This window comes from Carcharodon carcharias, chromosome 10 (genome assembly GCF_017639515.1).
Source record: "Carcharodon carcharias isolate sCarCar2 chromosome 10, sCarCar2.pri, whole genome shotgun sequence".
NCBI lineage: Eukaryota > Metazoa > Chordata > Chondrichthyes > Lamniformes > Lamnidae > Carcharodon > Carcharodon carcharias.
The window spans coordinates 140,151,340-140,295,518 of record NC_054476.1 but is presented as its reverse complement, the minus strand read 5'-3'; positions in this window follow the sequence as shown (position 1 = coordinate 140,295,518).

Sequence of the window (144,179 nt, the reverse complement as noted above, 5' to 3'; positions counted from 1 at the left end):
TCCCTTTCACACTCATTCTCACACTGCTCCCTCTCAGACCAACTCACACACTGCTCCCTCTCACACTCACTGTCACACTGCTCCCTCCTACACTGACACTCAAACTACTCCCACTCGCACTCATTCCCAAACTGCTCCCTCTCACACTCATTCTCACAATGCTCCTCTCACACTTATTCTCACACTGCTCCCTCTCTGGCACACACTCACACTGCTCCCTTTCACACTCACTCTCACACGGCTCCCTCACAGAATGACTCTCCCACTGCTCCCTCTCACACTCATTCTCACACTGCTCGCTCTCTGACACACTCTTACACTGCTCACTTTCAGACTGACACACACACTGCTGCCTCTCACACTCACTCTCACACTGCTCCCACTCGCACTCATTCCCACACTGCTCCCTCTCACACTCATTCTCACACATCTCCCTCTCACACTCATTCTCACACTGCTCCCGTTCACACTCACTCTCACACTGCTCCCTCTCAGACTGATTCACACACTGCTCCCTCTCGCAATCACTCTCACACTGCTCCCTCTCAAACTCACTCTCAAACAACTTCTTCTCACACTCACTCTCTCGTTGCTCCCTCTCGCAATCACTCTCACACTGATCCCTCTCACATTCACTCTCAAACTGCTCCCTCTCGCACTCACTCTCACACTGCTCCCTCTCACACTCACTCTCACAATGCTCCCTCTCACACTCACTCTCACACTGCTCCCTCTCACACTCTCTCTCACACTGCTCCCTCTCACACTCACTCTCACACTCACTCTCACACTGCTTGCTCTCACACTCACTCTCACACAGCTCCCTCTCTGACACACTATCACACTGCTCACTCTCAGACTGACTCACACACTGCTCACTCTCACACTCACTCTCACTTTCACACTGCTCCCACTCGCACTCATTCCACACTGCTCCCTCTCACACTCATTATCACACTTCTCCATCTTACACTCATTCTCACACTGCTCCCTCTCTGACACACACTCACATTGCTCCCTTTCACACTCACTCTCACACTGCTCCCTCTCAGACTGACTCACACATTGCTACCTCTCACACTCACTCTCACACTGCTCCCTCTCAGACTGACTCACACACTGCACCCTCTCACACTCATTCACACACTGCTCCCTCTCACACTCATTCTCACACTGCACCCTTTCACGCTGACTCTCACACTGCTCCCTCTCAGACTGACTCACACACTGCTCCCTCTCACACTCACTCCCACACTGCTCCCTCTCACACTCATTCTCACACTGCTCCCTCTCACACTCATTCTCACACTGCTCCCTCTCTGACACACACTCACACTGCTCCCTTTCACACTCACTCTCACACTGCTCCCTCTCTGACTGACTCACACACTGCTCCCTCTCACACTCACTCTCACTCTCACACTGGTCCCTCTCAGACTGATTCACACACTGCTCCCTCTCACACTCACTCTCACACTGCTCGCACTGGCACTCATTCCCACACTGCTCCCTCTCACACTCATTCTCACACTGCTCCCTCTCAGACCGACTCACACACTGCTCCCTCTCACACTCACTGTCACACTGCTCCCTCCTACACTGACACTCACACTGCTCCCACTCGCACTCATTCCCACACTGCTCCCTCTCACACTCATTCTCACACATCTCCCTCTCACACTCATTCTCACACTGCTCCCGTTCACACTCACTCTCACACTGCTCCCTCTCAGACTGATTCACACACTGCTCCCTCTCGCAATCACTCTCACACTGCTTCCTCTCACACTCACTCTAAAACAACTCCTTCTCACACTCACTCTCTCGTTGCTCCCTCTCGCACTCACTCTCACACTGATCCCTCACACATTCACTCTCAAACTGCTCCCTCTCGCACTCACTCTCACACTGCTCCCTCTCACACTCACTCTCACAATGCTCCCTCTCACACTCACTCTCACACTGCTCCCTCTCACACTCTCTCTCACACTGCTCCCTCTCACACTCACTCTCACTCTCCTCCCTCTCACACTCACTCTCACACTGCTCCCTCTCGCACTCACTCTCACACTGCTCCCTCTCACAATCACTCTCAAACAGCTCCCTCTCACACTCACTCTCTCGCTGCTCCCTCTCGCACTCACTATCACACTGCACCCTCACAAACACTCTCACACTGCTCCCTCTCACACTCACTCTCACACTGCTCCCACTCGCACTCATTCCCACACTGCTCCCACTCACACACATTCTCACACTGCTCCCTTTCACAGTCAGTATCACACTGCTCCCTCCAAGACTGACTCACACACTGCTCCCTCTCACACTCACTCTCACACAGCTCCCTCTCACACTCATTCTCTCGTTGCTCCCTCTCGCACTCACTCTCACACTGCTCCCTCTCGCACTTACTCTCACACTGCTCCGTCTCACACTCACTCTCACAATGCTCCCTCTCACACTCACTCTCACACTGCGCCCTCTCAGACTCACTCTCACACTGCTCGCTCTCGCATATACTATCACACTGCTCCCTCTCAGACTCACTCTCACACTGGTCCCTCTCAGACTCACACTCACACTAGTCCCTCTCAGACTCAATCTCACAATGCTCCCTATCGCACTTACTCTCACACTGGTCCCTCTCAGACTCACACTCACATTGCTCCCTCTCGCACTCACTCTCACACTGCTCCCTCTCACATTGCTCCCTCTGACAGTCACTCTCAGACTGCTCCCTCTCACACTGCTCCCTCTCGCACTTACTCTCACACTGGTCCCTCTCAGACTCACACGCACACTGCTCCCTCTCAGACTCACTCTCACACTGCTCCCTCTTGCACTTACTCTCACACTGGTCAATCTCAGACTCACACTCACACTGCTCACTCTCAGAATCACTCTCACACTGCTCTCTCTCAGACTCACTCTCACGCTGCTCCCTCTCAGGCTCACAATCACACTGCTCCCTCTGACACTCACTCTAACACGGCTCCCTCTCACACTCACTCTCACACTGCTCCCTCTCACATTGCTCCCTCTGACAGTCACTCTCAGACTGCTCCCTCTCACACTGCTCCCTCTCGCACTTACTCTCACACTGGTCCCTCTCAGACTCACATGCACACTGCTCCCTCTCAGACTCACTCTCACACTGCTCCCTCTTGCACTTACTCTCACACTGGTCAATCTCAGACTCACACTCACACTGCTCACTCTCAGAATCACTCTCACACTGCTCTCTCTCAGACTCGCTCTCACGCTGCTCCCTCTCAGGCTCACAATTACACTGCTCCCTCTGACACTCACTCTAACACTGCTCCTTCTCACACTCACACTAACAATGCTCCCTCTCACACTCACTCTCAACCTGCTCTCGCTCAGATACATTCTCACGTTGCCTCCTGTCACACTCACTCTCTCGTTGCTCCCTCTGGCACTCGCTCTCATACTGCTCCCTCTCACACTCACGCTCACACTGCTCCCTCTCGCACTCACTCTCACAATGCTCCCTCTCACACTCACTCTCACTCTGCTCCCTCTCACACTCATTCTCACACTGCTCCCTCTCTGAAACACTCACATTGCTCCCTTTCACAATCACTCTCACACTGCTCCCTCTCAGACTGACTCACACACTGCTCCCTCTCACACTCACTCTCAAACTGCTCCCTCTCGCACTCACTCTCACACTGCTCCATCTCACACTCACTCTCAAACAGCTCCCTCTCACACTCACTCTCTCGCTGCTCCCTCTCGCACTCACCATCACACTACTCCCTCTCACACTCACTCTCACACTGCTCCCACTCGCACTCATTCCCACACTGCTCCCACTCACACACATTCTCCCACAGCTCCCTTTCACACTCACTCTCACACTGCTCCGTCTCACACTCACTCTCACACTGCTCCCCCTCGCACTCATTCCCACACTGCTCCCTCTCACACTCATTCTCACACTGCTCTCTCTCTGACACACGCTCACACTGCTCCCGTTCACACTCACTCTCGCACTGCTCCCTCTCAGACTGACTCACACACTGCTCCCTCTCGTACTCACTCTCACACTGCTCCCTCTCGCAATCACTCTCACACTGCTCCCTCTCACACACTCTCAAACAGCTCCCTCTCACACTCACCTTCTCGGTGCTCCCTCTCACACTGACTCTCACACTGCTCCCTCTCGCACTCAATCTCACACTGCTCCCTCTCACAGTCACTCTCACAATGCTCCCTCTAACACTCACTCTCACACTGCTCCCTCTCGCACTTACCCTCACACTGGTCCCTCTCAGACTCACTCTCACACTGCTCAATTTCAGATTCACTCTCACACTGCTCACTCTCGCACTTACTCTCACACTGGTCCCTCTCAGACTCACACTCCCACTGCTCCCTCTCAGACTCACTCTCACACTGCTCCCTCTCGCACTCACTCTCACACTGGTCCCTCTCATACTCACTCTCACACTGCTCCCCCTCGCACTCATTCCCACACTGCTCCCTCTCACACTCATTCTCACACTGCTCCATCTCTGAGACATGCTCACTCTGCTCCCGTTCACACTCACTCTCACACTGCTCCCTCTCAGACTGACTCGCACACTGCTCCCTGTCACACTCACTCTCACACTGCTCCCTCTCGCAATCACTCTCACACTGCTCCCTCTCAGACTGACTCGCACACTGCTCCCTGTCACACTCACTCTCACACTGCTCCCTCTCGCAATCACTCTCACACTGCTCCCTCTCACACTCACTCTCAAACAGCTCCCACTCACACTCACTCTCTCGGTGCTCCCTCTCGCACTGACTCTCAGACGGCTCCCTCTCACACACACTCTCACACTGTTCCCTCTCGCACTCACTCTCACACTGCTCCCTCTCACACTCACTCTCACACTGCTCCCTCTCACATTCACTCTCACACTGCTCGCTCTCGCATATACTATCACACTGCTCCCTCTCACATTGCTCCCTCTGACAGTCACTTTCACACTGCTCCCTCTCACAGTGCTCCCTCTCGCACTTACCCTCACACTGGTCCCTCTCAGACTCACTCTCACACTGCTCCCTCTCAGACTCACTCTCACACTGCTCCCTCTCGCACTTACTCTCACACTGTTCCCTCTCAGACTCACACTCACATTGGTCCCTCTCAGACTCACTCTCACACTGCTCCCTCTCAGACTCACTCTCACACTGCCCCCTCTCCCACTCAATCTCACACTGCTCACTCTCACATTGCTCCCTCTGACAGTCACTCTCACACTGCTCCCTCTCACACTGCTCCCTCTCGCACTTACTCTCACACTGCTCCCTCTCAAACTCACTCTCACACTACTCCCTCTCGCACTTACTCTCACACTGATCCCTCTCACACTCACACCCACACTGCTCCTCTCAGACTCACTCTCACACTGGTCCCTCTCAGACTCACACTCACACTGCTCCCTCTCAGACTCACACTCACACTGCTCCCTCTCCGACTCACTCTCATGCTGCTCCCTCTCAGGCTCACTATCACACTGCTCCCTCTATCAATCACTCTCACACTGCTCCCTCTCAGACTCACTCTCACTCTGCACCCTCAGACTCACACACACACTTCTCCCTCTCAGAGTCACCCTCACACTGGTCCCTCTCAGACTCACTCTAACACTGCTCCTTCTCACACTCACTCTAACAATGCTCCCTCTCACACTCACTCTCAACCTGCTCTCGCTCAGACTCCCTCTCACACTGCTCCCTCGCAGACTCCATGTTGCACTGCTCTCTCTCAGACTCACACTTGCGCTCCTATATCTCGCACTCACACTCACGCTGCTCCTTCTCGCACTCATTCTCACGCAACTCCCTCTCAGGCTCACTCTCACATTGCTCCCTCTCACACTCACACTCACACTGCACCCACTCGCACTCATTCCCACACTGCTCCCTCTCAGACGCTGTCTCACACTGCTCCCTCTCACACTCACTCTCACACTGCTCCCTCGAAGACTCATTGTCACACTGCTCCCTCGCAGACTCACTGTCACACTGCACCCGCTCGCACTCACTCTCACAATGCTCCCTCTCAGACTCACTGTCACACATCTCCCTTTCAGACTCACTCTCCCACTGCTCCCTCTCAGACTCACTCTCACAATCCTCCCTCTCAGACTCACTCTCACACTGCTCCCTATATCACTCACTCTCACACTGCTCCCTCTCAGACTCACTCTCACACTGCTCACTCAGGCTCACTCTCATGCTGCTCCCTCTCAGACTCAGTCTCACACTGCTCCCTCTCGCAATCACTCTCACACTGCTCCCTCTCACACTCACTCTCAAACAGCTCCCACTCACACTCACTCTCTCGGTGCTCCCTCTCGCACTGACTCTCAGACGGCTCCCTCTCACACACACTCTCACACTGTTCCCTCTCGCACTCACTCTCACACTGCTCCCTCTCACACTCACTCTCACAATGCACCCTCTCACACTCACTCTCACACTGCTCCCTCTCACATTCACTCTCACACTGCTCGCTCTCGCGTATACTATCACACTGCTCCCTCTCACATTGCTCCCTTTGACAGTCACTTTCACACTGCTCCCTCTCACAGTGCTCCCTCTCGCACTTACCCTCACACTGGTCCCTCTCAGACTCACTCTCACACTGCTCCCTTTCAGACTCACTCTCACACTGCTCCCTCTCGCACTTACTCTCACACTGTTCCCTCTCAGACTCACACTCACATTGGTCCCTCTCAGACTCACTCTCACACTGCTCCCTCGCAGACTCACTCTCACACTGCCCCCTCTCCCACTCAATCTCACACTGCTCACTCTCACATTGCTCCCTCTGACAGTCACTCTCACACTGCTCCCTCTACACTGCTCCCTCTCGCACTTACTCTCACACTGATCCCTCTCACACTCACACCCAACTGCTCCTCTCAGACTCACTCTCACACTGGTCCCTCTCAGACTCACACTCACACTGCTCCCTCTCAGACTCACACTCACACTGCTCCCTCTCAGACTCACTCTCATGCTGCTCCCTCTCAGGCTCACTATCACTCTGCTCCCTCAGACTCACACTCACACTTCTCCCTCTCAGACTCACTCTCACACTGGTCCCTCTCAGACTCACTCTAACACTGCTCCTTCTCACACTCACTCTAACAATGCTCCCTCTCACACCCACTCTCAACCTGCTCTCGCTCAGATTCACTCTCACACTGCTCCCTCTCGCACTCATTATCACGCAGCTCCCTCTCAGGCTCACTCTCACATTGCTCCCTCTCCCACTCACACTCACACTGCACCCACTCGCACTCATTCCCACACTGCTCCCTCTCAGACGCTGTCTCACACTGCACCCTCTCACATTCACTCTCACACTGCTCCCTTGAAGACTCACTGTCACACTGCTCCCTCGCAGACTCACTGTCACACTGCACCCACTCGCACTCACTCTCACAATGCTCCCTCTCAGACTCACTGTCACACGTCTCCCTTTCAGACTCACTCTCCCACTGCTCCCTCTCAGACTCACTCTCACAATCCTCCCTCTCAGACTCACTCTCACACTGCTCCCTATGTCACTCACTCTCACACTGCTCCCTCTCAGACTCACTCTCACACTGCTCCCTCAGGCTCACTCTCATGCTGCTCCCTCTCAGACTCACTCTCACACTGCTCCATCTCACACTCACTCTCAAACAGCTCCCTCTCACACTCACTCTCTCGCTGCTCCCTCTCGCACTCACCATCACACTACTCCCTCTCACACTCACTCTCACACTGCTCCCACTCGCACTCATTCCCACACTGCTCCCACTCACACACATTCTCCCACTGCTCCCTTTCACACTCACTCTCTCACTGCTCCGTCTCACACTCACTCTCACACTGCTCCCCCTCGCACTCATTCCCACACTGCTCCCTCTCACACTCATTCTCACACTGCTCTCTCTCTGACACACGCTCACACTGCTCCCGTTCACACTCACTCTCACACTGCTCCCTCTCAGACTGACTCACACACTGCTCACTCTCATACTCACTCTCACACTGCTCCCTCTCAGACTGACTCACACACTGCTCCCTCTCAGACTGACTCACACACTGCTCCCTCTCATACTCACTCTCACACTGCTCCCTCTCGCAATCACTCTCACACTGCTCCCTCTCACACACTCTCAAACAGCTCCCTCTCACACTCACTCTCTCGGTGCTCCTTCTCACACTGACTCTCACACTGCTCCCTCTCGCACTCAATCTCACACTGCTCCCTCTCACAGTCACTCTCACAATGCTCCCTCTAACACTCACTCTCACACTGCTCCCTCTCACACTCACTCTCACACTGCTCGCTCTCGCATATACTATCACACTGCTCCCTCTCACATTGCTCCCTCTGACAGTCACTCTCACACTGCTCCCTCTCACACTGCTCCCTCTCGCACTTAACCTCACACTGGTCCCTCTCAGACTCACTCTCACACTGCTCTCTTTCAGACTCACTCTCACACTGCTCACTCTCGCACTTACTCTCACACTGGTCCCTCTCAGACTCACACTCACACTGCTCCATCTCAGACTCACTCTCACACTGCTCCCTCTCGCACTTACTCTCACACTGGTCCATCTCAGACTCACACTCACACTGCTCCCTCTCTGACTCACTCACACACTGCTCCCTCTCACACTCACTCTCACACTGCTTCGTCTCACACTCACTCTCACACTGCTCCCCCTCGTACTCATTCCCACACTGCTCCCTCTCACACTCATTCTCACAATGCTCCCTCTCACACTCATTCTCACAGTGCTCCCTCTCACACTCATTCTCACACTGCTCCATCTCTGACACACGCTCACACTGCTCCCGTTCACACTCACTCTCACACTGCTCCCTCTCAGACTGACTCGCACACTGCTCCCTCTCACACTCACTCTCACACTGCTCCCTCTCGCAATCACTCTCACACTGCTCCCTCTCACACTCACTCTCAAACAGCTCCCACTCACACTCACTCTCTCGGTGCTCCCTCTCGCACTGACTCTCAGACGGCTCCCTCTCACACACACTCTCACACTGTTCCCTCTCGCACTCACTCTCACACTGCTCCCTCTCACACTCACTCTCACAATGCACCCTCTCACACTCACTCTCACACTGCTCCCTCTCACATTCACTCTCACACTGCTCCCTCTCGCACTTACCCTCACACTGGTCCCTCTCAGACTCACTCTCACACTGCTCCCTTTCAGACTCACTCTCACACTGCTCCCTCTCGCACTTACTCTCACACTGTTCCCTCTCAGACACACACTCACATTGGTCCCTCTCAGACTCACTCTCACACTGCTCCCTCTCACACTCACTCTCACACTGCCCCCTCTCCCACTCAATCTCACACTGCTCACTCTCACATTGCTCCCTCTCACACTCACTCTCACACTGCTCCCTCTCACACTGCTCCCTCTCGCACTTACTCTCACACTGGTCCCTCTCAGACTCACACTCACTCTGCTCCCTCTCACACTCACTCTCACACTGCTCCCTCTCGCACTTACTCTCACACTGATCCCTCTCACACTCACACCCACACTGCTCCTCTCAGACTCACTCTCACACTGGTCCCTCTCAGACTCACACTCACACTGCTCCCTCTCAGACTCACACTCACACTGCTCCCTCTCAGACTCACTCTCATGCTGCTCCCTCTCAGGCTCACTATCACACTGCTCCCTCTATCAATCACTCTCACACTGCTCCCTCTCAGACGCACTCTCACTCTGCACCCTCAGACTCACACTCACACTTCTCCCTCTCAGAGTCACCCTCACACTGGTCCCTCTCAGACTCACTCTAACACTGCTCCTTCTCACACTCACTCTAACAATGCTCCCTCTCACACTCACTCTCAACCTGCTCTCGCTCAGATTCACTCTCACACTGCTCCCTGTCACACTCACTCCCACACTGCTCCCTCTCAGACTCCCTCTCACACTGCTCCCTCGCAGACTCCATGTTGCACTGCTCTCTCTCAGACTCACACTTGCGCTCCTATATCTCGCACTCACACTCACACTGCACCCACTCACACTCATTCCCACACTGCTCCCTCTCAGACGCTGTCTCACACTGCTCCCTCTCACACTCACTCTCACACTGCTCCCTCGAAGACTCATTGTCACACTGCTCCCTCGCAGACTCACTGTCACACTGCACCCGCTCGCACTCACTCTCACAATGCTCCCTCTCAGACTCACTGTCACACGTCTCCCTTTCAGACTCACTCTCCCACTGCTCCCTCTCAGACTCACTCTCACAATCCTCCCTCTCAGACTCACTCTCACACTGCTCCCTATATCACTCACTCTCACATTGCTCCCTCTCAGACTCACTCTCACACTGCTCCCTCAGGCTCACTCTCATGCTGCTCACTCTCAGACTCACTCTCACACTGCTCCCTCTCACACTCACTCTCACACTGCTCCCTCTCGCACTCACTCTCACACTGCTCCATCTCACACTCACTCTCAAACAGCTCCCTCTCACACTCACTCTCTCGCTGCTCCCTCTCGCACTCACCATCACACTACTCCCTCTCACACTCACTCTCACACTGCTCCCACTCGCACTCATTCCCACACTGCTCCCACTCACACACATTCTTCCACTGCTCCCTTTCACACTCACTCTCACACTGCTCCGTCTCACACTCACTCTCACACTGCTCCCCCTCGCACTCATTCCCACACTGCTCCCTCTCACACTCATTCTCACACTGCTCTCTCTCTGACACACGCTCACACTGCTCCCGTTCACACTCACTCTCACACTGCTCCCTCTCAGACTGACTCACACACTGCTCACTCTCATACTCACTCTCACACTGCTCCCTCTCGCAATCACTCTCACACTGCTCCCTCTCACACACTCTCAAACAGCTCCCTCTCACACTCACTCTCTCGCTGCTCCCTCTCACACTGATTCTCACACTGCTCCCTCTCGCACTCAATCTCACACTGCTCCCTCTCACAGTCACTCTCACAATGCTCCCTCTAACACTCACTCTCACACTGCTCCCTCTCACATTCACTCTCACACTGCTCGCTCTCGCATATACTATCACACTGCTCCCTCTCACATTGCTCCCTCTGACAGTCACTCTCACACTGCTCCCTCTCACACTGCTCCCTCTCGCACTTACCCTCACACTGGACCCTCTCAGACTCACTCTCACACTGCTCACTCTCGCACTTACTCTCACACTGGTCCCTCTCAGACTCACACTCACACTGCTCCCTCTCAGAATCACTCTCACACTGCTCCATCTCAGACTCACTCTCACACTGCTCCCTCTCACATTGCTCCCTCTGACAGTCACTCGCACACTGCTCCCTCTCGCACTGCTCCCTCTCGCACTTACTCTCACACTGGTCCCTCTCAGACTCACACTCACACTGCTCCCTCTCAGACTCACTCTCACACTGCTCCCTCTCGCACTTACTCTCACACTGGTCCATCTCAGACTCACACTCACACAGCTCCCTCTCAGACTCATTCTCACACTGGTCCCTCTCAGAATCACACTCACACTGCTCCCTCTCTGACTCACTCACACACTGCTCCCTCTCACACTCACTCTCACACTTCTCCGTCTCACACTCACTCTCACACTGCTCCCCCTCGCACTCATTCCCACACTGCTCCCTCTCACACTCATTCTCACAATGCTCCGTCTCACACTCATTCTCACACTGCTCCATCTCTGACACACGCTCACCCTGCTCCCGTTCACACTCACTCTCACACTGCTCCCTCTCAGACTGACTCGCACACTGCTCCCTCTCACACTCACTCTCACACTGCTCCCTCTCGTAATCACTCTCACACTGCTCCCTCTCACACTCACTCTCAAACAGCTCCCACTCACACTCACTCTCTCGGTGCTCCCTCTCACACTGACTCTCAGACGGCTCCCTCTCACACACACTCTCACACTGTTCCCTCTCGCACTCACTCTCACACTGCTCCCTCTCACACTCACTCTCACAATGCACCCTCTCACACTCACTCTCACACTGCTCCCTCTCACATTCACTCTCACACTGCTCCCTGTCACACTCACTCTCACAATGCACCCTCTCACACTCACTCTCACACTGCACCCTCTCACACTCACTCTCACACTGCTCCCTCTCACATTCACTCTCACACTGCTCGCTCTCGCATATACTATCACACTGCTCCCTCTCACATTGCTCCCTCTGACAGTCACTTTCATACTGCTCCCTCTCACAGTGCTCCCTCTCGCACTTACCCTCACACTGGTCCCTCTCACACTCACTCTCAACCTGCTCTCGCTCAGATTCACTCTCACACTGCTCCCTGTCACACTCACTCTCACACTGCTCCCTCTCAGACTCACTCTCACACTGCTCCCTCGCAGACTCCATGTTGCACTGCTCTCTCTCAGACTCACACTTGCGCTCCTATATCTCGCACTCACTCTCATGCTGCTCCCTCTCGCACTCATTCTCACGCAGCTCCCTCTCAGGCTCACTCTCACATTGCTCCCTCTCACACTCACACTCACACTGCACCCACTCGCACTCATTCCCACACTGCTCCCTCTCAGACGCTGTCTCACACTGCTCCCTCTCACACTCACTCTCACACTGCTCCCTCGAAGACTCACTGTCACACTGCTCCCTCGCAGACTCACTGTCACACTGCACCCGCTCGCACTCACTCTCACAATGCTCCCTCTCAGACTCACTGTCACACGTCTCCCTTTCAGACTCACTCTCCCACTGCTCCCTCTCAGACTCGCTCTGGCACTACACCCTCAGAGACTCACTCTCACACTGCTCCTTCGATGACTCACTGTCACACTGCTCCCTCGCAGACTCACTGTCACACTGCACCCGCTCGCACTCACTCTCACACTGCTCCCTCTCACTCACTGTCACACGTCTCCCTTTCAGACTCACTGTCACACTGCTCAATCTCAGACTCACTCTCACACTGCTCCCTCGCAGACTCCATGTCGCACTGCTCCCTCACATACTCACGCTCGCGCTGCTACATCTCGCACTCACTCTCACGCTGCTCCCTCTCGCACTCATTCTCACGCTGTGCCCTCTAAGACTCAAGCTCACACTGCTCACTCTCAGACTCACTCTCACACTGCTCCCTCTCATACTCACTCTCACACTGCGCCCACTCGCACTCAATCCCACACTGCTCCCACTCACACACATTCTCACACTGCTCCCTTTCACACTCACTCTCACAATGCTCCCTCTCAGACTGACTCACACACTGCTCCCTCTCACACTCACTCTCACACTACTCCGTCTCACACTCACTCTCAAACTGCTCCCCCTCGCAATCATTCCCACACTGCTTCCTCTCACACTCATTCCCACAATGCTCCCTCTCACACTCATTCTCACACTGCTCCCTCTCTGACACAAGCTCACAGTGCTTCCGTTCACACTCACTCTCACACTGCTCCCTCTCAGACTGACTCACACACTGCTCCTTCTCACACTCACGCTCACACAGCACCCTCTCGCAATCACTCTCACACTGCTCCCTCTCACACTCACTCTCAAACAGCTCCCTCTCACACTCACTCTCACAATGCTCCCTCTCGCACTGACTCTCACACTGCTCCCTCTCACACTCACTCTCACAATGCTCCCTCTCACACTCACTCTCACACTGCTCACTCTCACATTCACTCTCAAACTGCTCGCTCTCGCATATACTATCACACTGCTCCCTCTCACATTGCTCCCTCTGACAGTCACTCTCACAATGCTCCCTCTCACACTGCTCCCTCTCGCACTTACTCTCACACTGGTCCCTCTCAGACTCACACTCACACTGCTCCCTCTCAGACTCACTCTCACACTGCTCCCTCTCGCACTCACTCTCACACTGCTCCCTCTCACACTCACTCTCACACTGCTCCCTCTCGCACTTACTCTCACACTGGTACCTCTCAGACTCACACTCACACTGCTCCCTCTCAGACTCACTCTCACACTGGTCCCTCTCAGACTCACAATCACACTGCTCCCTCTCAGACTCACACTCACACTGCTCCCTCTCAGACTCACTCTCACGCTGCTCCCTCTCAGGCTCACTATCGCACTGCTCCCTCTATCAATCACTCTCACACTGCTCCCTCTCAGACTCACTCTCACTCTGCTCCCTCAGACTCACACTCACACTGCTCCCTCTCAGACTCACTCTCACACTGGTCCCTCTCAGACTCACTCTAACACTGCTTCTTCTCACACTCACTCTAATAATGCTCCCTCTCACACTCACTCTCAACCTGCTCTCGCTCAGATTCACTCTCACACTCCTCCCTGTCACACTCACTCTCACACTGCTCCCTCTCAGACTCACTCTCACACTGCTCCCTCGCAGACTCCATGTTGCACGGCTCTCTCTCAGACTCACAATCGGGCTCCTACATCTCTCACTCACTCTCACGCTGCTCCCTCTCGCACTCATTCTCACGCTGCTCCCTCCCAGGCTCACTCTCACACTGCTCCCTCTCACACTCACCCTAACACTGCTCCCACTCGCACTCACTCCCACACTGCTCCCTATCAGACGCAGTCTAACACTCCTCCCTCTCAGACTCACTCTCACACTCCTCCCTCTCAGACTCACTCTCACACTCCTCCCTCTCAGACTCACTCTCACAATGCTCCCTCTATCACTCACTCTCACACTGCTCCCTCCCAGATTCACGCTCACTCTGCTCCCTCAGGCTCACTCTCATGCTGCTCCCTCTCAGACTCACTCTCACACTCCTCCCTCGCAGGCTCACTCTCACAATGCTCCCTCTCGCACTTAGTCTCACACTGGTCCCTCTCAGACTCACTCCCACACTACTCCCTCTCAGACTCACACTCACACTGCTCCCTGTCAGACAGACTCTCACACTGCTCCATCTCAAACTCTCTCTCACACTGCTCCTTCTCGCACTTAATCACACTGGTCCCTCTCAGACTCACTCTCAAACTACTCCCTCTCAGACTCACACTCACACTGCTCCCTCTCAGACAGACTCTCACACTGCTCCCTGTCATGCTCACTTTCACACTGCTCCCTCTCCGACTCACACACACTGCTCGCTCTCGCATTTACTCTCACACTGCTCCCTCTCAGACTCACAGTCACACTGCTCCCTCTCAGGCTCACTCTCACACTGCTCCCTCTCAGGCTCACTCTCACACTGCTCCCTCTCAGACTCACTCTCAAACTACTCCCTCTCAGACTCACACTCACACTGCTCCCTCTCAGACAGACTCTCACACTGCTCCCTGTCATGCTCACTTTCACACTGCTCCCTCTCCGACTCACACACACTGCTCGCTCTCGCATTTACTCTCACACTGCTCCCTCTCAGACTCACAGTCACACTGCTCCCTCTCAGGCTCACTCTCACACTGCTCCCTCTCAGACTCACTCTCACACTGCTCCCTCTCATGCTCACTCTCACACTGCTCCCTCTCACACTGCTCCCCCTCAGACTCACTCTCACACTGCTCCCTCTCACGCTCACTCTCATGTTGCCCCCTCTCAGACTCATACTTACTCTGCTCCCTCTGAGCCTTATTCACACACTGCTCCCTCGCAGGTTCACTCTCACACTGCACCCTCTCGCACTTAGTCTCACACTGGTCCCTCTCAGACTCACTCCCACACCATTCCCTCTCAGACTCACACTCACACTGCTCCCTGTCAGACAGGCTCTCACACTGCTCCATCTCACACTCACTCTCACACTGCTCCTTCTCGCACTTAATCACACTGGTCCCTCTCAGACTCACTCTCACACTACTCCCTCTCAGACAACCTCTCACACTGCTCCCTCTCAGACAGACTCTCACACTGCTCCCTCTCGCACTCACTCTCACACTGCTCCGTCTCAGACAGACCCTCACACTGCTCCCTCTCGCACTCATTCTCACACTGCTCCGTGTCATGCTCACTCTCACACTGCTCCCTCTCAGACTCACTCTCACACTGCTCCCTCTTGCACTTACACTCACACTGGTCCCTCTCAGACTCACTCTCAAACTACTCCCTCTCAGACTCACACTCACACTGCTCCCTCTCAGACAGACTCTCACACTGCTCCCTGTCATGCTCACTTTCACACTGCTCCCTCTCCGACTCACACACACTGCTCGCTCTCGCATTTACTCTCACACTGCTCCCTCTCAGACTCACAGTCACACTGCTCCCTCTCAGGCTCACTCTCACACTGCTCCCTCTCAGACTCACTCTCACACTGCTCCCTCTCGGACTCACTCTCACACTGCTCCCTCTCATGCTCACTCTCACACTGCTCCCTCTCACACTGCTCCCCCTCAGACTCACTCTCACACTGCTCCCTCTCACGCTCACTCTCATGTTGCCCCCTCTCAGACTCATACTTACTCTGCTCCCTCTGAGCCTTATTCACACACTAATCCCTCGCAGGTTCACTCTCACACTGCACCCTCTCGCACTTAGTCTCACACTGGTCCCTCTCAGACTCACTCCCACACCATTCCCTCTCAGACTCACACTCACACTGCTCCCTGTCAGACAGGCTCTCACACTGCTCCATATCACACTCACTCTCACACTGCTCCGTATCATGCTCACTCTCACACTGCTCCCTCTCAGACTCACTCTCACACTGCTCCCTCTTGCACTTACTCTCACACTGGTCCCTCTCAGACTCACACTCACACTACTCCCTCTCAGACTCAATCTCACACTGCTCCATCTCGCACTTACTCTCACACTGCTCCCTCTCAGACTCACACGCACACTGCTCCCCCTCGCACTCACTCTCACACTGCTCCCTCCCGAACTCACTCTCACACTCACTCTCACACTGCTCCCTCTCACATTGCTCCCTCTCACATTCACTCTCACACTGCTCTCACTCACACTCTGTCTCACATTGCTCCCTCTCACACTGCTCCCACTTGCACTTACTCTCACACTGGTCCCTCTCAGACTCACACTCACACTGCTCCCTCTCAGAATCACTCTTAAACTGCTCCCTCTTGCACTTACTCTCACACTGGTCCTTCTCAGACTCACACTCACACTGCTCACTCTCACACTCACTCTCACACTGCTCCCTCTGACACTCGCTCTCACACTGCTCCTTCTCACACTCACTCTAACAATGCTCCCTCTCACACTCACTCTCACACTGCTCCCACTCGCACTCACTCCCACACTGCTCCCTGTCACACTCACTCTCACGCTGCTCCCTCTCAGACTCACTCTCACACTGCTCCCTCTCAGACTCACTATCACACTCCTCCGTCTCAGACTCACTCTCACACTGCTCCCTCTACCACTTACTCTCACACTGCTCCCTCTCAGACTCACTCTCACTCTGCTCCCTCAGGTTCACTCTCATGCTGCTCCCTCTCAGACTCGCACTCGCACTGCTCCCTCCCCCTATCACTCTTACAGTGCTCCCTCTCGCACTCACACTCACAATGCTCCCTCCCGCACTCACTATCAAACTGCTCCCTCTCACACTCACTATCACACTGCACCCTCTCACACTCACTCTCACACGGCTCCCTCTCGCACTCACTATCACACTGCTCCCTCTCGCACTCGATCTCACACTGTACACTCTCACACTCACTCCCACACTGCTCCCTCTCACACTCACTCTCACACTGCTCCCTCTCACACTCACTCTCACACTGCTCCCTCTCACACTCACTCTCACACTGCGCCCTGTCACACTCTCACACTTCTCCCTCTCACACTCACTCTCACACTACTCCCCCTCTGACACACTTTCACACTGCTCCCTCTCAGACGCACTTTCACACTGCTCCCTCGCTGACGCACATTTACACTGCTCCCTCTCAGAAAGAGTGTCAGACTGCTCCCTCTCTGACTCACTCTCACACTGCGCCCTCTCAGATTCACTCTCACACTGGTGACTCTCTCAATCATTGTCGCACTGCTCCCTCTCGCACTCACTCTCAAACTGCTCCCTGTCACACTCACACTCACACTGCTCCATCTCGCACCGACAATTACACTGCTGCCTCTCGCACTCAATCTCACACTGGTCCCTCTCGCACTCAATCTCACACTGCACCCTCTCACAATCACACTGCTCCCTGTCACACTCACTCTCACACTGCTCCCTCTCACACTCACTCTCACACTGCTCCCTCTCGCACTCAATCTCACACTGCTCCCTCTCACACTCAATCTCACACTGCTCCCTCTCGCTCTCAATCTCACACTGCACCCTCTCACAGTCACACTGCTCCCTGTCACACTCACTCTCACACTGCTCCCACTCACACTCACTCTCGCTCTGCGCCCTCTTACGCTCACTCTCACATTGCTCCCTCTCAAGCTCATGCTCACGCAGGTCCCTCTCAGACTGACTCTCACACTGCGCCCTCTCAGACTGACTCTCACACTGCTCCCTCTCACACTGCTCCTTCTCGGTCTCACTCTCAAACTGGTCCCTCTCAGACTCACACTCACTCTGCTCCCTCTCAGACTCACACGCACACTGATCCCTCGCAGGCTCACTCTCACACTGCTCCCTCTGGCACTCACTCTCACACTGCTCCCTCACAGACTCACTCTCACACTGCTCGCTCTCAGACTCACACTCACTCTGCTGCCTCTCAGATTCACTCTCACACTGCTCCATCTCAGACTCAGTATCACACTGCTCCCTCTCGCCCTCACTCTCACACTGCTCCATCTTGCTCTCACTCTCACACTGCTCCCTCGCAGGCTCACTCTCATACTGCTCCCTCTCACTCCCACACTCACACTGCTCCCTCTCACACTCATTCTCACACTGCTCCCTCGCGCACTTAATCTCACACTGGTCCCTCTCAGATTCACTGTCACACTACTCCCTCTCAGACTCACACTCACACTGCTCCCTCTCAGACAGACACTCACACTGTTCCCTCTCACACTCACTCTCACACTGGTCCCTCTCAGACTCACACTCACACAACAACCTCTCAGACTCACTCTCACACTTCTCCATCGTGCACTTACTCTCACACTCGTCCCTCTCAGACTCACACTCACACTGCTCCCTCTCGCACTTATTCTCACACTAGTCACTCTCAGACTGACACTCACACTGCTCCCTCTCAGACTCACTCACACACTGCTCCCTCTCGCACTTACTCTCACACTGCACCCCTCACACTCACACTCACACTGCTCCCTCTCGCACTTACACTCACACTGGTCCCTCTCAGACTCTCACTCACACTGCTCCCTCTCGCACTCACTCTCACACTGGTCCCTATCAGACTCACACTCACACTGCTCACTGTCAGACAGACTTTCACACTGCTCCCTCTCGCACTCACTCTCACACTGCTCCCTGTCATGCTCACTCTCACACTGCCATCTCTAAGACTCACTCTCAGAAGGCTCGCTCTCGCATTTACTCTCACACTGCTCCCTCTCAGACTCACTCTCACACTGCTCCCTCTCAGACTCACACTCACACTGCTCCCTCTCAGACTCACTCTCACACTGCTCCCTCCCGAAATCACTCTCACACTCACTTTCACACTGTTCCCTCTCACATTGCTCCCTCTCATATTCACTCTCACACTGCTCCCTCTCACACTCAGTCTCACACTGCTCCCTATCACACTGCTCCCACTTGCACTTACTCTCACAGTGCTCCCTCTCAGACTCACACTCACACTGCTCCCTCTCAGACTCACTCTCACACTGCTCCCTCTCGCACTTACTCTCACACTGCACCCCTCACACTCACACTCACACTGCTCCCTCTCAGACTCACTCACACACTGCTCCCTCTCGCACTTACACTCACACTGGTCCCTCTCAGACTCACACTCACACTGCTCCCTCTCGCGCACAATCTCACACTGCTCCCTATCAGACTCACACTCACACTGCTCCCTCTCAGACAGACTTTCACACTGCTCCCTCTCGCACTCACTCTCACACTGCTCCCTGTCATGCTCACTCTCACACTGCCATCTCTAAGACTCACTCTCAGAAGGCTAGCTCTCGCATTTACTCTCACTCTGCTCCCTCTCAGACTCACTCTCACACTGCTCCCTCTTGCACTTACTCTCACACTGCTCCCTCTCAGACTCACACTCACACTACCTCTCAGACTCAATCTCACACTGCTCCATCTCGCACTTACTCTCACACTGCTCCCTCTCAGACTCACACTCACACTGCTCCCTCTCAGACTCACTCTCACACTGCTCCCTCCCGAACTCACTCTCACAATCACTCTCACACTGCTCCCTCTCACATTGCTCCCTATCACATTCACTCTCACACTGCTCCCTCTCACACTCAGTCTCACACTGCTCCCTATCACACTGCTCCCACTTGCACTTACTCTCACACTGGTCCCTCTCAGACTCACACTCACACTGCTCCCTCTCATACTCACTCTTACACTGCTCCCTCTTGCACTTACTCTCACAATCACTCTCACACTGCTCCCTCTCACATTGCTCCCTATCACATTCACTCTCACACTGCTCCCTCTCACACTCAGTCTCACACTGCTCCCTATCACACTGCTCCCACTTGCACTTACTCTCACACTGGTCCCTCTCAGACTCACACTCACACTGCTCCCTCTCATACTCACTCTTACACTGCTCCCTCTTGCACTTACTCTCACACTGGTCCCTCTCAGACTCACACTCACACTGCTCCCTCTCAGACTCACTCTTACACTGCTCCCTCTCGCACTTACTCTCACACTGGTCCCTCTCAGACTCACACTCACACTGCTCACTCTCACACACTCTCACACTGCTCCCTCTGACACTCGCTCTCACACTGCTCCTTATCACACTCACTCTAATAATGCTCCCTCTCACACTCACTCTCAACCTGCTCCCGCTCAGATTCACTCTCACACTGCTCCCTGTCACACTCACTCTCACACTGCTCCTTCTCAGACTCACTCTCACAATGCTCCCTCGCAAACTCCATGTCGCACTGCTCTCTCTCAGACTCACACTCGCGCTCCTACATCTCGCACTCACTCTCACGCTGCTCCCTCTCAGGCTCACTCTCACACTGCTCCCTCTCACACCTACACTCACACTGCTCCCACTCACACTCACTCCCACACTGCTCCCTCTCACACTCACTCTCACGCTGCTCCCTCTCAGACTCACTCTCACACTGCTCCCTCTCAGACTCACTCTCACACTCCTCCGTCTCAGAATAACTCTCACACTGCTCCCTCTACCACTCACTCTCACACTGCTCCCTCAGGCTCAGTCTCATGCTGCTCCCTCTCAGACTCGCACTCGCACTGCTCCCTCTCCCTATCACTCTTACAGTGCTCCCTCTCGCACTCACACTCACAATGCTCCCTCTCACACTCACTATCACACTGCTCCCTCTCGCAATCAATCTCACACTGCACAATCTCACACTCACTCCCACACTGCTCCCTCTCACACTCACTCTCACACTGCTCCCTCACACACTCACTCTCACACTGCTACATGTCACACTCATTCTCACACTGCTCCCTGTCACACTCACTATCACACTGCTCCCTCTCACAGTCTGTCTCACACTGCTCCCTCTCACACTCACTCTCACACTGCTCCCTCTCAGACTCACTCTCACACTGGTCCCTCTCAGACGCACTCTAACACTGCTCCTTCTCACACTCACTCTAATAATGCTCCCTCTCACACTCACTCTCAACCTGCTCTCGATCAGATTCACTCTCACACTGCTCCCTGTCACACTCACTCTCACACTGCTCCCTCTCAGACTCACTCTCACACTGCTCCCTCGCAGACTCCATGTTGCACTGCTCTCTCTCAGACTCACACTCGCGCTCCTACAACTCGCACTCATTCTCACGCTGCTCCCTCTCGCACTCATTCTCACGCTGCTCCCTCCCAGGCTCACTCTCACACTGCTCCCTCTCACACTCACCCTAACACTGCTCCCACTCGCACTCACTCCCACACTGCTCCCTATCAGACGCAGTCTAACACTCCTCCCTCTCAGACTCACTCTCACACTACTCCCTCTCAGACTCACTCTCACACTCCTCCCTCTCAGACTCACTCTCACACTGCTCCCTCTATCATTCACTCTCACACTGCTCTCTCCCAGATTCACACTCACTCTGCTCCCTCAGGCTCACTCTCATGCTGCTCCCTCTCAGACTCACTCTCACACTCCTCCCTCGCAGGCTCACTCTCTCACTGCTCCCTCTCGCACTTAGTCTCACACTGGTCCCTCTCAGACTCACTCCCACACTACTCCCGCTCAGACTCACAATCATACTGCTCCCTGTCAGACAGACTCTCACACTGCTCCATCTCACACTCACTCTCACACTGCTCCTTCTCGCACTTAATCACACTGGTCCCTCTCAGACTCACTCTCAAACTACTCCCTCTCAGACTCACACTCACACTGCTCCCTCTCAGACAGACTCTCACACTGCTCCCTCTCACACTCACCCTAACACTGCTCCCACTCGCACTCACTCCCACACTGCTGCCTATCAGACGCAGTCTAACACTCCTCCCTCTCAGACTCACTCTCACACTACTCCCTCTCAGACTCACTCTCACACTCCTCCCTCTCAGACTCACTCTCACACTGCTCCCTCTATCATTCACTCTCACACTGCTCCCTCCCAGATTCACACTCACTCTGCTCCCTCAGACTCACTCTCATGCTGCTCCCTCTCAGACTCACTCTCACACTCCTCCCTCGCAGGCTCACTCTCTCACTGCTCCCTCTCGCACTTAGTCTCACACTGGTCCCTCTCAGACTCACTCCCACACTAATCCCGCTCAGACTCGCAATCACACTGCTCCCTGTCAGACAGACTCTCACACTGCTCCATCTCACACTCACTCTCACACTGCCCCTTCTCGCACTTAATCACACTGGTCCCTCTCAGACTCACTCTCAAACTACTCCCTCTCAGACTCACACTCACACTGCTCCCTCTCCGAATCACACACACTGCTCGCTCTCGCATTTACTCTCACACTGCTCCCTCTCAGACTCACAGTCACACTGCTCCCTCTCAGGCTCACTCTCACACTGCTCCCTCTCATGCTCACTCTCACACTGCTCCCTCTCACACTGCTCCCCCTCAGACTCACTCTCACACTGCTCCCTCTCACGCTCACTCTCATGCTGCTCCCTCTCAGACTCACACTCACACTGCTCCCTCTCAGACAGAATCTCACACTGCTCCCTCTCGCACTCACTCTCACACTGCTACGTCTCAGACAGACTCTCACACTGCTCCCTCTCGCAATCACTCTCACACTGCTCCGTGTCATGCTCACTCTCACACTGCTCCCTCTCAGAGTCACTCTCACACTGCTCCCTCTTGCACTTACTCTCACACTGGTCCCTCTCAGACGCACACTCACACTACTCCCTCTCAGACTCAATCTCACACTGCTCCATCTCGCACTTACTCTCACACTGCTCCCTCTGAGACTCACACGCACACTGCTCCCTCTCGCACTCACTCTCACACTGCTCCCTCCCGAACTCAATCTCACACTCACTCTCACACTGATCTCATTCACACTCAGTCTCACACTGCTCCCTCTCACATTGCTCCCTCTCACATTGCTCCCTCTCACATTCACCCTCACACTGATCTCATTCACACTCAGTCTCACACTGCTCCCTCTCACACTGCTCCCACTTGCACTTACTCTCACATTGGTCCCTCTCAGACACACACTCACACTGCTCCCTCGCAGACTCACTCTTACACTGCTCCCTCTTGCACTTACTCTCACACTGGTCCCTCTCAGACTCACACTCACACTGCTCCCTCTCACACTCACTCTTACACTGCTCCCTCTCGCACTTACTCTCACACTGGTCCCTCTCAGACTCACACTCACACTGCTCACTCTCACACTCACTCTCACACTGCTCCCTCTGACACGCTCTCACACTGCTCCTTCTCACACTCACTCTAACAATGCTCCCTCTCACACTCACTCTCACACTGCTCCCACTCGCACTCACTCCCACACTGCTCCCTGTCACAATCACTCTCACGCTGCACCCTCTCAGACTCACACTCACACTGCTCCTTGTCATGCACACTTTCACACTGCTCCCTCTCCGAATCACACACACTGCTCGCTCTCGCATTTACTCTCACACTGCTCCCTCTCAGACTCACAGTCACACTGCTCCCTCTCAGGCTCACTCTCACACTGCTACCTCTCAGACTCACTCTCACAATGCTCCCTCTCATGCTCACTCTCACACTGCTCCCTCTCACACTGCTCCCCCTCAGACTCACTCTCACACTGCTCCCTCTCACGCTCACTCTCATGCTGCTCCCTCTCAGACTCATACTCACTCTGCTCCCTCTGAGCCTTATTCGCACACTGCTGCCTCGCAGGTTCACTCTCACACTGCACCCTCTCGCACTTAGTCTCACACTGGTCCCTCTCAGACTCACTCCCACACCATTCCCTCTCAGACTCACACTCACACTGCTCCCTGTCAGACAGACTCTCACACTGCTCCATCTCACACTCACTCTCACACTGCTCCTTCTCGAACTTACTCACACTGGTCCCTCTCAGACTCACTCTCACACTACTCCCTCTCAGACTCACACTCACACTGCTCCCTCTCAGACAGACTCTCACACTGCTCCCTCTCGCACTCACTCTCACACTGCTCCGTCTCAGACAGACTCTCACACTGCTCCCTCTCGCACTCACTCTCACACTGCTCCGTGTCATGCTCACTCTCACACTGCTCCCTCTCAGACTCACTCTCACACTGCTCCCTCTTGCACTTACTCTCACACTGGTCCCTCTCAGACGCGCACTCACACTACTCCCTCTCAGACTCAATCTCACACTGCTCCATCTCGCACTTACTCTCACACTGCTCCCTCTCAGACTCACACTCACACTGCTCCCTCTCGCACTCACTCTCACACTGCTCCCTCTTGCACTTACTCTCACACTGGTCCCTCTCAGACGCACACTCACACTACTCCCTCTCAGACTCAATCTCACACTGCTCCCTCTCGCACTCACTCTCACACTGCTCCCTCTCACATTGCTCCCTCTCACATTCACTCTCACAATGCTCCCTCTCACCCTCAGTCTCAAACTGCTCCCTCTCACACTGCTCCCTGTCACACTCACTCTCACACTGCTCCCTCTCACAATCACTCTCACACTGCTCCCTCACGCACTCAATCTCACACAGCACCCTCTCGCACACAATCTCACACTGCACCCTCTCACAATCACACTGCTCCCTGTCACGCTCACTCTCACACTGCTCCCTCTCACACTCACTCTCACACTGCTCCCTGTTACACTCACTCTCACACTGGTCCCTCTCAAACTGCTCCCTCTCAGACTCACTCTCACACTCCTCCCTCTCAGACTCACTCTCACACTGCTCCCTCTATTACTCACTCTCACACTGCTCCCTCCCAGATTCACGCTCACTCTGCTCCCTCAGGCTCACTCTCATGCTGCTCCCTCTCAGACTCACTCTCACACTGGTCCCTCTCAGACTCACTCCCACACTACTCCCTCTCAGACTCACAATCATACTGCTCCCTGTCAGACAGACTCTCACACTGCTCCATCTCACACTCACTCTCACAATGCTCCTTCTCGCACTTAATCACACTGGTCCCTCTCAGACTCACTCTCAAACTACTCCCTCTCAGACTCACACTCACACTGCTCCCTCTCAGACAGACTCTCACACTGCTCCCTGTCATGCTCACTTTCACACTGCTCCCTCTCCGACTCACACACACTGCTCGCTCTCGCATTTACTCTCACACTGCTCCCTCTCAGACTCACAGTCACACTGCTCCCTCTCAGGCTCACTCTCACACTGCTCCCTCTCAGACTCACTCTCACACTGCTCCCTCTCATGCTCACTCTCACACTGCTCCCTCTCACACTGCTCCCCCTCAGACTCACTCTCACACTGCTCCCTCTCACGCTCACTCTCATGCTGCTCCCTCTCAGACTCATACTTACTCTGCTCCCTCTGAGCCTTATTCGCACACTGCTCCCTCGCAGGTTCACTCTCACACTGCACCCTCTCGCACTTAGTCTCACACTGGTCCCTCTCAGACTCACTCCCACACCATTCCCTCTCAGACTCACACTCACACTGCTCCCTGTCAGACAGACTCTCACACTGCTCCATCTCACACTCACTCTCACACTGCTCCTTCTCGCACTTACTCACACTGGTCCCTCTCAGACTCACTCTCACACTACTCCATCTCAGACTCACACTCACACAGCTCCCTCTCAGACTCACTCTCACACTGCTCCCTCTATCACTCACTCTCACACTGCTCCCTCCCAGATTCACGCTCACTCTGCTCCCTCAGGCTCACTCTCACACTGCTCCCTCTCGCACTTAGTCTCACACTGGTCCCTCTCAGACTCACTCCCACACTACTCCCTCTCAGACTCAAAATCACACGGCTCCCTGTCAGACAGACTCTCACACTGCTCCATCTCAAACTCTCTCTCACACTGCTCCTTCTCGCACTTAATCATACTGGTCCCTCTCAGACTCACTCTCAAACTACTCCCTCTCAGACTCACACTCACACTGCTCCCTCTCAGACAGACTCTCACACTGCTCCCTGTCATGCTCACTTTCACACTGCTCCCTCTCCGACTCACACACACTGCTCGCTCTCGCATTTACTCTCACACTGCTCCCTCTCAGACTCACAGTCACACTGCTCCCTCTCAGTCTCACTCTCACACTGCTCCCTCTCAGACTCACTCTCACACTGCTCCCTCTCATGCTCACTCTCACACTGCTCCCTCTCACACTGCTCCCCCTCAGACTCACTCTCACACTGCTCCCTCTCACGCTCACTCTCATGCTGCTCCCTCTCAGACTCATACTCACTCTGCTCCCTCTGAGCCTTATTCGCACACTGCTCCTCGCAGGTTCAATCTCACACTGCACCCTCTCGCACTTAGTCTCACACTGGTCCCTCTCAGACTCACTCCCACACCATTCCCTCTCAGACTCACACTCACACTGCTCCCTGTCAGACAGACTCTCACACTGCTCCATATCACACACACTCTCACACTGCTCCTTCTCGAACTTACTCACACTGGTCCCTCTCAGACTCACTCTCACACTACTCCCTCTCAGACTCACACTCACACTGCTCCCTCTCAGACAGAATCTCACACTGCTCCCTCTCGCACTCACTCTCACACTGCTCCGTCTCAGACAGACTCTCACACTGCTCCCTCTCGCACTCACTCTCACACTGCTCCGTATCATGCTCACTCTCACACTGCTCCCTCTCAGACTCACTCTCACAGTGCTCCCTCTTGCACTTACTCTCACACTGGTCCCTCTCAGACGCACACTCACACTACTCCCTCTCAGACTCAATCTCACACTGCTCCATCTCGCACTTACTCTCACACTGCTCCCTCTCAGACTCACACGCACACTGCTCCCTCTCGCACTCAATCTCACACTGCTCGCAACCGAACTCACTCTCACACTCACTCTCACACTGCTCCCTCTCACATTGCTCCCTCTCACATTCACTCTCACACTGCTCTCATTCACACTCAGTCTCACACTGCTCCCTCTCACACTGCTCCCACTTGCACTTACTCTCACACTGGTCCCTCTCAGACTCACACTCACACTGCTCCCTCTCAGACTCACTCTTACACTGCTCCCTCTTGCACTTACTCTCACACTGGTCCCTCTCAGACTCACACTCACACTGCTCCCTCTCAGACTCACTCTTACACTGCTCCCTCTCGCACTTACTCTCACACTGGTCCCTCTCAGACTCACACTCACACTGCTCACTCTCACACTCACTCTCACACTGCTCTCTCTGACACTCGCTCTCACACTGCTCCTTCTCACACTCACTCTAACAAGGCTCCCTCTCACACTCACTCTCACACTGCTCCTTCTCGCACTTACTCACACTGGTCCCTCTCAGACTCACTCTCACACTACTCCCTCTCAGACTCACACTCACACTGCTCCCTCTCAGACTCACTCTCACACTGCTCCCTCTATCACTCACTTCACACTGCTCCCTCCCAGATTCACGCTCACTCTGCTCCCTCAGGCTCACTCTCACACTGCTCCCTCTCGCACTTAGTCTCACACTGGTCCCTCTCAGACTCACTCCCACACTACTCCCTCTCAGACTCAAAATCACACTGCTCCCTGTCAGACAGACTCTCACACTGCTCCATCTCAAACTCTCTCTCACACTGCTCCTTCTCGCTCTTAATCATACTGGTCCCTCTCAGACTCACTCTCAAACTACTCCCTCTCAGACTCACACTCACACTGCTCCCTCTCAGACAGACTCTCACACTGCTCCCTGTCATGCTCACTTTCACACTGCTCCCTCTCCGACTCACACACACTGCTCGCTCTCGCATTTACTCTCACACTGCTCCCTCTCAGACTCACAGTCACACTGCTCCCTCTCAGGCTCACTCTCACACTGCTCCCTCTCAGACTCACTCTCACACTGCTCCCTCTCATGCTCACTCTCACACTGCTCCCTCTCACACTGCTCCCCCTCAGACTCACTCTCACACTGCTCCCTCTCACGCTCACTCTCATGCTGCTCCCTCTCAGACTCATACTCACTCTGCTCCCTCTGAGCCTTATTCGCACACTGCTCCTCGCAGGTTCAATCTCACACTGCACCCTCTCGCACTTAGTCTCACACTGGTCCCTCTCAGACTCACTCCCACACCATTCCCTCTCAGGCTCACACTCACACTGCTCCCTGTCAGACAGACTCTCACACTGCTCCATATCACACTCACTCTCACACTGCTCCTTCTCGAACTTACTCACACTGGTCCCTCTCAGACTCACTCTCACACTACTCCCTCTCAGACTCACACTCACACTGCTCCCTCTCAGACAGAATCTCACACTGCTCCCTCTCGCACTCACTCTCACACTGCTCCGTCTCAGACAGACTCTCACACTGCTCCCTCTCGCACTCACTCTCACACTGCTCCGTATCATGCTCACTCTCACACTGCTCCCTCTCAGACTCACTCTCACAGTGCTCCCTCTTGCACTTACTCTCACACTGGTCCCTCTCAGACGCACACTCACACTACTCCCTCTCAGACTCAATCTCACACTGCTCCATCTCGCACTTACTCTCACACTGCTCCCTCTCAGACTCACACGCACACTGCTCCCTCTCGCACTCAATCTCACACTGCTCGCAACCGAACTCACTCTCACACTCACTCTCACACTGCTCCCTCTCACATTGCTCCCTCTCACATTCACTCTCACACTGCTCTCATTCACACTCAGTCTCACACTGCTCCCTCTCACACTGCTCCCACTTGCACTTACTCTCATACTGGTCCCTCTCAGACTCACACTCACACTGCTCCCTCTCAGACTCACTCTTACACTGCTCCCTCTTGCACTTACTCTCACACTGGTCCCTCTCAGACTCACACTCACACTGCTCCCTCTCAGACTCACTCTTACACTGCTCCCTCTCGCACTTACTCTCACACTGGTCCCTCTCAGACTCACACTCACACTGCTCACTCTCACACTCACTCTCACACTGCTCTCTCTGACACTCGCTCTCACACTGCTCCTTCTCACACTCACTCTAACAAGGCTCCCTCTCACACTCACTCTCACACTGCTCCCACTCGCACTCACTCCCACACTGCTCCCTGTCACACTCACTCTCACGCTGCACCCTCTCAGATTCACTCTCACACAGCTCCCTCTCAGACTCACTATCACACTCCTCCGTCTCAGACTCACTCTCACACTGCTCCCTCTACCACTCACTCTCACACTGCTCCCTCTCAGACTCACTCTCACTCTGCTCCCTCAGGCTCACTCTCATGCTGCTCCCTCTCAGACTCGCACTCGCACTGCTCCCTCCCCCTATCACTCTTACAGTGCTCCCTCTCGCACTCACACTCATAATGCTCCCTCCCGCACTCACTATCAAACTGCTCCCTCTCACACTCACTATCACACTGCAACCTCTCACACTCACTCTCACACGGCTCCCTCTCGCACTCACTATCACACTGCTCCCTCTCGCACTCGATCTCACACTGCACACTCTCACACTCACTCCCACACTGCTGCCCCTTACATTCACTCTCACACTGCTCCCTCTCACACTCACTCTCACACTGCTCCCTCTCACACTCACTCTCACACTGCTCCCTCTCAGAATCACTCTCACACTGCACCCTGTCACACTCTCACACTGCTCCCTCTCACACTCACTCTCACACTACTCCCTCTCTGACGCACTTTCACACTGCTCCCTCTCTGACAAACTTTCACACTGCTCCCTCGCTGACGCACATTTACACTGCTCCCTCTCTGAAAGAGTGTCAGACTGCTCCCTCTCTGACTCACTCTCACACTGCGCCCTCTCAGATTCACTCTCACACTGGTCACTCTCGCAATCATTGTCGCACTGCTCCCTCTCGCACTCACTCTCAAATTGCTCCCTGTCACACTCACACTCACACTGCTCCATCTCGCACCGACAATTACACTGCCGCCTCTCGCACTCAATCTCAGACTGGTCCCTCTCGCACTCAATCTCACACTGCACCCTCTCACCTTCACACTGCTCCCTGTCACACTCACTATCACACTGCTCCCTCTCACAATCACTCTCACACTGCTCCCTCATGCACTCAAACTCACACAGCACCCTCTCACACTCAATCTCACACTGCACCCTCTCACAATCACACTGCTCCCTGTCACACTCACTCTCACACTGCTCCCTCTCACACTCACTCTCACACTGCTCCCTCTCACACTCAATCTCACACTGCTCCCTCTCGCTCTCAATCTGACACTGCACCCTCTCACACTCACTCTCACACTGCTCCCTCTCTGACACACTTTCACACTGCTCCCTCTCTGACAAACTTTCAGACTGCTCCCTCGCTGACTCACATTTACACTGCTCCCTCTCTGAAAGAGTCTCAGACTGCTCCATCTCTGACTCACTCTCACACTGGTCACTCTAGCAATCATTGTCGCACTGCTCCCTCTCGCACTCAATCTCACACTGCACCCTGTCACACTCACACTGCTCCCTGTCACACTCACTCTCAAACTGCTCCCTCTTACAATCACTCTCACACTGCTCCCTCATGCACTCAAACTCACACAGTACCCTCTCGCTCTCAATCTCACACTGCACCCTCTCACACTCACACAGCCCCCTGTCACACTCACTCTCACACTGCTCCCTCTCACACTCACTCTCACACTGCTCCCTTTCACGCTCACGCTCATGCTGGTCCCTCTCAGACTGACTCCCACACTGCGCCCTATCAGAGTGACGCTCACACTGCTCCCTCTCACACTGCTCCTTCTCAGTCTCACTCTCAAAATGGTCCCTCTCAGACTCACACTCACTCTGCTCCCTCTCAGACTCACTCGCACAATGATCCCTCGCAGGCTCACTCTCACACTGCTCCCTCTGGCACTCACTCTCACACTGCTCCCTCACAGACTCACTCTCACACTGCTCGCTCTCAGACACACAGTCACTCTGCTGCCTCTCAGATTTACTCTCACACTGCTCCCTCTCAGACTCTCTCTCACACTGCACCCTCTTGCACTTACTCTCACAATGGTCCCTCTCAGACTCACACTCACACTACGCCCTCTCAGACTCAATCTCACACTGCTCCATCTCACACTTACTCTCACACTGCTCCCTCTCAGACTCACATTCACACTGCTCCCTCTCGCACTCACTCTCACACTGCTCCAAACGAACTCACTCTCACACTCACTCTCACACTGCTCCCTCTCACATTGCTCCCTCTCACATTCACTCTCACACTGCTCCCTCTCACCCTCAGTCTCAAACTGCTACCTCTCACACTGCTCCCTGTCACACTCACTCTCACACGGCTCCCTCTCACAATCACTCTCACACTGCTCCCTCACGCACTCAATCTCACACAGCACCCTCTCGCACTCAATCTCACACTGCAGCCTCTCACAATCACACTGCTCCCTGTCAGACTCACTCTCACACTGCTCCCTCTCACACTCACTCTCTCACTGCTCCCTGTCTCACTCAATCTCACACTGCTCCCTCTCACACTCACTCTCACACTGGTCCCTCTCACACTGCTCCCTCTCAGACTCACTCTCGCTCTGCGCCCTCTTACGCTCACTCTCACACTGCTCCCTCTCACGCTCATGCTCACGCTGGGCCCTCTCAGACTGACTCTCAGACTGCTCCCTCTCACACTGCTCCTTCTCAGTCTCACTCTCAAACTGGTCCCTCTCAGACTCACACTCACCCTCTCAGACTCATTCGCACACTGATCCCTCGCAGGCTCAATCTCACACTGCTCCCTCTGGCACTCACTCTCACACTGCCCCCTCCCGAACTCACTCTCACACTCACTCTCACACTGCTCCCTCTTGCACTTACTCTCACACTGGTCCCTCTCAGACTCACTCTCACACTGCTCCCTCCCGAACTCACTCTCACACTCACTCTCACACTGCTCCCTCTCACATTGCTCCCTCTCACATTCACTCTCACACTGCTCCCACTCTCACTCAGTCTCACTCTGCTCCCTCTCACACTGCTCCCACTTGCACTTACTCTCACACTGGTCCCTCTCAGACTCACACTCACACTGCTCCCTCTCAGACTCACTCTTACACTGCTCCCTCTTGCACTTACTCTCACACTGGTCCCTGTCACACTCACTCTCACACTGGTCCCTCTCAGACTCACACTCACACTGCTCCCTGTCACACTCACTCTTAAACTGCTCCCTCTCGCACTTACTCTCACACTGGTCCCTCTCAGACTCACACTCATACTGCTCACTCTCACACTCACTCTCACACTGCTCCCTCTGACACTCGCTCTCACACTGCTCCTTCTCACACTCACTCTAAAAATGCTTCCTCTCACACTCACTCTCACACTGCTCCCACTCGCTCTCACTCCCACACTGCTCCCTGTCACACTCACTCTCACGCTGCTCCCTCTCAGACTCACTATCACACTGCTCCCTCTCAGACTCACTCTCACACTCCTCCGTCTCAGACTCACTCTCACACTGCTCCCTCTCACACTCACTCTCACACAGCTCCCTGTCACACTCACTCTCACACTGCTCCCTCTCAGACTCACTCTCTCTCTGCGCCCTCTTACGCTCACACTCACACTGCTCCCTTTCAGACTCACTCTCACACTGCGCCCTGTCACACTTTCACACTGCTCCCTCTCTGACAAACTTTCACACTGCTCCCTCGCTGACGCACATTTACACTGCTCCCTCTCTGAAAGATCCTCAGACTCTTCCCTCTCAGACTCACTCTCACACTGGTCACTCTCGCAATCATTGTCGCACTGCTCCCTCTCGCACTCACTCTCAAACTGCTCCCTGTCACACTAACACTCACACTGCTCCATCTCGCACCGACAATTACACTGCCGCCTCTCGCATTCAATCTCACACAGGTCCCTCTCGCACTCAATCTCACACTGCACCCTGTCACACTCACTCTCACACTGCTCCCTCACACAATCACTCTCACACTGTTCCCTCACGCACTCAAACTCACACAGCACCCTCTCGCACTCAATCTCACACTGCACCCTCTCACAATCACACTGCTCCCTGTCACACTCACTCTCACACTGCTCACTCTCACACTCACTCTCACACTGCTCCCTCTCGCACTCAATCTCACACTGCTCCCTCTCACACTCAATCTCACACTGCTCCCTCTCGCTCTCAATCTCACACTGCACCCTCTCACACTCACTCTGCTCCCTGTCAAACTCACTCTCACACTGCTCCCTCTCACACTCACTCTCACACTGCTCCCTCTCACACTCACTCTCACACTGCTCCCTCTCACACTCACACTTGCTCTGCGCCCTCTTACGCTCACTCTCACACTGCTCCCTCTCACGCTCACGCTCATGCTGGTCCCTCTCAGACTGACTCTCACACTGCGCCCTCTCAGACTGACTCTCACACTGCTCCCTCTCACACTGCTCCTTCTCAGTCTCACTCTCAATCTGGTCCCTCTCAGACTCACAAACACTCTGCTCCCTCTGAGACTCACTCGTACACTGATCGCTCGCAGGGTCACTCTCACACTGCTCCCTCTCGCACTCACTCTCACACTGCGCCCTCCCGAACTCACTCTCACCCTCAGTCTCACACTGCTCCCTCTCACATTGCTCCCTCTCACATTCACTCTCACACTGCTCCCACTCACCCTCAGTCTCACACTGCTCCCTCTCACACTGCTCCCTTTCACACTCACTCTCACACTGCTCCCTCTCACAATCACTCTCACACTGCTCCCTCACGCACTCAAACTCACACAGCACACTCTCGCACTCAATCTCACACTGCACTTTCTCACACTCACACTGCTCCCTGTCACTCTCACTCTCACACTGCTGCCTCTCACAATCACTCTCACACTGCTCCCTCACGCACTCAAACTCACACAGCATCCTCTCGCACTCAATCTCACACTGCACCCTCTCACAATCACACTGCTCCCTGTCACACTCACAATCACACTGCTCCCTGTCACACTCACTCTCACACTGCTCCCTCTCACACTCACTCTCACACTGCTCCCTCTCACACTCAATCTCACACTGCTCCCTCTCGCTCTCAATCTCACACTGCACCCTCTCACACTCACACTGCTCCCTGTCACACTCACTCTCACACTGCTCCCTCTCACACTCACTCTCACACTGCTCCCTGTCACACTCACTCTCACACTGCTCCCTCTCACACTCACTCTCGCTCTGTGCCCTCTTACGCTCACTCTCACACTGCTCCCTCTCACGCTCACGCTCACGCTGGTCCCTCTCAGACTGACTCTCACACTGCTCACTCTCACACTGCTCCCTCTCACACTCACTCTCGCTCTGCGCCCTCTTACGCTCACTCTCACACTGCTCCCTCTCACGCTCACGCTCATGCTGGTCCCTCTCAGACTGACTCTCACACTGCGCCCTCTCAGACTGACACTCACACAACTCCCTCTCACACTGCTCCTTCTCAGTCTCACTCTCAAACTGGTCCCTCTCAGACTCACTACACTCTGCTCCCTCTCAGACTCACTCGCACACTGATCCCTCGCAGGGTCACTCTCACACTGCTCCCTGTCACACTCACTCTCACACTGCTGCCTCTCACAATCACTATCACACTGCTCCCTCATGCACTCAAACTCACACAGCACACTCTCGCACTCAATCTCACACTGCACCCTCTCACAATCACACTGCTCCCTGTCACACTCACTCTCACACTGCTCCCTCTCACACTCACTCTCACACTGCTCCCTCTCGCACTCAATCTCACACTGCTCCCTCTAACACTCAATCTCACACTGCTCCCTCTCGCTCTCAATCTCACACTGCACCCTCTGACACTCACACTGCTCCGTGTCACACTCACTCTCACACTGCTCCCTCTCACACTCACTCTCACACTGCTCCCTGTCACACTCACTCTCAGACTGCTCCCTCTCACACTCACTCTCGCTCTGCACCCTCTTACGCTCACTCTCACACTGCTCCCTCTCACGCTCACGCTCACGCTGGGCCCTCTCAGACTGACTCTCACACTGCTCCCTCTCACACTGCTCCTTCTCAGTCTCACTCTCAAACTGGTCCCTCTCAGACTCACACTCACTCTGCTCCCTCTCAGACTCATTCGCACACTGATCCCTCGCAGGCTCACTCTTACACTGCTCCCTCTGGCACTCACTCTCACACTGCTCCCTCCCGAACTCACTCTCACACTCACTCTCACACTGCTCCCTCTCAAATTGCTCCCTCTCACATTCACTCTCAGACTGCTCCCTCTCACACTGCTCCTTCTCAGTCTCACTCTCAAACTGGTCCCTCTCTCACTCACACTCACTCTGCTCCCTCTCAGACTCATTCGCACATTGATCCCTCGCAGGCACACTCTCATACTGCTCCCTCTCACATTCACTCTCACACTGCTCCCACTCACACTCAGTCTCACATTGATCCCTCTCACACTGCTCCCACTTGCACTTACTCTCACACTGGTCCCTCTCAGACTCACACTCACACTGCTCCCTCTCAGACTCACTCTTACACTGCTCCCACTCGCACTCACTCCCACACTGCTCCCTGTCACACTCACTCTCACGCTGCTCCCTCTCAGACTCACTCTCACTCTGCTCCCTCTCAGACTCACTCTTACACTGCTCCCTCTTGCACTTACTCTCACACTGCTCCCTCTCAGACTCACTCTTTTACTGCTCCCTCTTGCACTTACTCTCACACTGGTCCCTCTCAGTCTCACACTCACACTGCTCCCTCTCAGACTCACTCTTACATAGCTCCCACTCACACTTACTCTCACACTGGTCCCTCTCAGACTCACACTCACACTGCTCCCTCCTAGACTCACTCTTACACTGCTCCCTCTTGCACTTACTCTCACACTGGTCCCACTCAGACTCACACTCACACTGCTCACTCTCACATTCACTCTCACACTGCTCCCTCTGAACTCGCTCTCACACTGCTCCTTCTCACACTCACTCTAACAATGGTCCCTCTCACACTCACTCTCACACTGCTCCCACTCGCACTCACTCCCACACTGCTCCCTGTCAAACTCACTCTCACGCTACTCCCTCTCAGACTCACTCTCACACTGCTCCCTCTCAGACTCACTCTCACACTCCTCCGTCTCAGACTCACTCTCACACTGCTCCCTCTCACACTCACTCTCACACTGCACCCTGTCACACACACTCTCACACTGCTCCCTCTCAGACTCTATCACAACTGCTCCATCTCACACTTACTCTCAAACTGCTCCCTCTCAGGCTCACATTCACACTACTCCCTCTCGCACTCACTCTGACACTGCTCCCTCCTGAACTCACTCTCACACTCACTCTCATTGCTCCCTTTCACATTCACTCTCACACTGCTCCCTCTCACCCTCAGTCTCACACTGCTCCCTCTCACACTTATCCCTATCACACTCACTCTCACACTCCTCCCTCTCACAATCACTCTCACACTGCTCCCTCACGCACTCAAACTCACACAGCATCCTCTTGCACTCAATCTCACACTGCACCCTCTCACAATCACACTGCTCACTGTCACACTCACTCTCACACTGCTCCCTCTCACACTCACTCTCACACTGCTCCCTCTCACACTCAATCTCACACTGCTCCCTCTCATACTCAATCTCACACTGCTCCCTCTCGCTCTCAATCTCACACTGCACCCTGTCACACTCACACTGCTCCCTGTCACACTCACACTGCTCCATCTCGCACCGACAATTACACTGCCGCCTCTCGCACTCAATCTCACACTGGACCCTCTCGCACTCAATCTCACACTGCACCCTTTCACACTCACACTGCTCCCTGTCACAATCACTCTCACACTGCTCCCTCATGCACTCAAACTCACACAGTACCCTCTCGCACTCAATCTCACACTGCACCCTCTCACAATCACACTGCTCCCTGTCACACTCACTCTCACACTGCTCCCTGTCGCACTCAATCTCACACTGCTCCCTCTCACACTCAATCTCACACTGCTCCCTCTCGCTCTCAATCTCACACTGCACCCTCTCACACTCACACTGCTCCCTGTCACACTCACTCTCACACTGCTCCCTCTCACAATCACTCTCGCTCTGCACCCTCTTACGCTCACTCTCACACTGCTCCCTCTCAGGCTCATGCTGGTCCCTCTCAGACTGACTCTCTCACTGCGCCCTCTCAGACTGACACTCACACTACTCCCTCTCACACTACTCCTTCTCAGTCTCACTCTCAAACTGGTCCCTCTCAGAATCACTACTCTGCTCCCTCTCAGACTCACTCGCACACTGATCCCTCGCAGGGTCACTCTCACACTGCTCCCTCTCGCACTCACTCTCACACTGCTCCCTCCCCAACTCACTCTCACCCTCAGTCTCACACTGCTCCCTCTCACACTGCTCCCTGTCACACTCACTCTCACACTGCTCCCTCTCACAATCACTCTCACACTGCTCCCTCACGCACTCAAACTCACACAGCACACTCTCGCACTCAATCTCACACTGCACCCTCTCACAATCACACTGCTCCCTGTCACACTCACTCTCACACTGCTCCCTCTCGCACTCAATCTCACACTGCTCCCTCTCACACTCAATCTCACACTGCTCCCTCTCGCTCTCAATCTCACACTGCACCCTCTCACACTCACACTGCTCCCTGTCACACTCACTCTCACACTGCTCCCTCTCACACTCACTCTCACACTGCTCCCTCTCACACTCACTCTCACAATGCTCCCTCTCACACTCACTCTCGCTCTGCGCCCTCTTACGCTCACTCTCACACTGCTCCCTCTCACGCTCACGCTCACGCTGGGCCCTCTCAGACTGACTCTCACACTTCTCCCTCTCACACTGCTCCTTCTCAGTCTCACTCTCAAACTGGTCCCTCTCAGACTCAGACTCACTCTGCTCCCTCTCAGACACATTCGCACACTGATCCCTCGCAGGCTCAATCTCACACTGATCCCTCTGGCACTCACACTCACACTGCTCCCTCTCAGTCTCCCTCTTACACTGCTCCCTCTTGCACTTACTCTCACACTAGTCCCTCTCAGACTCACAGTCACAATGCTCCCTCTCAGACACACTCTTACACTGATCCCTCTCCCACTTACTCTCACACTGGTCTCTCTCAGACTCACACTCACACTGCTCACTCTCACACTCACTCTCACACTGCTCCCTAAGACACTCGCTCTCACACTGCTCCCACTCGCACTCACTCCCACACTGCTCCCTCTCACACTCAATCTCACGCTGCTCCCTCTCAGACTCACTCTAACACTGCTCCCTCTCAGACTCACTCTCACACTCCTCCGTCTCAGACTCACTCTCACACTGCTCCCTCTCACACTCACTCTCACACTGCTCCCTGTCACACTCACACTCACACTGCTCCCTCTCAGACTCACTCTCTCTCTGCGCCCTATTACGCTCACTCTCACACTGCTCACTCTCACACTCACTCTCACACTGCTCCCTAAGACACTCGATCTCACACTGCTCCTTCTCACACTCACTCTAACAATGCTCCCTCTCACACTCACTCTCACACTGCTCCCACTCGCACTCACTCCCAAACTGCACCCTGGCAAACTCACTCTCACGCTGCTCCCTCTCAGACTCACTCTAACACTGCACCCTCTTAGACTCACTCTCACACTCCTCCGTCTCAGACTCACTCTCACACTGCTCCCTCTCAGACTCACTCTCTCTCTGCGCCCTCTTACGCTCACTCTCACACTGCTCCCTCTCAGACTCACTCTCACACTGCACCCTGTCACACTCTCACACTGCTCCCTCTCACACTCACTCTCACACTACTCCCTCTCTGACGCACTTTTACACTGCTCCCTCTCTGACAAACTTTCACACTGCTCCCTCGCTGAAGCACATTTACACTGCTCCCTCTCTGAAAGAGTCTCAGACTGCTCCCTCTCTGACTCAATCTCACACTGGTCACTCTCGCAATCATTGTCGCACTGCTCCCTCTCGCAATCACTCTCAAACTGCTCCCTGTCACACTCACACTCACACTGCTCCATCTCGCACCGACAATTACACTGCCGCCTCTCGCACTCAATCTCACATTGGTCCCTCTCGCACTCAATTTCACACTGCACCCTTTCACACTCACACTGCTCCCTGTCACACACACTCTCACACTGCTCCCTCTCACAATCACTCTCACACTGCTCCCGCACGCACTCAAACTCACACAGCACCCTCTCGCACTCAATCTCACACTGCACCCTCTCACAATCACACTGCTCCCTCTCGCACTCAATCTCACACTGCTCACTCTCACACTCAATCTCACACTGCTCACTCTCGCTCTCAATCTCACACTGCACCCGCTCACACTCACACTGCTCCCTGTCACACTCACTCTCACACTGCTCCCTCTCACACTCACTCTCACACTGCTTCCTTTCACACTCACTCTCACACTGCTCCCTCTCACACTCACTCTCGCTCTGCACCCTCTTACGCTCATTCTCACACTGCTCCCTCTCACGCTCACGCTCACGCTGGTCCCTCTCAGACTGACTATCACACTGCTCCATCTCACACTGCTCCCTCTCACACTCACTCTCACACTGCTCCCTCTGACACTCGCTCTCACACTGCTCCTTCTCACACTCACTCTAACAATGCTCCCTCTCACACTCACTCTCATACTGCTCCCACTCGCACTCACTCCCACACTGCTCCCTGTCACACTCACTCTCACGCTGCTCCCTCTCAGACTCACTCTAACACTGCTCCCTCTCAGACTCACTCTCACACTCCTCCATCTCAGACTCACTCTCACACTGCTCCCTCTCACACTCACTCTCACACTGCTCCCTCTCACACTCACTCTCACACTGCTCCCTCTCAGACTCACTCTCTCTCTGCGCCCTCTTACGCTCACTCTCACACTGCTCACTCTCACACTCACTCTCACACTGCTCCCACTCACACTCAGTCTCACACTGATCCCTCTCACACTGCTCCCACTTGCACTTACTCTCACACTGGTCCCTCTCAGACTCACACTCACACTGCTCCCTCTCAGACTCACTCTTTTACTGCTCCCTCTTGCACTTACTCTCACACTGGTCCCTCTCAGTCTCACACTCACACTGCTCCCTCTCAGACTCACTCTTACACTGCTCCCACTCACACTTACTCTCACACTGGTCCCTCTCAGACTCACACTCACACTGCTCCCTCCTAGACTCACTCTTACACTGCTCCCTCTTGCACTTACTCTCACACTGGTCCCTCTCAGACTCACACTCACACTGCTCACTCTCACATTCACTCTCACACTGCTCCCTCTGAACTCGCTCTCACAATGCTCCTTCTCACACTCACTCTAACAATGCTCCCTCTCACACTCACTCTCACACTGCTCCCACTCGCACTCACTCCCACACTGCTCCCTGTCAAACTCACTCTCACACTACTCCCTCTCAGACTCACTCTCACACTGCTCCCTCTCAGACTCACTCTCACACTCCTCCGTCTCAGACTCACTCTCACACTGCTCCCTCTCACACTCACTCTCACACTGCACCCTGTCACACTCACTCTCACACTGCTCCCTCTCAGACTCTATCACAACTGCTCCATCTCACACTTACTCTCAAACTGCTCCCTCTCAGGCTCACATTCACACTACTCCCTCTCGCACTCACTCTGACACAGCTCCCTCCTGAAATCACTCTCAGACTCACTCTCACACTGCTCCCTCTCACATTGCTCCCTCTCACATTCACTCTCACACTGCTCCCTCTCACCCTCAGTCTCACACTGCTCCCTCTCACACTTATCCCTATCACACTCACTCTCACACTGCTCCCTCTCACAATCACTCTCACACTGCTCCCTCACGCACTCAAGCTCACACAGCACCCTCTCGCACTCAATCTCACACTGCACCCTCTCACAATCACACTGCTCACTGTCACACTCACTCTCACACTGCTCCCTCTCACACTCACTCTCACACTGCTCCCTCTCACACTCAATCTCACACTGCTCCCTCTCGCTCTCAATCTCACACTGCACCCTGTCACACTCACACTGCTCCCTCTCACACTCACACTCACACTGCTCCATCTCGCACCGACAATTACACTGCCGCCTCTCGCACTCAATCTCACACTGGACCCTCTCGCACTCAATCTCACACTGCACCCTTTCACACTCACACTGCTCCCTGTCACAATCACTCTCACACTGCTCCCTCATGCACTCAAACTCACACAGCACCCTCTCGCACTCAATTTCACACTGCACCCTCTCACAATCACACTGCTCCCTGTCACACTCACTCTCACACTGCTCCCTGTCGCACTCAATCTCACACTGCTCCCTCTCACACTCAATCTCACACTGCTCCCTCTCGCTCTCAATCTCACACTGCACCCTCTCACACTCACACTGCTCCCTGTCACACTCACTCTCACACTGCTCCCTCTCACACTCACTCTCGCTCTGCACCATCTTACGCTCACTCTCACACTGCTCCCTCTCACGCTCACGCTCATGCTGGTCCCTCACAGACTGACTCTCACACTGCGCCCTCTCAGACTGACACTCACACTACTCCCTCTCACACTGCTCCTTCTCAGTCTCACTCTCAAACTGGTCCCTCTCAGACTCACTACACTCTGCTCCCTCTCAGACTCACTCGCACACTGATCCCTCGCAGGGTCACTCTCACACTGCTCCCTCTCGCACTCACTCTCACACTGCTCCCCCCCAACTCACTCTCACCCTCAGTCTCACACTGCTCCCTCTCACACTGCTCCCTGTCACACTCACTCTCACACTGCTCCCTCTCACAATCACTCTCACACTGCTCCCTCTCGCACTCAATCTCACTTTGCACCCTCTCACAATCACACTGCTCCCTGTCACACTCACTCTCACACTGCTCCCTCTCACACTCACTCTCACACTGCTCCCTCTCGCACTCAATCTCACACTGCTCCCTCTCACACTCAATCTCACACTGCTCCCTCTCGCTCTCAATCTCACACTGCACCCTCTCACACTCACTCTCACACTGCTCTCTCTCACACTCACTCTCACACTGCTCCCTGTCACACTCACTCTCACAATGCTCCCTCTCACACTCACTCTCGCTCTGCGCCCTCTTACGCTCACTCTCACACTGCTCCCTCTCACGCTCACGCTCACGCTGGGCCCTCTCAGACTGACTCTCACACTTCTCCCTCTCACACTGCTCCTTCTCAGTCTCACTCTCAAACTGGTCCCTCTCAGACTCAGACTCACTCTGCTCCCTCTCAGACACATTCGCACACTGATCCCTCGCAGGCTCAATCTCACACTGATCCCTCTGGCACTCACTCTCACACTGCTCCCTCCCGAACTCACTCTCACACTCACTCTCACACTGCTCCCTCTCACATTGCTCCCTCTCACATTCACTCTCACACTGCTCCCACTCACACTCAGTCTCACACTGCTCCCTCTCACACTGCTCCCACTTGCACTTACTCTCACACTGGTCCCTCTCAGACTCACACTCACACTGCTCCCTCTCAGTCTCACTCTTACACTGCTCCCTCTTGCACTTACTCTCACACTAGTCCCTCTCAGACTCACAGTCACAATGCTCACTCTCAGACACACTTTTACACTGCTCCCTCTCCCACTTACTCTCACACTGGTCTCTCTCAGACTCACACTCACACTGCTCACTCTCACACTCACTCTCTCACTGCTCCCTAAGACACTCGCTCTCACACTGCTCCTTCTCACACTCACTCTAACAATGCTCCCTCTCACACTCACTCTCATACTGCTCCCACTCGCATTCACTCCCACACTGCTCCCTGTCATACTCACTCTCACGCTGCTCCAACTCAGACTCACTCTCACACTGCTCCCTCTCACACTCACTCTCACACTGCTCCCTCTCAGACTCACTCTCTCTCTGCGCCTTCTTACGCTCACTCTCACACTGCTCACTCTCACACTCAATCTCACACTGCTCCCTAAGACACTCGATCTCACACTGCTCCTTCTCACACTCACTCTAACAATGCTCCCTCTCACACTCCCTCTCACACTGCTCCCACTCGCACTCACTCCCAAACTGCTCCCTGGCAAACTCACTCTCACGCTGCTCCCTCTCAGAATCACTCTAACACTGCACCCTCTTAGACTCACTCTCAAACTCCTCCGTCTCAGACTCACTCTCACACTGCTCCCTCTCACACTCACTCTCACACTGCTCCCTCTCAGACTCACTCTCACACTGCACCCTGTCACACTCTCACACTGCTCCCTCTCACACTCACTCTCACACTACTCCCTCTCTGACACACTTTCACACTGTTCCCTCTCTGACAAACTTTCACACTGCTCCCTCGCTGAAGCACATTTACACTGCTCCCTCTCTGAAAGAGTCTCAGACTGCTCCCTCTCTGACTCAATCTCACACTGGTCACTCTCGCAATCATTGTCGCACTGCTCCCTTTCGCACTCACTCTCAAACTGCTCCCTGTCACACTCACTCTCACACTGCTCCCACTCACAATCACTCTCACACTGCTCCCGCATGCACTCAAACTCACACAGCACCCTCTCGCACTCAATCTCACACTGCACCCTCTCACAATCAAACTGCTCCCTATCGCACTCAATCTCACACTGCTGACTCTCACACTCAATCTCACACTGCTCACTCTCGCTCTCAATCTCACACTGCACCCGCTCTCACTCACACTGCTCCCTGTCACACTCACTCTCACACTGCTCCCTCTCACACTCACTCTCGCTCTGCGCCCTCTTACGCTCACTCTCACACTGCTCCCTCTCACGCTCACGCTCATGCTGGTCCCTCTCAGACTGACTCTCACACTGCGCCCTCTCAGACTGACACTCACACTACTCCCTCTCACACTGCTCCTTCTCAGTCTCACTCTCAAACTGGTCCCTCTCAGACTCACTACACTCTGCTCCTTCTCAGACTCACTCGCACACTGATCCCTCGCAGGGTCACTCTCACACTGCTCCCTCTCGCACTCACTCTCACACTGCTCCCTCCCCAACTCACTCTCACCCTCAGTCTCACACTGCTCCCTCTCACACTGCTCTCTGTCACACTCACTCTCACACTGCTTCCTCTCACAATCACTCTCACACTGCTCCCTCACGCACTCAAACTCACACAGCACACTCTCGCACTCAATCTCACACTGCACCCTCTCACAAACACACTGCTCCCTGTCACACTCACTCTCACACTGCTCACTCTCACACTCACTATCACACTGCTCACTCTCGCACTCAATCTCACACTGCTCCCTCTCACACTCAATCTCACACTGCTCCCTCTCGCTCTCAATCTCACACTGCACCCTCTCACACTCACACTGCTCCCTGTCACACTCACTCTCACACTGCTCCCTCTCACACTCACTCTCACACTGCTCCCTGTCACACTCACTCTCACAATGCTCCCTCTCACACTCACTCTCGCTCTGCGCCCTCTTACGCTCACTCTAACACTGCTCCCTCTCACGCTCACGCTCACGCTGGGCCCTCTCAGACTGACTCTCACACTTCTCCCTCTCACACTGCTCCTTCTCAGTCTCACTCTCAAACTGGTCCCTCTCAGACACAGACTCACTCTGCTCCCTCTCAGATACATTCGCACACTGATCCCTCGCAGGCTCAATCACACACTGATCCCTCTGGCACTCACTCTCACACTGCTCCCTCCCGAACTCACTCTCACACTCACTCTCACACTGCTCCCTCTCACATTGCTCCCTCTCACATTCACTTTCAAACTGCTCCCACTCACACTCAGTCTCACACTGCTCCCTCTCACACTGCTCCCACTTGCACTTACTCTCACACTGGTCCCTCTCAGACTCACACTCACACTGCTCCCTCTCAGTCTCCCTCTTACACTGCTCCCTCTTGCACTTACTCTCACACTAGTCCCTCTCAGACTCACAGTCACAATGCTCCCTCTCAGACACACTCTTACACTGATCCCTCTCCCACTTACTCTCACACTGGTCTCTCTCAGACTCACACTCACACTGCTCACTCTCACACTCACTCTCACACTGCTCCCTAAGACACTCGCTCTCACACTGCTCCCACTCGCACTCACTCCCACACTGCTCCCTCTCACACTCAATCTCACGCTGCTCCCTCTCAGACTCACTCTAACACTGCTCCCTCTCAGACTCACTCTCACACTCCTCCGTCTCAGACTCACTCTCACACTGCTCCCTCTCACACTCACTCTCACACTGCTCCCTGTCACACTCACACTCACACTGCTCCCTCTCAGACTCACTCTCTCTCTGCGCCCTATTACGCTCACTCTCACACTGCTCACTCTCACACTCACTCTCACACTGCTCCCTAAGACACTCGATCTCACACTGCTCCTTCTCACACTCACTCTAACAATGCTCCCTCTCACACTCACTCTCACACTGCTCCCACTCGCACTCACTCCCAAACTGCACCCTGGCAAACTCACTCTCACGCTGCTCCCTCTCAGACTCACTCTAACACTGCACCCTCTTAGACTCACTCTCACACTCCTCCGTCTCAGACTCACTCTCACACTGCTCCCTCTCAGACTCACTCTCTCTCTGCGCCCTCTTACGCTCACTCTCACACTGCTCCCTCTCAGACTCACTCTCACACTGCACCCTGTCACACTCTCACACTGCTCCCTCTCACACTCACTCTCACACTACTCCCTCTCTGACGCACTTTTACACTGCTCCCTCTCTGACAAACTTTCACACTGCTCCCTCGCTGAAGCACATTTACACTGCTCCCTCTCTGAAAGAGTCTCAGACTGCTCCCTCTCTGACTCAATCTCACACTGGTCACTCTCGCAATCATTGTCGCACTGCTCCCTCTCGCAATCACTCTCAAACTGCTCCCTGTCACACTCACACTCACACTGCTCCATCTCGCACCGACAATTACACTGCCGCCTCTCGCACTCAATCTCACATTGGTCCCTCTCGCACTCAATTTCACACTGCACCCTTTCACACTCACACTGCTCCCTGTCACACACACTCTCACACTGCTCCCTCTCACAATCACTCTCACACTGCTCCCGCACGCACTCAAACTCACACAGCACCCTCTCGCACTCAATCTCACACTGCACCCTCTCACAATCACACTGCTCCCTCTCGCACTCAATCTCACACTGCTCACTCTCACACTCAATCTCACACTGCTCACTCTCGCTCTCAATCTCACACTGCACCCGCTCACACTCACACTGCTCCCTGTCACACTCACTCTCACACTGCTCCCTCTCACACTCACTCTCACACTGCTTCCTTTCACACTCACTCTCACACTGCTCCCTCTCACACTCACTCTCGCTCTGCACCCTCTTACGCTCATTCTCACACTGCTCCCTCTCACGCTCACGCTCACGCTGGTCCCTCTCAGACTGACTATCACACTGCTCCATCTCACACTGCTCCCTCTCACACTCACTCTCACACTGCTCCCTCTGACACTCGCTCTCACACTGCTCCTTCTCACACTCACTCTAACAATGCTCCCTCTCACACTCACTCTCATACTGCTCCCACTCGCACTCACTCCCACACTGCTCCCTGTCACACTCACTCTCACGCTGCTCCCTCTCAGACTCACTCTAACACTGCTCCCTCTCAGACTCACTCTCACACTCCTCCATCTCAGACTCACTCTCACACTGCTCCCTCTCACACTCACTCTCACACTGCTCCCTCTCACACTCACTCTCACACTGCTCCCTCTCAGACTCACTCTCTCTCTGCGCCCTCTTACGCTCACTCTCACACTGCTCACTCTCACACTCACTCTCACACTGCTCCCACTCACACTTAGTCTCACACTGATCCCTCTCACACTGCTCCCACTTGCACTTACTCTCACACTGGTCCCTCTCAGACTCACACTCACACTGCTCCCTCTCAGACTCACTCTTTTACTGCTCCCTCTTGCACTTACTCTCACACTGGTCCCTCTCAGTCTCACACTCACACTGCTCCCTCTCAGACTCACTCTTACACTGCTCCCACTCACACTTACTCTCACACTGGTCCCTCTCAGACTCACACTCACACTGCTCCCTCCTAGACTCACTCTTAAACTGCTCCCTCTTGCACTTACTCTCACACTGGTCCCTCTCAGACTCACACTCACACTGCTCACTCTCACATTCACTCTCACACTGCTCCCTCTGAACTCGCTCTCACAATGCTCCTTCTCACACTCACTCTAACAATGCTCCCTCTCACACTCACTCTCACACTGCTCCCACTCGCACTCACTCCCACACTGCTCCCTGTCAAACTCACTCTCACACTACTCCCTCTCAGACTCACTCTCACACTGCTCCCTCTGAGACTCACTCTCACACTCCTCCGTCTCAGACTCACTCTCACACTGCTCCCTCTCACACTCACTCTCACACTGCACCCTGTCACACTCACTCTCACACTGCTCCCTCTCAGACTCTATCACAACTGCTCCATCTCACACTTACTCTCAAACTGCTCCCTCTCAGGCTCACATTCACACTACTCCCTCTCGCACTCACTCTGACACAGCTCCCTCCTGAAATCACTCTCAGACTCACTCTCACACTGCTCCCTCTCACATTGCTCCCTCTCACATTCACTCTCACACTGCTCCCTCTCACCCTCAGTCTCACACTGCTCCCTCTCACACTTATCCCTATCACACTCACTCTCACACTGCTCCCTCTCACAATCACTCTCACACTGCTCCCTCACGCACTCAAGCTCACACAGCACCCTCTCGCACTCAATCTCACACTGCACCCTCTCACAATCACACTGCTCACTGTCACACTCACTCTCACACTGCTCCCTCTCACACTCACTCTCACACTGCTCCCTCTCACACTCAATCTCACACTGCTCCCTCTCGCTCTCAATCTCACACTGCACCCTGTCACACTCACACTGCTCCCTCTCACACTCACACTCACACTGCTCCATCTCGCACCGACAATTACACTGCCGCCTCTCGCACTCAATCTCACACTGGACCCTCTCGCACTCAATCTCACACTGCACCCTTTCACACTCACACTGCTCCCTGTCACAATCACTCTCACACTGCTCCCTCATGCACTCAAACTCACACAGCACCCTCTCGCACTCAGTTTCACACTGCACCCTCTCACAATCACACTGCTCCCTGTCACACTCACTCTCACACTGCTCCCTGTCGCACTCAATCTCACACTGCTCCCTCTCACACTCAATCTCACACTGCTCCCTCTCGCTCTCAATCTCACACTGCACCCTCTCACACTCACACTGCTCCCTGTCACACTCACTCTCACACTGCTCCCTCTCACACTCACTCTCGCTCTGCACCATCTTACGCTCACTCTCACACTGCTCCCTCTCACGCTCACGCTCATGCTGGTCCCTCACAGACTGACTCTCACACTGCGCCCTCTCAGACTGACACTCACACTACTCCCTCTCACACTGCTCCTTCTCAGTCTCACTCTCAAACTGGTCCCTCTCAGACTCACTACACTCTGCTCCCTCTCAGACTCACTCGCACACTGATCCCTCGCAGGGTCACTCTCACACTGCTCCCTCTCGCACTCACTCTCACACTGCTCCCCCCCAACTCACTCTCACCCTCAGTCTCACACTGCTCCCTCTCACACTGCTCCCTGTCACACTCACTCTCACACTGCTCCCTCTCACAATCACTCTCACACTGCTCCCTCTCGCACTCAATCTCACTTTGCACCCTCTCACAATCACACTGCTCCCTGTCACACTCACTCTCACACTGCTCCCTCTCACACTCACTCTCACACTGCTCCCTCTCGCACTCAATCTCACACTGCTCCCTCTCACACTCAATCTCACACTGCTCCCTCTCGCTCTCAATCTCACACTGCACCCTCTCACACTCACTCTCACACTGCTCTCTCTCACACTCACTCTCACACTGCTCCCTGTCACACTCACTCTCACAATGCTCCCTCTCACACTCACTCTCGCTCTGCGCCCTCTTACGCTCACTCTCACACTGCTCCCTCTCACGCTCACGCTCACGCTGGGCCCTCTCAGACTGACTCTCACACTTCTCCCTCTCACACTGCTCCTTCTCAGTCTCACTCTCAAACTGGTCCCTCTCAGACTCAGACTCACTCTGCTCCCTCTCAGACACAATCGCACACTGATCCCTCGCAGGCTCAATCTCACACTGATCCCTCTGGCACTCACTCTCACACTGCTCCCTCCCGAACTCACTCTCACACTCACTCTCACACTGCTCCCTCTCACATTGCTCCCTCTCACATTCACTCTCACACTGCTCCCACTCACACTCAGTCTCACACTGCTCCCTCTCACACTGCTCCCACTTGCACTTACTCTCACACTGGTCCCTCTCAGACTCACACTCACACTGCTCCCTCTCAGTCTCACTCTTACACTGCTCCCTCTTGCACTTACTCTCACACTAGTCCCTCTCAGACTCACAGTCACAATGCTCACTCTCAGACACACTTTTACACTGCTCCCTCTCCCACTTACTCTCACACTGGTCTCTCTCAGACTCACACTCACACTGCTCACTCTTACACTCACTCTCTCACTGCTCCCTAAGACACTCGCTCTCACACTGCTCCTTCTCACACTCACTCTAACAATGCTCCCTCTCACACTCACTCTCATACTGCTCCCACTCGCATTCACTCCCACACTGCTCCCTGTCACACTCACTCTCACGCTGCTCCAACTCAGACTCACTCTCACACTGCTCCCTCTCACACTCACTCTCACACTGCTCCCTCTCAGACTCACTCTCTCTCTGCGCCTTCTTACGCTCACTCTCACACTGCTCACTCTCACACTCAATCTCACACTGCTCCCTAAGACACTCGATCTCACACTGCTCCTTCTCACACTCACTCTAACAATGCTCCCTCTCACACTCCCTCTCACACTGCTCCCACTCGCACTCACTCCCAAACTGCTCCCTGGCAAACTCACTCTCACGCTGCTCCCTCTCAGAATCACTCTAACACTGCACCCTCTTAGACTCACTCTCAAACTCCTCCGTCTCAGACTCACTCTCACACTGCTCCCTCTCACACTCACTCTCACACTGCTCCCTCTCAGACTCACTCTCACACTGCACCCTGTCACACTCTCACACTGCTCCCTCTCACACTCACTCTCACACTACTCCCTCTCTGACACACTTTCACACTGTTCCCTCTCTGACAAACTTTCACACTGCTCCCTCGCTGAAGCACATTTACACTGCTCCCTCTCTGAAAGAGTCTCAGACTGCTCCCTCTCTGACTCAATCTCACACTGGTCACTCTCGCAATCATTGTCGCACTGCTCCCTTTCGCACTCACTCTCAAACTGCTCCCTGTCACACTCACTCTCACACTGCTCCCACTCACAATCACTCTCACACTGCTCCCGCATGCACTCAAACTCACACAGCACCCTCTCGCACTCAATCTCACACTGCACCCTCTCACAATCAAACTGCTCCCTATCGCACTCAATCTCACACTGCTGACTCTCACACTCAATCTCACACTGCTCACTCTCGCTCTCAATCTCACACTGCACCCGCTCTCACTCACACTGCTCCCTGTCACACTCACTCTCACACTGCTCCCTCTCACACTCACTCTCACACTGCTCCCTGTCATACTCACTCTCACACTGCTCCCTCTCACACTCACTCTCGCTCTGCGCCCTCTTACGCTCACTCTCACACTGCTCCCTCTCACGCTCACGCTCATGCTGGTCCCTCTCAGACTGACTCTCACACTGCGCCCTCTCAGACTGACACTCACACTACTCCCTCTCACACTGCTCCTTCTCAGTCTCACTCTCAAACTGGTCCCTCTCAGACTCACTACACTCTGCTCCTTCTCAGACTCACTCGCACACTGATCCCTCGCAGGGTCACTCTCACACTGCTCCCTCTCGCACTCACTCTCACACTGCTCCCTCCCCAACTCACTCTCACCCTCAGTCTCACACTGCTCCCTCTCACACTGCTCCCTGTCACACTCACTCTCACACTGCTTCCTCTCACAATCACTCTCACACTGCTCCCTCACGCACTCAAACTCACACAGCACCGTCTCGCACTCAATCTCACACTGCACCCTCTCACAATCACACTGCTCCCTGTCACACTCACTCTCACACTGCTCACTCTCACACTCACTATCACACTGCTCACTCTCGCACTCAATCTCACACTGCTCCCTCTCACACTCAATCTCACACTGCTCCCTCTCGCTCTCAATCTCACACTGCACCCTCTCACACTCACACTGCTCCCTGTCACACTCACTCTCACACTGCTCCCACTTGCACTTACTCTCACACTGGTCCCTCTCAGACTCACACTCACACTGCTCCCTCTCAGTCTCACTCTTACACTGCTCCCTCTTGCACTTACTCTCACACTAGTCCCTCTCAGACTCACAGTCACAATGCTCCCTCTCAGACACACTCTTACACTGATCCCTCTCCCACTTACTCTCACACTGGTCTCTCTCAGACTCACACTCACACTGCTCACTCTCACACTCACTCTCACACTGCTCCCTAAGACACTCGCTCTCACACTGCTCCCACTCGCACTCACTCCCACACTGCTCCCTCTCACACTCAATCTCACGCTGCTCCCTCTCAGACTCACTCTAACACTGCTCCCTCTCAGACTCACTCTCACACTCCTCCGTCTCAGACTCACTCTCACACTGCTCCCTCTCACACTCACTCTCACACTGCTCCCTGTCACACTCACACTCACACTGCTCCCTCTCAGACTCACTCTCTCTCTGCGCCCTATTACTCTCACTCTCACACTGCTCACTCTCACACTCACTCTCACACTGCTCCCTAAGACACTCGATCTCACACTGCTCCTTCTCACACTCACTCTAACAATGCTCCCTCTCACACTCACTCTCACACTGCTCCCACTCGCACTCACTCCCAAACTGCACCCTGGCAAACTCACTCTCACGCTGCTCCCTCTCAGACTCACTCTAACACTGCACCCTCTTAGACTCACTCTCACACTCCTCCGTCTCAGACTCACTCTCACACTGCTCCCTCTCAGACTCACTCTCTCTCTGCGCCCTCTTACGCTCACTCTCACACTGCTCCCTCTCAGACTCACTCTCACACTGCACCCTGTCACACTCTCACACTGCTCCCTCTCACACTCACTCTCACACTACTCCCTCTCTGACGCACTTTTACACTGCTCCCTCTCTGACAAACTTTCACACTGCTCCCTCGCTGAAGCACATTTACACTGCTCCCTCTCTGAAAGAGTCTCAGACTGCTCCCTCTCTGACTCACTCTCACACTGGTCACTCTCGCAATCATTGTCGCACTGCTCCCTCTCGCAATCACTCTCAAACTGCTCCCTGTCACACTCACACTCACACTGCTCCATCTCGCACCGACAATTACACTGCCGCCTCTCGCACTCAATCTCACATTGGTCCCTCTCGCACTCAATTTCACACTGCACCCTTTCACACTCACACTGCTCCCTGTCACACACACTCTCACACTGCTCCCTCTCACAATCACTCTCACACTGCTCCCGCACGCACTCAAACTCACACAGCACCCTCTCGCACTCAATCTCACACTGCACCCTCTCACAATCACACTGCTCCCTCTCGCACTCAATCTCACACTGCTCACTCTCACACTCAATCTCACACTGCTCACTCTCGCTCTCAATCTCACACTGCACCCGCTCACACTCACACTGCTCCCTGTCACACTCACTCTCACACTGCTCCCTCTCACACTCACTCTCACACTGCTGCCTTTCACACTCACTCTCACACTGCTCCCTCTCACACTCACTCTCGCTCTGCACCCTCTTACGCTCATTCTCACACTGCTCCCTCTCACGCTCACGCTCACGCTGGTCCCTCTCAGACTGACTATCACACTGCTCCATCTCACACTGCTCCCTCTCACACTCACTCTCACACTGCTCCCTCTGACACTCGCTCTCACACTGCTCCTTCTCACACTCACTCTAACAATGCTCCCTCTCACACTCACTCTCACACTGCTCCCACTCGCAATCTCTCCCACACTGCTCCCTGTCACACTCGCTCTCACGCTGCTCCCTCTCAGACTCACTCTCACAGTGCACCCTCTCAGACTCACTCTCATACTCCTCCGTCTCAGACTCACTCTCACACTGCTCCCTCTCACACTCACTCTCACACTGCTCCCTGTCACACTCACTCTCACACTGCTCCCTCTCAGACTCACTCTCGCTCTGCGCCCTCTTACGCTCACTCTCAATCTGCTCCCTCTCAGACTCACTCTCACACTGCACCCTGTCACACTCTCACACTGCTCCCTCTCACACTCACTCTCACACTACTCCCTCTCTGACACACTTTCACACTGTTCCCTCTCTGACAAACTTTCACACTGCTCCCTCGCTGACGCACATTTACACTGCTCCCTCTCTGAAAGAGTCTCAGACTGCTCCCTCTCTGACTCACTCTCACACTGGTCACTCTCGCAATCATTGTCGCACTGATCCCTCTCGCACTCACTCTCAAACTGCTCCCTGTCACACTCACACTCACACTGCTCCATCTCGCACCGACAATTACACTGACGCCTCTCGCACTCAATCTCACATTGGTCCCTCTCGCACTCAATCTCACACTGCACCCTCTCACATTCACACTGCTCCTTGTCACACTCACTCTCACACAGCTCCCTCTCACAATTACTCTCACACTGCTCCCTCATGCACTCAAACTCACACAGCACCCTCTCGCACTCAATCTCACACTGCTGCCTCTCGCTCTTAATCTCACACTGCACTCTCTCACACACACACTGCTCCCTTCGCACTCACTCTCACACTGCTCCCTCTCACACTAACTTTCACACTGCTCCCTGTCACACTCACTCTCACACTGCTCCCTCTCACACTCACTCTCGCTCTGCGCCCTCTTACGCTCACTCTCACACTGCTCCCTCTCACATTGCTCCCTCTCACATTCACTCTCACACTGCTCCCACTCACACTCAGTCTCACACTGCTCCCTCTCACACTGCTCCCACTTGCACTTACTCTCACCACTGGTCCCTCTCAGACTCACACTCACACTGCTCCCTCTCAGTCTCACTCTTACACTGCTCTCTCTTGCACTTACTCTCACACTAGTCCCTCTCAGACTCACAGTCACAATGCTCACTCTCAGACACACTCTTACACTGCTCCCTCTCCCACTTACTCTCACACTGGTCTCTCTCAGACTCACACTCACACTGCTCACTCTCACACTCACTCTCTCACTGCTCCCTAAGACACTCGCTCTCACACTGCTCCTTCTCACACTCACTCTAACAATGCTCCCTCTCACACTCACTCTCATACTGCTCCCACTCGCATTCACTCCCACACTGCTCCCTGTCACACTCACTCTCACGCTGCTCCCTCTCAGACTCACTCTAACACTGCTCCCTCTCAGACTCACTCTCACACTCCTCCGTCTCAGACTCACTCTCACACTGCTCCCTCTCACACTCACTCTCACACTGCTCCCTCTCACACTCACTCTCACACTGCTCCCTCTCAGACTCACTCTCTCTCTGCGCCATCTTACGCTCACTCTCACACTGCTCACTCTCACACTCAATCTCACACTGCTCCCTAAGACACTCGATCTCACACTGCTCCTTCTCACACTCACTCTAACAATGCTCCCTCTCACACTCCCTCTCACACTGCTCCCACTCGCACTCACTCCCACACTGCTCCCTGGCAAACTCACTCTCACGCTGCTCCCTCTCAGAATCACTCTAACACTGCACCCTCTTAGACTCACTCTCACACTCCTCCGTCTCAGACTCACTCTCACACTGCTCCCTCTCAGACTCACTCTCTCTCTGCGCCCTCTTACGCTCACTCTCACACTGCTCCCTCTCAGACTCACTCTCACACTGCACCCTGTCACACTCTCACACTGCTCCCTCTCACACTCACTCTCACACTACTCCCTCTCTGACACACTTTCACACTGTTCCCTCTCTGACAAACTTTCACACTGCTCCCTCGCTGAAGCACATTTACACTGCTCCCTCTCTGAAAGAGTCTCAGACTGCTCCCTCTCTGACTCAATCTCACACTGGTCACTCTCGCAATCATTGTCGCACTGCTCCCTCTCGCACTCACTCTCAAACTGCTCCCTGTCACACTCACTCTCACACTGCTCCCACTCACAATCACTCTCACACTGCTCCCGCATGCACTCAAACTCACACAGCACCCTCTCGCACTCAATCTCACACTGCACCCTCTCACAATCAAACTGCTCCCTATCGCACTCAATCTCACACTGCTGACTCTCACACTCAATCTCACACTGCTCACTCTCGCTCTCAATCTCACACTGCACCCGCTCACACTCACACTGCTCCCTGTCACACTCACTCTCACACTGCTCCCTCTCACACTCACTCTCACACTGCTCCCTGTCATACTCACTCTCACACTGCTCCCTCTCACACTCACTCTCGCTCTGCGCCCTCTTACGCTCACTCTCACACTGCTCCCTCTCACGCTCACGCTCATGCTGGTCCCTCTCAGACTGACTCTCACACTGCGCCCTCTCAGACTGACACTCACACTACTCCCTCTCACACTGCTCCTTCTCAGTCTCACTCTCAAACTGGTCCCTCTCAGACTCACTACACTCTGCTCCTTCACAGACTCACTCGCACACTGATCCCTCGCAGGGTCACTCTCACACTGCTCCCACACGCACTCACTCTCACACTGCTCCCTCCCCAACTCACTCTCACCCTCAGTCTCACACTGCTCCCTCTCACACTGCTCCCTGTCACACTCACTCTCACACTGCTTCCTCTCACAATCACTCTCACACTGCTCCCTCACGCACTCAAACTCACACAGCACCGTCTCGCACTCAATCTCACACTGCACCCTCTCACAATCACACTGCTCCCTGTCACACTCACTCTCACACTGCTCACTCTCACACTCACTATCACACTGCTCACTCTCGCACTCAATCTCACACTGCTCCCTCTCACACTCAATCTCACACTGCTCCCTCTCGCTCTCAATCTCACACTGCACCCTCTCACACTCACACTGCTCCCTGTCACACTCACTCTCACACTGCTCCCTCTCACACTCACTCTCACACTGCTCCCTCTCACACTCACTCTCGCTCTGCGCCCTCTTACGCTCACTCTAACACTGCTCCCTCTCACGCTCACGCTCACGCTGGGCCCTCTCAGACTGACTCTCACACTTCTCCCTCTCACACTGCTCCTTCTCAGTCTCACTCTCAAACTGGTCCCTCTCAGACTCAGACTCACTCTGCTCCCTCTCAGATACATTCGCACACTGATCCCTCGCAGGCTCAATCACACACTGATCCCTCTGGCACTCACTCTCACGCTGCTCCCTCCCGAACTCACTCTCACACTCACTCTCACACTGCTCCCTCTCACATTGCTCCCTCTCACATTCACTCTCAAACTGCTCCCACTCACACTCAGTCTCACACTGCTCCCTCTCACACTGCTCCCACTTGCACTTACTCTCACACTGGTCCCTCTCAGACTCACACTCACACTGCTCCCTCTCAGTCTCACTCTTACACTGCTCCCTCTTGCACTTACTCTCACACTAGTCCCTCTCAGACTCACAGTCACAATGCTCCCTCTCAGACACACTCTTACACTGATCCCTCTCCCACTTACTCTCACACTGGTCTCTCTCAGACTCACACTCACACTGCTCACTCTCACACTCACTCTCACACTGCTCCCTAAGACACTCGCTCTCACACTGCTCCCACTCGCGCTCACTCCCACACTGCTCCCTCTCACACTCAATCTCACGCTGCTCCCTCTCAGACTCACTCTAACACTGCTCCCTCTCAGACTCACTCTCACACTCCTCCGTCTCAGACTCACTCTCACACTGCTCCCTCTCACACTCACTCTCACACTGCTCCCTGTCACACTCACACTCACACTGCTCCCTCTCAGACTCACTCTCTCTCTGCGCCCTATTACGCTCACTCTCACACTCTCACACTGCTCACTCTCACACTCACTCTCACACTGCTCCCTAAGACACTCGATCTCACACTGCTCCTTCTCACACTCACTCTAACAATGCTCCCTCTCACACTCACTCTCACACTGCTCCCACTCGCACTCACTCCCAAACTGCACCCTGGCAAACTCACTCTCACGCTGCTCCCTCTCAGACTCACTCTAACACTGCACCCTCTTAGACTCACTCTCACACTGCTCCCTCTCAGACTCACTCTCTCTCTGCGCCCTCTTACGCTCACTCTCACACTGCTCCCTCTCAGACTCACTCTCACACTGCACCCTGTCACACTCTCACACTGCTCCCTCTCACACTCACTCTCACACTACTCCCTCTCTGACGCACTTTTACACTGCTCCCTCTCTGACAAACTTTCACACTGCTCCCTCGCTGAAGCACATTTACACTGCTCCCTCTCTGAAAGAGTCTCAGACTGCTCCCTCTCTGACTCAATCTCACACTGGTCACTCTCGCAATCATTGTCGCACTGCACCCTCTCGCAATCACTCTCAAACTGCTCCCTGTCACACTCACACTCACACTGCTCCATCTCGCACCGACAATTACACTGCCGCCTCTCGCACTCAATCTCACATTGGTCCCTCTCGCACTCAATTTCACACTGCACCCTTTCACACTCACACTGCTCCCTGTCACACACACTCTCACACTACTCCCTCTCACAATCACTCTCACACTGCTCCCGCACGCACTCAAACTCACACAGCACTCTCTCGCACTCAATCTCACACTGCACCCTCTCACAATCACACTGCTCCCTCTCGCACTCAATCTCACACTGCTCACTCTCACACTCAATCTCACACTGCTCACTCTCGCTCTCAATCTCACACTGCACCCGATCACACTCACACTGCTCCCTGTCACACTCACTCTCACACTGCTCCCTCTCACACTCACTCTCACACTGCTTCCTTTCACACTCACTCTCACACTGCTCCCTCTCACACTCACTCTCGCTCTGCACCCTCTTACGCTCATTCTCACACTGCTCCCTCTCACGCTCACGCTCACGCTGGTCCCTCTCAGACTGACTATCACACTGCTCCATCTCACACTGCTCCCTCTCACACTCACTCTCACACTGCTCCCTCTGACACTCGCTCTCACACTGCTCCTTCTCACACTCACTCTAACAATGCTCCCTCTCACACTCACTCTCACACTGCTCCCACTCGCAATCTCTCCCACACTGCTCCCTGTCACACTCGCTCTCACGCTGCTCCCTCTCAGACTCACTCTCACAGTGCACCCTCTCAGACTCACTCTCATACTCCTCCGTCTCAGACTCACTCTCACACTGCTCCCTCTCACACTCACTCTCACACTGCTCCCTGTCACACTCACTCTCACACTGCTCCCTCTCAGACTCACTCTCGCTCTGCGCCCTCTTACGATCACTCTCAATCTGCTCCCTCTCAGACTCACTCTCACACTGCGCCCTGTCACACTCTCACACTGCTCCCTCTCACACTCACTCTCACACTACTTCCTCTCTGACAAACTTTCACACTGCTCCCTCGCTGACGCACATTTACACTGCTCCCTCTCTGAAAGAGTCTCAGACTGCTCCCTCTCTGACTCACTCTCACACTGGTCACTCTCGCAATCATTGTCGCACTGCTCCCTCTCGCACTCACTCTCAAACTGCTCCCTGTCACACTCACACTCACACTGCTCCATCTCGCACCGACAATTACACTGACGCCTCTCGCACTCAATCTCACACTGGTCCCTCTCGCACTCAATCTCACACTGCACCCTCTCACATTCACACTGCTCCTTGTCACACTCACTCTCACACAGCTCCCTCTCACAATTACTCTCACACTGCTCCCTCATTCACTGAAACTCACACAGCACCCTCTCGCACTCAATCTCACACTGCTGCCTCTCGCTCTTAATCTCACACTGCACTCTCTCACACACACACTGCTCCCTTCGCACTCACTCTCACACTGCTCCCTCTCACACTAACCTTCACACTGCTCCCTGTCACACTCACTCTCACACTGCTCCCTCTCACACTCACTCTCGCTCTGCGCCCTCTTACGCTCACTCTCACACTGCTCCCTCTCACACTCACGCTCATGCTGACTCTCAGTCCCTCTCAGACTGATTCTCATACTGCGCCCTCTCAGACTGACTCTCACACTGCTCCCTCTCACACTGCTCCTTCTCAGTCTCACTCTCAAACTGGTCCCTCTCAGACTCAATCACACACTGCTCAATCTCACACTTACTCTCACACTGCTCGCTCTCAGACTCACACCCACACTGCTCCCTCTCGCACTCACTCTCACACTGCTCCCTCCCGAACTCACTCTCACACTCACTCTCACACTGCTCCCTCTCACATTCACTCTCACACTGCTCGCTCTCAGACTCACACCCACACTGCTCCCTCTCGCACTCACTCTCACACTGCTCCCTCCCGAACTCACTCGCACACTCACTCTCACACTGCTCCCTCTCACATTCACTCTCACACTGCTCGCTCTCAACCTCAGTCTCACACTGCTCCTTCTCACACTGCTCCCTGTCACACTCACTCTCATACTGCTCCCTCTCACAATCACTCTCACACTGCTCCCTCACGCACTCACTCTCACACTGCTCCCTCCCGAATTCACTCTCACACTCACTCTCACACTGCTCCCTCTCACACTGCTCCCTGTCACACTCACTCTCACACTGCTCCCTCTCACAATCACTCTCACACTGCTCCCTCACGCACTCAAACTCACACAGCACCCTCTCGCACTCAAACTCACACTGCACCCTCTCACAATCACACTGCTCCCTGTCACACTCACTCCCACACTGCTCCCTCTCACACTCACTCTCACACTGCTCCCTCTCGCACTCAATCTCACACTGCTCCCTCTCACACTCAATCTCACACTGCTCCCTCTCGCTCTCAATCTTACACTGCACCCTCTCACACTCACACTGCTCCCTCTCACACTCACTCTCACACTGCTCCCTGTCACACTCACTCTCACACTGCTCCCTCTCACACTCACTCTCACACTGCTCTTTGTCACACTCACTCTCACACTGCTCCCTCTCAGTCTCATTCTCGCTCTGCGCCCTCTTACGCTCACTCTCAATCTGCTCCCTCTCAGACTCACTCTCACACTGCGCCCTGTCACACTCTCACACTGCTCCCTCTCACACTCACTCTCACACTACTCCCTCTCTGACAGACTTTCACACTGCTCCCTCGCTGACGCACATTTACACTGCTCCCTCTCTGAAAGAGTCTCAGACTGCTCCCTCTCTGACTCACTCTCACACTGGTCACTCTCGCAATCATTGTCGCACTGCTCCCTCTCGCACTCACTCTCAAACTGCTCCCTGTCACACTCACACTCACACTGCTCCATCTCGCACCGACAATTACACTGACGCCTCTCGCACTCAATCTCACACTGGTCCCTCTCGCACTCAATCTCACACTGCACCCTCTCACATTCACACTGCTCCTTGTCACACTCACTCTCACACAGCTCCCTCTCACAATTACTCTCACACTGCTTCCTCATGCACTCAAACTCACACAGCACCCTCTCGCACTCAATCTCACACTGCTGCCTCTCGCTCTTAATCTCACACTGCACTCTCTCACACACACACTGCTCCCTTCGCACTCACTCTCACACTGCTCCCTCTCACACTAACCTTCACACTGCTCCCTGTCACACTCACTCTCACACTGCTCCCTCTCACACTCACTCTCGCTCTGCGCCCTCTTACGCTCACTCTCACACTGCTCCCTCTCACACTCACGCTCATGCTGACTCTCAGTCCCTCTCAGACTGATTCTCATACTGCGCCCTCTCAGACTGACTCTCACACTGCTCCCTCTCACACTGCTCCTTCTCAGTCTCACTCTCAAACTGGTCCCTCTCAGACTCAATCACACACTGCTCAATCTCACACTTACTCTCACACTGCTCGCTCTCAGACTCACACCCACACTGCTCCCTCTCGCACTCACTCTCACACTGCTCCCTCCCGAACTCACTCTCACACTCACTCTCACACTGCTCCCTCTCACATTCACTCTCACACTGCTCGCTCTCAGACTCACACCCACACTGCTCCCTCTCGCACTCACTCTCACACTGCTCCCTCCCGAACTCACTCTCACACTCACTCTCACACTGCTCCCTCTCACATTCACTCTCACACTGCTCGCTCTCAACCTCAGTCTCACACTGCTCCTTCTCACACTGCTCCCTGTCACACTCACTCTCATACTGCTCCCTCTCACAATCACTCTCACACTGCTCCCTCACGCACTCACTCTCACACTGCTCCCTCCCGAATTCACTCTCACACTCACTCTCACACTGCTCCCTCTCACACTGCTCCCTGTCACACTCACTCTCACACTGCTCCCTCTCACAATCACTCTCACACTGCTCCCTCACGCACTCACTCTCACACTGCTCCCTCCCGAATTCACTCTCACACTCACTCTCACACTGCTCCCTCTCACACTGCTCCCAGTCACACTCACTCTCACACTGCTCCCTCTCACAATCACTCTCACACTGCTCCCTCTCGCACTCAAACTCACACTGCACCCTCTCACAATCACACTGCTCCCTGTCACACTCACTCCCACACTGCTCCCTCTCACACTCACTCTCACACTGCTCCCTCTCGCACTCAATCTCACACTGCTCCCTCTCACACTCAATCTCACACTGCTCCCTCTCGCTCTCAATCTTACACTGCACCCTCTCACACTCACACTGCTCCCTCTCACACTCACTCTCACACTGCTCCCTGTCACACTCACTCTCACACTGCTCCCTCTCACACTCACTCTCGCTCTGCGCCCTCTTACGCTCACTCTCACACTGCTCCCTCTCACACTCACGCTCATGCTGACTCTCAGTCCCTCTCAGACTGATTCTCATACTGCGCCCTCTCAGACTGACTCTCACACTGCTCCCTCTCACACTGCTCCTTCTCAGTCTCACTCTCAAACTGGTCCCTCTCAGACTCAATCACACACTGCTCAATCTCACACTTACTCTCACACTGCTCGCTCTCAGACTCACACCCACACTGCTCCCTCTCGCACTCACTCTCACACTGCTCCCTCCCGAACTCACTCTCACACTCACTCTCACACTGCTCCCTCTCACATTCACTCTCACACTGCTCGCTCTCAGACTCACACCCACACTGCTCCCTCTCGCACTCACTCTCACACTGCTCCCTCCCGAACTCACTCTCACACTCACTCTCACACTGCTCCCTCTCACATTCACTCTCACACTGCTCGCTCTCAACCTCAGTCTCACACTGCTCCTTCTCACACTGCTCCCTGTCACACTCACTCTCATACTGCTCCCTCTCACAATCACTCTCACACTGCTCCCTCACGCACTCACTCTCACACTGCTCCCTCCCGAATTCACTCTCACACTCACTCTCACACTGCTCCCTCTCACACTGCTCCCTGTCACACTCACTCTCACACTGCTCCCTCTCACAATCACTCTCACACTGCTCCCTCACGCACTCACTCTCACACTGCTCCCTCCCGAATTCACTCTCACACTCACTCTCACACTGCTCCCTCTCACACTGCTCCCTGTCACACTCACTCTCACACTGCTCCCTCTCACAATCACTCTCACACTGCTCCCTCTCGCACTCAAACTCACACTGCACCCTCTCACAATCACACTGCTCCCTGTCACACTCACTCCCACACTGCTCCCTCTCACACTCACTCTCACACTGCTCCCTCTCGCACTCAATCTCACACTGCTCCCTCTCACACTCAATCTCACACTGCTCCCTCTCGCTCTCAATCTTACACTGCACCCTCTCACACTCACACTGCTCCCTCTCACACTCACTCTCACACTGCTCCCTGTCACACTCACTCTCACACTGCTCCCTCTCACACTCACTCTCGCTCTGCGCCCTCTTACGCTCACTCACACACTGATCCCTCTCACGCTCACGCTCACGCTGGGCCCTCTCAGACTGACTCTCACACTGCTCCCTCTCACACTGCTCCTTCTCAGTCTCACTCTCAAACTGGTCCCTCTCAGACTCACACTCACTCTGCTCCCTCTCAGACTCATTCGCACACTGATCCCTCGCAGGCTCACTCTCACACTGCTCCCTCTGGCACTCACTCTCACACTGCTCCCTCTCACACTGCTCCCGTCACACTCACTCTCACACTGCTCCCTCTCACAATCACTCTCACACTGCTCCCTCACGCTCTCAAACTCACACAGCACCCTCTCGCACTCAATCTCACACTGCACCCTCTCACAATCACACTGCTCCCTGTCACACTCACTCTCACACTGCTCCCTCTCACACTCACTCTCACACTGCTACCTCTCGCACTCAATCTCACACTGCTCCCTCTCACACTCACTCTCGCTCTGCGCCCTCTTACGCTCACTCTCACACTGCTCCCTCTCACGCTCAAGCTCACGCTGGGCCCTCTCAGACTGACTCTCACACTGCTCCCTCTCACACTGCTCCTTCTCAGTCTCACTCTCAAACTGGTCCCTCTCAGACTCACACTCACCCTCTCAGACTCATTCGCACACTGATCCCTCGCAGGCTCAATCTCACACTGCTCCCTCTGGCACTCACTCTCACACTGCTTCCTCCCGAACTCACTCTCACACTCACTCTCACACTGCTCCCTCTCACATTGCTCCCTCTCACATTCACTCTCACACTGCTCCCAATCACACTCAGTCTCACACTGCTCCCTCTCACAATGCTCCCACTTGCACTTACTCTCACACTGGTCCCTCTCAGACTCACACTCACACTGCTCACTCTCACTTTCACTCTCACACTGCTCCCTCTGACACTCGCTCTCACACTGATCCTTCTCACACTCACTCTTACAATGCTCCCTCTCACACTCACTCTCACACTGCTTCCACTCGCACTCACTCCCACACTGCTCCCTGTCACACTCACTCTCACACTGCTCCCTCTCAGACTCACTCTCACACTGCTCCCTCTCAGACTCACTCTCACACTCCTCCGTCTCAGACTTACTCTCACACTGCTCCCTCTCACACTCACTCTCACACTGCTCCCTCTGACACTCGCTCTCACACTGCTCCTTCTCACACTCACTCTAACAATGCTCCCTCTCACACTCACTCTCACACTGCTCCCACTCGCAATCTCTCCCACACTGCTCCCTGTCACACTCGCTCTCACGCTGCTCCCTCTCAGACTCACTCTCACAGTGCACCCTCTCAGACTCACTCTCATACTCCTCCGTCTCAGACTCACTCTCACACTGCTCCCTCTCACACTCACTCTCACACTGCTCCCTGTCACACTCACTCTCACACTGCTCCCTCTCAGAATCACTCTCGCTCTGCGCCCTCTTACGCTCACTCTCAATCTGCTCCCTCTCAGACTCACTCTCACACTGCACCCTGTCACACTCTCACACTGCTCCCTCTCACACTCACTCTCACACTACTCCCTCTCTGACACACTTTCACACTGTTCCCTCTCTGACAAACTTTCACACTGCTCCCTCGCTGACGCACATTTACACTGCTCCCTCTCTGAAAGAGTCTCAGACTGCTCCCTCTCTGACTCACTCTCACACTGGTCACTCTCGCAATCATTGTCGCACTGCTCCCTCTCGCACTCACTCTCAAACTGCTCCCTGTCACACTCACACTCACACTGCTCCATCTCGCACCGACAATTACACTGACGCCTCTCGCACTCAATCTCACATTGGTCCCTCTCGCACTCAATCTCACACTGCACCCTCTCACATTCACACTGCTCCTTGTCACACTCACTCTCACACAGCTCCCTCTCACAATTACTCTCACACTGCTCCCTCATGCACTCAAACTCACACAGCACCCTCTCGCACTCAATCTCACACTGCTGCCTCTCGCTCTTAATCTCACACTGCACTCTCTCACACACACACTGCTCCCTTCGCACTCACTCTCACACTGCTCCCTCTCACACTAACTTTCACACTGCTCCCTGTCACACTCACTCTCACACTGCTCCCTCTCACACTCACCCTCGCTCTGCGCCCTCTTACGCTCACTCTCACACTGCTCCCTCTCACATTGCTCCCTCTCACATTCACTCTCACACTGCTCCCACTCACACTCAGTCTCACACTGCTCCCTCTCACACTGCTCCCACTTGCACTTACTCTCACCACTGGTCCCTCTCAGACTCACACTCACACTGCTCCCTCTCAGTCTCACTCTTACACTGCTCCCTCTTGCACTTACTCTCACACTAGTCCCTCTCAGACTCACAGTCACAATGCTCACTCTCAGACACACTCTTACACTGCTCCCTCTCCCACTTACTCTCACACTGGTCTCTCTCAGACTCACACTCACACTGCTCACTCTCACACTCACTCTCTCACTGCTCCCTAAGACACTCGCTCTCACACTGCTCCTTCTCACACTCACTCTAACAATGCTCCCTCTCACACTCACTCTCATACTGCTCCCACTCGCATTCACTCCCACACTGCTCCCTGTCACACTCACTCTCACGCTGCTCCCTCTCAGACTCACTCTAACACTGCTCCCTCTCAGACTCACTCTCACACTCCTCCGTCTCAGACTCACTCTCACACTGCTCCCTCTCACACTCACTCTCACACTGCTCCCTCTCACACTCACTCTCACACTGCTCCCTCTCAGACTCACTCTCTCTCTGCGCCTTCTTACGCTCACTCTCACACTGCTCACTCTCACACTCAATCTCACACTGCTCCCTAAGACACTCGATCTCACACTGCTCCTTCTCACACTCACTCTAACAATGCTCCCTCTCACACTCCCTCTCACACTGCTCCCACTCGCACTCACTCCCACACTGCTCCCTGGCAAACTCACTCTCACGCTGCTCCCTCTCAGAATCACTCTAACACTGCACCCTCTTAGACTCACTCTCACACTCCTCCGTCTCAGCCTCACTCTCACACTGCTCCCTCTCAGACTCACTCTCTCTCTGCGCCCTCTTACGCTCACTCTCACACTGCTCCCTCTCAGACTCACTCTCACACTGCACCCTGTCACACTCTCACACTGCTCCCTCTCACACTCACTCTCACACTACTCCCTCTCTGACACACTTTCACAATGTTCCCTCTCTGACAAACTTTCACACTGCTCCCTCGCTGAAGCACATTTACACTGCTCCCTCTCTGAAAGAGTCTCAGACTGCTCCCTCTCTGACTCAATCTCACACTGGTCACTCTCGCAATCATTGTCGCACTGCTCCCTCTCGCACTCACTCTCAAACTGCTCCCTGTCACACTCACTCTCACACTGCTCCCACTCACAATCACTCTCACACTGCTCCCGCATGCACTCAAACTCACACAGCACCCTCTCGCACTCAATCTCACACTGCACCCTCTCACAATCAAACTGCTCCCTATCGCACTCAATCTCACACTGCTGACTCTCACACTCAATCTCACACTGCTCACTCTCGCTCTCAATCTCACACTGCACCCGCTCACACTCACACTGCTCCCTGTCACACTCACTCTCACACTGCTCCCTCTCACACTCACTCTCACACTGCTCCCTGTCATACTCACTCTCACACTGCTCCCTCTCACACTCACTCTCGCTCTGCGCCCTCTTACGCTCACTCTCACACTGCTCCCTCTCACGCTCACGCTCATGCTGGTCCCTCTCAGACTGACTCTCACACTGCGCCCTCTCAGACTGACACTCACACTACTCCCTCTCACACTGCTCCTTCTCAGTCTCACTCTCAAACTGGTCCCTCTCAGACTCACTACACTCTGCTCCTTCTCAGACTCACTCGCACACTGATCCCTCGCAGGGTCACTCTCACACTGCTCCCTCTCGCACTCACTCTCACACTGCTCCCTCCCCAACTCACTCTCACCCTCAGTCTCACACTGCTCCCTCTCACACTGCTCCCTGTCACACTCACTCTCACACTGCTTCCTCTCACAATCACTCTCACACTGCTCCCTCACGCACTCAAACTCACACAGCACCGTCTCGCACTCAATCTCACACTGCACCCTCTCACAATCACACTGCTCCCTGTCACACTCACTCTCACACTGCTCACTCTCACACTCACTATCACACTGCTCACTCTCGCACTCAATCTCACACTGCTCCCTCTCACACTCAATCTCACACTGCTCCCTCTCGCTCTCAATCTCACACTGCACCCTCTCACACTCACACTGCTCCCTGTCACACTCACTCTCACACTGCTCCCTCTCACACTCACTCTCACACTGCTCCCTGTCACACTCACTCTCACAATGCTCCCTCTCACACTCACTCTCGCTCTGCGCCCTCTTACGCTCACTCTAACACTGCTCCCTCTCACGCTCACGCTCACGCTGGGCCCTCTCAGACTGACTCTCACACTTCTCCCTCTCACACTGCTCCTTCTCAGTCTCACTCTCAAACTGGTCCCTCTCAGACTCAGACTCACTCTGCTCCCTCTCAGATACATTCGCACACTGATCCCTCGCAGGCTCAATCACACACTGATCCCTCTGGCACTCACTCTCACACTGCTCCCTCCCGAACTCACTCTCACACTCACTCTCACACTGCTCCCTCTCACATTGCTCCCTCTCACATTCACTCTCAAACTGCTCCCACTCACACTCAGTCTCACACTGCTCCCTCTCACACTGCTCCCACTTGCACTTACTCTCACACTGGTCCCTCTCAGACTCACACTCACACTGCTCCCTCTCAGTCTCACTCTTACACTGCTCCCTCTTGCACTTACTCTCACACTAGTCCCTCTCAGACTCACAGTCACAATGCTCCCTCTCAGACACACTCTTACACTGATCCCTCTCCCACTTACTCTCACACTGGTCTCTCTCAGACTCACACTCACACTGCTCACTCTCACACTCACTCTCACACTGCTCCCTAAGACACTCGCTCTCACACTGCTCCCACTCGCACTCACTCCCACACTGCTCCCTCTCACACTCAATCTCACGCTGCTCCCTCTCAGACTCACTCTAACACTGCTCCCTCTCAGACTCACTCTCACACTCCTCCGTCTCAGACTCACTCTCACACTGCTCCCTCTCACACTCACTCTCACACTGCTCCCTGTCACACTCACACTCACACTGCTCCCTCTCAGACTCACTCTCTCTCTGCGCCCTATTACGCTCACTCTCACACTGCTCACTCTCACACTCACTCTCACACTGCTCCCTAAGACACTCGATCTCACACTGCTCCTTCTCACACTCACTCTAACAATGCTCCCTCTCACACTCACTCTCACACTGCTCCCACTCGCACTCACTCCCAAACTGCACCCTGGCAAACTCACTCTCACGCTGCTCCCTCTCAGACTCACTCTAACACTGCACCCTCTTAGACTCACTCTCACACTCCTCCGTCTCAGACTCACTCTCACACTGCTCCCTCTCACACTCACTCTCTCTCTGCGCCCTCTTACGCTCACTCTCACACTGCTCCCTCTCAGACTCACTCTCACACTGCACCCTGTCACACTCTCACACTGCTCCCTCTCACACTCACTCTCACACTACTCCCTCTCTGACGCACTTTTACACTGCTCCCTCTCTGACAAACTTTCACACTGCTCCCTCGCTGAAGCACATTTACACTGCTCCCTCTCTGAAAGAGTCTCAGACTGCTCCCTCTCTGACTCAATCTCACACTGGTCACTCTCGCAATCATTGTCGCACTGCACCCTCTCGCAATCACTCTCAAACTGCTCCCTGTCACACTCACACTCACACTGCTCCATCTCGCACCGACAATTACACTGCCGCCTCTCGCACTCAATCTCACATTGGTCCCTCTCGCACTCAATTTCACACTGCACCCTTTCACACTCACACTGCTCCCTGTCACACACACTCTCACACTACTCCCTCTCACAATCACTCTCACACTGCTCCCGCACGCACTCAAACTCACACAGCACTCTCTCGCACTCAATCTCACACTGCACCCTCTCACAATCACACTGCTCCCTCTCGCACTCAATCTCACACTGCTCACTCTCACACTCAATCTCACACTGCTCACTCTCGCTCTCAATCTCACACTGCACCCGATCACACTCACACTGCTCCCTGTCACACTCACTCTCACACTGCTCCCTCTCACACTCACTCTCACACTGCTTCCTTTCACACTCACTCTCACACTGCTCCCTCTCACACTCACTCTCGCTCTGCACCCTCTTACGCTCATTCTCACACTGCTCCCTCTCACGCTCACGCTCACGCTGGTCCCTCTCAGACTGACTATCACACTGCTCCATCTCACACTGCTCCCTCTCACACTCACTCTCACACTGCTCCCTCTGACACTCGCTCTCACACTGCTCCTTCTCACACTCACTCTAACAATGCTCCCTCTCACACTCACTCTCACACTGCTCCCACTCGCAATCTCTCCCACACTGCTCCCTGTCACACTCGCTCTCACGCTGCTCCCTCTCAGACTCACTCTCACAGTGCACCCTCTCAGACTCACTCTCATACTCCTCCGTCTCAGACTCACTCTCACACTGCTCCCTCACGCACTCAAACTCACACAGCACCCTCTCGCACTCAAACTCACACTGCACCCTCTCACAATCACACTGCTCCCTGTCACACTCACTCCCACACTGCTCCCTCTCACACTCACTCTCACACTGCTCCCTCTCGCACTCAATCTCACACTGCTCCCTCTCACACTCAATCTCACACTGCTCCCTCTCGCTCTCAATCTTACACTGCACCCTCTCACACTCACACTGCTCCCTCTCACACTCACTCTCACACTGCTCCCTGTCACACTCACTCTCACACTGCTCCCTCTCACACTCACTCTCACACTGCTCTTTGTCACACTCACTCTCACACTGCTCCCTCTCAGTCTCATTCTCGCTCTGCGCCCTCTTACGCTCACTCTCAATCTGCTCCCTCTCAGACTCACTCTCACACTGCGCCCTGTCACACTCTCACACTGCTCCCTCTCACACTCACTCTCACACTACTCCCTCTCTGACAGACTTTCACACTGCTCCCTCGCTGAAGCACATTTACACTGCTCCCTCTCTGAAAGAGTCTCAGACTGCTCCCTCTCTGACTCACTCTCACACTGGTCACTCTCGCAATCATTGTCGCACTGCTCCCTCTCGCACTCACTCTCAAACTGCTCCCTGTCACACTCACACTCACACTGCTCCATCTCGCACCGACAATTACACTGACGCCTCTCGCACTCAATCTCACACTGGTCCCTCTCGCACTCAATCTCACACTGCACCCTCTCACATTCACACTGCTCCTTGTCACACTCACTCTCACACAGCTCCCTCTCACAATTACTCTCACACTGCTCCCTCATGCACTCAAACTCACACAGCACCCTCTCGCACTCAATCTCACACTGCTGCCTCTCGCTCTTAATCTCACACTGCACTCTCTCACACACACACTGCTCCCTTCGCACTCACTCTCACACTGCTCCCTCTCACACTAACCTTCACACTGCTCCCTGTCACACTCACTCTCACACTGCTCCCTCTCACACTCACTCTCGCTCTGCGCCCTCTTACGCTCACTCTCACACTGCTCCCTCTCACACTCACGCTCATGCTGACTCTCAGTCCCTCTCAGACTGATTCTCATACTGCGCCCTCTCAGACTGACTCTCACACTGGTCCCTCTCACACTGCTCCTTCTCAGTCTCACTCTCAAACTGGTCCCTCTCAGACTCAATCACACACTGCTCAATCTCACACTTACTCTCACACTGCTCGCTCTCAGACTCACACCCACACTGCTCCCTCTCGCACTCACTCTCACACTGCTCCCTCCCGAACTCACTCTCACACTCACTCTCACACTGCTCCCTCTCACATTCACTCTCACACTGCTCGCTCTCAGACTCACACCCACACTGCTCCCTCTCGCACTCACTCTCACACTGCTCCCTCCCGAACTCACTCTCACACTCACTCTCACACTGCTCCCTCTCACATTCACTCTCACACTGCTCGCTCTCAACCTCACTCTCACACTGCTCCTTCTCACACTGCTCCCTGTCACACTCACTCTCATACTGCTCCCTCTCACAATCACTCTCACACTGCTCCCTCACGCACTCACTCTCACACTGCTCCCTCCCGAATTCACTCTCACACTCACTCTCACACTGCTCCCTCTCACACTGCTCCCTGTCACACTCACTCTCACACTGCTCCCTCTCACAATCACTCTCACACTGCTCCCTCACGCACTCACTCTCACACTGCTCCCTCCCGAATTCACTCTCACACTCACTCTCACACTGCTCCCTCTCACACTGCTCCCTGTCACACTCACTCTCACACTGCTCCCTCTCACAATCACTCTCACACTGCTCCCTCTCGCACTCAAACTCACACTGCACCCTCTCACAATCACACTGCTCCCTGTCACACTCACTCACACACTGCTCCCTCTCACACTCACTCTCACACTGCTCCCTCTCGCACTCAATCTCACACTGCTCCCTCTCACACTCAATCTCACACTGCTCCCTCTCGCTCTCAATCTTACACTGCACCCTCTCACACTCACACTGCTCCCTCTCACACTCACTCTCACACTGCTCCCTGTCACACTCACTCTCACACTGCTCCCTCTCACACTCACTCTCGCTCTGCGCCCTCTTACGCTCACTCACACACTGATCCCTCTCACGCTCACACTCACGCTGGGCCCTCTCAGACTGACTCTCACACTGCTCCCTCTCACACTGCTCCTTCTCAGTCTCACTCTCAAACTGGTCCCTCTCAGACTCACACTCACTCTGCTCCCTCTCAGACTCATTCGCACACTGATCCCTCGCAGGCTCACTCTCACACTGCTCCCTCTGGCACTCACTCTCACACTGCTCCCTCTCACACTGCTCCCGTCACACTCACTCTCACACTGCTCCCTCTCACAATCACTCTCACACTGCTCCCTCACGCTCTCAAACTCACACAGCACCCTCTCGCACTCAATCTCACACTGCACCCTCTCACAATCACACTGCTCCCTGTCACACTCACTCTCACACTGCTCCCTCTCACACTCACTCTCACACTGCTACCTCTCGCACTCAATCTCACACTGCTCCCTCTCACACTCACTCTCGCTCTGCGCCCTCTTACGCTCACTCTCACACTGCTCCCTCTCACGCTCAAGCTCACGCTGGGCCCTCTCAGACTGACTCTCACACTGCTCCCTCTCACACTGCTCCTTCTCAGTCTCACTCTCAAACTGGTCCCTCTCAGACTCACACTCACCCTCTCAGACTCATTCGCACACTGATCCCTCGCAGGCTCAATCTCACACTGCTCCCTCTGGCACTCACTCTCACACTGCTTCCTCCCGAACTCACTCTCACACTCACTCTCACACTGCTCCCTCTCACATTGCTCCCTCTCACATTCACTCTCACACTGCTCCCAATCACACTCAGTCTCACACTGCTCCCTCTCACAATGCTCCCACTTGCACTTACTCTCACACTGGTCCCTCTCAGACTCACACTCACACTGCTCACTCTCACTTTCACTCTCACACTGCTCCCTGTCACACTCACTCTCACACTGCTCCCTCTCACAATCACTCTCACACTGCTCCCTCACGCACTCACTCTCACACTGCTCCCTCCCGAATTCACTCTCACACTCACTCTCACACTGCTCCCTCTCACACTGCTCCCTCTCACACTCACTCTCACACTGCTCCCTCTCACAATCACTCTCACACTGCTCCCTCTCGCACTCAAACTCACACTGCACCCTCTCACAATCACACTGCTCCCTGTCACACTCACTCCCACACTGCTCCCTCTCACACTCACTCTCACACTGCTCCCTCTCGCACTCAATCTCACACTGCTCCCTCTCACACTCAATCTCACACTGCTCCCTCTCGCTCTCAATCTTACACTGCACCCTCTCACACTCACACTGCTCCCTCTCACACTCACTCTCACACTGCTCCCTGTCACACTCACTCTCACACTGCTCCCTCTCACACTCACTCTCGCTCTGCGCCCTCTTACGCTCACTCACACACTGATCCCTCTCACGCTCACGCTCACGCTGGGCCCTCTCAGACTGACTCTCACACTGCTCCCTCTCACACTGCTCCTTCTCAGTCTCACTCTCAAACTGGTCCCTCTCAGACTCACACTCACTCTGCTCCCTCTCAGACTCATTCGCACACTGATCCCTCGCAGGCTCACTCTCACACTGCTCCCTCTGGCACTCACTCTCACACTGCTCCCTCTCACACTGCTCCCGTCACACTCACTCTCACACTGCTCCCTCTCACAATCACTCTCACACTGCTCCCTCACGCTCTCAAACTCACACAGCACCCTCTCGCACTCAATCTCACACTGCACCCTCTCACAATCACACTGCTCCCTGTCACACTCACTCTCACACTGCTCCCTCTCACACTCACTCTCACACTGCTACCTCTCGCACTCAATCTCACACTGCTCCCTCTCACACTCACTCTCGCTCTGCGCCCTCTTACGCTCACTCTCACACTGCTCCCTCTCACGCTCAAGCTCACGCTGGGCCCTCTCAGACTGACTCTCACACTGCTCCCTCTCACACTGCTCCTTCTCAGTCTCACTCTCAAACTGGTCCCTCTCAGACTCACACTCACCCTCTCAGACTCATTCGCACACTGATCCCTCGCAGGCTCAATCTCACACTGCTCCCTCTGGCACTCACTCTCACACTGCTTCCTCCCGAACTCACTCTCACACTCACTCTCACACTGCTCCCTCTCACATTGCTCCCTCTCACATTCACTCTCACACTGCTCCCAATCACACTCAGTCTCACACTGCTCCCTCTCACAATGCTCCCACTTGCACTTACTCTCACACTGGTCCCTCTCAGACTCACACTCACACTGCTCACTCTCACTTTCACTCTCACACTGCTCCCTCTGACACTCGCTCTCACACTGATCCTTCTCACACTCACTCTTACAATGCTCCCTCTCACACTCACTCTCACACTGCTTCCACTCGCACTCACTCCCACACTGCTCCCTGTCACACTCACTCTCACACTGCTCCCTCTCAGACTCACTCTCACACTGCTCCCTCTCAGACTCACTCTCACACTCCTCCGTCTCAGACTTACTCTCACACTGCTCCCTCTCACACTCACTCTCACACTGCTCCCTGTCAAACTCACTCTCACACTGCTCCCTCTCAGACTCAATCACACACTGCTCAATCTCACACTTACTCTCACACTGCTCCTTCTCAGACTCACACCCACACTGCTCCCTCTCGCACTCACTCTCACACTGCTCCCTGTCAAACTCACTCTCACACTGCTCCCTCTCAGACTCAATCACACACTGCTCCATCTCACATTCACTCTCACACTGCTCCCTCTCACATTGCTCACTCTCACATTCACTCTCACACTGCTCCCTCTGACACTCACTCTCACACTGCTCCTTCTCACACTCACTCTAACAATGCTCCCTCTCACACTCACTCTCACACTGCTCCCACTCGCAGACACTCCCACACTGCTCCCTGTCACACTCACTCTCACACTGCTCCCTCTCAGACTCACTCTCACACTGCTCCCTCTCAGACTCACTCTCACACTCCTCCGTCTCAGACTCACTCTCACACTGCTCCCTCTCACACTCACTCTTACACTGCTCCCTGTCACACTCTCACTCATACTGCTCCCTCTCAGTCTCAATCACACACTGCTCCATCTCACACTTACTCTCACACTGCTCCATCTCACAATCACACCCACACTGCTCCCTCTCGCACTCACTCTCACACTGCTCCCTCCCGAACTCACTCTCACACTCACTCTAACACTGCTCCCTCTCACATTGCTCCCTCTCACACTCACTCTCACACTGCTCCTTCTCACACAGCACCCTCTCGCACTCAATCTCACACTGCACCCTCTCACAATCACACTGCTCCCTGTCACACTCACTCTCACACTGCTCCCTCTCACTCTCACTCTGCTCCCTCTCACACTCACTCTCAAACTGCTACCTCTCGCACTCAATCTCACACTGCTCCCTCTCACACTCACTCTCACACTGCTCCCTCTCGCACCAATCTCACACTGCTCCCTCTCGCTCTCAATCTCACACTGCACCCTCTCACACTCACACTGCTCCCTGTCACACTCACTCTCACACTGCTCCCTCTCAGACTCACTCTCACACTGCGCCCTGTCACACTCTCACACTGCTCCCTCTCACACTCACTCTCACACTACTCCCTCTCTGACAAACTTTCACACTGCTCCCTCTCTGACAAACTTTCACACTGCTCCCTCGCTGACGCACATTTACACTGCTCCCTCTCTGAAAGATTCTCAGACTGCTCCCTCTCAGACTCAGTCTCACACTGCTCCCTCTCAGACTCACTCTCACACTCCTCAGTCTCAGACTCACGCTCACACTGCTCCCTCTCACACTCACTCTTACACTACTCCCTGTCACACTCACTCTCATACTGCTCCCTCTCAGACTCATTCACACACTGCTCCATCTCACACTTACTCTCACACTGCTCCTTCTCACAATCACACCCACACTGCTCCCTCTCGCACTCACTCTCACACTGCTCCCTCCCGAACTCACTCTCACACTCACTCTAACACTGCTCCCTCTCACATTGCTCCCTCTCACACTCACTCTCACACTGCTCCTTCTCACACAGCACCCTCTCGCACTCAATCTCACACTGCACCCTCTCACAATCACACTGCTCCCTGTCACACTCACTCTCACACTGCTCCCTCTCACACTCACTCTCACACTGCTCCCTCTCGCACTCAATCTCACACTGCTCCCTCTCACACTCAATCTCACACTGCTCCCTCTCGCTCTCAATCTTACACTGCACCCTCTCACACTCACACTGCTCCCTCTCACACTCACTCTCACACTGCTCCCTGTCACACTCACTCTCACACTGCTCCCTCTCACACTCACTCTCGCTCTGCGCCCTCTTACGCTCACTCACACACTGATCCCTCTCACGCTCACGCTCACGCTGGGCCCTCTCAGACTGACTCTCACACTGCTCCCTCTCACACTGCTCCTTCTCAGTCTCACTCTCAAACTGGTCCCTCTCAGACTCACACTCACTCTGCTCCCTCTCAGACTCATTCGCACACTGATCCCTCGCAGGCTCACTCTCACACTGCTCCCTCTGGCACTCACTCTCACACTGCTCCCTCTCACACTGCTCCCGTCACACTCACTCTCACACTGCTCCCTCTCACAATCACTCTCACACTGCTCCCTCACGCTCTCAAACTCACACAGCACCCTCTCGCACTCAATCTCACACTGCACCCTCTCACAATCACACTGCTCCCTGTCACACTCACTCTCACACTGCTCCCTCTCACACTCACTCTCACACTGCTACCTCTCGCACTCAATCTCACACTGCTCCCTCTCACACTCACTCTCGCTCTGCGCCCTCTTACGCTCACTCTCACACTGCTCCCTCTCACGCTCAAGCTCACGCTGGGCCCTCTCAGACTGACTCTCACACTGCTCCCTCTCACACTGCTCCTTCTCAGTCTCACTCTCAAACTGGTCCCTCTCAGACTCACACTCACCCTCTCAGACTCATTCGCACACTGATCCCTCGCAGGCTCAATCTCACACTGCTCCCACTGGCACTCACTCTCACACTGCTTCCTCCCGAACTCACTCTCACACTCACTCTCACACTGCTCCCTCTCACATTGCTCCCTCTCATATTCACTCTCACACTGCTCCCAATCACACTCAGTCTCACACTGCTCCCTCTCACAATGCTCCCACTTGCACTTACTCTCACACTGGTCCCTCTCAGACTCACACTCACACTGCTCACTCTCACTTTCACTCTCACACTGCTCCCTCTGACACTCGCTCTCACACTGATCCTTCTCACACTCACTCTTACAATGCTCCCTCTCACACTCACTCTCACACTGCTTCCACTCGCACTCACTCCCACACTGCTCCCTGTCACACTCACTCTCACACTGCTCCCTCTCAGACTCACTCTCACACTGCTCCCTCTCAGACTCACTCTCACACTCCTCCGTCTCAGACTTACTCTCACACTGCTCCCTCTCACACTCACTCTCACACTGCTCCCTGTCAAACTCACTCTCACACTGCTCCCTCTCAGACTCAATCACACACTGCTCAATCTCACACTTACTCTCACACTGCTCCTTCTCAGACTCACACCCACACTGCTCCCTCTCGCACTCACTCTCACACTGCTCCCTGTCACACTCACTCTCACACTGCTCCCTCTCAGACTCAATCACACACTGCTCCATCTCACATTCACTCTCACACTGCTCCCTCTCACATTGCTCACTCTCACATTCACTCTCACACTGCTCCCTCTGACACTCACTCTCACACTGCTCCTTCTCACACTCACTCTAACAATGCTCCCTCTCACACTCACTCTCACACTGCTCCCACTCGCAGACACTCCCACACTGCTCCCTGTCACACTCACTCTCACACTGCTCCCTCTCAGACTCACTCTCACACTGCTCCCTCTCAGACTCACTCTCACACTCCTCCGTCTCAGACTCACTCTCACACTGCTCCCTCTCACACTCACTCTTACACTGCTCCCTGTCACACTCTCTCTCATACTGCTCCCTCTCAGTCTCAATCACACACTGCTCCATCTCACACTTACTCTCACACTGCTCCTTCTCACAATCACACCCACACTGCTCCCTCTCGCACTCACTCTCACACTGCTCCCTCCCGAACTCACTCTCACACTCACTCTAACACTGCTCCCTCTCACATTGCTCCCTCTCACACTCACTCTCACACTGCTCCTTCTCACACAGCACCCTCTCGCACTCAATCTCACACTGCACCCTCTCACAATCACACTGCTCCCTGTCACACTCACTCTCACACTGCTCCCTCTCACTCTCACTCTGCTCCCTCTCACACTCACTCTCAAACTGCTACCTCTCGCACTCAATCTCACACTGCTCCCTCTCACACTCACTCTCACACTGCTCCCTCTCGCACTCAATCTCACACTGCTCCCTCTCGCTCTCAATCTCACACTGCACCCTCTCACACTCACACTGCTCCCTGTCACACTCACTCTCACACTGCTCCCTCTCAGACTCACTCTCACACTGCGCCCTGTCACACTCTCACACTGCTCCCTCTCACACTCACTCTCACACTACTCCCTCTCTGACAAACTTTCACACTGCTCCCTCTCTGACAAACTTTCACACTGCTCCCTCGCTGACGCACATTTACACTGCTCCCTCTCTGAAAGATTCTCAGACTGCTCCCTCTCAGACTCACTCTCACACTGCTCCCTCTCAGACTCACTCTCACACTCCTCAGTCTCAGACTCACGCTCACACTGCTCCCTCTCACACTCACTCTTACACTACTCCCTGTCACACTCACTCTCATACTGCTCCCTCTCAGACTCATTCACACACTGCTCCATCTCACACTTACTCTCACACTGCTCCTTCTCACAATCACACCCACACTGCTCCCTCTCGCACTCACTCTCACACTGCTCCCTCCCGAACTCACTCTCACACTCACTCTAACACTGCTCCCTCTCACATTGCTCCCTCTCACACTCACTCTCACACTGCTCCTTCTCACACAGCACCCTCTCGCACTCAATCTCACACTGCACCCTCTCACAATCACACTGCTCCCTGTCACACTCACTCTCACACTGCTCCCTCTCACTCTCACTCTGCTCCCTCTCACACTCACTCTCAAACTGCTACCTCTCGCACTCAATCTCACACTGCTCCCTCTCACACTCACTCTCACACTGCTCCCTCTCGCACCAATCTCACACTGCTCCCTCTCGCTCTCAATCTCACACTGCACCCTCTCACACTCACACTGCTCCCTGTCACACTCACTCTCACACTGCTCCCTCTCAGACTCACTCTCACACTGCGCCCTGTCACACTCTCACACTGCTCCCTCTCACACTCACTCTCACACTACTCCCTCTCTGACAAACTTTCACACTGCTCCCTCTCTGACAAACTTTCACACTGCTCCCTCGCTGACGCACATTTACACTGCTCCCTCTCTGAAAGATTCTCAGACTGCTCCCTCTCAGACTCACTCTCACACTGCTCCCTCTCAGACTCACTCTCACACTCCTCAGTCTCAGACTCACGCTCACACTGCTCCCTCTCACACTCACTCTTACACTACTCCCTGTCACACTCACTCTCATACTGCTCCCTCTCAGACTCATTCACACACTGCTCCATCTCACACTTACTCTCACACTGCTCCTTCTCACAATCACACCCACACTGCTCCCTCTCGCACTCACTCTCACACTGCTCCCTCCCGAACTCACTCTCACACTCACTCAAACACTGCTCCCTCTCACACAGCACCCTCTCGCACTCAATCTCACACTGCACCCTCTCACATTCACACTGCTCCCTGTCACACTCACTCTCACACTGCTCCCTCTCACACTCACTCTCACTCTGCTCCCTCTCACACTCACTCTCACACTGCTACCTCTCGCACTCAATCTCACACTGCTCCCTCTCACACTCACTCTCACACTGCTCCCTCTCGCACTCAATCTCACATTGCTCCCTCTCGCTCTCAATCTCACACTGCACCCTCTCACACTCACACTGCTCACTGTCACACTCACTCTCACACTGCTCCCTCTCAGACTCACTCTCACACTGCGCCCTGTCACACTCTCACACTGCTCCCTCTCACACTCACTCTCACACTGCTCCTCTCACATTGCTCCCTCTACATTCACTCTCACTCTGCTCCCACTTGCACTTACTCTCACACTGGTCCCTCTCAGACTCACACTCACAATGCTCCCTCTCAGACTCACTCTTACAGTGCTCCCTCTTGCACTTACTCTCACACTGGTCCCTCTCAGACCCACTCTTACACTGCTCCCTCTCGCAGTAACTCTCACACTGGTCCCTCTCAGACTCACACTCACATTGCTCACTCTCACTGCTCCCTCTCACACTGCTCCCTCTGAACTCGCTCTCACACTGCTCCTTCTCACACTCACTCTAACAATGCTCCCTCTCACACTCACTCTCACACTGCTTCCACACGCACTCACTCCCACACTGCTCCCTGTCAAACTAGCTCTCACGCTGCTCCCTCTCAGACTCACTCTCACACTGCTCCCTCTAAGACTCGCTCTCACACTGCTCCGTCTCAGACTCACTCTCACACTGCTCCCTCTCACACTCACTCTCCCACTGCTCCCTGTCACACTCACTCTCACACTGCTCCCTCTCAGACTCTATCACACACTGCTCCATCTCACACCTACTCTCACACTGCTCCCTCTCAGACTCACACTCACACTGCTCCCTCTCGCACTCACTCTGACACTGCTCCCTCCCGAACTCACTCTCACACTCACTCTCACACTGCTCCCTCTCACATTGCTCCCTCTCACTTTAACTCTCACACTGCTCCCTCTCACCCTCAGTCTCACACTGCTCCCTCTCACAATCACTCTCACACTGCTCCCTCACGCACTCAAACTCACACAGCACCCTCTCGCACTCAATCTCACACTGCACCCTCTCACAATCACACTGCTCCCTGTCACACTCACTCTCACACTGCTCCCTCTCACACTCACTCTCACACTGCTCCCTCTCGCACTCAATCTCACACTGCTCCCTCTCACACTCAATCTCACACTGCTCCCTCTCGCTCTCAATCTCACACTGCACCCTCTCACACTCACACTGCTCCCTGTCACACTCACTCTCACACTGCTCCCTCTCACACTCACTCTCACACTGCTGCCTCTCACACAGCACCCTCTCGCACTCAATCTCACACTGCACCCTCTCACAATCACACTGCTCCCTGTCACACTCACTCTCACACTGCTCCCTCTCACACTCACTCTCACTCTGCTCCCTCTCACACTCACTGTCACACTGCTACCTCTCGCACTCAATCTCACACTGCTCCCTCTCACACTCACTCTCACACTGCTCCCTCTCGCACTCAATCTCACACTGCTCCCTCTCGCTCTCAATCTCACACTGCACCCTCTCACACTCACACTGCTCCCTGTCACACCCACTCTCACACTGCTCCCTCTCAGACTCACTCTCACACTGCGCCCTGTCACACTCTCACACTGCTCCCTCTCACACTCACTCTCACACTGCTCCCTCTCACATTGCTCCCTCTACATTCACTCTCACTCTGCTCCCACTTGCACTTACTCTCACACTGGTCCCTCTCAGACTCACACTCACAATGCTCCCTCTCAGACTCACTCTTACACTGCTCCCTCTTGCACTTACACTCACACTGGTCCCTCTCAGACTCACTCTTACACTGCTCCCTCTCGCACTTACTCTCACACTGGTCCCTCACAGACTCACACTCACACTGCTCACTCTCACACTGCTCCCTCTCACACTGCTCCCTCTGAACTCACTCTCACACTGCTCCTTCTCACACTCACTCTAACAATGCTCCCTCTCACACTCACTCTCACACTGCTTCCACTCGCACTCACTCCCACACTGCTCCCTGTCAAACTCACTCTCACGCTGCTCCCTCTCGGACTCACTCTCACACTGCTCCCTCTCACACTCACTCTCCCACTGCTCCCTGTCACACTCACTCTCACACTGCACCCTCTCAGACTCTATCACACACTGCTCCATCTCACACTTAATCTCACACTGCTCCCTCTCAGACTCACACTCACACTGCTCCCTCTCGCACTCACTCTGACACTGCTCCCTCCCGAACTCACTCTCACACTCACTCTCACACTGCTCCCTCTCACATTGCTCCCTCTCACTTTAACTCACACACTGCTCCCCCTCACCCTCAGTCTCACACTGCTCCCTCTCACAATCACTCTCACACTGCTCCCTCACGCACTCAAACTCACACAGCACCCTCTCGCACTCAATCTCACACTGCACCCTCTCACAATCACACTGCTCCCTGTCACACACACTCTCACACTGCTCCCTCTCACACTCACTCTCACACTGCTCCCTCTCGCACTCAATCTCACACTGCTCCCTCTCACACTCAATCTCACACTGCACCCTCTCACACTCACACTGCCCCCTGTCACACTCACTCTCACACTGCTCCCTCTCACACTCACTCTCACACTGCTCCCTGTCACACTCACTCTCACACTGCTCCCTCTCAGACTCACTCTCGCTCTGCGCCCTCTTACGCTCACTCACACACTGATACCTCTCACGCTCACACTCACGCTGGGCCCTCTCAGACTGACTCTCACACTGCTCCCTCTCACACTGCTCCTTCTCAGTCTCACTCTCAAACTGTTCAATCTCAGACTCACACTCACTCTGCTCCCTCTCAGACTCATTCGCACACTGATCCCTTGCAGGCTCAATCTCAACCTGCTCCCTCTGGCACTCACTCTCACACTGCTCCCTCCCGAACTCACTCTCACACTCACTCTCACACTGATCCCTCTCACATTGCTCCCTCTCACATTCACTCTCACACTGCTCCCCCTCACACTCAGTCTCACACTTCTCCCTCTCACACTGCTCCCACTTGCACTTACTCTCACACTGGTCCCTCTCAGACTCACACTCACACTGCTCCCTCTCAGACTCACTCTTACACTGCTCCCTCTTGCACTTACTCTCACACTGGTCCCTCTCAGACTCACACTCACACTGCTCCCTCTCAGACTCACACTTACACAGCTCTCTCTCGCACATACTCTCACACTGGTCCCTCTCAGAATCACACTCACGCTGCTCACTCTCACAATCACTCTCACACTGCTCCCTCTGACACTCAATCTCACACTGCTCCTTCTCACACTCACTCTAACAATGCTCCCTCTCACACTGACTCACACACTGCTCCCACTGGCTTTCACTCCCACACTGCTCCCTGTCACACTCACTCTCACGCTGCTCCCTCTCAGACTCACTCTCACACTGCACCCTTTCAGACTCACTCTCACACTCCTCCGTCTCAGACTCACTCTCACACTGCTCCCTCTCACACTCACTCTCACACTGCTCCCTGTCACAGTCACTCTCACACTGCTCCCTCTCACGCTCACTATCGCTCTGCACCCTCTTTCGATCACTCTCACACTGCTCCCTCTCACTTTGCTCCCTCTCACATTCACTCTCACACTGCTCCCTCTCACCCTCAGTCTCAAACTTTCCCTCTCACACTGCTCCCTGTCACACTCACTCTCACACGGCTCCCTCTCACAATCACTCTCACACTGCTCCCTCACGCACTCAAACTCACACAGCACCCTCTCACAATCACACTGCCACCTGTCACACTCACTCTCACACTGCTCCCTCTCAGACTCACTCTCACACTGCTCCCTGTCACACTCACTCTCACACTGCTCCCTGTCACACTCACTCTCACACTGCTCCCTCTCAGACTTACTCTCGCTCTGCGCCCTCTTACGCTCACTCACACACAGCTCCCTCTCACACTCACTCTCACACTGCTCCCTCACGCACTCAAACTCACACAGCACCCTCTCGCACTCAATCTCACACTGCACCCTCTCACAATAACACTGCTCCCTGTCACACGCACTCTCACACTGCTCCCTGTCACACTCACTCTCACATTGCTCCCTCTCACACTCACTCTCGCTCTGCGCACTCTTACGCTCACTCTCACACTGCTCCCTCTCACGCTCACTCTCACGCTGGTCCCTCTCAGACTGACTCTCACACTGCGCCCTCTCAGACTGACTCTCACACTGCTCCCTCTCACACTGCTCCTTCTCAGTCTCACTCTCAAACTGGTCCCTCTCAGACTCAATCACACACAGCTCCATCTCACACTTACTCTCACACTGCTCCCTCTCAGACTCACACCCACACTGCTCCCTCTCGCACTCACTCTCACACTGCTCCCTCCCGAACTCACTCTCACACTCAGTCTCACACTGCTCCCTCTCACATTGCTCCCTCTCACATTCACTCTCACACTGCTCCCTCTCACCCTCAGTCTCACACTGCTCCCTCTCACACTGCTCCCTGTCACACTCACTCTCACACTGCTCCCTCTCACAATCACTCTCACACTGCTCCCTTACGCACTCAAACTCACACAGCACCCTCTCGCACTCAAACTCACACTGCACCCTCTCACAATCACACTGCTCCCTGTCACACTCACTCCCACACTGCTCCCTCTCACACTCACGCTCACACTGCTCCCTCTCGCACTCAATCTCACACTGCTCCCTCTCACACTCAATCTCACACTGCTCCCTCTCGCTCTCAATCTCACACTGCACCCTCTCACACTCACACTGCTCCCTGTCACACTCACTCTCTCACTGCTCCCTCTCACACTCACTCTCACCCTGCTCCCTGTCACACTCACTCTCACACTGCTCCCTCTCAGACTCACTCTCGCTCTGTGCCCTCTTACGCTCACTCTCACACTGATCCCTCTCATGCTCACGCTCACGCTCACGCTGGGCCCTCTCAGACTGACACCCACACTGCTCCCTGTCACACTCACTCTCACATTGCTCCCTCTCAGACTCACTCGCACACTCCTCCGTCCAGACTCACTCTCACACTGCTCCCTCTCACACTCACTCTCACACTGCTCCCTGTCACACTCACGCTCACACTGCTCCCTCTCAGAAACACTCTCTCTCTGCGCCCTCTTACGCTCACTCTCAAACTGCTCCCTCTCAGACTCACTCTCACACTGCACCCTGTCACACTCTCACACTGCTCCCTCTCACACTCACTGTCACACTACTCCCTCTCTGACACACTTTCACACTGCTCCCTCTCTGACAAACTTTCACACTGCTCCCTCGCTGAAGCACATTTACACTGCTACCTCTCTGAAAGAGTCTCAGACTGCTCACTCTCTGACTCACTCTCACACTGGTCACTCTCGCAATCATTGTCACACTGCTCCCTCTCGCACTCACTCTCAAACAGCTCCCTGTCACACTCACACTCACACTGCTCCATCTCGCACCGACAATTACACTGCCGCCTCTCGCACTCAATCTCACACTGGTCCCTCTCGCACTCAATCACACACTGCAACCTGTCACACTCACACTGCTCACTGTCACACTCACTCTCACACTGCTCCCTCTCACAATCACTCTCACACTGCTCCCTCATGCACTCAAACTCACACAGCACCCTCTCGCACTCAATCTCAAACTGCTCCCTCTCGCTCTCAATCTCACACTGCACCCTCTCACACTCACACTGCTCCCTCTCACACTCACTCTCACACTGCTCCCTCTCACACTCACTCTCAAACTGCTCCCTGTCACACTCACTCTCACACCGCTCCCTCTCACACTCACTCTAGATCTGCGCACTCTTAAGCTCACTCTCACACTGCTCCCTCTCACGCTCACGCTCATGCTGGTCCCTCTCAGACTGACTCACACACTGCGCCCTCTCAGAATGACTCTCACACTGCTCCCTCTCACACTGCTCCTTCTCAGTCTCACTCTCAAACTGGTCCCTCTCAGACTCACACCCACACTGCTCCCTCTCGCAATCACTCTCACACTGCTCCCTCCCGAACTCACTCTCACACTCACTCTCACACTGCTCCCTCTCACATTGCTCCCTCTCACATTCACTCTCACACTGCTCCCTCTCACCCTCAGTCTCACACTGCACCCTCTCACACTGCTCCCTGTCACACTCACTCTCAAACTGCTCCCTCTCACAATCACTCTCACACTGCTCCATCACGCACTCAAACTCACACAGCACCCTCTCGCACTCTAACTCACACTGCACCCTCTCACAATCACACTGCTCCCTGTCACACTCACTCCCACACTGCTCCCTCTCACACTCATTCTCACACTGCTCCCTCTCGCACTCAATCTCACACTGCTCCCTCTCACACTCAATCTCACACTGCTCCCTCTCGCTCTCAATCTCACACTGCTCCCTCTCGCTCTCAATCTCAATCTGCACCCTCTCACACTCACACTGCTCCCTGTCACACTCACTCTCACACTGCTCCCTCTCACACTCACTCTCACACTGCTCCCTGTCACACTCACTCTCAAACTGCTCCCTCTCACACTCACTCTCGCTCTGCGCCCTCTTACGCTCACTCTCACACTGCTCCCTCCCACGCTCACGCTCACGCTGGGCCCTCTCAGACTGACTCTCACACTGCTCCCTCTCACACTGCTCCTTCTCAGTCTCACTCTCAAACTGGTCCCTCTCAGACTCACACTCACTCTGCTCCCTCTCAGACTCATTCGCACACTGATCCCTCGCAGGCTCACTCTCACACTGATCCCTCTGGCACTCACTCTCACACTGCTCCCTCCCGAACTCACTCTCACACTCACTCTCACACTGCTCCCTCTCACATTGCTCCCTCTCACATTCACTCTCACACTGCTCCCTCTCACCCTCAGTCTCACACTGCACCCTCTCACACTGCTCCCTGTCACACTCACTCTCAAACTGCTCCCTCTCACAATCACTCTCACACTGCTCCATCACGCACTCAAACTCACACAGCACCCTCTCGCACTCTAACTCACACTGCACCCTCTCACAATCACACTGCTCCCTGTCACACTCACTCCCACACTGCTCCCTCTCACACTCATTCTCACACTGCTCCCTCTCGCACTCAATCTCACACTGCTCCCTCTCACACTCAATCTCACACTGCTCCCTCTCGCTCTCAATCTCACACTGCTCCCTCTCGCTCTCAATCTCACTCTGCACCCTCTCACACTCACACTGCTCCCTGTCACACTCACTCTCACACTGCTCCCTCTCACACTCACTCTCACACTGCTCCCTGTCACACTCACTCTCAAACTGCTCCCTCTCACACTCACTCTCGCTCTGCGCCCTCTTACGCTCACTCTCACACTGCTCCCTCCCACGCTCACGCTCACGCTGGGCCCTCTCAGACTGACTCTCACACTGATCCCTCTCACACTGCTCCTTCTCAGTCTCACTCTCAAACTGGTCCCTCTCAGACTCACACTCACTCTGCTCCCTCTCAGACTCATGCGCACACTGATCCCTCGCAGGCTCACTCTCACACTGATCCCTCTGGCACTCACTCTCACACTGCTCCCTCCTGAACTCACTCTCACACTCACTCTCACACTGCTCCCTCTCACATTGCTCCCTCTCACATTCACTCTCACACTGCTCCTTCTCAAACTCAGTCTCACACTGCTCCGTCTCACACGGCTCCCACTTGCACTTACTCTCACACTGGTCCCTCTCAGACTCACACTCACACTGCTCCCTCTCAGACTCACTCTTACACTGAACCCTCTTGCACTTACTCCCACACTGGTCCCTCTCAGACTCACACTCACACTGCTCACTCTCACATTCACTCTCACACTGCTCCCTCTGACACTCGCTCTCACACTGCTCCTTCTCACACTCACTCTAACAATGCTCCCTCTCACACTCACTCTCACACTGCTCCCACTCGCACTCAATCCCATACTGCTCCCTGTCACACTCACTCTCACACTGTTCCCTCTCACACTCACTCCCACACTGCTCCCTGTCACAATCACTCTCACACTGCTCCCTCTCAGACTCACTCTCACACTGCTCCATCTCACACTTACTCTCACACTGCTCCTTCTCAGACTCACACCCGCACTGCTCCCTCTCGCACTCACTCTCACACTGCCCCCCCCGAACTCACTCTCACACTCACTCTCACACTGCTCCCTCTCACATTGCTCCCTCTCACATTCACTCTCACACTGCTCCCACTCACACTCAGTCTCACACTGCTCCCTCTCACACTGCTCCCACTTGCACTTACTCTCACACTGGTCCCTCTCAGACTCACACTCACACTGCTCCCTCTCAGACTCACTCTTACACTGCTCCCTCTTGCACTTACTCTCACTCTAGTCCCTCTCAGACTCACACTCACACTGCTCCCTCTCAGACTCACACTTACACTGCTCCCTCTCGCACTTACTCTCACACTGGTCCCTCTCAGACTCACACTCAACTGCTCACTCTCATACTCACTCTCAAACTGCTCCCTCTGACACTCGCTCTCACACTGCTCCTTCTCACACTCACTCTAACAATGCTCCCTCTCACACTCACTCTCACACTGCTCCCACTCGCACTCACTCCCACACTGCTCCCTGTCACACTCACTCTCACGCTGCTCCCTCTCAGACTCACTCTCACACTGCTCCCTCTCAGACTCACTCTCACACTGCACCCTGTCACACTCTCACACTGCTCCCTCTCACACTCACTCTCACACTACTCCCTCTCTGACACACTTTCACACTGCTCCCTCTCTGACAAACTTTCACACTGCTCCCTCGCTGAAACACATTTACACTGCTCCCTCTCTGAAAGAGTCTCAGACTGCTCCCTCTCTGACTCACTCTCACACTGGTCACTCTCGCAATCATTGTCGCACTGCTCCCTCTCGCACTCACTCTCAAACTGCTCCCTGTCACACTCACACTCACACTGCTCCATCTCGCACCGACAATTACACTGCCGCCTCTCGCACTCAATCTCACACTGGTCCCTCTCGCACTCAATCTCACACTGGTCCCTCTCGCACTCACTCTCACACTGCTCCCTCTCACATTGCTCCCTCTCACATTCACTCTCACACTGCTCCCTCTCACCCTCAGCCTCACACTGCTCCCTCTAACACCTCTCCCTGTCACACTCACTCTCACACTGCTCCCTCTCACAATCACTCTCACACTGCTCCCTCACGCACTCAAACTCACACTGCACCCTCTCACACTCACACTGCTCCTTGTCACACTCACTCTCACACTGCTCCCTCTCACACTCACTATCACACTGCTCCCTCTCGCACTCAATCTCACACTGCTCCCTCTCACACTCAATCTCACACTGCTCCCACTCGGTCACAATCTCCTACTGCACCCTCTCACAATCACACTGCTCCTTGTCACACTCACTCTCACACTGCTCCCTCTCACACTCACTCTCACATTGTTCCCTGTCACACTCATTCTCACACTGCTCCCTCTCACACTCACTCTCGCTCTGCGCCCTCTTACGCTCACTCTCACACTGCTCCCTCCCACGCTCACGCTCACGCTGGGCCCTCTCAGACTGACTCTCACACTGCTCCCTCTCACACTGCTCCTTCTCAGTCTCACTCTCAAACTGGTCCCTCTCAGACTCACACTCACTCTTCTCCCTCTCAGACTCATTCGCACACTGATCCCTCGCAGGCTCACTCTCACACTGATCCCTCTGGCACTCACTCTCACACTGCTCCCTCCCGAACTCACTCTCACACTCACTCTCACACTGCTCCCTCTCACATTGCTCCCTCTCACATTCACTCTCACACTGCTCCCTCTCACCCTCAGTCTCACACTGCACCCTCTCACACTGCTCCCTGTCACACTCACTCTCAATCTGCTCCCTCTCACAATCACTCTCACACTGCTCCATCACGCACTCAAACTCACACAGCACCCTCTCGCACTCTAACTCACACTGCACCCTCTCACAATCACACTGCTCCCTGTCACACTCACTCCCACACTGCTCCCTCTCACACTCATTCTCACACTGCTCCCTCTCGCACTCAATCTCACACTGCTCCCTCTCACACTCAATCTCACACTGCTCCCTCTCGCTCTCAATCTCACACTGCTCCCTCTCGCTCTCAATCTCACTCTGCACCCTCTCACACTCACACTGCTCCCTGTCACACTCACTCTCACACTGCTCCCTCTCACACTCACTCTCACACTGCTCCCTGTCACACTCACTCTCAAACTGCTCCCTCTCACACTCACTCTCGCTCTGCGCCCTCTTACGCTCACTCTCACACTGCTCCCTCCCACGCTCACGCTCACGCTGGGCCCTCTCAGACTGACTCTCACACTGATCCCTCTCACACTGCTCCTTCTCAGTCTCACTCTCAAACTGGTCCCTCTCAGACTCACACTCACTCTGCTCCCTCTCAGACTCATGCGCACACTGATCCCTCGCAGGCTCACTCTCACACTGATCCCTCTGGCACTCACTCTCACACTGCTCCCTCCTGAACTCACTCTCACACTCACTCTCACACTGCTCCCTCTCACATTGCTCCCTCTCACATTCACTCTCACACTGCTCCTTCTCAAACTCAGTCTCACACTGCTCCGTCTCACACGGCTCCCACTTGCACTTACTCTCACACTGGTCCCTCTCAGACTCACACTCACACTGCTCCCTCTCAGACTCACTCTTACACTGAACCCTCTTGCACTTACTCCCACACTGGTCCCTCTCAGACTCACACTCACACTGCTCACTCTCACATTCACTCTCACACTGCTCCCTCTGACACTCGCTCTCACACTGCTCCTTCTCACACTCACTCTAACAATGCTCCCTCTCACACTCACTCTCACACTGCTCCCACTCGCACTCAATCCCATACTGCTCCCTGTCACACTCACTCTCACACTGCTCCCTCTCAGACTCACTCTCACACTGCTCCCTCTCAGACTCGCTCTCACACTCCTCCGTCTCAGACTCACTCTCACACTGTTCCCTCTCACACTCACTCCCACACTGCTCCCTGTCACAATCACTCTCACACTGCTCCCTCTCAGACTCACTCTCACACTGCTCCATCTCACACTTACTCTCACACTGCTCCTTCTCAGACTCACACCCGCACTGCTCCCTCTCGCACTCACTCTCACACTGCCCCCCCCGAACTCACTCTCACACTCACTCTCACACTGCTCCCTCTCACATTGCTCCCTCTCACATTCACTCTCACACTGCTCCCACTCACACTCAGTCTCACACTGCTCCCTCTCACACTGCTCCCACTTGCACTTACTCTCACACTGGTCCCTCTCAGACTCACACTCACACTGCTCCCTCTCAGACTCACTCTTACACTGCTCCCTCTTGCACTTACTCTCACTCTAGTCCCTCTCAGACTCACACTCACACTGCTCCCTCTCAGACTCACACTTACACTGCTCCCTCTCGCACTTACTCTCACACTGGTCCCTCTCAGACTCACACTCAACTGCTCACTCTCATACTCACTCTCAAACTGCTCCCTCTGACACTCGCTCTCACACTGCTCCTTCTCACACTCACTCTAACAATGCTCCCTCTCACACTCACTCTCACACTGCTCCCACTCGCACTCACTCCCACACTGCTCCCTGTCACACTCACTCTCACGCTGCTCCCTCTCAGACTCACTCTCACACTGCTCCCTCTCAGACTCACTCTCACACTGCACCCTGTCACACTCTCACACTGCTCCCTCTCACACTCACTCTCACACTACTCCCTCTCTGACACACTTTCACACTGCTCCCTCTCTGACAAACTTTCACACTGCTCCCTCGCTGAAACACATTTACACTGCTCCCTCTCTGAAAGAGTCTCAGACTGCTCCCTCTCTGACTCACTCTCACACTGGTCACTCTCGCAATCATTGTCGCACTGCTCCCTCTCGCACTCACTCTCAAACTGCTCCCTGTCACACTCACACTCACACTGCTCCATCTCGCACCGACAATTACACTGCCGCCTCTCGCACTCAATCTCACACTGGTCCCTCTCGCACTCAATCTCACACTGGTCCCTCTCGCACTCACTCTCACACTGCTCCCTCTCACATTGCTCCCTCTCACATTCACTCTCACACTGCTCCCTCTCACCCGCAGCCTCACACTGCTCCCTCTAACACCTCTCCCTGTCACACTCACTCTCACACTGCTCCCTCTCACAATCACTCTCACACTGCTCCCTCACGCACTCAAACTCACACTGCACCCTCTCACACTCACACTGCTCCTTGTCACACTCACTCTCACACTGCTCCCTCTCACACTCACTATCACACTGCTCCCTCTCGCACTCAATCTCACACTGCTCCCTCTCACACTCAATCTCACACTGCTCCCACTCGGTCACAATCTCCTACTGCACCCTCTCACAATCACACTGCTCCTTGTCACACTCACTCTCACACTGCTCCCTCTCACACTCACTCTCACATTGTTCCCTGTCACACTCATTCTCACACTGCTCCCTCTCAGACTCACTCTCACTCTGCGCCCTCTTACGCTCACTCTCACACTGCTCCCTCTCACACTCACGCTCACGCTGGTCCCTCTCAGACTGACTCTCACACTGCTCCCTCTCACACTGTTCCTTCTCAGTCTCACTCTCAAACTGGTCCCTCTCAGACTCACACTCACTCTTCTCCCTCTCAGACACATTCGCACACTGATCCCTCGCAGGCTCAATCTCACACTGTTCCCTCTGGCACTCACTCTCACACTGCTCCCTCCAGAAATCACTCTCACACTCACTCTCACACTGCTCGCTCTCACATTGCTCCCTCTCACATTCACTCTCACACTGCTCCCACTCACACTCAGTCTCACACTGCTCCCTCTCACACTGCTCCCACTTGCACTTACTCTCACACTGGTCCCTCTCAGACTCACACTCACACTGCTCCCTCTCAGACTCACTCTTACAATGCTCCCTCTCGCACTTACTCTCACACTGGTCCCTCTCGCACTCAATCTCACATTGGTCCCTCTCGCACTCACTCTCACACTGCTCCCTCTCACATTGCTCCCACTCACATTCACTCTCACACTGCTCCCTCTCACCCTCAGCCTCACACTGCTCCCTCTAACACTGCTCCCTGTCACACTCACTCTCACACTGCTCCCTCTCACAATCACTCTCACACTGCTCCCTCACGCACTCAAACTCACACAGCACCCTCTCGCACTCAATCTCACACTGCACCCTCTCACAGTCACACTGCTCCCTGTCACACTCACTCTCACACTGCTCCCTATCAAACTCACTCTCACACTGCTCCCTCTCGAACTCAATCTCACACTGCTCCCTCTCACACTCAATCTCACACTGCTCCCTCTCGCACTCAATCTCACACTGCACCCTCTCACACTCACACTGCTCCCTGTCACACTCACTCTCACACTGCTCCCTCTCACACTCACTATCACACTGCTCCCTCTCGCACTCAATCTCACACTGCTCCCTCTCACACTCAATCTCACACTGCTCCCACTCGGTCACAATCTCATACTGCACCCTCTCACAATCACACTGCTCCTTGTCACACTCACTCTCACACTGCTCCCTCTCACACTCACTCTCACATTGTTCCCTGTCACACTCATTCTCACACTGCTCCCTCTCAGACTCACTCTCACTCTGCGCCCTCTTACGCTCACTCTCACACTGCTCCCTCTCACACTCACGCTCACGCTGGTCCCTCTCAGACTGACTCTCACACTGCTCCCTCTCACACTGTTCCTTCTCAGTCTCACTCTCAAACTGGTCCCTCTCAGACTCACACTCACTCTTCTCCCTCTCAGACTCATTCGCACACTGATCCCTCGCAGGCTCACTCTCACACTGATCCCTCTGGCACTCACTCTCACACTGCTCCCTCCTGAACTCACTCTCACACTCACTCTCACACTGCTCCCTCTCACATTGCTCCCTCTCACATTCACTCTCACACTGCTCCTTCTCAAACTCAGTCTCACACTGCTCCGTCTCACACGGCTCCCACTTGCACTTACTCTCACACTGGTCCCTCTCAGACTCACACTCACACTGCTCCCTCTCAGACTCACTCTTACACTGAACCCTCTTGCACTTACTCCCACACTGGTCCCTCTCAGACTCACACTCACACTGCTCACTCTCACATTCACTCTCACACTGCTCCCTCTGACACTCGCTCTCACACTGCTCCTTCTCACACTCACTCTAACAATGCTCCCTCTCACACTCACTCTCACACTGCTCCCACTCGCACTCAATCCCATACTGCTCCCTGTCACACTCACTCTCACACTGCTCCCTCTCAGACTCACTCTCACACTGCTCCCTCTCAGACTCGCTCTCACACTCCTCCGTCTCAGACTCACTCTCACACTGTTCCCTCTCACACTCACTCCCACACTGCTCCCTGTCACAATCACTCTCACACTGCTCCCTCTCAGACTCACTCTCACACTGCTCCATCTCACACTTACTCTCACACTGCTCCTTCTCAGACTCACACCCGCACTGCTCCCTCTCGCACTCACTCTCACACTGCCCCCCCCGAACTCACTCTCACACTCACTCTCACACTGCTCCCTCTCACATTGCTCCCTCTCACATTCACTCTCACACTGCTCCCACTCACACTCAGTCTCACACTGCTCCCTCTCACACTGCTCCCACTTGCACTTACTCTCACACTGGTCCCTCTCAGACTCACACTCACACTGCTCCCTCTCAGACTCACTCTTACACTGCTCCCTCTTGCACTTACTCTCACTCTAGTCCCTCTCAGACTCACACTCACACTGCTCCCTCTCAGACTCACACTTACACTGCTCCCTCTCGCACTTACTCTCACACTGGTCCCTCTCAGACTCACACTCAACTGCTCACTCTCATACTCACTCTCAAACTGCTCCCTCTGACACTCGCTCTCACACTGCTCCTTCTCACACTCACTCTAACAATGCTCCCTCTCACACTCACTCTCACACTGCTCCCACTCGCACTCACTCCCACACTGCTCCCTGTCACACTCACTCTCACGCTGCTCCCTCTCAGACTCACTCTCACACTGCTCCCTCTCAGACTCACTCTCACACTGCACCCTGTCACACTCTCACACTGCTCCCTCTCACACTCACTCTCACACTACTCCCTCTCTGACACACTTTCACACTGCTCCCTCTCTGACAAACTTTCACACTGCTCCCTCGCTGAAACACATTTACACTGCTCCCTCTCTGAAAGAGTCTCAGACTGCTCCCTCTCTGACTCACTCTCACACTGGTCACTCTCGCAATCATTGTCGCACTGCTCCCTCTCGCACTCACTCTCAAACTGCTCCCTGTCACACTCACACTCACACTGCTCCATCTCGCACCGACAATTACACTGCCGCCTCTCGCACTCAATCTCACACTGGTCCCTCTCGCACTCAATCTCACACTGGTCCCTCTCGCACTCACTCTCACACTGCTCCCTCTCACATTGCTCCCTCTCACATTCACTCTCACACTGCTCCCTCTCACCCGCAGCCTCACACTGCTCCCTCTAACACCTCTCCCTGTCACACTCACTCTCACACTGCTCCCTCTCACAATCACTCTCACACTGCTCCCTCACGCACTCAAACTCACACTGCACCCTCTCACACTCACACTGCTCCTTGTCACACTCACTCTCACACTGCTCCCTCTCACACTCACTATCACACTGCTCCCTCTCGCACTCAATCTCACACTGCTCCCTCTCACACTCAATCTCACACTGCTCCCACTCGGTCACAATCTCCTACTGCACCCTCTCACAATCACACTGCTCCTTGTCACACTCACTCTCACACTGCTCCCTCTCACACTCACTCTCACATTGTTCCCTGTCACACTCATTCTCACACTGCTCCCTCTCAGACTCACTCTCACTCTGCGCCCTCTTACGCTCACTCTCACACTGCTCCCTCTCACACTCACGCTCACGCTGGTCCCTCTCAGACTGACTCTCACACTGCTCCCTCTCACACTGTTCCTTCTCAGTCTCACTCTCAAACTGGTCCCTCTCAGACTCACACTCACTCTTCTCCCTCTCAGACACATTCGCACACTGATCCCTCGCAGGCTCAATCTCACACTGTTCCCTCTGGCACTCACTCTCACACTGCTCCCTCCAGAAATCACTCTCACACTCACTCTCACACTGCTCGCTCTCACATTGCTCCCTCTCACATTCACTCTCACACTGCTCCCACTCACACTCAGTCTCACACTGCTCCCTCTCACACTGCTCCCACTTGCACTTACTCTCACACTGGTCCCTCTCAGACTCACACTCACACTGCTCCCTCTCAGACTCACTCTTACAATGCTCCCTCTCGCACTTACTCTCACACTGGTCCCTCTCGCACTCAATCTCACATTGGTCCCTCTCGCACTCACTCTCACACTGCTCCCTCTCACATTGCTCCCACTCACATTCACTCTCACACTGCTCCCTCTCACCCTCAGCCTCACACTGCTCCCTCTAACACTGCTCCCTGTCACACTCACTCTCACACTGCTCCCTCTCACAATCACTCTCACACTGCTCCCTCACGCACTCAAACTCACACAGCACCCTCTCGCACTCAATCTCACACTGCACCCTCTCACAGTCACACTGCTCCCTGTCACACTCACTCTCACACTGCTCCCTATCAAACTCACTCTCACACTGCTCCCTCTCGAACTCAATCTCACACTGCTCCCTCTCACACTCAATCTCACACTGCTCCCTCTCGCACTCAATCTCACACTGCACCCTCTCACACTCACACTGCTCCCTGTCACACTCACTCTCACACTGCTCCCTCTCACACTCACTATCACACTGCTCCCTCTCGCACTCAATCTCACACTGCTCCCTCTCACACTCAATCTCACACTGCTCCCACTCGGTCACAATCTCATACTGCACCCTCTCACAATCACACTGCTCCTTGTCACACTCACTCTCACACTGCTCCCTCTCACACTCACTCTCACATTGTTCCCTGTCACACTCATTCTCACACTGCTCCCTCTCAGACTCACTCTCACTCTGCGCCCTCTTACGCTCACTCTCACACTGCTCCCTCTCACACTCACGCTCACGCTGGTCCCTCTCAGACTGACTCTCACACTGCTCCCTCTCACACTGTTCCTTCTCAGTCTCACTCTCAAACTGGTCCCTCTCAGACTCACACTCACTCTTCTCCCTCTCAGACTCATTCGCACACTGATCCCTCGCAGGCTCACTCTCACACTGATCCCTCTGGCACTCACTCTCACACTGCTCCCTCCTGAACTCACTCTCACACTGCTCCCTCTCACATTGCTCCCTCTCACATTCACTCTCACACTGCTCCCTCTCACCCTCAGTCTCACACTGCACCCTCTCACACTGCTCCCTGTCACACTCACTCTCAAACTGCTCCCTCTCACAATCACTCTCACACTGCTCCCTCTCACACTGCTCCTTCTCAGTCTCACTCTCAAACTGGTCCCTCTCAGACTCACAATCACTCTTCTCCCTCTCAGACACATTCGCACACTGATCCCTCGCAGGCTCAATCTCACACTGTTCCCTCTGGCACTCACTCTCACACTGCTCCCTCCCGAAATCACTCTCACACTCAATCTCACACTGCTCGCTCTCACATTGCTCCCTCTCACATTCACTCTCACACTGCTCCCACTAACAATCAGTCTCACACTGCTCCCTCTCACACTGCTCCCAATTGCACTTACTCTCACACTGGTCCCTCTCAGACTCACACTCACGCTGCTCATTCTCACAATCACTCTCACAATGCTCCCTCTGACACTGGCTCTCACACTGATCCTTCTCACACTCACTCTAACAATGCTCCCTCTCACACTCACTCACACATTGCTCCCACTCACACTCACTCCCACACTGCTCCCTGTCACACTCACTCTCACGCTGCTCCCTGTCACACTCACTCTCACACTGCTCCCTCTCAGACTCACTCTCACACTGCTCCCTCTTGCACTTACTCTCACACTGGTCCCTCTCAGACTCACACTCACACTACTCTCTCTCAGACTCAGTCTCACACTGCTCCATCTCACAGTTACTCTCACACTGCTCCCCTTCAGACTCACACTCACACTGCTCCATCTCGCTTTCACTCTCACACTGCCCCAACCGAACTCACTCTCACAATCACTCTCACACTGCTCCCTCTCACATTGCTCCCTCTCACATTCACTGTCACACTGCTCCCTCTCACCCTCAGTCTCACACTGCTCCCTCTCACACTGCTCCCTGTCACACTCACTCTCACACTGCTCCCTCTCACAATCACTCTCACACTGCTCCCTCATGCACTCAAACTTACACAGCACCCTCTCGCACTCAATCTCACACTGCACCCTCTCACAATCTCACTGCTCCCTGTCACACTCACTCTCACACTGCTCCCTCTCACACTCACTCTCACACTGCTCCCTGTCACACTCACTCTCACACTGCTCCCACTCGCACTCACTCTCACACTGCTCCCTGTCACACTCACTCTCACACTGCTCCCTCTCACACTCACTCTCGCTCTGCGCCCTCTTACGCTCACTCTCACACTGCTCCCTCTCACACTCACGCTGGGCCCTCTCAGACTGACTCTCACACTGCTCCCTCTCACACTGCTCCTTCTCAGTCTCACTCTCAAACTGGCCCCTCTCAGGCTCAAACTCACTTTGCTCTCACTCTCACTCTCACTCTCACTCTCAGACTCATTCGCACACTTTTCCCTCGCAGGCTCACTCTCACACTGCTCCCTCTGGCACTCACTCTCACACTTCTCCCTCCCGAACTCACTCTCACACTCACTCTCACACTGCTCCCTCTCACATTGCTCCCTCTCACATTCACTCTCACACAGCTCCCACTCACACTCAGTCTCACACTGCTCCCTCTCACACTGCTCCCACTTGCACTTACACTCACACTGGTCCCTCTCAGACTCAAACTCACACTGCTCCCTCTCAGACTCACTCTTACACTGCACCCTCTTGCACTTACTCTCACCCTGGTCCCTCTCGACTCACACTCACACTGCTCCCTCTCAGACTCACACTCACACTGCTCCCTCTCACACTCACTCTCACACTGCTCCCTCTCACACTCACTCTCACACTGCTCCCACTCGCACTCACTCCCACACTGCTCCCTGTCACACACACTCTCACGCTGCGCCCTCTCGCACTCACTCTCACACTGCTCCCTCTCAGACTCACTCTCACACTCCTCCGTCTCAGACACAATCTCACACTGCTCCCTCTCACACTCACTATCACACTGCTCTTTGTCACACTCACTCTCACACTGCTCCCTCTCAGTCTCACTCTCGCTCTGCGCCCTCTTACGCTCACTCTCAATCTGCTCCCTCTCAGACTCACTGTCACACTGCGCCCTGTCACAATCTCACACTGCTCCCTCTCACACTCACTCTCACACTACTCCCTCTCTGACAGACTTTCACACTGCTCCCTCGCTGACGCACATTTACACTGCACCCTCTCTGAAAGAGTCTCAGACTGCTCCCTCTCTGACTCACTCTCACACTGGTCACTCTCGCAATCATTGTCACACTGCTCCCTCTCGCACTCACTCTCAAACTGCTCCCTGTCACAATCACACTCACACTGCTCCATCTCGCACCGACAATTACACTGCCGCCTCTCGCATTCAATCTCACACTGGTCCCTCTCGCACTCAATCTCACACTGCACCCTGTCACACTCACACTGCTCCCTGTCACACTCACTCTCACACTGCTCCCTATCACAATCATTCTCACACTGCCCCCTCATGCACTCAAACTCACACAGCACCCTCTCGCACTCAATCTCACACTGTACCCACTCACAAACACACTGCTCCCTGTCACACTCACTCTCACACTGCTCCCTCTCACACTCACTCTCACACTGCCCCTTCTCGCACTCAATCTCACACTGCTCCCTCTCACACTCAATCTCACACTGCTCCCTATCGCTCTCAATCTCACACTGCACCCTCTCACACTCACACAGCTCCCTGTCACACTCACTCTCACACTGCTCCCTCTCACACTCACTCTCGCTCTGCGCCCTCTTACGCTCACTCTCACACTGCTCCCTCTCACGCTCACGCTCATGCTGGTCCCTCTCAGACTGACTCTCACACTGCGCCCTCTCAGTCTGACTCTCACACTGCTCCCTCTCACACTGCTCCTTCTCAGTCTCACTCTCAAACTGGTCCCTCTCAGGCTCACACTCACTCTGCTCCCTCTCAGGCTCACTCGAACACTGATCCCTCGCAGGCTCAGTCTCACACTGCTCCCTCTGGCACTCACTCTCACACTGCTCCCTCACTGACTCACTGTCACACTGCTCGCTCTCAGACACACACTCACTCTGCTGCCTCTCAGATTTACTCTCACACTGCTCCCTCTCAGACTCACTCTCACACTGCTCCCTCTTGCACTTACTCTCACACTGCTCCCTCTCAGACTCACACTCACACTGCTCCCACTCGCACTCACTCCCACACTGCTCCCTGTCACACACACTCTCACGCTGCGCCCTCTCGCACTCACTCTCACACTGCTCCCTCTCAGACTCACTCTCACACTCCTCCGTCTCAGACTCAATCTCACACTGCTCCCTCTCACACTCACTATCACACTGCTCTTTGTCACACTCACTCGCACACTGCTCCCTCTCAGTCTCACTCTCGCTCTGCGCCCTCTTACGCTCACTCTCAATCTGCTCCCTCTCAGACTCACTGTCACACTGCGCCCTGTCACAATCTCACACTGCTCCCTCTCACACTCACTCTCACACTACTCCCTCTCTGACAGACTTTCACACTGCTCCCTCGCTGACGCACATTTACACTGCTCCCTCTCTGAAAGAGTCTCAGACTGCTCCCTCTCTGACTCACTCTCACACTGGTCACTCTCGCAATCATTGTCACACTGCTCCCTCTCGCACTCACTCTCAAACTGCTCCCTGTCACAATCACACTCACACTGCTCCATCTCGAACCGACAATTACACTGCCGCCTCTCGCATTCAATCTCACACTGGTCCCTCTCGCACTCAATCTCACACTGCACCCTGTCACACTCACACTGCTCCCTGTCACACTCACTCTCACACTGCTCCCTATCACAATCATTCTCACACTGCCCCCTCATGTACTCAAACTCACACAGCACCCTCTCGCACTCAATCTCACACTGTACCCACTCACAAACACACTGCTCCCTGTCACACTCACTCTCACACTGCTCCCTCTCACACTCACTCTCACACTGCCCCTTCTCGCACTCAATCTCACACTGCTCCCTCTCACACTCAATCTCAAACTGCTCCCTATCGCTCTCAATCTCACACTGCACCCTCTCACACTCACACTGCTCCCTGTCACACTCACTCTCACACTGCTCCCTCTCACACTCACTCTCGCTCTGCGCCCTCTTACGCTCACTCTCACACTGCTCCCTCTCACGCTCACGCTCATGCTGGTCCCTCTCAGACTGACTCTCACACTGCGCCCTCTCAGTCTGACTCTCACACTGCTCCCTCTCACACTGCTCCTTCTCAGTCTCACTCTCAAACTGGTCCCTCTCAGGCTCACACTCACTCTGCTCCCTCTCAGGCTCACTCGAACACTGATCCCTCGCAGGCTCAGTCTCACACTGCTCCCTCTGGCACTCACTCTCACACTGCTCCCTCACTGACTCACTGTCACACTGCTCGCTCTCAGACACACACTCACTCTGCTGCCTCTCAGATTTACTCTCACACTGCTCCCTCTCAGACTCACTCTCACACTGCTCCCTCTTGCACTTACTCTCACACTGGTCCCTTTCAGACTCACACTCACACTACTCCCTCTCAGACTCATTCTCACACTGCTCCATCTCACAATTACTCTCACACTGATCCCTCTCAGACTCACACTCACACTGCTCCCTCTTGCACTCACTTTCACACTCACTCTCACACTGCTCGCTCTCACATTGCTCCCTCTCACAATCACTCTCACACTGCTCCCTCACGCACTCAAGCTCACACAGCACCCTCTCGCGCTCAATGTCACACTGCACCCTCTCACAATGACTCTGCTCCCTGTCACACTCACTCTCACACTGGTCCCTCTCACACTCACTCTCACACTGCTCCCTGTCACACTCACTCTCACACTGCTCCCTCTCACACTCACTCTCGCTCTGCGCCCTCTTACGTTCACTCTCACACTGCTCCCTCTCACGCTCAGGCTCATGCTCGTACCTCTCAGACAGACTCTCACACTGCGCCCTCTCAGACTGAATCTCACACTGCTCCCTCTCACACTGCTCCTTCTCAGTCTCACTCTCAAACTGGTCCCTCTCAGACTCACACTCACTCTGCTCCCTCTCAGACTCACTCGCACACTGATCCCTCGCTGGCTCACTCTCACACTGCTCCCTCTGGCACTCAATCTCACACTGCTCCCTCACAGACTCACCCTCCCACTGCTCGCTCTCAGACACACAATCACTCTGCTGCCTCTCAGATTTACTCTTACACTGCTCCCTCTCAGACTCACTCTCGCACTGCTCCCTCTTGCACTTACTCTCACACTGCTCCCTCTCAGACTCACACTCACACTGCTCCCTCTCGCACTCACTCTCACACTGCTCCCTCCCGAATTCACTCTCACACTCACTCTCACACTGCTCGCTCTCACATTGCTCCCTCTCACATTCACTCTCACACTGCTCCCTCTCACAATCACTCTCACACTGCTCCCTCACGCACTCAAACTCACACAACACCCTCTCGCACTCAATCTCACACTGCACCCTCTCACAATCACTCTGCTCCCTGTCACACTCACTCTCACACTGCTCCCTCTCAGACTCACTCTCACTCTGCTCCCTCAGGCTCACTCTCATGCTGCTCCCTCTCAGACTCGCACTCGCACTGCTCCCTGGCACACTCACTCTCACACTGCTCCCTCTCAGACTCACTCTCAGACTCCTCTGTCTCAGAATCACTCTCACACTGCTCCCTCTCACACTCACTCTCACACTGCTCCCTCTCGCACTCAATCTCACACTGCTCCCTGTCACACTCAATCTCACACTGCTCCCTCTCGCTCTCAATCTCACACTGCACCCTCTCACACTCACACTGCTCCCTGTCAAACTCACTCTCACACTGCCTCCTCTCACACTCACTCTTACACTGCTCCCTGTCACACTCACTCTCGCTCTGTGCCCTCTTACGCTCACTCTCACACTGATCCCTCTCACACTGCTCCTTCTCAGTCTCACTCTCAAACTGGTCCCTCTCAGACTCACACTCACGCTGCTCCCTCTCAGACTCACTCGCACACTGATCCCTCGCAGGCTCACTCTCACACTGCTCCCTCTGGCACTCACTCTCACACTGCTCCCTCACAGACTCACTGTCACACTGCTCGCTCTCAGACACACTCTCACTCTGCTGCCTCTCAGATTGACTCTCACACTGCTCCCTCTCAGACTCACTCTCACACTGCTCCCTCTTGCACTTACTCTCACACTGATCCCTCTCAGACTCACACTCACACTACTCTCTCTCAGACTCAATCTCACGCTGCTCCATCTCACAGTTACTCTCACACTGCTCCCCTTCAGACTCACACTCACACTGCTCCCTCTCGCTTTCACTCTCACACTGCCCCAACCGAACTCACTCTCACAATCACTCTCACACTGCTCCCTCTCACATTGCTCCCTCTCACATTCACTCTCACACTGCTCCCTCTCACCCTCAGTCTCACACTGCTCCCTCTCACACTGCTCCCTGTCACACTCACTCTCACACTGCTCCCTCTCACAATCACTCTCACACTGCTCCCTCATGCACTCAAACTCACACAGCACCCTCTCGCACTCAATCTCACACTGCACCCTCTCACAATCTCAATGCTCCCTGTCACACTCACTCTCACACTGCTCCCTCTCACACTCACTCTCACACTGCTCCCTGTCACACTCACACTCACACTGCTCCCACTCACACTCACTCTCACACTGCTCCCTGTCACACTCACTCACACTGCTCCCTCTGGCACTCACTCTCACACTGCCCCCTCCCGAACTCACTCTCACACTCACTCTCACACTGCTCCCTCTCACATTGCTCCCTCTCACATTCACTCTCACACTGCTCCCACTCACACTCAGTCTCACACTGCTGCCTCTCAGACTGCTCCCACTTGCACTTACTCTCACACTGGTCCCTCTCAGACTCACAGTCACACTGCTCCCTCTCAGACTCACTCTTACACTGCTCCCTCTTGCACTTACTCTCACACTGGTCCCTCTCAGACTCACACTCACACTGCTCCCTCTCAGACTCACTCTTACAATGCTCCCACTCGCACTTACTCTCACACTGGTCCCTCTCAGACTCACAATCACACTGCTCCCGCTCGCACTCACTCTCACACTGCTCCCTCCCGAATTCACTCTCACACTCACTCTCACACTGCTCGCTCTCACATTGCTCCCTCTCACATTCACTCTCACACTGCTCCCTCTCACAATCACTCTCACACTGCTCCCTCACGCACTCAAACTCACACAGCACCCTCTCGCACTCAATCTCACACTGCACCCTCTCACAATCACACTGCTCCCTCTCGCTCTCAATCTCACACTGCACCCTCTCACACTCACACTGCTCTATGTCACACTCACTCTCACACTGCCTCCTCTCACACTCACTCTCACACTGCTCCCTCTCACACTCACTCTCACTCTGTGCCCTCTTACGCTCACTCTCACACTGATCCCTCTCACGGTCACGCTCCCGCTGGGCCCTCTCAGACTGACTCTCACACTGCTCCCTCTCGCACTGCTCCTTCTCAGTCTCACTCTCAAACTGGTCCCTCTCAGACTCACACTCACTCTGCTCCCTCTCAGTTTCATTCGCACACTGATCCCTCACATGCTCACTCTCACACTGCTCCCTCTGGCACTCACTCTCACACTGCCCCCTCCCGAACTCACTCTCACACTCACTCTCACACTGCTCCCTCTCACATTGCTCCCTCTCACATTCACTCTCACGCTGCTCCCATTCACACTAAGTCTCACACTGCTCCCTCTCACACTGCTCCCACTTGCACTTACACTCACACTGGTCCCTCTCAGACTCACACTCACACTGCTCCCTCTCAGACTCACTCTTACACTGCTCCCACTCGCACTCACTCCCACACTGCTCCCTGTCACACTCACTCTCACGCTGCTCCCTCTCAGACTCACTCTCACTCTGCTCCCTCTCAGACTCACTCTCAGACTCCTCTGTCTCAGAATCACTCTCACACTGCTCCCTCTCACACTCACTCTCACACTGCTCCCTGTCACACTCACTCTCACACTGCTCCCTCTCACACTCACTCTCGCTCTGCGACCTCTTACGCTCACTCTCACACTGCTCCCTCTCACGCTCACGATCACGCTGGGCCCTCTCAGACTGACTCTCACACTGCTCCCTCTCACACTGCTCCTTCTCAGTCTCACTCTCAAACTGGTCCCTCTCAGACTCACACTCACTCTGCTCCCTCTCAGACTCACTCTCACACTGCTCCCTCACAGACTCACTCTCACACTGCTCGCTCTCAGACACACAATCACTCTGCTGCCTCTCAGATTTACTCTTACACTGCTCCCTCTCAGACTCACTCTCACACTGCTCCCTTTTGCACTTACTCTCACACTGGTCCCTCTCAGACTCACACTCACACTACTCCCTCTCAGACTCATTCTCACACTGCTCCATCTCACAATTACTCTCACACTGCTCCCTCTCAGACTCACACTCACACTGCTCCCTCTCGCACTCACTCTCACACTGCTCCCTCCCGAATTCACTCTCACACTCACTCTCACACTGCTCCCTCTCACATTGCTCCCTCTCACATTCACTCTCACACTGCTCCCTCTCACAATCACTCTCACACTGCTCCCTCACGCACTCAAACTCACACAGCACCCTCTGACACTCAATCTCACACTGCACCCTCTCACAATCTCAATGCTCCCTGTCACACTCACTCTCACACTGCTCCCTCTCACACTCACTCTCACACTGCTCCCTGTCACACTCACACTCACACTGCTCCCACTCACACTCACTCTCACACTGCTCCCTGTCACACTCACTCTCACACTGCTCCCTCTGGCACTCACTCTCACACTGCCCCCTCCCGAACTCACTCTCACACTCACTCTCACACTGCCCCCTCTCACATTGCTCCCTCTCACATTCACTCTCACACTGCTCCCACTCACACTCAGTCTCACACTGCTCCCTCTCACACTGCTCCCACTTGCAATTACTCTCACACTGCTCCCTCTCAGACTCACTCTTACACTGCTCCCTCTTGCACTTACTCTCACACTGGTCCCTCTCAGAATCACACTCACACTGCTCCCTCTCGCACTCACTCTCACACTGCTCCCTCCCGAATTCACTCTCACACTCACTCTCACACTGCTCGCTCTCACATTGCTACCTCTCACATTCACTCTCACACTGCTCCCTCTCACAATCACTCTCACACTGCTCCCTCTCGCACTCAATCTCACACTGCACCCTCTCACAATCACACTGCTCCCTCTCGCTCTCAATCTCACACTGCACCCTCTCACACTCACACTGCTCTCTGTCACATTCACTCTCACACTGCCTCCTCTCACACTCACTCTCACACTGCTCCCTCTCACACTCACTCTCGCTCTGTGCCCTCTTACGCTCACTCTCACACTGATCCCTCTCACGGTCACGCTCCCGCTGGGCCCTCTCAGACTGACTCTCACACTGCTCCCTCTCGCACTGCTCCTTCTCAGTCTCACTCTCAAACTGGTCCCTCTCAGACTCACACTCACTCTGCTCCCTCTCAGATTCATTCGCACACTGATCCCTCACATGCACACTCTCACACTGCTCCCTCTGGCACTCACTCTCACACTGCACCCTCCCGAACTCACTCTCACACTCACTCTCACACTGCTCCCTCTCACATTGCTCCCTCTCACATTCACTCTCACGCTGCTCCCATTCACACTCAGTCTCACACTGCTCTCTCTCACACTGCTCCCACTTGCACTTACTCTCACACTGGTCCCTCTCAGACTCACACTCACACTGCTCCCTCTCAGACTCACTCTTACACTGCTCCCTCTTGCACTTACTCTCACACTGGTCCCTCTCAGACTCACAATCACACTGCTCCCTCTCGCACTCACTCTCAAACTGCTCCCTCCCGAATTCACTCTCACACTCACTCTCACACTGCTCGCTCTCACATTGCTCCCTCTCACATTCACTCTCACACTGCTCCCTCTCACAATCACTCTCACACTGCTCCCTCACGCACTCAAACTCACACAGCACCCTCTCGCACTCAATCTCACACTGCACCCTCTCACAATCACACTGCTCCCTCTCGCTCTCAATCTCACACTGCACCCTCTCACACTCACACTGCTCTATGTCACACTCACTCTCACACTGCCTCCTCTCACACTCACTCTCACACTGCTCCCTGTCACACTCACTCTCGCTCTGTGCCCTCTTACGCTCACTCTCACACTGATCCCTCTCACGGTCACGCTCCCGCTGGGCCCTCTCAGACTGACTCTCACACTGCTCCCTCTCGCACTGCTCCTTCTCAGTCTCACTCTCAAACTGGTCCCTCTCAGACTCACACTCACTCTGCTCCCTCTCAGATTCATTCGCACACTGATCCCTCACATGCTCACTCTCACACTGCTCCCTCTGGCACTCACTCTCACACTGCTCCCTCCTGAACTCACTCTCACACTCACTCTCACACTGCTCCCTCTCACATTGCTCCCTCTCACATTCACTCTCACGCTGCTCCCATTCACACTAAGTCTCACACTGCTCCCTCTCACACTGCTCCCACTTGCACTTACACTCACACTGGTCCCTCTCAGACTCACACTCACACTGCTCCCTCTCAGACTCACTCTTACACTGCTCCCACTCGCACTCACACCCACACTGCTCCCTGTCACACTCACTCTCACGCTGCTCCCTCACAGACTCACTCTCACTCTGCTCCCTCTCAGACTCACTCTCAGACTGCTCTGTCTCAGAATCACTCTCACACTGCTCCCTCTCACACTCACTCTCACACTGCTCCCTGTCACACTCACTCTCACACTGCTCCCTCTCACAATCACTCTCGCTCTGCGCCCTCTTACGCTCACTCTCACACTGCTCCCTCTCACGCTCACGATCACGCTGGGCCCTCTCAGACTGACTCTCACACTGCTCCCTCTCACACTGCTCCTTCTCAGTCTCACTCTCAAACTGGTCCCTCTCAGACTCACACTCACGCTGCTCCCTCTCAGACTCACTCTCACTCTGCTCCCTCTCAGACTCACTCTCAGACTCCTCTGTCTCAGAATCACTCTCACACTGCTCCCTCTCACACTCACTCTCACACTGCTCCCTGTCACACTCACTCTCACACTGCTCCCTCTCACACTCACTCTCGCTCTGCGCCCTCTTACGCTCACTCTCACACTGCTCCCTCTCACGCTCACGATCACGCTGGGCCCTCTCAGACTGACTCTCACACTGCTCCCTTTAACACTGCTCCTTCTCAGTCTCACTCTCAAACTGGTCCCTCTCAGACTCACACTCACTCTGCTCCCTCTCAGACTCACTCTCACACTGCTCCCTCTCAGACTCACTCTCACACTGCTCCCTTTTGCACTTACTCTCACACTGGTCCCTCTCAGACTCACACTCACACTACTCCCTCTCAGACTCATTCTCACACTGCTCCATCTCACAATTACTCTCACACTGCTCCCTCTCAGACTCACACTCACACTGCTCCCTCTCGCACTCACTCTCACACTGCTCCCTCCCGAATTCACTCTCACACTCACTCTCACACTGCTCCCTCTCACATTGCTCCCTCTCACATTCACTCTCACACTGCTCCCTCTCACAATCACTCTCACACTGCTCCCTCACGCACTCAAACTCACACAGCACCCTCTCGCACTCAATCTCACACTGCACCCTCTCACAATCTCAATGCTCCCTGTCACACTCACTCTCACACTGCTCCCTCTCACACTCACTCTCACACTGCTCCCTGTCACACTCACACTCACACTGCTCCCACTCACACTCACTCTCACACTGCTCCCTGTCACACTCACTCTCACACTGCTCCCTCTGGCACTCACTCTCACACTGCTCCCTGTCACACTCACTCACACTGCTCCCTCTGGCACTCACTCTCACACTGCCCCCTCCCGAACTCACTCTCACACTCACTCTCACACTGCTCCCTCTCACATTGCTCCCTCTCACATTCACTCTCACACTGCTCCCACTCACACTCAGTCTCACACTGCTGCCTCTCACACTGCTCCCACTTGCACTTACTCTCACACTGGTCCCTCTCAGACTCACAGTCACACTGCTCCCTCTCAGACTCACTCTTAAACTGCTCCCTCTTGCACTTACTCTCACACTGGTCCCTCTCAGACTCACACTCACACTGCTCCCTCTCAGACTCACTCTTACAATGCTCCCACTCGCACTTACTCTCACACTGGTCCCTCTCAGACTCACAATCACACTGCTCCCGCTCGCACTCACTCTCACACTGCTCCCTCCCGAATTCACTCTCACACTCACTCTCACACTGCTCGCTCTCACATTGCTCCCTCTCACATTCACTCTCTCACTGCTCCCTCTCACAATCACTCTCACACTGCTCCCTCACGCACTCAAACTCACACAGCACCCTCTCGCACTCAATCTCACACTGCACCCTCTCACAATCACACTGCTCCCTCTCGCTCTCAATCTCACACTGCACCCTCTCACACTCACACTGCTCTATGTCACACTCACTCTCACACTGCCTCCTCTCACACTCACTCTCACACTGCTCCCTGTCACACTCACTCTCGCTCTGTGCCCTCTTACGCTCACTCTCACACTGATCCCTCTCACGGTCACGCTCCCGCTGGGCCCTCTCAGACTGACTCTCACACTGCTCCCTCTCGCACTGCTCCTTCTCAGTCTCACTCTCAAACTGGTCCCTCTCAGACTCACACTCACTCTGCTCCCTCTCAGATTCATTCGCACACTGATCCCTCACATGCTCACTCTCACACTGCTCCCTCTGGCACTCACTCTCACACTGCCCCCTCCCGAACTCACTCTCACACTCACTCTCACACTGCTCCCTCTCACATTGCTCCCTCTCACATTCACTCTCACGCTGCTCCCATTCACACTAAGTCTCACACTGCTCCCTCTCACACTGCTCCCACTTGCACTTACACTCACACTGGTCCCTCTCAGACTCACACTCACACTGCTCCCTCTCAGACTCACTCTTACACTGCTCCCACTCGCACTCACTCCCACACTGCTCCCTGTCACACTCACTCTCACGCTGCTCCCTCTCAGACTCACTCTCACTCTGCTCCCTCTCAGACTCACTCTCAGACTCCTCTGTCTCAGAATCACTCTCACACTGCTCCCTCTCACACTCACTCTCACACTGCTCCCTGTCACACTCACTCTCACACTGCTCCCTCTCACACTCACTCTCGCTCTGCGCCCTCTTACGCTCACTCTCACACTGCTCCCTCTCACGCTCACGATCACGCTGGGCCCTCTCAGACTGACTCTCACACTGCTCCCTCTCACACTGCTCCTTCTCAGTCTCACTCTCAAACTGGTCCCTCTCAGACTCACACTCACTCTGCTCCCTCTCAGACTCACTCTCACACTGCTCCCTCTCAGACTCACTCTCACACTGCTCCCTTTTGCACTTACTCTCACACTGGTCCCTCTCAGACTCACACTCACACTACTCCCTCTCAGACTCATTCTCACACTGCTCCATCTCACAATTACTCTCACACTGCTCCCTCTCAGACTCACACTCACACTGCTCCCTCTCGCACTCACTCTCACACTGCTCCCTCCCGAATTCACTCTCACACTCACTCTCACACTGCTCCCTCTCACATTGCTCCCTCTCACATTCACTCTCACACTGCTCCCTCTCACAATCACTCTCACACTGCTCCCTCACGCACTCAAACTCACACAGCACCCTCTCGCACTCAATCTCACACTGCACCCTCTCACAATCTCAATGCTCCCTGTCACACTCACTCTCACACTGCTCCCTCTCACACTCACTCTCACACTGCTCCCTGTCACACTCACACTCACACTGCTCCCACTCACACTCACTCTCACACTGCTCCCTGTCACACTCACTCTCACACTGCTCCCTCTGGCACTCACTCTCACACTGCTCCCTGTCACACTCACTCACACTGCTCCCTCTGGCACTCACTCTCACACTGCCCCCTCCCGAACTCACTCTCACACTCACTCTCACACTGCTCCCTCTCACATTGCTCCCTCTCACATTCACTCTCACACTGCTCCCTCTCACAATCACTCTCACACTGCTCCCTCACGCACTCAAACTCACACAGCACCCTCTCGCACTCAATCTCACACTGCACCCTCTCACAATCACACTGCTCCCTCTCGCTCTCAATCTCACACTGCACCCTCTCACACTCACACTGCTCTATGTCACACTCACTCTCACACTGCCTCCTCTCACACTCACTCTCACACTGCTCCCTGTCACACTCACTCTCGCTCTGTGCCCTCTTACGCTCACTCTCACACTGATCCCTCTCACGGTCACGCTCCCGCTGGGCCCTCTCAGACTGACTCTCACACTGCTCCCTCTCGCACTGCTCCTTCTCAGTCTCACTCTCAAACTGGTCCCTCTCAGACTCACACTCACTCTGCTCCCTCTCAGATTCATTCGCACACTGATCCCTCACATGCTCACTCTCACACTGCTCCCTCTGGCACTCACTCTCACACTGCCCCCTCCCGAACTCACTCTCACACTCACTCTCACACTGCTCCCTCTCACATTGCTCCCTCTCACATTCACTCTCACGCTGCTCCCATTCACACTAAGTCTCACACTGCTCCCTCTCACACTGCTCCCACTTGCACTTACACTCACACTGGTCCCTCTCAGACTCACACTCACACTGCTCCCTCTCAGACTCACTCCCACACTGCTCCCTGTCACACTCACTCTCACGCTGCTCCCTCTCAGACTCACTCTCACTCTGCTCCCTCTCAGACTCACTCTCAGACTCCTCTGTCTCAGAATCACTCTCACACTGCTCCCTCTCACACTCACTCTCACACTGCTCCCTGTCACACTCACTCTCACACTGCTCCCTCTCACACTCACTCTCGCTCTGCGACCTCTTACGCTCACTCTCACACTGCTCCCTCTCACGCTCACGATCACGCTGGGCCCTCTCAGACTGACTCTCACACTGATCCCTCTCACACTGCTCCTTCTCAGTCTCACTCTCAAACTGGTCCCTCTCAGACTCACACTCACTCTGCTCCCTCTCAGACTCACTCTCACACTGCTCCCTCACAGACTCACTCTCACACTGCTCGCTCTCAGACACACAATCACTCTGCTGCCTCTCAGATTTACTCTTACACTGCTCCCTCTCAGACTCACTCTCACACTGCTCCCTTTTGCACTTACTCTCACACTGGTCCCTCTCAGACTCACACTCACACTACTCCCTCTCAGACTCATTCTCACACTGCTCCATCTCACAATTACTCTCACACTGCTCCCTCTCAGACTCACACTCACACTGCTCCCTCTCGCACTCACTCTCACACTGCTCCCTCCCGAATTCACTCTCACACTCACTCTCACACTGCTCCCTCTCACATTGCTCCCTCTCACATTCACTCTCACACTGCTCCCTCTCACAATCACTCTCACACTGCTCCCTCACGCACTCAAACTCACACAGCACCCTCTGACACTCAATCTCACACTGCACCCTCTCACAATCTCAATGCTCCCTGTCACACTCACTCTCACACTGCTCCCTCTCACACTCACTCTCACACTGCTCCCTGTCACACTCACACTCACACTGCTCCCACTCACACTCACTCTCACACTGCTCCCTGTCACACTCACTCTCACACTGCTCCCTCTGGCACTCACTCTCACACTGCCCCCTCCCGAACTCACTCTCACACTCACTCTCACACTGCCCCCTCTCACATTGCTCCCTCTCACATTCACTCTCACACTGCTCCCACTCACACTCAGTCTCACACTGCTCCCTCTCACACTGCTCCCACTTGCAATTACTCTCACACTGCTCCCTCTCAGACTCACTCTTACACTGCTCCCTCTTGCACTTACTCTCACACTGGTCCCTCTCAGAATCACACTCACACTGCTCCCTCTCGCACTCACTCTCACACTGCTCCCTCCCGAATTCACTCTCACACTCACTCTCACACTGCTCGCTCTCACATTGCTACCTCTCACATTCACTCTCACACTGCTCCCTCTCACAATCACTCTCACACTGCTCCCTCTCGCACTCAATCTCAAATTTCCCCCCTTCACAATCACACTGCTCCCTCTCGCTCTCAATCTCACACTGCACCCTCTCACACTCACACTGCTCTCTGTCACATTCACTCTCACACTGCCTCCTCTCACACTCACTCTCACACTGCTCCCTCTCACACTCACTCTCGCTCTGTGCCCTCTTACGCTCACTCTCACACTGGTCCCTCTCAGAATCACACTCACACTGCTCCCTCTCGCACTCACTCTCACACTGCTCCCTCCCGAATTCACTCTCACACTCACTCTCACACTGCTCGCTCTCACATTGCTCCCTCTCACATTCACTCTCACACTGCTCCCTCTCACAATCACTCTCACACTGCTCCCTCTCGCACTCAATCTCACACTGCACCCTCTCACAATCACACTGCTCCCTCTCGCTCTCAATCTCACACTGCACCCTCTCACACTCACACTGCTCTCTGTCACATTCACTCTCACACTGCCTCCTCTCACACTCACTCTCACACTGCTCCCTCTCACACTCACTCTCGCTCTGTGCCCTCTTACGCTCACTCTCACACTGATCCCTCTCACGGTCACGCTCCCGCTGGGCCCTCTCAGACTGACTCTCACACTGCTCCCTCTCGCACTGCTCCTTCTCAGCCTCACTCTCAAACTGGTCCCTCTCAGACTCACACTCACTCTGCTCCCTCTCAGATTCATTCGCACACTGATCCCTCACATGCTCACTCTCACACTGCTCCCTCTGGCACTCACTCTCACACTGCCCCCTCCCGAACTCACTCTCACACTCACTCTCACACTGCTCCCTCTCACATTGCTCCCTCTCACATTCACTCTCACGCTGCTCCCATTCACACTCAGTCTCACACTGCTCTCTCTCACACTGCTCCCCCTTGCACTTACTCTCACACTGGTCCCTCTCAGACTCACACTCACACTGCTCCCTCTCAGACTCACTCTTACACTGCTCCCTCTTGCACTTACTCTCACACTGGTCCCTCTCAGACTCACAATCACACTGCTCCCTCTCGCACTCACTCTCACACTGCTCCCTCCCGAATTCACTCTCACACTCACTCTCACACTGCTCGCTCTCACATTGCTCCCTCTCACATTCACTCTCACACTGCTCCCTCTCACAATCACTCTCACACTGCTCCCTCACGCACTCAAACTCACACAGCACCCTCTCGCACTCAATCTCACACTGCACCCTCTCACAATCACACTGCTCCCTCTCGCTCTCAATCTCACACTGCACCCTCTCACACTCACACTGCTCTATGTCACACTCACTCTCACACTGCCTCCTCTCACACTCACTCTCACACTGCTCCCTGTCACACTCACTCTCGCTCTGTGCCCTCTTACGCTCACTCTCACACTGATCCCTCTCACGGTCACGCTCCCGCTGGGCCCTCTCAGACTGACTCTCACACTGCTCCCTCTCGCACTGCTCCTTCTCAGTCTCACTCTCAAACTGGTCCCTCTCAGTCTCACACTCACTCTGCTCCCTCTCAGATTCATTCGCACACTGATCCCTCACATGCTCACTCTCACACTGCTCCCTCTGGCACTCACTCTCACACTGCTCCCTCCTGAACTCACTCTCACACTCACTCTCACACTGCTCCCTCTCACATTGCTCCCTCTCACATTCACTCTCACGCTGCTCCCATTCACACTAAGTCTCACACTGCTCCCTCTCACACTGCTCCCACTTGCACTTACACTCACACTGGTCCCTCTCAGACTCACACTCACACTGCTCCCTCTCAGACTCACTCTTACACTGCTCCCACTCGCACTCACTCCCACACTGCTCCCTGTCACACTCACTCTCACGCTGCTCCCTCACAGACTCACTCTCACTCTGCTCCCTCTCAGACTCACTCTCAGACTGCTCTGTCTCAGAATCACTCTCACACTGCTCCCTCTCACACTCACTCTCACACTGCTCCCTGTCACACTCACTCTCACACTGCTCCCTCTCACAATCACTCTAGCTCTGCGCCCTCTTACGCTCACTCTCACACTGCTCCCTCTCACGCTCACGATCACGCTGGGCCCTCTCAGACTGACTCTCACACTGCTCCCTCTCACACTGCTCCTTCTCAGTCTCACTCTCAAACTGGTCCCTCTCAGACTCACACTCACGCTGCTCCCTCTCAGACTCACTCTCACTCTGCTCCCTCTCAGACTCACTCTCAGACTCCTCTGTCTCAGAATCACTCTCACACTGCTCCCTCTCACACTCACTCTCACACTGCTCCCTGTCACACTCACTCTCACACTGCCCCCTCCCGAATTCACTCTCACACTCACTCTCACACTGCTCCCTCTCACATTGCTCCCTCTCACATTGACTCTCACACTGCTCCCTCTCACAATCACTCTCACACTGCTCCCTCACGCACTCAAACTCACACAGCACCCTCTCGCACTCAATCTCACACTGCACCCTCTCACAATCTCAATGCTCCCTGTCACACTCACTCTCACACTGCTCCCTCTCACACTCACTCTCACACTGCTCCCTGTCACACTCACACTCACACTGCTCCCACTCACACTCACTCTCACACTGCTCCCTGTCACACTCACTCTCACACTGCTCCCTCTGGCACTCACTCTCACACTGCCCCCTCCCGAACTCACTCTCACACTCACTCTCACACTGCTCCCTCTCACATTGCTCCCTCTCACATTCACTCTCACACTGCTCCCACTCACACTCAGTCTCACACTGCTCCCTCTCACACTGCTCCTTCTCAGTCTCACTCTCAAACTGGTCCCTCTCAGACTCACACTCACTCTGCTCCCTCTCAGACTCATTCGCACACTGATCCCTTGCAGGCTCACTCTCACACTGCTCCCTCTGGCACTCACTCTCACACTGCTCCCTCCCGAACTCACTCTCACACTCACTCTCACACTGCTCCCACTTGCAATTACTCTCACACTGGTCCCTCTCAGACTCACACTCACACTGCTCCCTCTCAGACTCACTCTTACACTGCTCCCTCTTGCACTTACTCTCACACTGGTCCCTCTCAGACTCACACTCACACTGCTCGCTCTCAGACTCACACTCACACTGCTCCCTCTCAGACTTTCTCTTACACTGCTCCCTCCCGCACTCACTCACACACTGCTCCCACTTGCACTCACTCCCACACTGCTCCCTGTCACACTCACTCTCACGCTGCTCCCTCTCGCACTCACTCTCACACTGCTCCCTCTCAGACTCACTCTCACACTCCTCCGTCTCAGACACACTCTCGCACTGCTCCCTGTCACACTCACTCTCACACTGCTCCCTCTCAGACACACTCTCACTCTGCTCCCTCAGGCTCACTCTCATGCTGCTCCCTCTCAGACTCGCACTCGCACTGCTCCCTCCCCCATCACTCTTACAATGCTCCCTCTCGCACTAACACTCACAATGCTCCCTCTCGCACTCACTATCAAACTGATCCCTCTCACAATCACTATCACACTGCACCCTCTCACACTCACTCTCACACTGCTCCCTCTCACATTCACTCTCACACTGCTCCCTGTCACAATCACTATCACACTGCTCCCTCTCACACTCACTCTCACACTGCTCCCTCTCATACTGACTCTCACACTGCTCCCTCACAGAGTCACTCTCACACTGCACCCTGTCACACTCTCACACTGCTCCTTCTCACAGTCACTGTCACACTGCTCCCTCTCACATTGCTCCCTCTCACATTCACTCTCACACGGCTCCCACTTGCACTTACTCTCACACTGGTCCCTCTCAGACTCACACTCACACTGCTCCCTCTCAGACTCACTCTTCCACTGCTCCCTCTTGCACTTACTCTCACACTGGTCCCTCTCAGACTCACACTCACACTGCTCCCTCTCAGACTCACTCTTACACTGCTCCCTCTTGCACTTACTCTCACACTGGTCCCTCTCAGACTCACACTCACACTGCTCGCTCTCAGACTCGCACTCACACTGCTCCCTCTCAGACTCACTCTTACACTGCTCCCTCTCGCACTTACTCTCACACTGGTCCCTCTCAGAATCACACTCACTCTCACACTGCTCCCTCTGACACTCACTCTCACACTGCTCCTTTTCATACTCACTCTAATAATGCTCCCTCTCACACTCACTCACACACTGCTCCCACTTGCACTCACTCCCACACTGCTCCCTGTCACACTCACTCTCACGCTGCTCCCTCTCGCACACACTCTCACACTGCTCCCTCTCAGACTCACTCTCACACTCCTCCGTCTCAGACACACTCTCGCACTGCTCCCTGTCACACTCACTCTCACACTGGTCCCTCTCAGACTCACACTCACACTGCTCCCTCTCAGACTCACTCTTACACTGCTCCCTCTTGCACTTACTCTCACACTGGTCCCTCTCAGAATCACACTCACACTGCTCCCTCTCGCACTCACTCTCACACTGCTCCCTCCCGAATTCACTCTCACACTCACTCTCACACTGCTCGCTCTCACATTGCTCCCTCTCACATTCACTCTCACACTGCTCCCTCTCACAATCACTCTCACACTGCTCCCTCTCGCACTCAATCTCACACTGCACCCTCTCACAATCACACTGCTCCCTCTCGCTCTCAATCTCACACTGCACCCTCTCACACTCACACTGCTCTCTGTCACATTCACTCTCACACTGCTCCCTGTCACACTCACTCTCACACTGCTCCCTCTCACACTCACTCTCGCTCTGCGCCCTCTTACGCTCACTCTCACACTGCTCCCTCTCACGCTCACGCTCACGCTGGGCCCTCTCAGACTGACTATCACACTGCTCCCTCTCGCACTGCTCCTTCTCAGTCTCACTCTCACACTGCCCCCTCACAGACTCACTCTCACACTGCTCGCTCTCAGACACACAATCACTCTGCTGCCTCTCAGATTTACTCTTACACTGCTCCCTCTCAGACTCACTCTCACACTGCTCCCTTTTGCAGTTACTCTCACACTGGTCCCTCTCAGACTCACACTCACACTACTCCCTCTCAGACTCATTCTCACACTGCTCCATCTCACAATTACTCTCACACTGCTCCCTCTCAGACTCACACTCACACTGCTCCCTCTCGCACTCACTCTCACACTGCTCCCTCCCGAATTCACTCTCACACTCACTCTCACACTGCTCCCTCTCACATTGCTCCCTCTCACATTCACTCTCACACTGCTCCCTCTCACAATCACTCTCACACTGCTCCCTCACGCACTCAAACTCACACAGCACCCTCTCGCACTCAATCTCACACTGCACCCTCTCACAATCTCAATGCTCCCTGTCACACTCACTCTCACACTGCTCCCTCTCACACTCACTCTCACACTGCTCCCTGTCACACTCACACTCACACTGCTCCCACTCACACTCACTCTCACACTGCTCCCTGTCACACTCACTCTCACACTGCTCCCTCTGGCACTCACTCTCACACTGCCCCCTCCCGAACTCACTCTCACACTCACTCTCACACTGCTCCCTCTCACATTGCTCCCTCTCACATTCACTCTCACACTGCTCCCACTCACACTCAGTCTCACACTGCTCCCTCTCACACTGCTCCCACTTGCAATTACTCTCACACTGCTCCCTCTCAGACTCACTCTTACACTGCTCCCTCTTGCACTTACCCTCACACTGGTCCCTCTCAGAATCACACTCACACTGCTCCCTCTCGCACTCACTCTCACACTGCTCCCTCCCGAATTCACTCTCACACTCACTCTCACACTGCTCGCTCTCACATTGCTCCCTCTCACATTCACTCTCACACTGCTCCCTCTCACAATCACTCTCACACTGCTCCCTCTCGCACTCAATCTCACACTGCACCCTCTCACAATCACACTGCTCCCTCTCGCTCTCAATCTCACACTGCACCCTCTCACACTCACACTGCTCTCTGTCACATTCACTCTCACACTGCCTCCTCTCACACTCACTCTCACACTGCTCCCTCTCACACTCACTCTCGCTCTGTGCCCTCTTACGCTCACTCTCACACTGATCCCTCTCACGGTCACGCTCCCGCTGGGCCCTCTCAGACTGACTCTCACACTGCTCCCTCTCGCACTGCTCCTTCTCAGTCTCACTCTCAAACTGGTCCCTCTCAGACTCACACTCACTCTGCTCCCTCTCAGATTCATTCGCACACTGATCCCTCACATGCTCACTCTCACACTGCTCCCTCTGGCACTCACTCTCACACTGCCCCCTCCCGAACTCACTCTCACACTCACTCTCACACTGCTCCCTCTCACATTGCTCCCTCTCACATTCACTCTCACGCTGCTCCCATTCACACTCAGTCTCACACTGCTCTCTCTCACACTGCTCCCACTTGCACTTACTCTCACACTGGTCCCTCTCAGACTCACACTCACACTGCTCCCTCTCAGACTCACTCTTACAATGCTCCCACTCGCACTCACTCCCACACTGCTCCCTGTCACACTCACTCTCACGCTGCTCCCTCTCAGACTCACTCTCACTCTGCTCCCTCTCAGACTCACTCTCAGACTCCTCTGTCTCAGAATCACTCTCACACTGCTCCCTCTCACACTCACTTTCACACTGCTCCCTGTCACACTCACTCTCACACTGCTCCCTCTCACACTCACTCTCGCTCTGCGCCCTCTTACGCTCACTCTCACACTGCTCCCTCTCACGCTCACGATCACGCTGGGCCCTCTCAGACTGACTCTCACACTGCTCCCTCTCACACTGCTCCTTCTCAGTCTCACTCTCAAACTGGTCCCTCTCAGACTCACACTCACTCTGCACCCTCTCAGACTCATTCGCACACTGATCCCTCGCAGGCTCACTCTCACACTGCTCCCTCTGGCACTCACTCTCACACTGCTCCGTCACAGACTCACTCTCACACTGCTCGCTCTCAGACACACAATCACTCTGTTGCCTCTCAGATTTACTCTTACACTGCTCCCTCTCAGACTCACTCTCACACTGCTCCCTCTTGCACTTACTCTCACACTGGTCCCTCTCAGACTCACACTCACACTACTCCCTCTCAGACTCATTCTCACACTGCTCCATCTCACAATTACTCTCACACTGCTCCCTCTCAGACTCACACTCACACTGCTCCCTCTCGCACTCACTCTCACACTGCTCCCTCCCGAATTCATTCTCACACTCACTCTCACACTGCTCCCTCTCACATTGCTCCCTCTCACATTCACTCTCACACTGCTCCCTCTCACAATCACTCTCACACTGCTCCCTCACGCACTCAAACTCACACAGCACCCTCTCGCACTCAATCTCACACTGCAAACTCTCACAATCACTCTGCTCCCTGTCACACTCACTCTCACACTGCTCCCTTTCACACTCACTCTCACACTGCTCCCTCTCGCACTCAATCTCACACTGCACCCTCTCACAATCTCAATGCTCCCTGTCACACTCACTCTCACACTGCTCCCTCTCACACTCACTCTCACAGTGCGCCCTGTCACACTCACACTCACACTGCTCCCACTCACACTCACTCTCACACTGCTCCCTGTCACTCTCACTCTCACACTGCTCCCTCTGGCACTCACTCTCACACTGCCCCCTCCCGAACTCACTCTCACACTCACTCTCACACTGCTCCCTCTCACATTGCTCCCTCTCACATTCACTCTCACACTGCTCCCACTCACACTCAGTCTCACACTGCTCCCTCTCACACTGCTCCCACTTGCAATTACTCTCACACTGGTCCCTCTCAGACTCACAGTCACACTGCTCCCTCTCAGACTCACTCTTACACTGCTCCCTCTTGCACTTACTCTCACACTGGTCCCTCTCAGAATCACACTCACACTGCCCCCTTCGCACTCACTCTCACGCTGCTCCCTCCCGAATTCACTCTCACACTCACTCTCACACTGCTCGCTCTCACATTGCTCCCTCTCACATTCACTCTCACACTGCTCCCTCTCACAATCACTCTCACACTGCTCCCTCACGCACTCAAACTCACACAGCACCCTCTCGCACTCAATCTCACACTGCACCCTCTCACAATCACACTGCTCCCTGTCACACTCACTCTCACACTGCTCACTCTCACACTCACTCTCACACTGCTCCCTGTCACACTCACTCTCACACTGCTCCCTCTCACAATCACTCTCACACTGCTCCCTCACGCACTCAAACTCACACAGCACCCTCTCGCTCTCAATCTCACACTGCACCCTCTCACACTCACACTGCTCTCTGTCACACTCACTCTCACACTGCCTCCTCTCACACTCACTCTCACACTGCTCCCTCTCACACTTACTCTCGCTCTGTGCCCTCTTACGCTCACTCTAACACTGCTCCCTCTCACGGTCACGCTCCCGCTGGGCCCTCTCAGACTGACTCTCACACTGCTCCCTCTCGCACTGCTCCTTCTCAGTCTCACTCTCAAACTGGTCCCTCTCAGACTCACACTCACTCTGCTCCCTCTCAGATTCATTCGCACACTGATCCCTCACATGCTCACTCTCACACTGCTCCCTCTGGCACTCACTCTCACACTGCCCCCTCCCGAACTCACTCTCACACTCACTCTCACACTGCTCCCTCTCACATTGCTCCCTCTCACATTCACTCTCACGCTGCTCCCATTCACACTCAGTCTCACACTGCTCCCTCTCACACTGCTCCCACTTGCACTTACTCTCACACTGGTCCCTCTCAGACTCACACTCACAATGCTCCCTCTCAGACTCACTCTTACACTGCTCCCACTCGCACTCACTCCCACACTGCTCCCTGTCACACTCACTCTCACGCTGCTCCCTCTCAGACTCACTCTCACTCTGCTCCCTCTCAGACTCACTCTCAGACTCCTCTGTCTCAGAATCACTCTCACACTACTCCCTCTCACATTCACTCTCACACTGCTCCCTGTCACACTCACTCTCACACTGCTCCCTCTCACACTCACTCTCGCTCTGTGCCCTCTTACGCTCACTCTCACACTGCTCCCTCTCACGCTCACGATCACGCTGGGCCCTCTCAGACTGACTCTCACACTGCTCCCTCTCACACTGCTCCTTCTCAGTCTCACTCTCAAACTGGTCCCTCTCAGACTCACACTCACTCTGCACCCTCTCAGACTCATTCGCACACTGATCCCTCGCAGGCTCACTCTCACAATGCTCCCTCTGGCACTCACTCTCACACTGCTCCGTCACAGACTCACTCTCACACTGCTCGCTCTCAGACACACAATCACTCTGCTGCCTCTCAGATTTACTCTCACACTGCTCCCTCTTGCACTTACTCTCACACTGGTCCCTCTCAGACTCACACTCACACTACTCCCTCTCAGACTCATTCTCACACTGCTCCATCTCACAATTACTCTCACACTGCTCCCTCTCAGACTCACACTCACACTGCTCCCTCTCGCACTCACTCTCACACTGCTCCCTCCCGAATTCACTCTCACACTCACTCTCACACTGCTCGCTCTCACATTGCTCCCTCTCACATTCACTCTCACACTGCTCCCTCTCACAATCACTCTCACACTGCTCCCTCTCGCACTCAATCTCACACTGCACCCTCTCACAATCACACTGCTCCCTCTCGCTCTCAATCTCACACTGCACCCTCTCACACTCACACTGCTCTCTGTCACATTCACTCTCACACTGCCTCCTCTCACACTCACTCTCACACTGCTCCCTCTCACACTCACTCTCGCTCTGTGCCCTCTTACGCTCACTCTCACACTGATCCCTCTCACGGTCACGCTCCCGCTGGGCCCTCTCAGACTGACTCTCACACTGCTCCCTCTCGCACTGCTCCTTCTCAGTCTCACTCTCAAACTGGTCCCTCTCAGACTCACACTCACTCTGCTCCCTCTCAGATTCATTCGCACACTGATCCCTCACATGCTCACTCTCACACTGCTCCCTCTGGCACTCACTCTCACACTGCCCCCTCCCGAACTCACTCTCACACTCACTCTCACACTGCTCCCTCTCACATTGCTCCCTCTCACATTCACTCTCACGCTGCTCCCATTCACACTCAGTCTCACACTGCTCTCTCTCACACTGCTCCCACTTGCACTTACTCTCACACTGGTCCCTCTCAGACTCACACTCACACTGCTCCCTCTCAGACTCACTCTTACAATGCTCCCACTCGCACTCACTCCCACACTGCTCCCTGTCACACTCACTCTCACGCTGCTCCCTCTCAGACTCACTCTCACTCTGCTCCCTCTCAGACTCACTCTCAGACTCCTCTGTCTCAGAATCACTCTCACACTGCTCCCTCTCACACTCACTTTCACACTGCTCCCTGTCACACTCACTCTCACACTGCTCCCTCTCACACTCACTCTCGCTCTGCGCCCTCTTACGCTCACTCTCACACTGCTCCCTCTCACGCTCACGATCACGCTGGGCCCTCTCAGACTGACTCTCACACTGCTCCCTCTCACACTGCTCCTTCTCAGTCTCACTCTCAAACTGGTCCCTCTCAGACTCACACTCACTCTGCACCCTCTCAGACTCATTCGCACACTGATCCCTCGCAGGCTCACTCTCACACTGCTCCCTCTGGCACTCACTCTCACACTGCTCCGTCACAGACTCACTCTCACACTGCTCGCTCTCAGACACACAATCACTCTGTTGCCTCTCAGATTTACTCTTACACTGCTCCCTCTCAGACTCACTCTCACACTGCTCCCTCTTGCACTTACTCTCACACTGGTCCCTCTCAGACTCACACTCACACTACTCCCTCTCAGACTCATTCTCACACTGCTCCATCTCACAATTACTCTCACACTGCTCCCTCTCAGACTCACACTCACACTGCTCCCTCTCGCACTCACTCTCACACTGCTCCCTCCCGAATTCATTCTCACACTCACTCTCACACTGCTCCCTCTCACATTGCTCCCTCTCACATTCACTCTCACACTGCTCCCTCTCACAATCACTCTCACACTGCTCCCTCACGCACTCAAACTCACACAGCACCCTCTCGCACTCAATCTCACACTGCAAACTCTCACAATCACTCTGCTCCCTGTCACACTCACTCTCACACTGCTCCCTTTCACACTCACTCTCACACTGCTCCCTCTCGCACTCAATCTCACACTGCACCCTCTCACAATCTCAATGCTCCCTGTCACACTCACTCTCACACTGCTCCCTCTCACACTCACTCTCACAGTGCGCCCTGTCACACTCACACTCACACTGCTCCCACTCACACTCACTCTCACACTGCTCCCTGTCACTCTCACTCTCACACTGCTCCCTCTGGCACTCACTCTCACACTGCCCCCTCCCGAACTCACTCTCACACTCACTCTCACACTGCTCCCTCTCACATTGCTCCCTCTCACATTCACTCTCACACTGCTCCCACTCACACTCAGTCTCACACTGCTCCCTCTCACACTGCTCCCACTTGCAATTACTCTCACACTGGTCCCTCTCAGACTCACAGTCACACTGCTCCCTCTCAGACTCACTCTTACACTGCTCCCTCTTGCACTTACTCTCACACTGGTCCCTCTCAGAATCACACTCACACTGCCCCCTTCGCACTCACTCTCACGCTGCTCCCTCCCGAATTCACTCTCACACTCACTCTCACACTGCTCGCTCTCACATTGCTCCCTCTCACATTCACTCTCACACTGCTCCCTCTCACAATCACTCTCACACTGCTCCCTCACGCACTCAAACTCACACAGCACCCTCTCGCACTCAATCTCACACTGCACCCTCTCACAATCACACTGCTCCCTGTCACACTCACTCTCACACTGCTCACTCTCACACTCACTCTCACACTGCTCCCTGTCACACTCACTCTCACACTGCTCCCTCTCACAATCACTCTCACACTGCTCCCTCACGCACTCAAACTCACACAGCACCCTCTCGCTCTCAATCTCACACTGCACCCTCTCACACTCACACTGCTCTCTGTCACACTCACTCTCACACTGCCTCCTCTCACACTCACTCTCACACTGCTCCCTCTCACACTTACTCTCGCTCTGTGCCCTCTTACGCTCACTCTAACACTGCTCCCTCTCACGGTCACGCTCCCGCTGGGCCCTCTCAGACTGACTCTCACACTGCTCCCTCTCGCACTGCTCCTTCTCAGTCTCACTCTCAAACTGGTCCCTCTCAGACTCACACTCACTCTGCTCCCTCTCAGATTCATTCGCACACTGATCCCTCACATGCTCACTCTCACACTGCTCCCTCTGGCACTCACTCTCACACTGCCCCCTCCCGAACTCACTCTCACACTCACTCTCACACTGCTCCCTCTCACATTGCTCCCTCTCACATTCACTCTCACGCTGCTCCCATTCACACTCAGTCTCACACTGCTCCCTCTCACACTGCTCCCACTTGCACTTACTCTCACACTGGTCCCTCTCAGACTCACACTCACAATGCTCCCTCTCAGACTCACTCTTACACTGCTCCCACTCGCACTCACTCCCACACTGCTCCCTGTCACACTCACTCTCACGCTGCTCCCTCTCAGACTCACTCTCACTCTGCTCCCTCTCAGACTCACTCTCAGACTCCTCTGTCTCAGAATCACTCTCACACTACTCCCTCTCACATTCACTCTCACACTGCTCCCTGTCACACTCACTCTCACACTGCTCCCTCTCACACTCACTCTCGCTCTGTGCCCTCTTACGCTCACTCTCACACTGCTCCCTCTCACGCTCACGATCACGCTGGGCCCTCTCAGACTGACTCTCACACTGCTCCCTCTCACACTGCTCCTTCTCAGTCTCACTCTCAAACTGGTCCCTCTCAGACTCACACTCACTCTGCACCCTCTCAGACTCATTCGCACACTGATCCCTCGCAGGCTCACTCTCACAATGCTCCCTCTGGCACTCACTCTCACACTGCTCCGTCACAGACTCACTCTCACACTGCTCGCTCTCAGACACACAATCACTCTGCTGCCTCTCAGATTTACTCTCACACTGCTCCCTCTTGCACTTACTCTCACACTGGTCCCTCTCAGACTCACACTCACACTACTCCCTCTCAGACTCATTCTCACACTGCTCCATCTCACAATTACTCTCACACTGCTCCCTCTCAGACTCACACTCACACTGCTCCCTCTCGCACTCACTCTCACACTGCTCCCTCCCGAATTCACTCTCACACTCACTCTCACACTGCTCCCTCTCACATTGCTCCCTCTCACATTCACTCTCACACTGCTCCTTCTCACAATCACTCTCACACTGCTCCCTCACGCACTCAAACTCACACAGCACCCTCTCGCACTCAATCTCACACTGCAAACTCTCACAATCATCTGCTCCCTGTCACACTCACTCTCACACTGCACCCTTTCACACTCACTCTCACACTGCTCCCTCTCGCACTCAATCTCACACTGCTCCCTCTCACACTCAATCTCACACTGCTCCCTCTCGCTCTCAGTCTCACACTGCACCCTCTCACACTCACACTGCTCCCTGTCACACTCACTCTCACACTGCCTCCTCTCACACTCTCTCTTAAACACTGCTCCCTGTCACACTCACTCTCGCTCTGTGCCCTCTTACGCTCATTTTCACACTGATCCCTCTCACGGTCACGCTCCCGCTGGGCCCTCTCAGACTGACTCCCACACTGCTCCCTCTCACACTGCTCCTTCTCAGTCTCACTCTCAAACTCGTCCCTCTCAGACTCACACTCACTCTGCTCCCTCTCAGACTCATTCGCACACTGATCCCTCACATGCTCACTCTCACACTGCTCCCTCTGGCACTCACTCTCACACTGCCCCCTCCCGAACTCACTCTCACACTCACTCTCACACTGCTCCCTCTCACATTGCTCCCTCTCACATTCACTCTCACGCTGCTCCCACTCACACTCAGTCTCACACTGCTCCCTCTCACACTGCTCCCACTTGCACTTACTCTCACACTGGTCCCTCTCAGACTCACACTCACACTGCTCCCTCTCAGACTCACTCTTACACTGCTCCCACTCGCACTCACTCCCACACTGCTCCCTGTCACACTCACTCTCACGCTGCTCCTTCTCAGACTCACTATCACACTGCTCCCTCTCACACTCACTCTCGCTCTGTGCCCTCTTACGCTCACTCTAACACTGCTCCCTCTCACGGTCACGCTCCCGCTGGGCCCTCTCAGACTGACTCTCACACTGCTCCCTCTCGCACTGCTCCTTCTCAGTCTCACTCTCAAACTGGTCCCTCTCAGACTCACACTCACTCTGCTCCCTCTCAGATTCATTCGCACACTGATCCCTCACATGCTCACTCTCACACTGCTCCCTCTGGCACTCACTCTCACACTGCCCCCTCCCGAACTCACTCTCACACTCACTCTCACACTGCTCCCTCTCACATTGCTCCCTCTCACATTCACTCTCACGCTGCTCCCATTCACACTCAGTCTCACACCGCTCCCTCTCACACTGCTCCCACTTGCACTTACTCTCACACTGGTCCCTCTCAGACTCACACTCACACTGCTCCCTCTCAGACTCACTCTTACACTGCTCCCACTCGCACTCACTCCCACACTGCTCCCTGTCACACTCACTCTCACGCTGCTCCCTCTCAGACTCACTCTCACTCTGCTCCCTCTCAGACTCACTCTCAGACTCCTCTGTCTCAGAATCACTCTCACACTACTCCCTCTCACATTCACTCTCACACTGCTCCCTGTCACACTCACTCTCACACTGCTCCCTCTCACACTCACTCTCGCTCTGTGCCCTCTTACGCTCACTCTCACACTGCTCCCTCTCACGCTCACGATCACGCTGGGCCCTCTCAGACTGACTCTCACACTGCTCCCTCTCACACTGCTCCTTCTCAGTCTCACTCTCAAACTGGTCCCTCTCAGACTCACACTCACTCTGCACCCTCTCAGACTCATTCGCACACTGATCCCTCGCAGGCTCACTCTCACACTGCTCCCTCTGGCACTCACTCTCACACTGCTCCGTCTCAGACTCACTCTCACACTGCTCGCTCTCAGACACACAATCACTCTGCTGCCTCTCAGATTTACTCTTACACTGCTCCCTCTCAGACTCACTCTCACACTGCTCCCTCTTGCACTTACTCTCACACTGGTCCCTCTCAGACTCACACTCACACTACTCCCTCTCAGACTCATTCCCTCACTGCTCCATCTCACAATTACTCTCACACTGCTCCCTCTCAGACTCACACTCACACTGCTCCCTCTCGCACTCACTCTCACACTGCTCCCTCCCGAATTCACTCTCACACTCACTCTCACACTGCTCCCTCTCACATTGCTCCCTCTCACATTCACTCTCACACTGCTCCTTCTCACAATCACTCTCACACTGCTCCCTCACGCACTCAAACTCACACAGCACCCTCTCGCACTCAATCTCACACTGCAAACTCTCACAATCATCTGCTCCCTGTCACACTCACTCTCACACTGCACCCTTTCACACTCACTCTCACACTGCTCCCTCTCGCACTCAATCTCACACTGCTCCCTCTCACACTCAATCTCACACTGCTCCCTCTCGCTCTCAGTCTCACACTGCACCCTCTCACACTCACACTGCTCCCTGTCACACTCACTCTCACACTGCCTCCTCTCACACTCTCTCTCACACTGCTCCCTGTCACACTCACTCTCGCTCTGTGCCCTCTTACGCTCATTTTCACACTGATCCCTCTCACGGTCACGCTCCCGCTGGGCCCTCTCAGACTGACTCCCACACTGCTCCCTCTCACACTGCTCCTTCTCAGTCTCACTCTCAAACTCGTCCCTCTCAGACTCACACTCACTCTGCTCCCTCTCAGACTCATTCGCACACTGATCCCTCACATGCTCACTCTCACACTGCTCCCTCTGGCACTCACTCTCACACTGCCCCCTCCCGAACTCACCCTCACACTCACTCTCACACTGCTCCCTCTCACATTGCTCCCTCTCACATTCACTCTCACGCTGCTCCCACTCACACTCAGTCTCACACTGCTCCCTCTCACACTGCTCCCACTTGCACTTACTCTCACACTGGTCCCTCTCAGACTCACACTCACACTGCTCCCTCTCAGACTCACTCTTACACTGCTCCCACTCGCACTCACTCCCACACTGCTCCCTGTCACACTCACTCTCACGCTGCTCCCTCTCAGACTCACTATCACACTGCTCCCTCTCACACTCACTCTCAGACTCCTCTGTCTCAGAATCACTCTCACACTGCTCCCTCTCACACTCACTCTAACACTGCTTCCTGTCACACTCACACTCACACTGCTCCCACTCACACTCACTCTCACACTGGTCCCTATCAGACTCACACTCACACTGCTCGCTCTCAGACTCACACTCACAATGCTCCCTCTTGCACTCACTCTCACACTGGTCCCTATCAGACTCACACTCACACTGCTCCCTCTCAGACTCACTCTCACACTGCTCCCTCTTGCACTTACTCTCACACTGGTCCCTCTCAGACTCACACTCACACTACTCCCTCTCAGACTCATTCTCACACTGCTCCATCTCACAATTACTCTCACACTGCTCCCTCTCAGACTCACACTCACACTGCTCCCTCTCGCACTCACTCTCACACTGCTCCCTCCCGAATTCACTCTCACACTCACTCTCACACTGCTCCCTCTCACATTGCTCCCTCTCACATTCACTCTCACACTGCTCCTTCTCACAATCACTCTCACACTGCTCCCTCACGCACTCAAACTCACACAGCACCCTCTCGCACTCAATCTCACACTGCAAACTCTCACAATCATCTGCTCCCTGTCACACTCACTCTCACACTGCACCCTTTCACTCTCACTCTCACACTGCTCCCTCTCGCACTCAATCTCACACTGCTCCCTCTCACACTCAATCTCACACTGCTCCCTCTCGCTCTCAGTCTCACACTGCACCCTCTCACACTCACACTGCTCCCTGTCACACTCACTCTCACACTGCCTCCTCTCACACTCTCTCTCACACTGCTCCCTGTCACACTCACTCTCGCTCTGTGCCCTCTTACGCTCATTTTCACACTGATCCCTCTCACGGTCACGCTCCCGCTGGGCCCTCTCAGACTGACTCTCACACTGCTCCCTCTCACACTGCTCCTTCTCAGTCTCACTCTCAAACTCGTCCCTCTCAGACTCACACTCACTCTGCTCCCTCTCAGACTCATTCGCACACTGATCCCTCACATGCTCACTCTCACACTGCTCCCTCTGGCACTCACTCTCACACTGCCCCCTCCCGAACTCACTCTCACACTCACTCTCACACTGCTCCCTCTCACATTGCTCCCTCTCACATTCACTCTCACGCTGCTCCCACTCACACTCAGTCTCACACTGCTCCCTCTCACACTGCTCCCACTTGCACTTACTCTCACACTGGTCCCTCTCAGACTCACACTCACACTGCTCCCTCTCAGACTCACTCTTACACTGCTCCCACTCGCACTCACTCCCACACTGCTCCCTGTCACACTCACTCTCACGCTGCTCCCTCTCAGACTCACTATCACACTGCTCCCTCTCACACTCACTCTCAGACTCCTCTGTCTCAGAATCACTCTCACACTGCTCCCTCTCACACTCACTCTCACACTGCTTCCTGTCACACTCACACTCACACTGCTCCCACTCACACTCACTCTCACACTGGTCCCTGTCAGACTCACACTCACACTGCTCGCTCTCAGACTCACACTCACACTGCTCCCTCTCAGACTCACTCTTACACTGCTCCCTCTTGCACTTACTCTCACATTGGTCCCTCTCAGACTCACAATCACACTGCTCCCTCTCAGACTCACACTCACACTGCTCCCTCTCAGACTCACACTCACTCTGCTCCCTCTCAGACTCATTCGCACACTGATCCCTCGCAGGCTCACTCTCACACTGCTCCATCTGGCACTCACTCTCACACTGCTCCCTCACAGACTCAGTCTCAAACTGCTCGCTCTCAGACACACAATCACTCTGCTGCCTCTCAGATTTACTCTTACACTGCTCCCTCTCAGACTCACTCTCACACTGCTCCCTCTTGCACTTACTCTCACACTGGTCCCTCTCAGACTCACACTCACACTACTCCCTCTCAGAAAAATTCTCACACTGCTCCATCTCACAATTACTCTCACAATGCTCCCTCTCAGACTCACACTCACACTGCTCCCTCTCACACTCACTCTCACACTGCTCCCTCCCGAATTCACACCCACACTCACTCTCACACTGCTCGCTCTCACATTGCTCCCTCTCACATTCACTCTCACACTGCTCCCTCACGCACTCAAACTCACACAGCACCCTCTCGCACTCAATCTCACACTGCAAACTCTCACAATCACTCTGCTCCCTGTCACACTCACTCTCACACTGCTCCCTCTCACACTCACTCTCACACTGCTCCCTCTCGCACTCAAAATCACACTGCTCCCTCTCACACTCAATTTCACACTGCTCCCTCTCGCTCTCAATCTCACACTGCACCCTCTCACACTCACACTGCTCCCTGTCACACTCACACTCACACTGCTCCCTCTCAGACTCACTCTTACAATGCTCCCACTCGCACTCACTCCCACACTGCTCCCTGTCACACTCACTCTCACGATGCTCCCTCTCAGACTCCCTCTCACACTGCTCCCTCTCAGACTCACTCTCAGACTCCTCTGTCTCAGAATCACTCTCACACTGCTCCCTCTCACACTCACTCTCACACTGCTCCCTGTCACACTCACTCTCACAATGCTCCCTCTCAGACTCACTCTCGCTCTGCGCCCTCTTACGCTCACTCTCACACTGCTCCCTCTCACTCTCATGCTCACGCTGGGCCCTCTCAGACTGACTCTCACACTGCTCCCTCTCACACTGCTCCTTCTCAGTCTCACTCTCAAACTGGTCCCTCTCAGACTCACACTCACTCTGCTCCCTCTCAGACTCATTCGCACACTGATCCCTCGCAGGCTCACTCTCACACTGCTCCCTCTGGCACTCACTCTCACACTGCTCCCTCCCGAACTCACTCTCACACTCACTCTCACACTGCTCCCTCTTGCACTTACTCTCACACTGGTCCCTCTCAGACTCACACTCACACTGCTCCCTCTCAGACTCACTCTTACAATGCTCCCACTCGCACTCACTCCCACACTGCTCCCTGTCACACTCACTCTCACGCTGCTCCCTCTCAGACTCACTCTCACACTGCTCCCTCTCACACTCACTCTCAGACTCCTCCGTCTCAGACTCACTCTCACACTGCTCCCTCTCACACTCACTCTCACACTGCTCCCTGTCACACTCACTCTCACACTGCTCCCTCTCACACTCATGCTCACGCTGGGCCCTCTCAGACTGACTATCACACTGCTCCCTCTCACACTGCTCCTTCTCAGTCTCACTCTCAAACTGGTCCCTCTCAGACTCACACTCACTCTGCTCCCTCTCAGACTCATTCGCACACTGATCCCTCGCAGGCTCACTCTCACACTGCTCCCTCTGGCACACACTCTCACACTGCTCCCTCCTGAACTCACTCTCACACTCACTCTCACACTGCTCCCACTTGCAATTACACTCACCCTTGTCCCTCTCAGACTCACACTCACACTGCTCCCTCTCAGACTCACTCTTACACTGCTCCCTCTTGCACTTACTCTCACACTGCTCCCTCTCAGACTCACACTCACACTGCTCGCTCTCAGACTCACACTCAAACTGCTCCCTCTCAGACTAAATCTTACACTGCTCCCTCTCGCACTCACTCTCACACTGCTCCCTCTCAGACTCACAGTCACTCTCACATTGCTCCCTCTGACACTTGCTCTCACACAGCTCCTTTTCACACTCACTCTCACACTGCTCCCTCACGCTCTCAAACTCACACAGCACCCTCTCGCACTCAATCTCACACTGCAAACTCTCACAATCACTCTTTTCCCTGTCACACTCACTCTCACACTGCTCCCTCTCACATTCACTCTCACACTGCTCCCTCTCGCACTCAATCTCACACTGCTCCCTCTCACACTCAATCTCACACTGCTCCCTCTCGCTCTCAATCTCAAACTGCACCCTCTCACATTCACTCTGCTCCCTGTCACACTCACTCTCACACTGCTCCCTTTCACACTCACTCTCACACTGCTCCCTCTCGCACTCAATCTCACACTGCTCCCTCTCACACTCAATCTCACACTGCTCCCTCTCGCTCTCAATCTCACACTGCACCCTCTCACACTCACACTGCTCCCTGTCACACTCACTATCACACTGCCTCCTCTCACACTCACTCTCACACTGCTCCCTCTCACACTCACTCTCACTCTGCGCCCTCTTACGCTCACTCTCACACTGCTCCCTCTCACGCTCACGCTCACGCTGGGCCCTCTCAGACTGACTCTCACACTGCTCCCTCTCACACTGCTCCTTCTCAGTCTCACTCTCAAACTGGTCCCTCTCAGACTCACACTCACTCTGCTCCCTCTCAGACTCATTCGCACACTGATCCCTCGCAGGCTCACTCTCACACTGCTCCCTCTGGCACTCACTCTCACACTGCTCCCTCCCTAACTCACTCTCACACTCACTCTTACACTGCTCCCTCTCACATTGCTCCCTCTCACATTCACTCTCACACTGCTCCCACTTGCACTTACTCTCACACTGTTCCCTCTCAGACTCACACTCACACTGCTCCCTCTCAGACTCACTCTTACACTGCTCCCTCTTGCACTTACTCTCACACTGCTCCCTCTCAGACTCACACTCACACTGCTCCCTCTCAGACTCACTCTTACACTGCTCCCTCTCGCACTTACTCTCACACTGGTCCCTCTCAGAATCACACTCACTCTCACACTGCTCCCTCTGACACTCGCTCTCACACTGCTCCTTTTCACACTCACTCTAATAATGCTCCCTCTCACACTCACTCACACACTGCTCCCACTTGCACTCACTCCCACACTGCTCCCTGTCACACTCACTCTCACACTGCTCCCTCTCGCACACACTCTCACACTGCTCCCTCTCAGACTCACTCTCACACTCCTCCTTCTCAGACACACTCTCGCACTGCTCCCTGTCACACTCACTCTCACACTGCTCCCTCTCAGACTCACTCTCACTCTGCTCCTTCAGGCTCACTCTCATGCTGCTCCCTCTCAGACTCGCACTAGCACTGCTCCCTCCCCCTATAACTCTTACAATGCTCCCTCTCGCACTAACACTCACAATGCTCCCTCTCGCACTCACTATCAAACTGCTCCCTCTCACACTCACTATCACACTGCACCCTCTCACACTCACTCTCACACGGCTCCCTCTCGCACTCACTATCACACTGCTCCCTCTCGCACTCGATCTCACACTGCACACTCTCACACTCACTCCCACACTGCTCCCTCTCACACTCACTGTCACACTGCTCCCTCCCACACTCACTCTCACACTGCTCCCTGTCACACTCACTATCACACTGCTCCCTCTCACACTCACTCTCACACTGCTCCCTCTCAAACTCACTCTCACACTGCTTCCTCACAGAGTCACTCTCACACTGCGCCCTGTCACACTCTCACACTGCTCCCTCTCACACTCACTGTCACACTACTCCCTCTCTGACACACTTTCACACTGCTCCCTCTCGGACAAACTTTCACACTGCTCCCTCGCTGACGCACATTTACACTGCTCCCTCTCTGAAAGAGTCTCAGACTACTCCCTCTCTGACTCTCTATCACACTGCTCCCTCTCAGACTCACTCTTACACTGCTCCCTCTTGCACTTACTCTCACACTGGTCCCTCTTAGACTCACACTCACACTGCTCCCTCTCAGACTCACTCTTACAATGCTCCCACTTGCACTCACTCCCACACTGCTCCCTGTCACACTCACTCTCACACTGCTCCCTCTCAGACTCACTCTCGCTCTGCGCCCTCTTACGCTCACTCTCACACTGCTCCCTCTCACGCTCACGCTCACGCTGGGCCCTCTCAGACTGACTATCACACTGCTCCCTCTCACACTGCTCCTTCTCAGTCTCACTCTCAAACTGGTCCCTCTCAGACTCACACTCACTCTGCTCCCTCTCAGACTCATTCGCACACTGATCCCTTGCAGGCTCACTCTCACACTGCTCCCTCTGGCACTCACTCTCACACTGCTCCCTCCCGAACTCACTCTCACACTCACTCTCACACTGCTCCCACTTGCAATTACTCTCACACTGGTCCCTCTCAGACTCACACTCACACTGCTCCCTCTCAGACTCACTCTTACACTGCTCCCTCTTGCACTTACTCTCACACTGGTCCCTCTCAGACTCACACTCACACTGCTCGCTCTCAGACTCACACTCACACTCACACTGCTCCCTCTCAGACTTTCTCTTACACTGCTCCCTCCCGCACTCACTCACACACTGCTCCCACTTGCACTCACTCCCACACTGCTCCCTGTCACACTCACTCTCACGCTGCTCCCTCTCGCACTCACTCTCACACTGCTCCCTCTCAGACTCACTCTCACACTCCTCCGTCTCAGACACACTCTCGCACTGCTCCCTGTCACACTCACTCTCACACTGCTCCCTCTCAGACACACTCTCACTCTGCTCCCTCAGGCTCACTCTCATGCTGCTCCCTCTCAGACTCGCACTCGCACTGCTCCCTCCCCCATCACTCTTACAATGCTCCCTCTCGCACTAACACTCACAATGCTCCCTCTCGCACTCACTATCAAACTGATCCCTCTCACAATCACTATCACACTGCACCCTCTCACACTCACTCTCACACTGCTCCCTCTCACATTCACTCTCACACTGCTCCCTGTCACAATCACTATCACACTGCTCCCTCTCACACTCACTCTCACACTGCTCCCTCTCATACTGACTCTCACACTGCTCCTTCTCACAGTCACTGTCACACTGCTCCCTCTCACATTGCTCCCTCTCACATTCACTCTCACACGGCTCCCACTTGCACTTACTCTCACACTGGTCCCTCTCAGACTCACACTCACACTGCTCCCTCTCAGACTCACTCTTACACTGCTCCCTCTTGCACTTACTCTCACACTGGTCCCTCTCAGACTCACACTCACACTGCTCCCTCTCAGACTCACTCTTACACTGCTCCCTCTTGCACTTACTCTCACACTGGTCCCTCTCAGACTCACACTCACACTGCTCGCTCTCAGACTCGCACTCACACTGGTCCCTCTCAGACTCACTCTTACACTGCTCCCTCTCGCACTTACTCTCACACTGGTCCCTCTCAGAATCACACTCACTCTCACACTGCTCCCTCTGACACGCGCTCTCACACTGCTCCTTTTCATACTCACTCTAATAATGCTCCCTCTCACACTCACTCACACACTGCTCCCACTTGCACTCACTCCCACACTGCTCCCTGTCACACTCACTCTCACGCTGCTCCCTCTCGCACACACTCTCACACTGCTCCCTCTCAGACTCACTCTCACACTCCTCTGTCTCAGACACACTCTCGCACTGCTCCCTGTCACACTCACTCTCACACTGCTCCCTCTCAGACTCACACTCACACTGCTCCCTCTCAGACTCACTCTTACACTGCTCCCTCTCGCACTTACTCTCACACTGGTCCCTCTCAGAATCACACTCACTCTCACACTGCTCCCTCTGACACTCGCTCGCACACTGCTCATTTTCACACTCACTCTAATAATGCTCCCTCTCACACTCACTCACACACTGCTCCCACTTGCACTCACTCCCACACTGCTCCCTGTCACACTCACTCTCACACTGCTCCCTCTCGCACACACTCTCACACTGCTCCCTCTCAGACTCACTCTCACACTCCTCCTTCTCAGACACACTCTCGCACTGCTCCCTGTCACACTCACTCTCACACTGCTCCCTCTCAGACTCACTCTCACTCTGCTCCCTCAGGCTCACTCTCATGCTGCTCCCTCTCAGACTCGCACTCGCACTGCTCCCTCCCCCTATCACTCTTACAATGCTCCCTCTCGCACTAACACTCACAATGCTCCCTCTCGCACTCACTATCAAACTGCTCCCTCTCACACTCACTATCACACTGCTCCCTCTCACACTCACTCTCACACGGCTTTCTCTCGCACTCACTATCACACTCTCCCTCTTGCACTTGATCTCACACAGCACACTCTCACACTCACTCCCACACTGCTCCCTCTCACACTCACTCTCACACTGCTCCCTCTCACACTCACTCTCACACTGCTCCCTGTCACACTCACTATCACACTGCTCCCTCACACACTCTGTCTCACACTGCTCCCTCTCACACTCACTCTCACACTGCTCCCTCTCAAACTCACTCTCACACTGCTCCCTCACAGAGTCACTCTCACACTGCGCCCTGTCACACTCTCACACTGCTCCCTCTCACACTCACTGTCACACTACTCCCTCTCTGACACACTTTCACACTGCTCCCTCTCTGACAAACTTTAACACTGCTCCCTCGCTGACGCACATTTACACTGCTCGCTCTCTGAAAGAGTCTCAGACTGCTCCTTCTCTGACTCACTATCACACTGCTCCCTCTCACACTGCTCCTTCTCAGTCTCACTCTCAAACTGGTCCCTCTCAGACTCACACTCACTCTGCTCCCTCTCAGACTCATTCGCACACTGATTCCTCGCAAGCTCACTCTCACACTGCTCCCTCTGGCACTCACTCTCACACTGCCCCCATCCGAACTCACTCTCACACTCACTCTCACACTGCTCCCTCTCACATTGCTCCCTCTCACATTCACTCTCACGCTGCTCCCACTCACACTCAGTCTCACACTGCTCCCTCTCACACTGCTCCCACTTGCACTTACTCTCACACTGGTCCCTCTCAGACTCACACTCACACTGCTCCCTCTCAGACTCACTCTTACACTGCTCCCTCTTGCACTTACTCTCACACTGGTCCCTCTCAGACTCACACTCACACTGCTCCCTCTCACACTCACTCTTACACTGCTCCCTCTTGCACTTACTCTCACACTGGTCCCTCTCAGACTCACACTCACACTGCTCCCTCTCAGACTCATTCTTACACTGCTCCCTCTCGCACTTACTCTCACACTGGTCCCTCTCAGAATCACACTCACTCTCACACTGCTCCCTCTGACACTCGCTCTCACACTGCTCCTTTTCACACTCACTCTAATAATGCTCCCTCTCACACTCACTCACACACTGCTCCCACTTGCACTCACTCCCACACTGCTCCCTGTCACACTCACTCTCACGCTGCTCTCTCTCGCCCACACTCTCACACTACTCCCTCTCAGACTCACTCTCACTCTGCTCCCTGAGGCTCACTCTCATGCTGCTCCCTCTCAGACTCGCACTCGCACTGCTCCCTCCCCCTATCACTCTTACAATGCTCCCTCTCGCACTAACACTCACAATGCTCCCTCTCGCACTCACTATCAAACTGCCCCTCTCACACTCACTATCACACTGCTACCTCTCACACTCACTCTCACACGGCTCCCTCTCGCACTCACTATCCCACTGCTCCCTCTCGCACTCGATCTCACACAGCACACTCTCACACTCACTCCCACACTGCTCCCTCTCACACTCACTCTCACACTGCTCCCTCTCACACTCACTCTCACACTGCTCCCTGTCACACTCACTATCACACTGCTCCCTCTCACACTCTGTCTCACACTGCTCCCTCTCACACTCACTCTCACACTGCTCCCTCTCAAACTCACTCTCACACTGCTCCCTCACAGAGTCACTCTCACACTGCGCCCTGTCACACTCTCACACTGCTCCCTCTCACACTCACTGTCACACTACTCCCTCTCTGACACACATTCACACTGCTCCCTCTCTGACAAACTTTCACACTGCTCCCTCGCTGACGCACATTTACACTGCTCCCTCTCTGAAAGAGTCTCAGACTGCTCCCTCTCTGACTCACTATCACACTGCTCCCTCTCACACTGCTCCTTCTCAGTCTCACTCTCAAACTGGTCCCTCTTAGACTCACACTCACTCTGCTCCCTCTCATACTCATTCGCACACTGATTCCTCGCAGGCTCACTCTCACACTGCTCCCTTTGGCACTCACTCTCACACTGCTCCCTCCCGAACTCACTCTCACACTCACTCTCACACTGCTCCCTCTCACATTGCTCCCTCTCACATTCACTCTCACGCTGCTCCCACTCACACTCAGTCTCACACTGCTCCCTCTCACACTGCTCCCACTTGCACTTACTCTCACACTGGTCCCTCTCAGACTCACACTCACACTGCTCCCTCTCAGACACACTCTTACACTGCTCCCTCTTGCACTTATTCTCACACTGGTCCCTCTCAGACTCACACTCACACTGCTCCCTCTCAGACTCACTCTTACAATGCTCCCACTCGCACTCACTCCCACACTGCTCCCTGTCACACTCACTCTCACGCTGCTCCCTCTCAGACTCACTCTCACACTGCTCCCTCTCACACTCACTCTCAGACTCCTCCGTCTCAGACTCACTCTCACACTGCTCCCTCTCACACTCACTCTCACACTGCTCCCTGTCACACTCACTCTCACACTGCTCCCTCTCAGACTCACTCTCACTCTGCTCCCTCACGCTCACTCTCATGCTGCTCCCTCTCAGACTCGCACTCGCACTGCTCCCTCCCCTATCACTCTTACAATGCTCCCTCTCGCACTAACACTCACAATGCTCCCTCTCGCACTCACTATCAAACTGCTCCCTCTCACACTCACTATCACACTGCACCCTCTCACACTCACTCTCACACGGCTCTCTCTCGCACTCACTATCAAACTGCTCCCTCTCGCACTCGATCTCACACTGCACACTCTCACACTCACTCCCACACTGCTCCCTCTCACACTCACTGTCACACTGCTCCCTCTCACACTCACTCTCACACTGCTCCCTGTCACACTCACTATCACACTGCTCCCTCTCACACTCTGTCTCACACTGCTCCCTCTCACACTCACTCTCACACTGCTCCCTCTCACACTGACTCTCACACTGCTCCCTCACAGAGTCACTCTCACACTGCACCCTGTCACACTCTCACACTGCTCCTTCTCACACTCACTGTCACACTACTCCCTCTCTGACACACTTTCACACTGCTCCCTCTCTGACAAACTTTCACACTGCTCCCTCGCTGACGCACATTTACACTGCTCCCTCTCTGAAAGAGTCTCAGACTGCTCCCTCTCTGACTCACTATCACACTGCTCCCTCTCACACTGCTCCTTCTCAGTCTCACTCTCAAACTGGTCCCTCTTAGACTCACACTCACTCTGCTCCCTCTCATACTCATTCGCACACTGATTCCTCGCAGGCTCACTCTCACACTGCTCCCTTTGGCACTCACTCTCACACTGCCCCCACCCGAACTCACTCTCACACTCACTCTCACACTGCTCCCTCTCACATTGCTCCCTCTCACATTCACTCTCACGCTGCTCCCACTCACACTCAGTCTCACACTGCTCCCTCTCACACTGCTCCCACTTGCACTTACTCTCACACTGGTCCCTCTCAGACTCACACTCACACTGCTCCCTCTCAGACACACTCTTACACTGCTCCCTCTTGCACTTATTCTCACACTGGTCCCTCTCAGACTCACACTCACACTGCTCCCTCTCAGACTCACTCTTACACTGCTCCCTCTTGCACTTACTCTCACACTGGTCCCTCTCAGACTCACACTCACACTGCTCCCTCTCAGACTCACTCTTACACTGCTCCCTCTTGCACTTACTCTCACACTGGTCCCTCTCAGACTCACACTCACACTGCTCCCTCTCAGACTCATTCTTACACTGCTCCCTCTTGCACTTACTCTCACACTGGTCCCTCTCAGACTCACACTCACACTGCTCCCTCTCAGACTCACTCTTACACTGCTCCCTCTCGCACTTACTCTCACACTGGTCCCTCTCAGAATCACACTCACTCTCACACTGCTCCCTCTGACACTCGCTCTCACACTGCTCCTTTTCACACTCACTCTAATAATGCTCCCTCTCACACTCACTCACACACTGCTCCCACTTGCACTCACTCCCACGCTGCTCCCTGTCACACTCACTCTCACGCTGCTCTCTCTCGCACACACTCTCACACTGCTCCCTCTCAGACTCACTCTCACTCTGCTCCCTGAGGCTCACTCTCATGCTGCTCCCTCTCAGACTCGCACTCGCACTGCTCCCTCCCCCTATCACTCTTACAATGATCCCTCTCGCACTAACACTCACAATGCTCCCTCTCGCACTCACTATCAAACTGCTCCCTCTCACACTCACTATCACACTGCTACCTCTCACACTCACTCTCACACGGCTCCCTCTCGCACTCACTATCCCACTGCTCCCTCTCGCACTCGATCTCACACAGCACACTCTCACACTCACTCCCACACTGCTCCCTCTCACACTCACTCTCACACTGCTCCCTCTCACACTCACTCTCACACTGCTCCCTGTCACACTCACTATCACACTGCTCCCTCTCACACTCTGTCTCACACTGCTCCCTCTCACACTCACTCTCACACTGCTCCCTCTCAAACTCACTCTCACACTGCTCCCTCACAGAGTCACTCTCACACTGCGCCCTGTCACACTCTCACACTGCTCCCTCTCACACTCACTGTCACACTACTCCCTCTCTGACACACATTCACACTGCTCCCTCTCTGACAAACTTTCACACTGCTCCCTCGCTGACGCACATTTACACTGCTCCCTCTCTGAAAGAGTCTCAGACTGCTCCCTCTCTGACTCACTATCACACTGCTCCCTCTCACACTGCTCCTTCTCAGTCTCACTCTCAAACTGGTCCCTCTTAGACTCACACTCACTCTGCTCCCTCTCATACTCATTCGCACACTGATTCCTCGCAGGCTCACTCTCACACTGCTCCCTTTGGCACTCACTCTCACACTGCCCCCACCCGAACTCACTCTCACACTCACTCTCACACTGCTCCCTCTCACATTGCTCCCTCTCACATTCACTCTCACGCTGCTCCCACTCACACTCAGTCTCACACTGCTCCCTCTCACACTGCTCCCACTTGCACTTACTCTCACACTGGTCCCTCTCAGACTCACACTCACACTGCTCCCTCTCAGACACACTCTTACACTGCTCCCTCTTGCACTTATTCTCACACTGGTCCCTCTCAGACTCACACTCACACTGCTCCCTCTCAGACTCACTCTTACAATGCTCCCACTCGCACTCACTCCCACACTGCTCCCTGTCACACTCACTCTCACGCTGCTCCCTCTCAGACTCACTCTCACACTGCTCCCTCTCACACTCACTCTCAGACTCCTCCGTCTCAGACTCACTCTCACACTGCTCCCTCTCACACTCACTCTCACACTGCTCCCTGTCACACTCACTCTCACACTGCTCCCTCTCAGACTCACTCTCACTCTGCTCCCTCAGGCTCACTCTCATGCTGCTCCCTCTCAGACTCGCACTCGCACTGCTCCCTCCCCTATCACTCTTACAATGCTCCCTCTCGCACTAACACTCACAATGCTCCCTCTCGCACTCACTATCAAACTGCTCCCTCTCACACTCACTATCACACTGCACCCTCTCACACTCACTCTCACACGGCTCTC